Source organism: Anser brachyrhynchus, assembly GCF_964034855.1.
Source record: "Anser brachyrhynchus genome assembly, chromosome: 3".
In the NCBI taxonomy this organism is placed as follows: Eukaryota; Metazoa; Chordata; class Aves; order Anseriformes; family Anatidae; genus Anser; species Anser brachyrhynchus.
This window is the reverse complement of record NC_137696.1, coordinates 26,846,433-26,989,892: the sequence shown is the minus strand read 5'-3', so window position 1 is coordinate 26,989,892 and position 143,460 is coordinate 26,846,433. Positions and strand designations below refer to the sequence as shown.

At 44.5% G+C, this 143,460-nt stretch overlaps 4 protein-coding genes and 1 long non-coding RNA gene across 17 annotated transcripts; 1 reads left to right on the top strand and 4 right to left on the bottom strand.

Moving 5' to 3' along the window:
- Positions 1 to 16,111: 16,111 nt before the first annotated feature.
- Positions 16,112 to 23,131, bottom strand: HLX (H2.0 like homeobox). The gene is made up of 4 exons (XM_080586586.1): positions 19,027 to 23,131; positions 18,370 to 18,549; positions 17,735 to 17,919; positions 16,112 to 16,957 (listed from the first exon to the last, which is right to left on the bottom strand). Exons 1-4 carry the CDS (start codon positions 19,604 to 19,606, stop codon positions 16,619 to 16,621), a joined length of 1,284 nt encoding a protein of 427 aa, XP_080442712.1. The 5' UTR covers positions 19,607 to 23,131; the 3' UTR covers positions 16,112 to 16,618.
- Positions 23,132 to 51,923: 28,792 nt separating this feature from the next.
- On the bottom strand, positions 51,924 to 61,179 carry LOC308191661 (mitochondrial amidoxime reducing component 2-like). Its single transcript, XM_080584312.1, has 7 exons — positions 60,886 to 61,179; positions 60,616 to 60,789; positions 57,803 to 57,965; positions 56,300 to 56,440; positions 55,252 to 55,313; positions 55,092 to 55,163; positions 51,924 to 54,567 (listed from the first exon to the last, which is right to left on the bottom strand). Exons 1-7 carry the CDS (start codon positions 61,155 to 61,157, stop codon positions 54,441 to 54,443), a joined length of 1,011 nt encoding a protein of 336 aa, XP_080440438.1. The 5' UTR covers positions 61,158 to 61,179; the 3' UTR covers positions 51,924 to 54,440.
- A 7,706-nt stretch (positions 61,180 to 68,885) lies between these two features.
- On the bottom strand, positions 68,886 to 74,296 carry LOC308191662 (required for drug-induced death protein 1). The gene is made up of 2 exons (XM_080584313.1): positions 72,196 to 74,296; positions 68,886 to 70,396 (listed from the first exon to the last, which is right to left on the bottom strand). Exons 1-2 carry the CDS (start codon positions 72,463 to 72,465, stop codon positions 70,277 to 70,279), a joined length of 390 nt encoding a protein of 129 aa, XP_080440439.1. The 5' UTR covers positions 72,466 to 74,296; the 3' UTR covers positions 68,886 to 70,276.
- A 1,324-nt stretch (positions 74,297 to 75,620) lies between these two features.
- Positions 75,621 to 133,926, bottom strand: MARK1 (microtubule affinity regulating kinase 1). Of its 10 annotated transcripts, none has more exons than XM_080584306.1 (18): positions 133,597 to 133,926; positions 111,435 to 111,638; positions 110,709 to 110,762; positions 102,770 to 102,818; positions 101,594 to 101,659; positions 100,543 to 100,613; positions 99,444 to 99,500; positions 95,535 to 95,771; positions 95,325 to 95,444; positions 92,102 to 92,201; positions 91,413 to 91,525; positions 89,982 to 90,156; positions 88,830 to 89,023; positions 85,992 to 86,092; positions 83,725 to 83,886; positions 82,666 to 82,875; positions 79,820 to 79,864; positions 75,621 to 77,734 (listed from the first exon to the last, which is right to left on the bottom strand). In XM_080584306.1, the coding sequence occupies exons 1-18, from the start codon at positions 133,645 to 133,647 to the stop codon at positions 77,380 to 77,382; spliced, it is 2,364 nt and encodes a 787-aa protein (XP_080440432.1). In that variant the 5' UTR covers positions 133,648 to 133,926; the 3' UTR covers positions 75,621 to 77,379. The 10 variants fall into 10 exon arrangements, with proteins under 10 accessions (XP_080440432.1, XP_080440427.1, XP_080440429.1 ...); XM_080584301.1 differs by having other exon boundaries at positions 82,666 to 82,920; positions 133,597 to 133,925; XM_080584303.1 differs by having other exon boundaries at positions 82,666 to 82,917; positions 133,597 to 133,925.
- On the top strand, positions 132,958 to 142,119 carry LOC308191663. 4 transcript variants are annotated; one of them, XR_013948188.1, is made up of 5 exons: positions 132,958 to 133,327; positions 135,602 to 135,676; positions 136,522 to 136,643; positions 136,883 to 140,258; positions 140,601 to 142,119. It is a non-coding gene; the product is annotated as an uncharacterized lncRNA (long non-coding RNA). The 4 variants fall into 4 exon arrangements; XR_013948189.1 differs by having other exon boundaries at positions 136,522 to 139,034; XR_013948190.1 differs by having other exon boundaries at positions 136,522 to 140,082.
- Positions 142,120 to 143,460: the final 1,341 nt, after the last annotated feature.

The following is a 143,460-nucleotide window of genomic DNA, read 5'->3' as shown; positions in this document are numbered from 1 at the left end:
TGTAACTTAAGCACCCTGGAGGATAGCTGGGAGTGTGTGTTATGGGGGGGGGGGGGGGGGGGGGGGGGTTGGCCACACAGAAAACTTGACAAAATGCTACACAGGAGAGTTATGGCTAAAGGGGAGAGTTACAGAGAATTAACAGTACAGGAATATTGATGGATAGAAAGCTGCTTCACAAAATCAAAGAGATTAATTTGGCACAGGAACATTTCATTCCCAATAAGCCAGAGCCTCTGGTAAAGAGCCTGAAGCTGGATGGCTGAAACGGGACTGATGCCCTGGTGGATAAAGTTGGTGACAATGAGTTTTGTAACAGGATTCAGAGCAATTTGGACTTTTGAGCACTTTGAGATCCGATGAAAAGCAGGAGATAGGAGCCAAGTGTATAATGATTATTATTGTTATAAGCAATATTACAGCACCAATATGGTTGTGAGTGAATCAGCAGATGGCAAATGCCTTTCAGTGAAGGCAGAGGCAAAATAGTATGCCTGGTAGCAAGGAGTGAAGCTAATGATGATGTGCGAAATGAAACAACCATTCAGCATGCTGATCAGGAAAAAACATTTGGGAGTCATTGTGGAAAAAAACATGGAAACCATTATTCCAGTTCAGACTAGTAGCAAAACTAAAAGCAAAAGAGGTAACGTTGTTCCTGTGAAATGCTTTCAGTGGATCCCTTATTTCTGAGTTCTTCTTCTTTTTATTGTGCCCACCAGGAGCCATGCAGACCTCCTTCACTGGATGGGGATGCTTTGCTTTTGAGCTGGACATGTCCAGAGGAATGGATGAATCTTCCTCCATGCAAAAATCCTCACGGGGGAGTAGGACATGGGGCTGAGGCCAGAAGGTAAAGAGGTAACTGCAAGGGAATCCAAAAGTTCATTTTAACTGTATGATGGGGATTAATTACACAGCATGCAAAGGGTACACACCAAGGTTTCATTCATTATAGTGCAACCACTCTATCCCTAGCTGGCCACAGCATCCCCCGTCTTCAGCAGCATTTTCCAATAAGCTTTTCTGGCTGGCCAGGCTAGACCCAAACCATTAGCGCATAGGCGGTTGGCTTTTGTTTGCTTTTCTCCTGATCCCCTTTTTTTTTCAAGTAGGCTCTGTTGCTAAAGTGTAAGAGTGCTTCACTCCTTTTAAAACAGAAAGGTCTGAGCCCAGTCATCTTCTAGTGACTCCCTTGCAGCCAGTTAGCCCACAAAAATAAGCAAACTGAAGAAAGGAGTCAGAGCCTAAGCCCTTTATGTGAGATTGATTGTAAAGTTGGTGGCAACATGACAGGCTGATTTGTGGTGGCTCCTCATAGCTTGTTTGAACTGTAAACCTCGGCCCCATTTATTTATTGTATCAACGCAGCTTTGTCACAACCAGCCTGAGCGCAAAGGCTTGTGCCTTGTGCCCTGCCTGAGGAGTTCTCAGCCCTGTGCAGGTATGCATTTGCGTGGGGACATCCATGTATGCTCCCCCTGGCCCTGGGCTCCTTCACGGGGAGCCGGACCCCTCCGCGAGGCTAAATTCCCTCTGCTGTCATCTTTCCCAGTGATAGCTGGAGCAGCTGTTTCTTCTTCCTCGGTAGCATGTGGATTGCCAGAAAGCCGGAGGGGCCCACCAGCTCATTTCCATACTTGGATCTGGGTCTGTATCTGCATCATATTTTCTTGAAACAGTAGTCGCATAGTGGGTCCCTCTACCTTCTACACAAACGTGATTTAATGTCTTCCTCGGGAGCAGTGAGCTCATCTGCTCTAACGTGAAATTGTAAGAAGGATTGTCTCTTCGCTTATTAATGTAATCACTTTAGACTACTTGATATGTCCTGTATACAGCTTACAGGGTAGAGTTTTATAGCATATTACTGCACCTCCATATAAGTCTAAACTGGTCATAAAACATAATCACTTACTGAAAAAAAATATTAACACTGCTGAAACTAGGACACAAAGTGATTTTCATAGCAACGGATAAATAAAGGCATTGGCAGAAGTCCTATTCTTTCGCACAGAAAAATACAGATAAAAAGGAAAACCCAACACCTTTCCTCCATCTCCTTGTCACCTTTTACCCTTCCATTCACCTTCAAAGTACCCCACCAGCCTCAAGCTGAACCGCGGTATTGATGGCACCAAAAGGACTGCAAACTCCTGACTCAGTCCGGCAACATGCATAGTTAGCAGAGGCCTACAGATATGTTTTCATCAGGCAATTCCAATGGCAGCCTTGGAAATGCTTTTGCCATTTGTCTTAGAAACATCAGTCTTTGAAGAAAAAGAACAACATTGGGAAGCAAGACCATGTCAGAACTACCAAAACCGTGTTCTCTCCGAGTACCAGTAAGCAGCATTGAGGCAGACTCTGATGCTGAGTAAAGCTTGTCTAGACACAAAATTAGATCAGGTTAAAAAGACCACTGTATTTCTGCTCTCTTCTGTTTATATGGATCATATCAACACAGTATTTTAGTACGCAATGGCTATTTATGTATTTAACAGTTGTTAAACAGCTGTGCAAAGCACTGTCTGGATATTTTTATTTTAGTTTAAAACTGAGTCAAAATACAGTTATATGCATAGTATGATTTAAGAGCAACCTAAATGGACCAAATTTAAACTGAAGTAAGTACACATCCAAGCTCTTTGGTAAGGTTTAGTTTTATTAGTTTAAAATCACACCTTAATTTAAACCATACCCGCATCCTGAGTCCAGTCTTCACCAGTATTTAAATAGCCTTTTTTTCCCACCGCACCTAATAGTAGGAAACTGAGGTTTGGAGTTACAGGGCAGGTTGGCTGTGGTGGAAGAAGGCGTTAACACAAGGTCTCTCTCAAATCCCAACCCTTGCACCAGCCCTCTTTTCCAGCAGCAGTAGTGCATCTCTCCCCCCCACAAGGCCCTGCCACTCCAGGTCTGTATAGACATCACACTAGTGGAAAATGGGTCTGGGAAATGTCCTGTATGAAAGAGAAGAGAAAGAAAAGAGAAAGAGGAGAGAAAGAGGAGAGAAAGCGAAGCGAAGCGAAGCGAAGCGAAGAGAAGTGATTAAGAGGCAGGAACAAGTGGCCCTGGGGAAGAGGTGGGGGGGGGGGTGGTGCACTGAGCATCATGGCCATGAACCCATCACCCCATGGCTAAAGGTGACCCCGAGGTTTTTGAAGGGACTTTTTCAGCTCCCAGTGAGGGAATTAAAAATGTCATTACCTACCTAATGAAAATGACCTTGTTCTCAAGCACTCATGTACATACACAGATATAACAAAACATGATATTCAGGGAAGGAAAGAGTATTCCTCCTCCTCCTCCTTCTGTTGGTTTCCACATCTGTTTTTGTTTGGGGTTTCAGCTGGTTATCTGGATTGCTGGGCTTTTTCAGACTAAAGGGGGCTAAGTAAATAAGCCACCTTTATTTTCAGTGGCTGTTTTTAATAGAAAGCTCAGTGTGACAAAGATGATCAGAGAGCAGGGGTGGCAAGACAGCTCTGGGTGAAGGATGTGGGAGGGAAATTACCACCTGATAACACTGCAGTAAATTGTTTCTTAATATTTATTGCACTGTATTGCTCAAGGGCCTGGAAGGCTTTCAGAGAGAGAGCACATCAGCAGCAGCAGTGGGGTTTTGTGGCTGGTGGGCAGTGAGGAGGACGGTTATTTCATATTTTAGTGAGTAACCAAATGTTGATCAGACCCAGCACTGGTGAAAATGTTTCCAAGGAACAAATGAGCATCTTTGGGCCTCTAGCAGTTTGTTTACATACCAAGAAATAAGCACTTGCTCCTAGCCAAAGAGATCTGAAGGGTTTCAAAATGCAGAAGGCAGAAGCCTGGGACTTCTAATGCAAGTACACATTGTTGATAGCCTTGAGGTGAGCTATCTTGCTGGTCTGCACTCAGCTTCAGGGTTCTCCTGAGATCCTATATGTCTCTATGGGACATTTCACAGCAAGGCACACACTTCTCCTCTTGTCCTCTGTGCACCATCCCTCCTAAGGCTCTGTTTCTGCTTGTCTGTGTCCTCAGAAAAAAAAAAAAAAAAATCAGAGTTGTGGTTTTCTTCCATCTGTAGTTGCCCTACAACTTAAGGCAGTAACCACTCTTCACCATCACGTCCTCTTGGCCTATGAAGATGTTCCATGCCTGCAAGCCTCTCCTCACCAGAGTCAGACAGCTAAAGACCTTCCTCCAAACATGGGACAAAAAATGCTTTCTGTGAGACCAGAACGTGAACAGGTCAGCCCCTGTTAGGAGCAGAAAGTTGGTTACCAGAGGGAAATGCTGCATATGGACTGAGAAGACAAGGAGGGAAAAATACAAAAGGGTACATCTGCTGGTCTGTAGGAAACTCAGACTGGCAGGGCTTCTCTTGGCTTCTGTCCCTTCTAGCAGCCCTTGATGTTCCCTGCTCAGCCTTTCTGCAGACATCCCTTGTGTACTATCAGTGCACTGCTACAGTAGGAGGCACAACGACTACCAGTGAGGCACCCTGCAGGAGGCAATGTCCCCTGTGGTTCACACCTCACACCTATCTAACCCAGCAAGAGCAGCCTGCAGGAAGGCTGCAGTCACACATTGACCAGATGGGCAGGCTGAGACATACCATGACTTACTAAAGCCTTGGCCAGCCAACAGAGCATCCAAGGTTGTGACCTCTGTCCCCAGCTTCCACCCTATCTCCTAACCTTGGACCCCTAGCAGCTGATGGCTCGTGTAAAAATAAAGAGTCACAGGCACCTAGCAAACAGATCTGCAGGGCTTTCAATAGCAAAAGGCAAACATCAAATCTATTTACATAAATCCACCTTGCCAATAGCCACGAGGTCTTCCCTTCATCTGAATAATGTGTCCTACATGGAGTCCTTCATGATAGGACAGGTTTATAAACACTCGCAGGATAATTTCCAGCGGGGTAGAAACAAATTTGCCAGAGCTGGAAAAATGAATCTGTCATCACAAGATCAGTATTTGGAAGTAAAAGTGTTCAAGTTTAGCTTATAATATTGTTTGCCTTGGCTTCAAGTCTATCACTTTTAACGGATGCTTTGTATTTCAGAGGCATAGAAGTGAAGGAGTGTGCTCTTCCAGTGAGGTTTCAACAACCTTTGGCTTTGGAAACTTCTCACGCAGCCGATCTTTCCATTTTTTACTATGCACGTGTAAAAAATGGCATGATCTCTGCTATTTCAACAGGTGGCTTTTCACTGTAATGTGCTCTGTATGCTGAGCAAGGCTTCATTGCAGTCTTGCAGCAAGGTGTCTCTGTGAGCGGAGTAATTCAGCCCTCATATATTAATGTTGACAGTGCAATCCTGAAATCAAAGTTTTGGGAAAATGATACCGAGCAAATGGATTGACACTGGAAACAAACAAACAAATGTAGTGGCTGAAAGCTAGGGGGATTTTTTTCACATGCTGAAATGAAAACAAACTGAATCTGCCCATCGGCGGATGGGAACTACGAGCAATTGTCTCTCAAGAATGCTGAGCTCTGCTGCGGACAGGTTTCATCTCAGTCAAGCACAGGATAACTATGCATTTTCAAGTTATGTTCCCAGATGGCAAGAGAAAATTAGATCAATCCTCAAATGTGCAAAAGAAAGTATGTGTCATTTCATCATCCTGACCTTACTCAGCCAACACCATCTCACGAAGGAACACAGGGATGAGGTCATTACCTCACATAAACCTTCTCCAGAATCTTCGTAGGTGTTTCAGATCAATCTCACGTCTCAAGGGACAAAACTGATCTGAAAAAGTAATATATTATATTATACATATATACATATATATACATACATACATACATATATATATATATATGTTCCCAGAAAGACTTGTTTAACAAAGATGCCTCCTGCCCTTTAGGAAGGTTATTTGAAAGGGAGCAGGTCACCCATCAGCCAGAAGCAGTCTCTGTCACTGAGCTGCTCTGGGCATCAAACCACCAGGAGCCAGTTGTTGCACACAGCTAGTTAGGACCAAAGCAAAAGCTTTCACTGCACTAAAGACAGGCATAAGAGAGCCAAACATTAAATAATTGCTCCAGAATATGCATAAAAAGACCTACTATTGATATCACAAGGAATATTTTAGGAAGCTGCTTTAGAAAAAAAAAAAAAGGCAACTATGGACCAAAAATACCCACTTAGCCTTTCTTTTCTACAGGGAGGAGCCTAGGCTCTCTGACTCATTTTTCTGATTACTATTCCACATTATCCTTTTTAAACAATGTCATTCAAGGAATCTCACCTGCTGTGCCTTGTGTAAATTGCCCTTAAAATAATCCATCATGCCAAACTACCAAAAAAAAAAAAAAAAAAAGAAGTTAAAAATTGATTAAGCAAATACAATGTTTCCCTCTAGCAGGCTTAGTGCTATTGCTTTCCCTTTTTTTGCTCAGTTTCCTATTCTGCCTCATTCTTTGTAATACAGATAGCAGAACTGGCAAATAATTTGGGACAGATTTAGGCCTCAGTAAGTCTTGCTCGTGATGCATTAGTGCAGTAAAACTGGCCCAGTAGTGAAAGTTCCCCGGTAGAAACCCCCAGACTTCAGTTTCCACCCTCGGCAAGGCAGTTGGCAGGGCTGGTCCTGACAGCTCTCATCGCTGCAGATTCATGGGCCGTTGACTTCAGTGAGTCTCATCACAAGGGCAGGGGTCTGCAAAAAAGCACAAATCCCACCTGGTGGACTTGCCTCAACCTTTAGAGAAAGCAAAAGACAGAAGGAAAGAGTGCTCTGCATTTCTCAGGACTCTGCCTAGTTTCATGGAACTTTAATGGGAACTTTGTAAGCTTGCGCTTGACCGCATTGTACTGTAACCCATCCCCAGTCCTAAACTAACAAGACTGACTGGAGTTTGGGGCTCTATAGGAATTCGGTCAGTGAGGGTTGAGTTTGGAGCAGTCCATGGGGTACTTACTGAACCAGAGCCTGGCAGGTCTCAAAGTTGCAGCAGCACATCTGCTCCTGGCACCATCCAGCTCACCCTCACCCCAGCTTCATAGGAATCAACATCCACCAGTATGGGTCCCTGTCTGTGCACTGCCAGTTCCTGTACAGCAGAGAGTCCTCCGACCTGTGTCTGTGTCAAATGAAGCATGGGGAACCCCAAAACTGCTCCCTGTAAATTTGAATGGGGAGAGGGAAGGAGAAAACCTGATTACATCAAGGCAAATGGCCATGTGATATCAAACCCCCAACCTTGCGGTGACAGCCTGACGGTCTCTGGGTTCAGTGTGACGCCAGACAGCGGGAAGCAAGTCACTAAGCCGTGCACAGTGACCTGGCATCGCTGCCATGGGGAGGACAGGCTGGAGAGGTTCCTCTTTGTCATGCCAAGGCAGTGGGCAAGGTCTAGGGACGGGCCATGGAAACATGGAGTGCTGCAGTGACACGGGCTGGCTGAGGAGCTCCAGCACTTCAGAAACACACTAAATAAACAAGCGGACAAGGGATTGGTAACCACCGCTCCAGTAGGAAATCTATGCAATGAAAAAGTCATCAGCCCTGCTTTTTTTTTATCCATTCCTCTCATTCCTTAGATTGAATTTCTTTCCATGCCATGCTTTCCCACCGCTCAGCCCCCCCCCTCATTTCCCCCCCATCTGTTTCCTTCAGAGCTGCAATATTGGCCACCAGCAAGGCAGAAAAAGCTGATAAAAGATGATGCACCGCTCTTGTTATTCCGTAGTTTTCTCTCGATGGATTTAGAAAGGTCCCGAATGCAAAGAGAAATTAAATCAGCAGGTAGGAAGAAAGATGCAAAGTGAAATTCAAGATGCTGGAAAGCTGCATTTCTCCGGAGGTCCTACTCTTCCCTCCATCCGGAAGACAGGAAAGAGCAGACTGTTCATGACAGAGGAGAGAAAACTTCTGGGGGTCTTTAGGGGGAACTCAATCAAAGAAATTATTTTCCCACAGACCAGGGCTGAGAAAACCTTAATGGCTTTTTCCTGATTGAAGAATAAATCAACTATTAATTTATGACCTGAAGTGTATATAACAACTCTCCAAACGCTTTCCAGTTCTGCAAGCAGCAGTGCTCGTATCCTTTCTGTTCGACTTTGCTTCTCACCAGCTAGTTCAGCTAACGGGCTAAATATTCCTCACAATGCTTCACCGGCTGCGGCTCGGAAAAAAAAAAAAAATCTTAATTAAAAAAAAAGGCCGGCCATGTGTTTCCAGCGCATATGTATGCATAGAGATCCACATGTATTAGAGATAAAGTTAAGTGCAAGCACATGGCGTTTGCGTGGAGAAGCCAAGGGACCATGTGCAGGTTATTAGCAAGGGGGGATCCTGTACCCGGTGCCAGCCGAGGGGCTCAGCGTGCCACCGGGGCATGCTGCTGGCTGCACCTCTGCCCAGCTGATGGATGGCTCCGGGTCGCTTTGTTTGTTTAAATGGGAGCCAACATGTTAACAGCATTAAGGAGGCAGGCTAAATAATTTGCCGGTCCGGCTATCAAGGCAAGTACGGTCTCGGAAATATATGGTCTGTATTTAAGAAACTGAACCCCGCTGAGCCTTCGTTTGTATATACATAGCGTTTGGGCAGACGGCATAAATTGTAAAATAAGATGACAATATTAGCATCTTCCCTTGGCTTCCCCTTGCCGAAAGAAAACCACAGAGGGAACACCATTCAAGCGTTTCCTTTATGCTCATAAGTTAATCAAGGAGCATCAGGGAATAAGACAGTTTTATAGCTTTCCAGTAAAAGGCGATACAACTCGCAGGCACTGAGTGATTTTACAGTTACCTTTCCAAAGCGTGGCAAACAGAACAACAAGAAGCGACTAAAAAACGCTTGCGCCTCGCTCTCGAAGGCTGCCCAGAAGGTTGCAGGAGAAAATAACGTGGCTGAGACTCCCGAGCCGGCCGCCTGCAGCCAGCAACAACCATCATGAAACCACGGAGCATCTTGAGCAATTTACGAGAGGATCGTGCTCGAAATATTAAGGCGCCGCCGCAGACACACACACCAAAAAAAAAAAAAAAAAAAAAAAAAAGTGATCTCTGCTGTTTCAAATTCCGGCTCGATCCTGGCAGGGGTTATTTTTCGTGGTGCTTTTGGCAGAGCTCTGCCGAGCGCCGCTCCGTGCTACGGCCGCAGCAGACGGGTCCCCCCGAAGGGTCGCTGCCCCGGGCGGGGAGCGGGTTGCGGCTCAGCCCCCCGGGCCGGACCCCCGGACATCGTCCCCGCTCCAGCTCCAAACTTCACCCTTCCCCAGCCAGCCCGGGGGCAGTCCCCAGGTCCTTCCCAAGCGTCCCCCCCTTCCAACGCTCGTCTGCGTTTCCTTTCGGCCCCGCTCTGCTCAGCATCTCTGTGGCGGAGCCCCAGGGCTCCCTAAATTTAGGCTGGGAGAGGAGAGGGGCGAAGGGGGAAGCCCGGGGGTGGCCGCAGCCCGGCGGCACCTCTGCCTCCCGCAATCACTGCCGCTGCGCTCCGCTCCCAGCCGCCTCCCAGCCCCTGCGCCGTTTATAGCCCAACAAGTTCACAGTTTACACGCAGTAAAACGTCAATATCGCGCTAATGGTCGCGGAGAATAAGGCTCTTCGCAGGGATCCTCATAAAAGCCCTTTATTTAGTTTCAAACATTTTCTCGCAATCAATAAAAGTTGGCCGTTATCTCCCGGCGCATTTAGCGGGGAGGTTTATTGCCTGCCGGGCGGATTAAGGGAGAGACAGGAGTGCACCATACAAGGAAGGGACTCCCGATCCCCTAGATCTGAGGCTCGGGTTCATAAAATATAGCCATCCATTACGTTGCCGATATCTGGAGCCAGCAAACATATACAGACTATAAATTGTCGCCGGCGGGGTGCGGGCCGGGCGCGGGCGCGGGGGCTCCGCCCGCCCGCATTCCTCCCCGCGCCGGGGGGCGCCGGGGGGGCTCCCGGCCCATCCATCACCGCCGTTATGACTCTGCGATGCAGCAAATGGGTTGTGTAAAGAGGCAGCGTTTGACAAGGTGGCATGGTTATCCTGTCCAAATGATGCATAATATTAGTATTAGGGCTTAGATCATCGCATGCTTTTAAAATCATCACCGCTAACTAGAGGGGGAGAGAGTGCTGGGGGCTGCAGGGGGCAAAAGTTTCCATGTAGATAATGATTATAGATGGCGGGATTTACGGCGAGGGGTGCGCGCACAAATAAACACGTCTACTGTAGCCGGAGAGAGGGGCCCGATCCGGCCGGGGCCGCTCCCGGGGCCGGGGCACCTCGCACCCCCCGGGGCCGTGCCCTTCCCGTCCCGCCCGTCCCTGTCCCCAGGAGGTGCTGTCCCCAGAAAGAGGAGACCCCCCCTCACCCGCCGGCTGGTGACCGGCCACGGCTGCCCTCACTTACACCAGGGGATGGGGGCGGAGAGGGGCTCTCCGGGGCTGGGGAGGGGGCGACCCGGGCCAAATCCTCCCCACCGGGATCTGCCCTTGCAAAACAGGGTGGCGAGGGGAATGGCACCGGGATGCCTTCGGGGAGAACGGGCTGGCTCCGCGCCGCAGCTCTTCCTCCTCTCCCGCTTCCCGGCACCGGGGTCAGGCACCGGCTGGAGGCTCGGGGCTCCCGGCGGGGCCGTCCCGGTCCCGCACGGGTCAGAGCACGCAGCCCTCCCGCGGAAGGGTTAAGGGAGGGAGTGCGGGAGCCAAGGCGAGAAGGGCAGAGAGGCAGAAAGGAGAGCCCCAGCCCTCGCCTCCCCTCCCGGGGCAGCTGGGCAGCGCCGGGCCCCGCCAGGCTGCGGCGTGGAGCAGTTTTTCCAGGGGAAACTGCTCTCGGCTGCCGCTCAAGTCAGCAAACGTAAAGAGGGGAGGGAGGGAGGGGGGGGGCAGAAAGCGCTTCTTCATTTGGCGCACACCAAAGCGCGTTTGCGCCGCCGCCTCGCCCCCCGCACGGCCCGGCACGGCCCGGCACCGGGGCAGGGCCCGCCAGGCGGGACAGCAGAGCCCGGTGACAACGGTGCCGTGAGGAGGGTAAAAAACCCCGCTCGGCGTGATTTACCAGCCTTCTCTGACACCCGAATAGCTGACTTACACGGCTGGTGACACGTTAGCCGGGAAACGGGGCTGGCGTGATTTGTGGAGCCTGATTGCCCCCCCCCCTCCCGCCCCCTCTTTTTGGCTGCTGGGCTCAGGAAGCCCTCCACCCCCTCCATCAGCCCCTCCGCACCCCCACCGCCCCCATCCCATCGCCCCCATCCCCGCACGGGGGACAGACGGCGGTGGCCGTCCCGGTTTGGGCCGCCGAGGGCAGGCAGGGGCTGGGCATGGCCGTGCTGGGGGAGAAGAGCCGACGGTAACGGAGAGGCGGCCTGGGACCAGGCGTAGCTGGAGGGGTGTGATGGCTGGAAACCTTTGATTTGGGGTTTGCCTGGAGAAGGGGGGGTGGAGGAGGGTGGCCTGGGTTTTTTAAGGCAAGCAGAAATTTGATTATAGCGTACGGCAGAGCTCTGTGATTTGCGGTGAGCGGATTTCATTAACTACGGCCGTTCGAGTCCCGGAAAACCCGCTCGGGCCCGCGGGGCCGGGGACGAAGCTGACCCCGAGGGCGGGCGGCGAAAGGGGCTCGGCGGCGGCGCCGGCGGCTCCGGGCTGCGGCGGCCGCGGGGCTGGCACGGCCGCGGGGGCTGCTCCGGGACGCCCGCGGCTCGGCTCCCCCCGCAGCCCGCAGGCCACCGGCCCTCCGGAGGAGAGGCCGGCGTCGTGCCCGGCCCCTGCGCTCGCTCTCGGCGGGGTCCGCGGCGCCCGGGCCCCTCGGTCCCCCTCCGCCCGTGTCACCTGCTGCAGCCGCGGCCGGGGGGAGCGGGGGGGGCTCGCCTACCCCGCCGCCGGGGTTACCTGCGACGCTTCGAGCTCTGCTGTTGCTGCCGGCGGTGGGCAGGGGGTGCCCGGGCCCGGGGCGCAGCCCGCCCCCTCGGGGGCTTGGCGCTGCCTGGCGGCCCGCCGGCGCAGGAGTGGTATGGGGTCTAATTGCCGTCAACGAATGTCACCGGCAGAAGGAAAAACAAAAGCTGCCTCCAAGGCTCCCAGAGCAGAATTTGGCAGGGCTCCTAAAGACACCAATTAGCAAAGGCTAAACCCATTAATGAAGTGGCGGCTCTCTGGTTTCAGCCAGGTGGTGCAGATCAGAGCGCCTGTATCTGCAGAGCAGAGCTCCGCTTCCCTCCAGCCAGGACCTCACAGCAAACCTCTACATCAATAATACGCTTAATGGATCTCATTAGGGCTGGGGCCGCGAGTCCCGGCCTGGGAGCGGGGGGCAGCGCACGGCCCGAGCCCCCCGGCCCCGCCGCGGAGCCGAGGGCTCCCCTCCCGCCCCGCGGGACGATGCCCGGGGCCCAGCGCCCTCCCCGGGTCTCGGGGCTCCCCGGCTGCCCTCCCCGCCCCGGGGGGGCTCTGCCGCCGCTCCCTGCGCAGGTACCAAGCGCTCCCCGCTCCCCGGCCGAGCTCGTCGCTTCGCGCTGCACTTGCAAGCGCTCGGTTTTGCACAAACTCGCTTGTGCTGCTTTCCAATCGAGGGGACCGTGGCATCGCCTCGCCGGGCTCTGCTCCCCCAGCCCCGACCCCCCCAAAGCCTGTGTGTGCCCGGACCCGAGCGCCCCCGGCCCGCCGAGCCCGGAGCATCCTCGGCTGTGAGCCGCCGGGGGTCGCGGGGGGGCTGCGGAGAAGCGCGGTCCCGGCCCGACCCGAAGCGCGCCCCCGAGGCAGGGCTGCGGGACGGGAGTGAAGGGTTGGGTTTTTTTCTTTTCTGCGAATTGATATAAAAAGAAAAGCGCCCGGACCTCACCTCTGTAAAGGGACAGGGGAGGAACTATTTCCGCTTCAGCTAGGAAAAAAAGCAAAAAAGCAAAAAAAAGAAAAGCTCGGGCGGGATAAGCCCGGCCGAGGTGAGCTAGAATATTTAGCTAATGGAGGTGGACTGTGAAAGGAGACTTCATATTTCTCTCCTAGGAGTCTCTCCAGGTCCGCAGCCGAGAATACACACAGCAAACGTTGTGCTTGAATTATAGCTGAGGGTTTGCTTTATTTGAATTCACTGGTGTTTATTTAAGAAAGTGAATAAAGGTTTTGTGTAAACAGCCATTATTTCTGATGAGCGCTCAACAGCAATAAGAAGGGGGTGGTTTTTTTAGTCGAGATTGTGGCAAAAGTTGACATTTCGGAGATTGCAGTTTGTCTTGCCGACGCCAGGCAGTCCCGAGGCATGAACTGCAGGGAAAGTTGTGTGTGCGTGTGAGTGTGAAACGGCGATGCCGAGCGAACCGGGGTCTGAAAACAATTATTTTTTAAGACATCAGCTTAAGCCCGACGTTAAAATAAAATAAAAATATTTTCCTAAGGAGCGGGGCTGCTCTCGCCGAGCTAACGAGGAGGGAGCCGAACTCAGGTTTCGCCGCCGCCGCCGCCAGCCCCGAGCCCGTGGGGCTCTGGGGGGGGGGGAAAGCAGCTGCGACCGGGGGGGCACGGTGGGACCCCCCCTTTCCGAGAGGGACCCCAAAGCCAGCTCGTTGTCCGGCCCCGCCTGGCCCTTTCTTCACCCTTCCAGTAAATCTCTTGCTTAAAATATTGTGTCTTTTTTTTTTTCCTGTTAACGTGACTATTCTTATTTCCGAGGCTGCCTGGAGTCTTTTTGAAGGTGGGAGGTTTCTGGTAAGAATCAGGGCAAGAAGAACAGGATGTCGTTAGACTTGGTAATATGGGAAATGTGGGGTTATTGGGAAGCTTCTCCCCGAGAAGGAGCCGGCAGGACCTGGCTCAGACGAGCCCGGCTGCGCATCTGTGCGGCTGTGGACGCAAAGCTCGCAGAAGGGGCTCAGATGACGAGGCGGCCCGAAAAGGCCTCCCAATTCGTTATTTATTTGATTTCCCACACATGCGAGGCAGGGAGGAGGCAGGGAAACCTCTGCTCTCCGTTCGGCAGCGTGTACCGCTCCCGTTCCTTGCTCTCCCTACAATCGCACATCCGAAATAAACCCGAAAAGTTCCGCTGAGCACTCGGGAGCGAAAATCCCGAGAGCCCGGCCGGGACAGCACCGGGCAGTGCCAAGGGAAGCCCCTCCCGACACCCCACCGGGGGATGTGGGGGTGTCCGGGCCCCCCCGAGCAGGGGAGAGCAGCTCCAAGACGGCCCCGTTGCGGCGGGTGGGCGCAACCCAAGGGATTTGGGATCGGGAGGCGCAGGTCTGCAAAGAGTCACAACGGGTTTAGGGGAGAGAAAGGAACCGACTCGAAGGCGCTGACCACCGATTTTAGGAGTCGGACCAGCGGGGTAATGGGGGACCCTTGCAGTGCGATGCTCAGCATTTCGCATTCAGAAATAACCAGCGTCAAAATCCTTTCGTGTTATCAGACGTGGGAGAAATAAAGCGAACAAAAAAGGGACTCCCCCAGCCTTTTTCGGACCTTATTTTGGGTGGTTGTTGCATGGCGCTACGGGCAGGTCGACCTCCCCGACGGCCAGCACTCGAGCTGGCTGCAGTCACGCCGCTGGTTCGCCTTTTTCCGCGGAGGTTCAGCTTCTTTACCAGCAGCCCCGCGGGACCAGGCGAGCTCCCTTCCCACTCGAGACGGGCACAAATCTCCCCAGCAGCGCACCTTTCCCAAAACTCGTTGTCGTGGTTTTGCTCGACCTGCCCGAGGACATGTACAACGGAAGCAATGCGGTACAGAGATTTTTTTTATTATTTTTTTTTTCCTTTCGCAGGGGGGGAGAGGAACAAAATTACCCTCCCAGCCTTGCCATTTGGCCGCGGGGCCCTAAGCCTGGAGGCGCGGGAGAATCCCGCTCGCCTTCACCTCCTGTCCTCCAGCCCGATCCAGAGGGATTTTTAGCTCGTTCATTTGGATCTGAGCATCTTCCCCGTTACTTACTTGTTATAGTGTTATTTTTCCCCCTTTTTGCCGTGTTATCGTAGAAGGGTGCCCCTGCTCTCTCCCGGCCGCGGGGTCCGGGGGGGGTTCCCTCCCGTCATTCGGGGAGACCAGGGCGTTATTTGGAGGCGGCCTCTGTGCAGCCAGCCCCGCTCTTAGAGGAAGCGCAGATTCCCCTAGCTCGAGGGAAGAGAAACTCTCCCGACTCGCCTCTCCCTCCCCGTGAGAGCAGAGCCACCCCAGCCCCTCTCTCCCCGACTCCCGAGCCGTGATTTGCCCCGTGCCCGCTCCGCACGGCTGAGCCCGGAGCAAACAAAGCCCCGCGCGTCCGTGAGCCGCACTGCGCTGGTGCGACGCGACAGGACCAGCAGCCTTTCGCCGGACATCTGCCCCGCGGCTTCCCTCGCTCTTGGCGGAAGTTACAAACCCCTCGCAGCAAACCCCGCACTGACGTGCGCGGCAGCGGCCCCACGAACAGCCGCTTGCTGGGGCTGGAGGCAAGCTGCAGGGCCCGCTGCGAGCTTCGCAGCCCCCCCAAAAAGCAGCGACACCCCCCTTGAAAAGCCTTCAAGGGCGACCCAAGTTACGAGGAGCCCTCCAGCTCCTTTCCCCCATGCCTCCCGGTTCCCTGCGCGGGCGCAGCGGAGCTTCGTGCGCAGACTTCTGAAAATCGCCCTGCCCGCTGTGGCTCTGCGCACTCCTTTACCCCTCGGTTTCCACTCCTATCGGTGCCTCTTCACCCCCACCCCCCCCCCCCGGGGCTGCGCTCTGCCCCTGCGCCGCCCCCCCGCCCCCCGCGGGTATGACGTCACGGCGTGCTCCCCCGTGACGTCACGGGGCACTATCCCCCCCCCCCCCCTCCACCCCGGCGGGCCGGGGGGGGCGAAGCGGAGCGAGGTCGGCGCAAAGCCGCGCCCCGCAGCCCCGACCCTCGCGGGCAGCCCCGTCCGATCGTGCGTTAAAAACCAAGAGCCGCCCACAGATAAACGCACGCATCTGTACGTGCAAGTGCAATCGGCGGCTTTCTCGCCCAGGCACAATTTTGCGTAGTCAAATCCTGTTCTCGCCTCCGTTCGCAAAAGAAGGGGAAAAAAATAAAAATAAAAAAAAAAAAAGGCGAAGGCTGCACCGGGAGTCCCTCCCGGCGAGGAGCAGACAGTGGCTGCCTTTGAGCGAGGCGTAGGAAGCTGGGTCAGCTTCACCAGCCCTCTCCCCTGGTCAACAGACTGACGTGGTTACAAACCATAGCAAACATTTTATTTACAGGAGATATATATATATATATTTATATATTTTGTCAGTGCAGTATTTCTTGGCCGGATTATTCGAAGCAACACGTCGCAACCCACGAGGATGCTGGCAAAATACTTCACATTGTAAATTGGTCGGGGGGAGAGGGAGGAGGGAGTTCAGAGCCACGTTCTCGGAGTCCCTCGCTCGGACCTTCCTGGAGAGGGCGAGGGGCGGGAGACGGAGAATAAAATTAAAAAAATAATAAAAATTAAGAAAAAAAAAAAAGATGAGTCCCGCTCTCCTGCGAGCAGCAGCGCCGCAGCTCGCCTCTCGCCCGTCGTCCCGGGGCCGGAGCTCCCGCTCCGCAGCCGCTCCGCAGCCGCTCCGGGTGCGGGGCCCGCCGGGCCCCCGTGCAGCGCTGCGGGGCCGCGGCCGGGCGGCGGAGAGGAGGAGGAGGAGGAGGACATAAATTAGCGCGGGGGGCCGGCGGCGGGGCCGGGCCGCCCCGTCTATAGCGCGCCCCGCGGCTCGGGGCTGGCGGCGGGCGGCGGGGACGGGAGGCCGGGGCTGCCGGGGGGCTTGGCGGCCCCGGCGGGGGGCAGGCTCTGCTCGGCGCCCTCAGTCCTTTCCGTGTCGCTGGGGGCCATGTCGAGGGAGTCGGCGTCGCTGCTGTCGCTGTCGCCGTCGGAGCGGCTGGGGCTGCGCTCGGGCTCCCCCGCGGCGGCGGGCGGCGGGGCGGAGCGCGGGGCCGCCGGCTCCGGCTCCGGCGGCGGCTCCTTGTCCTTCTGGGCCTGCGCCTCCTTGGAGTGCCGCCACTTCATCCGGCGGTTCTGGAACCACACCTTCACCTGCGGCCAGGCCGCCCTCAGACGGGCAGCACGGGACGCGCCCCGCACCGCCCCGCACCGTCCCGCACCGTCCCGCACCGTCCCGCACCGTCCCGCACCGTCCCGCACCGCCCCGCACCGCCCGGCCCTCTCGTCCTCCCCGCAGGCCGGCCCGGGACAGGAAAAGAGAAGAAAAAGATCCACCCGGCCATCCTCGTCCTCCTCTGCCCCCGCACTTAGGCGGCTGAGGTGGCCTTTTCCTTCTTATTTGCGTGTTTCAATAAAAAAGCGCCCCCCGTTTTTGCTTTTTTTTTTTTTTTTCTCTCTCTCTCCCCCCTTCTACTTCTTCTTCCAGGAAACCAAATCTTGCTCAAGAAACCACAGCGTTATACAACTCCTTGCGCTGCCGGCCCTCAATAGTGGAATCATCGCAGAGTGGCGTTTAATGATTCCGTTTGAAGAAGAGTTTTCACTTCCCCTGAACTGAGGATTTCACAACGCGGGGAGAGATTTAGAGAGAAAAAAAAAAAAAAAAAAAAGAGCGAGAGGCATTAAAAATAGTGTGTTCCCCTCTACTTCCTTTGACCCAAGCTGCCTCCTGCCGCGAGTTTCACTGCACCAAAGCGCATCCTGATGCTCGGCCCCGGGCCCTGCCCCTGAGCGGGCCCGCAAAAGAGCAAGGAAAGCAAAAAGCTTTTCTGCCTCCCCCCCCCCCCCCCCCTCCCGCAGTGTTCCCCTGAACAAAACTGGAAGTTAGGAACCCGGGCGCGCACGTAACGCAAGCGAAGCCTCCCTTACTTGAGCATCCGTCAGCCCCAGCATCGCCGCCAGTTGCTTTCTGTCGGGTTTGGTGACGTACTTCTGGATTTCGAAGCGCTTTTCTAAACCTTTCCTCTGCAGGTTGGAAAAAACGGCCCTGGACCAGGAGCGCTTCCTCTTGTAGGTCTGAGGCAGCGTGTCCTTGGTTAGCACCGCGTACGGACCTGCGGGGGCAAGGAGACACGGACCGGGGGGCGGCCCCGTTAGCACCGACGCCGGGACGAGGGGCTCGAAGGAGGCAGGGGCGGGGAAGGCCCGAGCCTACGAGTGCTACACACGGGCCTGTGGTCCCTCCGACACGGACAGCACGGTGTTTAGCCCGTGTTTCCCTCTCCCCCCCCCCCCCCCCCCCCAAACCCAGCCCCTTCTCTCCAGGCCCAGGTATTATTTCTGACTGGCCGGGGGGAACCTCTGCGTCAGGCCCTAGCCGCTCTGCCTCCCCCCACGAGATGCCCCAAGCCTGAGCCTCGCTGGAAAAAGTAAAATCGTGGAAAAAATAATAAAAAAATAAAAATAAAAAAAAAAAGAAAAAGTCCTGGCGTTTCCCAGCGCCCGGCGAGTCCCTTCGGGCCCGGGGGCCGCTCCGGGACGGACGGGGGAGGGACGGGATGTACCTGGAAAAGTGTCTTGAAACTGGTGCTGAACTGAGCTCCTTGGGGTTGTGTTTAAGGGACCCAGAAGAGCAGAGGCCTCGTTAATGGGGTCTAGAGACGCGAAGAACTGGCTGGCGGAAGGCTGCAAGCTGGGGAGGTGAACCCCGCTTTGGCGGCTGGCAGTTAATAAGGAGGTGAGATCTGCGAGCACAGAACAAGCACAGCTCCGTTACACCGCGGTCGAGCCCCCCAGCCCGGCACGCTGCGGGACCCCGGCGGGGCTCGCCCTGCCTCGGCTCGGGGGGCGCGGCGGGGCCCCGGCGCTCGGGCATCCTCCCCTCCGGTGGCTGCTCTGTCAGGATGTTTACGCGCTGCGAGGGGAGATTGATGGCAGCGAGAGCCTTTAAAACCGGCCCTGCCGGCCCACGAAAAGCCCTGGCCGGGCCGGGGAGGCCGGCACCGGGCGGTTCAGCTATTTTTACGCTATCGCTATTTTGCGGAGCGGCGCAGCGCGGGGCCGGGGGCTATTTCGGGGTGTGTGTGTTGGGGGGGGGGGCATGAAAAACTCGTCCTCACACCGCTGACGCTTCTCTCGGCCGGTTCGCAAAGGGGGGCGAGCCGCGGGGCCGCGCGGCCGCTTAAAGCCCCCCCAGACCCGCGCCGAGCCGATTTCTCTACCTCTCAGCGTGTTGCCTTCCTTCACTTTGGGGTCGAACTCCGCCGACAAGATGCGGTCGATGCCGAATTTCAGGTCCTTGCTGGCGGGCGCCGGCGCCGAGCCGTGCGTGTGGCCGCCCGGCACCCGGCCGGGGGCCGGGGCCCCGCCGCCCCCCGCCGCCGCCGCCGCCGCCGGGGAGCGGTGCTGCGGGGGCCGGTGGTGGTGGTGGTGCGGGGGGTGGAAGGCGGCCGAGAGCGGCGAGAGGCGCTGCGGGAAGGCGGCGGCGGACGGGGCGTCGGGGGCCACGACGGGCGTGGGCCGCAGCGGCGAGGCGGCGGCGTGGAAGGGGCCGCCGTGGTGGACGGCGCCCAGCGCCGCCGGCAGCCCGGCCCCGGGGCCGCCGGGCAGGCTCTCGGCAGGGCCGCCCGCCGCCTCGCCGCCGGCGTGGAGGATGTCGGCGATGCAGAAGGACGGCTTCTTGGCCGCGGCGGCGTCCAGGGGGAAGCAGCCGCCGGCGCCGGGCCCCGACGCCGAGCAGTACGCCGCTGACCAGAGGCTGAAGTTGGAGGCGTAGAAGGGGGCCAGGCCGGCCGTGTACATCCTGGCGGCCGCCGAGCACGGGCTCTTCTCCCCGCCGGGGGACGCGCGGCCCCGCCGCTCAGCTGCCGGGAGCGCGGCGCGGAGCTGCCCGCCGCCCCGGGAGCATGGGGAGGGATGGCGGGGCGGGAGGCGGTGGCGGCTGCCGGAGCACTTGCCGGAGGGGCAGGGGAAAAAAAAAAAAATCGAAAAAAAAAAAAGTCAAAAAAAGCGGAAAAAAAAAAAAAAAGAAGTCCCCGAAACCCACGGCGAGAGGGAGAGCGAGCGGGCGAGCGCGGGAGAGGAGCGGCGCAAACAAAACAAAACAAACCCCCTTCCTCGCACTGGGGAAAAAATCCACCCCTCCCCAAACTTTCTCTGGCAGCCGCTCCCGGCCGCGCCGCAGCCCTCGCTCCCGCCGCCCCCCGGCACAACGCGCCCAATCCGCGCTCCGCGGGGCCGGGACGCGCCGCCCGCTGACACGCCCCGGGCCGGCCCGGGCCGTGCCGAGCCGTGCTGGGCCGTGCCGAGCCGGGCCGACTCCCGCAAGTGCCGCGCTCCCTGTGCCCCCGGCCCGGCCCGGCCCGGCCCGGCCCGCGAGGCGTGCGCCCGTCGGGGAGCGCCCCGAGGGGGAGCCCCCCCCCCGCTGCTCCGCGCACCGCCTGCCCCCCGCGCCGCGGTTCCCAGCGCGGAGAAACGGAGCCGCAGCCGGAGCCTGGAAACGCTTCCCGGTGCAACACGTTTCCTCCCGGCATAAATGAGCCTCGGCCGGGCGGTCGCGAAATGGGTGTGCAGTAATCGTGCTCGCAACGGACGGATTTAGGGAGCTCCGGGCTGCTCGGGGCCCAGGGCGCGCTGGGTCCTGCGTTAGCAGTGGCTAACTAATTGTGCCGTGTCGGCAACCACGTTTTATTGATTTTTTCACTATGCTCTCCACCCGATCTGTTCGCACACCCCTTCCACCGTAAAGACCAGTTGGTAATTTTGTGCAACTTTGACAACTGAATTACCCCCATTTTTAAAAAATTTTATTTTTCAGAATACAGTCATAAACTACATTCGCTGGAATGTTTTAGAGACAAACATATCGACGCTCATTTAGTGCTTTTTCTTCCCTCCAACAACCATATCTGTCCCTACCTGACTCCGGGAAAAAAAAAAAAAAGAAAGAAAAAAAAAAAGCACAACAACAGCATTTTTTTAAGTTGTAGTTTCCCCAGCCAGGGCCGCGTAAGCCCGTTGCTGCCGTTGTAAGCAAGCTCCGGGTCAGACGATTGCAGGTTTGCTTTGGTTTTGTTTCAAAAAATACTTTTTTTTTTTTTTTTACATAGCTTCCAAAATTCAGAGCCTTTTCCAGGGAACCGCCAGAAAGCCAAACTATTTTCCTTTCGCCAGGTATGAAGATGTAGATTTTGGGGGGATATTGAAACCACCTGTAATCGAGCGTGAGCACATTTCTAAGGCAAATGCCAGCGTGTCCGTGGGCACGTGTAAAGGCGAAGCCCGTCCCTCAGGAAAGCCCAGGCACGGCTTTGGTTTGGTTTGGTTTTTGTTAGCGATATTAAACCGAAAAATAACGAGGCGACGGCTTGCCAAGACGTGTCCGAAAACAAGGTGAAAGAAAGGGTAGGTTAGCTTTGAACTTTTCCTGCCTCGACAGGGGAAGCCACTTTTCCTTGCGTCTCCCCCTCCCCGGCCCCCCTTACTCCCCTTGTGCAGATGACCCCAGAGCGGCTCTGCTGGTTTCAAACCGGATCAAACGACTCCGCTTTCACTTGCGTTTCCACGGCGAGGCGAAGCCGTGCCACCGGCCCGCTGCACGGAAGGGCAACGAACTGCGCCGTTTCCACCGCGTCCCAGCTGCGCCTCGCCAAATTCCCACTCCCGGTGCCACCGCTGCTGCTGTCGCTGTCACACCACCCCGGGGATGCTCGCCGGGGCGGGAAGAAAAGGTGTTCGGGTGGTATTTTTATAATTTTTTCCCCCCCCTTTTTTTTCCAAGAGTTTATTTCAGGGCCCCCCACGGGGCAGGTGCGCGCCCCCCCGGGACCCGCGCATCTTCCGCGGCCCCGCCTTGCTCCCCCCGCGGCCTCCCCGGGCAGGGCCGAGCCTTCTCCCCGGAGGCCCCGCGGGCCTCCCCGCTCCCTTCCCCGGGCCCGGGGCTCGGAGGGCTCCGCGGCGATGACAACGGCGGCGCCTCCTCCCCGAGCAAGGAGCGAGAAGGCTGCAGGAAACCCGGGGCTCGCTGCAGCCCAGGTCATCTCCTGTTTTTTTTGAGAGGTTCCAACCCGGACTAAATGAGCGGATGTGCCTGCGAGATTTGTCCTAAAATAGAAGCGGCTTCAGTATTTTAGGATACAGCAGAAATCCTTATTTCTTCCGGAGAAAAACTTCATAATGAGCGCGAGCACTTCCCTTTTCAATATTTGTGCAACTTTATCTCGACCAGCAAGTTGCTTTGGTGACGCAAATCCGCCCTTGTGTATTGCAACTACAAAAATAAATGCAAGGAAATCAATTCCCTTCTAGCAATGAAAACATAAATATACAGCTGCGACTTTCCCCTTTAATCTTGCTTTCCGAGGGACTCGAGAAGGAGGCGAATGAACTGTGCAGGCTGGAGAGATGCTTTTTTTTTTTTTTTTTGGAATAGAGTCTCGAAGGATTTTTTTTTTTTTTTTCCCTACGAGACCGACAAAGGAGATGTGGAAAAGAGTTATTCGAGTTTCTTGCGGAGATAGACGGGCTAACCCCGAGGCGCTGCTGCAGCCTGCCGGCCCCGGGCCGGGAGCATCCCGGAGAGGGGGGCGGCTGCGGGGGGGCCGGGCAGGGCTGCCCACGGGCTGCTCCTGCCCCTCGGAGCTCTCCGGCCCATCCTGGCTCTCCCTGGCTCTCCCCATATGGCTTTTAGGTTCACATAGGTCGTTCTGTTTCTACCTCTCCCTATGCATTTTATATCAAAATATATTTATGCGCACCTCTAATATGTAAAACGCCACTCTCCCTGTATGTAGGAGCTTTTTTTAATCGCCTCCATCTCGTTGCAGCGCTGCTCCCGGCGCGGCCGCCCCGAAGCTCCGGGGACCCCGCGCTGTGCAGCGCCGAGCACCCGCGGGCCCCGGGCCCCAAAGGCCGGGCTCTGTCGCCACCTGCCGAGGCGGACAGCACTTCGGGGACAGCCGGGAGGCTCGCACCGGCGGCCGGGTTTGGTCCGGAGGGCCACGGGGCGGGGGGGGAATCAGCTGGGCCTGAGCGCTTGCAGCACCGGGGAGAGGTCTCGGGGCGCACCGGCAGGGATCCTTGGTGGAAATTCAAGCCATAGGGCATGATAGAGGTACTCTGAAGCAAAATCGCATTCGCCCAAAACACTGTGTAGTCCCTCAGGTCCCTTCGGACGGAGGGAGCAGTCGCAAACCCTCCCTCATTCCCCTCTGCCCCCATCTGCCTAGCTCAAAGTTCCGGCATGTAAGAGGGCACTGCATCTTTCCACAACCATGTTTACAGGGAAAGGAATGACCTTTCCTTCCTTTTTTTTTTTTTTTCTTCTTTTTTTTTCATGGAAAGCTGCAGATACGTAAATCTTTGGGAAAAAAAAAAAGTCAGGGTAATAAATAGCAGCTGGAAAGCAGAGTCACTCTGCAGCCGCAGGAAAGGAGGCTGCGTTCTGAGGAGCAGCAGGGCCAGGACAGTCCCTTCCTTGGGGTTTCCTTGGGGTTAGATCAGGCAGATCCTGCTCTGTCTGCTGGATTTTGGGAAGCCCATTTTAGGCATCCGATGCTGGGCAGGCAGCTGGGCACTGTGAGCGTGCAGTGCAATAATGGTTTAAGCTGCTTGAGGTTGAAGTGCCAATCACCTGCACTTGCTTTATCCCTGCCTGCCTGCTCCCATCCCTGGGGGTGTCAACCTGCAGAAGGTTAACTCTACCTGGAAGAAAAGGCTTTCTGTTGTCACATTTCCCAAATTCTCTTCTTTGGCATCACAGATACCACAGGTTCCTCCGCCTTTACACTGCAGCCAGACCATAAACTGCCTGAAGATTTTCGCAGTTATTTTCCAGGCCACACAAGCCTAGAGGTCTGCAGAGAGCCCTTCTGCAATTAACCTCCGGTAGCTGATTAAAGGTGACACAACTCGCAGCAGTGCTGACTTACTGTGCTCCTGTGCAACTGCTGGGGAGAGAAGCGTTTGCATACACACACACACACACACACACACACACAGAGCTAGGTTTAACACACACACAGACACACACAGACACACACAGCTAGGTTTAACAGAAGAATTTCCATTCCCATAGCGGGTCATCCCCTGATGGTTTTGTCAGAGGAACCCCATCTATTTTTCCCCAGACCCAAGCTGGGTTGTGCAGTAATGCATCAGGCCCCTGGCCCCTGCAGCAACAGTACCTTAAAGTTGCTGTGCAGAAAAGCCAGTCAGTGTCTAAGAAGGAAACACTAATAACTGCATAGAAATACTTTAAATAAGAAAGAGTTTCCACCTTCCTGTCAACAGCAGTCAAAAATGTGGGGAAACTGGAAATAAAACTATCAGAATGCAGGCATATAAAAAGCAAAGTCAGCTCATGAAGGAACAAAATTTTCTAGAAGAAAACTGCTCTGTAAAATTCACCTGGATCTGAGAATAGTTACTGTGCTTCCTCCAGCCCTCCTTTCATGTTCTGAGTGGGCTTGAATACAGTGGATACCAGCCTGGTGAGCTTAAAACCAGTTCATTCTTTATTAGGAGCATATATAAAATCCCAGCAGAACAGAGCCATCACAACCCTTAAAAAATAATTAAAAAATCCCAGTTTAATTCCTTTGGCCCAAGGGAGAGGCTTTCTTTCCCATGGTAAGCGCTGCCATAGCCCTGGGATGCTGCCTGCAGAAAGAGCCCTTGCTCTGCACATTCGGCAAATGGAAACAAAACCAGAGCAGGCACGGTCGATGGAGCATGGCAGCACACGAGGGAAGTCATTTCCTACTGATACCTCTAACACATCATTTTATAACTCGATGCCTGTGGTCTGGTTAGCCTTATCTTAGCCAAAACACTAGCAGTCATAAAGGGTACTTTGCTTTTCTTCCTGCACGAAAACGTTACCACGGGGTTTTGGCTAGCTGTCCTGCAGCAGTGAATTCCAAAGGTTCGTTATCTTCGGTGTCTGCGGTCACTGTCCTTTTCTTGTTTTGCTGTCTCATGTCTCAGCTGGCTTCTCGAGGCACCCGCTCATCCTGCAACTGTGAAACAGAGAGCGAAGAAAAAAAAGAAAAAAAGAAAAAAAAAAGGAAAGTCTGGCCGGTTTTTCCTTTCATTTGTCACCGTGACTAACCCAAATGTTTACCCTTGACCCCAGACGTATAGAAGCTTTTCCAGGCCAAGAAATTCTCCTTTTCCCAGCGAAGCCATCCGTTTCACTCAGGCCAGGCTGGGTGCTAATGCGAGCACCGCCAGGCGCAGCCCAGCCGAGCAGCACCGGCACGGGCGGTGCGCCTCGCCCATCGCTGACGGAGCAGCACCCTCTAGTGCACGCCGACAACGAGGTCTGCAACACCAGCAGACCCTGGGGCTACCATCAGCCTCCGTGTGTGGCTGCTGGGGGGGGGGGGGGGAGATCAGCTGCAGGGGTTTTCTCTTCCCAGCTTTCCCAGGTTTCCTTCTCTAGGATCACCTCTATGCGCCCGTGAGATGCTGGATGTTACCCGGGTCCCCAGCAGACCCAGGCGGCTTTTCTTTCATTATTAGTCGTTTCCATGGTTCGCATCATTTTTCTGGGTGTTAGAAGGAGGGAGAACACGAAGGACACGCTTGTGGCAGACCCCCAGCAGGACAGGACTGTAGGGGGTGCGGGAGGGGAGCAGGACCGTTCCTGGATGTGGAGGCAAGGTAGCAGTGCTGTGTCATGCCCCAAATCCCAGTGGCCAAATGCACATCGAGGGATTTTATGAAAACACAGAGCTCCCCTCTCACGCTAAAAATAACCGTGAGTAAGCAGCTGCTTGAGATTTTGGAAAAATTAAAAATAAACATACCTGCTTAACCAGAGGTGGAAATTTTGTCTAGTGTTTCAAGGCTAGCGCTTCCTTTCGTTGAGACCTAGGACTGAGCTGTGGCGCTTAGCCGAGGAAAGGGAATTAATCCCTCCAAGGTGACGCTGGGGCTGAGGAGCCAGTGTGCGCCCACGCAAACCCTGGGGTGAGAGAGCTGGCCCCACGCGCTGAGACAGCCAAGAGCCACAGCCCTGGGAAAAGCCGGTGAGGCACCAGGGCTAATGAGCTACGCAGCGGTTTCACCTACCCCTAACGCTTCTGTGCTTTAATGTACCAGGCACCATCCCTCGCACACCCGTGGCAGCACGGGAATAAGGCAGCAAGGCTGTGCCCAGGGCTGTAGCACTGCCTCAATGCAGCAGAGCAGCCCAGCCCCGCTCCCTGCCACCTCCGTGGGCTGGGCGGCCCCTTCTCCGCACCACATCTGGATACGGCCCTGCTGCTGTGGGAAGGGGAGGGCTTACGATGGCTGTAAAAAAACCCCAAACCCATAGTGTTGGAGAGAAGAAACAGCTCTCCACCTTCTCGGTCTCTACACTGTATTTTACTATTCTCTTCAAATGAAGCAAACACCATTATTTCCCGTTAGGTGTTCCTGGTGCAGGAGTATTTCATTGAAAAATGGTTCTTTAATGCTAATGGGAATTATGCTCCTAGCATGATTTATATTAATAAGGCATGTGCAGTTCCTTAGTACATTCAGACCCAGATGGGAAATAGGATTCTTTTTTTTTTTTTTTTTTTTTTGTCCTTCCCTACACATCTGATGAAGTGCTCTGAGCATACAATTTAACAAGCTATTCTCCTCTGGCCTTACAGATGAAAAATAGTCCGTTGTGTCGACTCCTCAGATGCCTATTTTTACACCTTCTGTTTGTTCTTAGTTTGACGTTGTTAATCACAGTCCCACCAAAGCCCTATTGTTCAGCTCTTCAAGAAGAATGTTGTTATATTGACTGTTTGTGCGTCAGCCCAGCTCTCTCTGGAGCTGCACTTGGATGAAATTAGATAATTTCCATTAGTAGAACATGCATTATTAGTCCCCAATGCCAAATTGAAAAGAGAGCCAAGATTACTATTTCTGGCCGTGTTCACCTCAGGAAGGAACCTTCTCAGCTTTAATGGGATTTTGCTATTGTTGGTTGCCTTCTGTTTGACACCATGCCAGTGGGGTTGAAAATTGTTTAGAAAGCTGCATGAAATATAATAGAGCCCAAGCCATTTGCTGCAGCACATTCCAGCGTGATGTTTATTTTGAAAAAAAAAAAAAAAGGAAAAAAATTATTGTCCTTGGCAGAAAAAAAATCCCACTAACTTGACTCTCAGAACATATGCTCCTTTTTGCTCTTGTGTTTTCAAAAATTGCTGCCAGTATTGGTATATTAGGCACAGAGGTGATAAATCTAATAATATTTATAATGATCTACATGACTTGTAGAAGTGGTTTACAGGCGCAGGCTGCATCATTATGACAGGAAAATAAGCCGAGGGGTGCCAGGTCAGATCCCAAAGAAAAAGGTTGAGACCGCATTTGTCAATAAAATATGCATCTTCGTCTCCTGCAGCTCAGTTTTCTCATCTGTAAAATGGGGTCAAAAGCACATCTCAGCCACCCAAAGGATTTTGGAGGGCACGCTCTCTGTACCCTGTCATGGTGGGTGCTGGGATCTTCACCCCACCAATGCAGCTTTCATCCCCTTCACTCCTTCCCTTCCTCTTTTGGGTCCCCCGCCGTGACCTCCCCTGCATCTTGGGCCACCGCTCCTTGAACACCGGTGTGGGAGTGGAGATGGCGGAGTGAACTCTTGCTCAGCCCTGAACGCCCCCCAGGTCTATTTTTCCTCCGTATAGTACTGTTTTGTTCTATGAACGCAGTCTTAAAATAATTATTAATGAAAGCAGAGTTGACTTTGGAGCAAAAGTTTCCGGTTACTTGGCATTTCCAACGTGTAAGCTATCTAAGGGTAGTGAAATGCGGTACATTTTTTGGATGAGATCAGGACCCAAAAACACATTTTCCCTCCAGGCTCCTTCAGAGCTCAGAGCCAGACCCACCTTTACTGGACCCTTGTCTATTCAAACCCGTAAGAAGCTGAGCAAATAGACCAAAGTTACCCATCTTTAGGAAAATAAATACAGCGAGCAATCTTCAAAGCCTTCGGAGAAGGATCCACTCCACAATGCAGGCGTTATCATTGGGCTCTAAACCAGAGCGCTCTTTGGTTTACATTAACCTATTGTTTGTTTCTATTTTAACCCACAAACACTGACTGATTGCGGAGCCTTGGCTTCGAACCATCTGCCAAATGATTAAAAATACAGCAGAAGCCAGCCAACATGCTTCCTCCGCACGAAGCTGCTCCCCTACCTGCCTGCCTGGAGCTGCTCCATCAGGAAAACCACCCCAGCACCCTGCAGAAATGTGTGCACCTCCCCAAACCCCGTGGTTTTGCCAGCCCCAGCAGCCAGCCTCCCTGGATACGTCAAGGTGAGGCCTGTGGGTGCCGGAGGGAGGTGTCCAGATGGTGCTCAGGTCTCTGTTTTTGTAGCTGCTCCGGCAACATCCACCCCGCAACAAGCTCCGGAGCTGACTCAACAAGCGAAACATTCACAAACCGGAGGTCAGGCAGAAAATAATCTGTGTTTACAAGGCTGGGGGAGCTCATCTGCACCCTGGCTATCTCCTCACATAGAGCATTTGCCTTCTCACCGACCTCTTTATTTTTTTCCTCTTCATGCTGTGAAATGTTCATTGTCTCCCGCTAAGGCGAGTTTGATAAGGATCTTGCTGAGAGCGGCTTTTAGGAAAACCCATTGCTCCGAAAAGGAACCAACCATTGTAGAGACAGCACTTCAAAGTTATAGCAGTATCTTGTTTTTCTGTACCAAATAAATAAATAAAGTGAAGATGAACAATGTGTTTCCATTTACGGGGGAGTGTGGGAAAATCCAGGTCTCATCAGACTGGGAAGCAGAGCAGCGTATGCTGACTAAGAGACTGGAAATAGCGCTGTTGTCAATTGAAGGAATTCGGGGTTGAATAATATCACGGAGCAGGGCGGTGCCATCGGGGGCAGGCAGGAACCCTGGCCCCAAACCTGCTCCTTTGAACTCTGGAGGATTCACACGAGAAAACACATGGCCTCGACTGGACACCTCTGGTTGAAGGGGAGTGCAGGTTGCGTCCAGCACAGCCCACTGTCAGGATGGTGGTGGTGGTGGGACACCAATGCTGTGGCCCCATCCTGCGCCCCAAATTCATCATCACCATCAGCTTCTCAGCCAGCGAGAAACCAGGGATGCTTGAAGTGTCCTTTAATATTTTATCCTATGGATAATTGCCCTATTTTTTTCTTAGCTGGCGATGAAGGGAGAAAATGCAGGAGAGATCCCATCCTTTGGTGCTTTGGGACTTGGTGCTGTTTTAATAATAATAAAAACAAAATATTGAGGGAAAAAAAACTGCAGTATATCAGCATGTTTTTAAGGTTGGTGGGAAAAAAAAGACCTTCTGGTCCCAGTGGTATCAGCAAGGACAACGTCTATTGGGCTTCAGTTCTTAAAAAAAATCTGAGTCATGCAGACAGCGCTCAGCTCAGGCAACTCATGGCTGGGGAGGGGAAACAAGCTCCTTGTCTAGTGTCTCATCAGAGCCTCATCAAAATTAGCATGTCTTTGGAAATGTGTTCTCTAATGAGATGTGTGCTGCTTCCCCAGGAGGAGAAGGAAGATAAGGGGAGGAGAGGAAGGGACGTTTCACCTCCGACTCACTCCAAACTTGCTAAATTCACCCCTGCATTTACTGAAGGGAAGAACTAGACATCACACTCCACCTGGCAAGATAATTTTTTCCCCTAGCCTTCAAAGGCTGGAAAATGGGTGTCTGCACTGCAGGAATTTTTCTGAATAGGTGATGACAGTTACAACTTTATTCCTTTTTCCACAATTTTAAGGAGATTTAAGTGAGTGTCCCAATCTGGACTGCCCGCAGAAAAGTTGCTTTGCAAAGATGGGTGCAGGCAGAGACCTCCCCCACCTGTGGGGAGGGAGGGCTAGGTGTACATGCATGTACATGCGCATACATACATACCTAAGTGCATGTGTGGGCACAAAGCAGCACCACACAGGCATGAACACGCTGCCTGGAAAAATGAATAGGGAGGAATGGATTCAGCTATTTTGCTCTTTTCCAGAAATGAGCTTCTTTGAAGGTTGGGAACAACACAGAGCGATGCCATAGGGAAGAAGGAATCTGCCTGCATTACCAGTTTGAGTGGATTACTGTAAATCCCGCTGTGGTCTCTCCCATCTCTGGCTGAAGCTACAGTCATGGCAGGAGCTCGCCCTCTAGGAGATGCTCCAGAGAAGCCACCTGTATCTTGCTCCAGGATACCTGAGAAGGGAGAAGAGCAGATAGCATCCGCTTCTCAGGGCAGTCATATGATGTAGGATCAACCGTAATGTTGCTTTTGGTTAGACGGCTAAATGAGAGGTCAGATTCTCCTGACATTGTACAATTTAGGAGCTCATTCCTCAGGTTCAGGCTCAATGCTGGTGTCTTGATCCATCCCAACTACGAGCAAGCAAGGATTTCTTTTGCTTCTTCACCACAAATATTTTCCCTGAGAACATCCCATTTGTTGGGTTTTCAGCAAAACTGGGAGGTGTCCAGTTTTTTATTTTTTATTTTTGCTTGCATGTCACCCACATGCAGGCATATGATGGAGTTCCCCAAGGTCGAGATCCAGATTTACAGCCCCAGAAATGAGCCTGACTAGAATTTCACTTTGGACCTATCTATCCAAACACGCTGCAAATCTCTCCGTAACAAGAAAACGAGAAACACTTTATAACCCTTCTATTCATGACTGCTCCTCCAAATTTAAACACACATTTAAAAAATAAATAGGGCATGGGTGATGTGCAGGAACAGCTTGCTGCTTCTCTTTTTCTTTTTTTCTTTCTTTTTTTTTTTTTCAAGTCAGTGAAACAGCCTTAAAGAGGCCCCCTTGAACAAGCACTGTTCATTTATTTTTCTTGGAAGCTTCCAGTGTCCTTAACTCCTTTTAGACACATGAGAGGTGAATGATTAAGTCGAAGCCATTATCTTTGCATAGAACATCTCTGCTGGCAGCTGGCCAAGCAGAGAGGAAAAGTGAAATGCAATAAAACCCGCCGGAGCTATTGTGTCTGAGCAGATCCTGCGGCGAGCTGCTGGGAAGCCTGGCCGAGTTGAAAAGAGGTCTCTGGGTGGGGATCGGTAATGAGGCAGGGCACCGTTTGGAGGAGTGCTTTTCTCGCCAGAAATAAGAGCATATAAATAACTTCTGTGAGACAAATCCAGCCCTCATTTAAACAGGTGCCACTTGGCCAGCTTTGCCACTCGCCCGCGGGTCCAACAGCCTTGTGCCCCGGGCCAGCTAGCTGCCTCCTGCTTTCTGCCACCCCTCAAAGAACATGAAATAATTTCAGCTTAACAGTGACCCACTTCAGGGGAAGGCATAACGTTTGCTATTCCTGATGTCTGGGTGCCCTGTCACCAAAGTTGTGTCTGTTTGGATGAAAACTAGACCCTGTCACTGCAGGTACCAGATCCTCATCATCCAAAGAACAGCAAAAATCACATTTTGCCTTAGATCTTAGTCTTGACTAGGCTTTGGTTGCAGAGCTGTGCAAAGCTCTGTCCCTGAGACCTTTGCTTTGGTCAAATGTTGCCAGATGAGTTTTGGAGGAATGAGCCTTGTGTGCAGAGAGTTGAGCCTCCTCGGGGCTGCTGCTTGGGCACCAGCAGTGGTGGTGACCGATTCCTGGCACGCAGCTCGAGGCCAGCACCGAGAGGCTGCTACATTTACTCCAAGGAGGCTTAGAGGCACAGTCAGCTGTGGGTGTATGAACCTGCAAGCCCTGGGACTGTAGACTGCACCCAGGTACCATTCACAGCCCTGTGTTTTAGGACCAAACACATGGTAACTTGCTGGCCTCATCCTTACAAAACACCAGGCAAGTGAGCATCTAGAAAGGTTACAGCTACACGTTGTATGGCTGCATCTGATTCAGCAGAAATTACACGGCATCCTGAAAATGAAGTGATTTAAGGACCTAAATAATTTAATCCAACTGTGGAATTAACTTGTCTGCAAGAGAAATGTGAGATGCAAAATACTGACTGATTTATCACTGCAGAGGAATTACAGGCAGTGCTCCTCCGTCTTGCTCAGGACAGACACCAGTAAGTCAGCAAATGGAGCAGTGGGATTCACACAGGGTTATGCAGGATACATGTATTGAATCTGCTCTGAAAAATTGCCTTACTTGCTTATTTCCTTTTAAAAAGTGATTCGTACAGTATTGCAAATTGTCCCCAGACCTGATTCTGTCAAGGGAAAGCTTGAAATCACCACAATAGGCCCATACACCTCCTGTACCAGCTGACTGCTGCTTTGGAATCACCCTGTTGGACTTCCTCAAATTTAAAAAAAAAAAAAAAAAGAAAAAAAAGAAAAAGAAGAAGAAAAAAAAGCCAGAAGGAACATTTACGTCACAAATCACATCTGCTCCTGTAATTACTTTCCTGCTGGCTGTTTTCAACAGAGAAGGAAACCCGCCAGAGCTGGTATCCAACAATGGACTACAAGTCACCTCCTTGAAGCCTCTGAGTTTTCTGAAGGGGGAAAAACGTGGTGCACAGCTGATCCGCGGTGCGCTGCCACGAAGACAACAGAAAGTCGAGTGCTTGGCTTGGAGAACGTGTTCATGGATCACTCGCCAGGAAAGGAAAGCTCGGAAAACCTCTCCTGTGAACTTCCTCCGTGTGCAGGCAGCCACGCACTGCACAATGCCCAGGTCACCTGCCGTGCTGTGCTACTGCAGAAGGGGAAAACTCATGAGATCCTCTCAGTGCTGGCTCACTGAGCCCTAATATCAAAGCCCCTCATAATCACGAGGTGAACAGTTGGGTAGTGGTGCCACCAGCGTGCAGGACAATGGCGCAGCAGGTAAGAGGTGTTACAGTGCAGGTCACTTAGACAGGCAAAGGAAACCTGTCGGGAGACAGAAAAATAGAATCAAAATTTAGCATCACGCAAATAATTTCAAAAGAAAATACACAGCACTCAAAAATTGTGTGCTAGGCAAGAAAGGGCAGTGTTTCCTCTGTCTACAAGAGTGAAAATCTGGGATGACGCAAAGCTCCTTTATACTATACGCCTTAGCTCAGCTCATCTTATAGGTAACTTCCTTCACCTTCTCCAGCACAGAAGAAACATGAGCCTCAACAGAGCCAGGATTTTCTCTGTTTGGGTTTAAGGCTGCAACAGATAAACCCTGAAGCATTTCAGCACGAAGACAAAGCAAATCCTAATGCCTCTGAGCGGTGGCACCGTGTCCGAGCCCAGGTGCCTCCTGGTGCTGCAGCAGCACGTTCAGGCACCGGTTGCTCTGCAGAGACGTCCTGAGCAGGGCTGAGTTCACCCTGGGCTTGCTCAGCTGCCTTGCCTTGCTGTTGCCGCAGCAGTGATGTACCTCCAAGAGCAGTGAAAAAGTTTCTTTTCCTTCCCTGCACAGCGGGCACCACTCATCTTTCTTATTTTTAACTCTTTTGGACATCATTTTGTCCCAATGGTGGAGGGCTCCCATAACCCTTGCCAGCTTCCAGCAACCCAGCACCAGGCTGGATGCACATCCCCAGGCCTTCCCCGGTGCCGGAGCAGCTGGCCGGGATGGGGTGGCTGCGATGGCCCCGTCGGGGAGTGCCTGGTTGTGGTCCCCCAGGAGGAGGCTTTGGCTGCGTCCCCACGTCAGCTGTTGGGAGAGGGCGGCGGTGACTTTCCCAAGCAGCTGGAAAAACAATCTGCCAGGAGCCCTGCATCCAGGCTGCTAGTATGACTTTTAGCGCCAGGTCTTTGGGGACCGATTTCTGTCAAGCCCGGAGCACCAGACCCATTTCATTCATCTTCATTTTCTGCCTTTGCTTCAAGAAAATCTAAAAATTATTCCAAAACTATTGTTTTAACAGACATGCAATAAATCAGATATTGTAAGGGGAGCGCGCTGCCGCTCCCTGAGCCAAACACATTCCCGTATTTCCTGGATGAGGATGGTGACCATCAGGACAAGCATTACGTTTCAGCTTTGCTCAGCCTGAAGTCAGTGGATGGCAAGAGGGTCTCCATCTGGAGTCATTTTATGGCGTTAGAGTGGTTCTCCTCCAGCGGCAGCCACCGCCTGCTAATATAAAAATACTTAGGAGCAAAAGCAATACATTTTATTAGGTTGGTAGGAGGAAAAAAGCCCTATTCAAGACTTCCATTAACTTTTATGAATATCTCCAAAGAGATTTATTTTTATAACAACATTGGAGCAAAGGAATAAAAGCCAATTTTCTTGACACTCAAAATTACAATTTCTCACCAGGGTCTGAAGCGAAGCCTTGCTCACCTTGCTCCCATGAATGACACCTTTGAAAGCCAGAACCCTGCTCCAGGAGGAAGGGAGTCCCCGGGGCTGACATGCAGGAGAGCTGGGCTCAAGTTTTGGCACTGCCAAAAGCACCCTGCAGAAGCTCTCTGCTGTTTCTCCATGCTGCTGGCCACCTCCCCATCACTGGCCTGTCTCTGGGTCTCCTCTGCCTAAGCACACATCATATAAAAATGTTTCCTCCGACCTGTTTCAGATTTGCCACCTTTTAATTCCTTTGAATGCCTCTTGTTCCATTCTTATATGACATGGTCCTGCCGATCTATTTTCTCTAGACTATTTACTATTTTCCTTCCCATCTTCCCAAATGATTATACTTCATGGTGTCGCCTTGTTGCTCTCTACAGCTGTTGAAGAAAACCCAGCAACCTGTGTCTTTGAGCTGTCAGGACTGGGTGTGGGGCAGGCAGAGCCCAATCCCATGGCCCCACACTGTCCAGGCATCCCAAACGTGCCGGCATGGGGAGGCCAGGCACCAGTGAGCGGAAAGCTGAGGCCAGTGCAGGGGCACATTGGTAGGCAGGGTTGGCACCAGCAAGGCAATCTCTAGGGCTGCAGCCCCTGCTGGATTTTTAAATTAGAGGGGAAGGGTGACAGGTACCTGCTCAGCAGCACCCATCCCTGGCTGCTCAGCCCGTCGTCTGCCTCACGGCTCACAGCGTGGCCATGAAACAACAAAGCACTTGAAGCCTGATACCTTTCAGCTGTAAGCACACCCTTCCCTCCTTGGAACAAGAGGGTCCAGCCTTGGCCCCTCATCAAGGTTGACAACATTTACACTTTCCAAAGGTCCAAAGTTCATGTGCTTGTAAATGAGGAGAAAAACAACTCAACTGTATCAGGACATTGTCCCCTAGAGGAGGCAAAGCGGGAATGGTAGACACGCGTCCTCGCTGGGGCAAACGTGACCAAGCTGCTAGCTCTGCTTCCAGCAATCAAAGTTCCAAAGGGCACAATGTGCCACCCGTGTGAGTAGTGCAGGCTCTGCAGGGCAGCGTGCTGGGACTGTCCCCCAGCACAGCAGCAAAGCAACTCGGGCCAGCTCGATTTCAAACTCAGGAGGATTCAATATCTGAGGCTGGTTTTTCATCTGTTCCGTCTCTCTGCTTCCACCTCAAAAGGGAAGCTCTACATATGACCAGCAAAACCACATTCAGTCCTCCCAGCCCTAGGGGCAGAACATCTTGAGAGAGACGACGTGCATCCTCTGATCTGAGGCAGGCTTTGCAGATTCAGAAGGGCTGTGCGATACTGGCAAGATATCTAATCATCAGGGACTTGTGTTTTGCAGAAAGGATCCTTCAGTGGTTGCTTTGATCCTGCTAACCATGTGTCAGCTCACTGTCCATATAGGCACCACTTGCAGCATCAAATCTCTTCCAAACTGCACACGGGATGCCTCCAATTCCAGAGGAGGAAAAAGCCCAGGTACAACAAATCCATATCTCTTTCTCCCAGATGAAGTGAGCATTTCTTTGCAGGCAGGCCTGGGAAGCAGGAGTAGGCTCAGCCCGTCCCCTGTGTCCGACTGCCCTCTACCCGACAGAGCGGGATGCACAGCCGGCAGCTCACTGTAATGGGGCCCAATCCCTCCCCTCAGCAACCAATGCCTTCAATTATTAAAAAATAAATAAATAAAAAGAAAGAAAGAAAGAAAGAAAAGAAATGCATCCAGCCTTTAGGACATACCCTCTCTAGTTTCTCAAGACTCATGCCACAATGCCCTAAGTAAGGAAAATGTGCCACTGCGAATGTTTATAACATCTGATTTAATGTTATGCAGCTTCTCTCAGCCATAAACCAGAACAAATACTCCAAGATTTATTACATCCTTCCCTCCAGGGCCTTAAGCAATTGTACTTGATTAACTCTGCAGTTAAACAGCACCAAGCAGAAGCACGACAGTTTTGCATCCAGGATTCCTGAGAGGCATACTGTTTTCCGTGAGGATTTAGGTCTAAAACCAGAAAGACGAGTCTCTAAATATGTGCTTATTCATTCTCCTGGGGTAACAACATGCACTGCACATTTTCTCCTTCAGGGAGATGAGCTGAGCAAAGTCTCACTTTGCTCTCTGACATTAAAAATTACTTAGCAGTTTTTGTACAGTAAATACCTGATCCTACTTGTCAGCTTACGTTCTGGATAGGACAAGAATTCTTAAATGTGCTTAATGCCCAGTCATTTTTAAGTGGTGGAAGGATTTCTTCAGTACCATTTTTAACTGAAGTGAGACCTTTTGGTGCATTTCTCCTGTAAGCATCTCCTTCATCAGTTCAGTATCTCCTGCAAACAAACTTTAACTGCAAAGAAACTTTATCCAAACACCATACAAGAACAGCCAGATTTGCTTCAATTCTGCTTCCTTTCAAACCCCATGAAAGACTTTTGAAAGTTCATTACTTTCTCCCTCTGCAGGAGTTGCTTATAGCAAAGTCTCCACTAGAAGAGAGTCAATAGTATTGGTAGCACACTGACATCAGAGATAGTTACAGTGATGGGCATGTCCCCTCCAGAAAGAAGCTGCAAAAACAGAGACCAGCAATGTCTTGCCAGTTTCCTCAGGACCTCTCAGAGCAGCTTCATCCATATGAGAAGAACACAGAGCAATCTAGAGCAATCACAAACAGCAAGCCTACTTTGTATCAACTCTGCTCTAAGTGTACTGAGCAGGGTGTGCTTCAGTTAACTATAATGCACAGAATTTATTGCAAATTAAACTGTTTACTGTGCAAAGCAATTTGCAAGGACTGTCATGCTCACAAGGTTTTTTATTGTTGATTTTTCAAGTATTAAAACCCCATCAAAACAATATTAATTGAATGCTCCCTATGCCCTTCCATATCCTCAAAGACATTTACACATCTTTGAGTAATAGAGAAAAATGACCTAGATTGTTTGCGTCTGATGGGTCATTACTGTTCTGCAATACCCACTGGAAAATGCACGTTAACAGCAGTTTGACAATAATGTATTTGAAGCCACACAAGAAAATCATGGAGTGTATAGACTAGTGTTTCAATTGAGTTGAAATATAGTCTAGCATTTGTCTTGGCTGCATTAACAAGGCCTGTTTTACCAATACATTTATATTTATGATGAGTAAGGGCAGATTATAGTTGTTAAAATTTGTCCTCCTGACATGAAAACACTACTTTGTCATTAATACATTTTGTAGTATAAACTATGATGTCAGGTCAATGTAAAGGGTAAAAACTTTCCTAAAGTATGCACACATCATTTTTTTAAAGCTATTGAGCCTAATGGAATAACAAAGGTCATAATAACAAACCATTACAGCTTTGGTCTTGGCAACTACGTCCACAGAAGAATCCTCCAAGAAACAATCATCATTTCTCCAATGTTATGGCATTAGGACGACAGGAATGGTTCACAAATGAGTCATGTGAGCCCAGAAACGCAGTAGCTATGTGAAAGCTGAGCAATCAATTATTCGTTTGTTTACCAAGAGCTTTCTCAGCTGACATTAACCAGAACTTCTTAAAAAGAAGAACTTTACAGCTGTCTTAGGATGTCCCATGAGGCTGTGCTCAGAGGCTGAAAAGATTGCTTAATTTCTCTGTAAATAATCTGGTATTTTTATTGAAATAAACAACAACACATGGACTAATTAACTGGGTTCAACCTGAGACCCAGCAGGTGTCAAAATAGCAAAGACCCAGGGCTGGGGTGATGATAAGATAGGATACTGGGGCAGGGGAAAGGGCATTCAAGCAACCAAGAACTAGCTCTTGCTCAAAGTTCAGCACATGACGTTCCAAAACCCCCATGAGCTTTTCTGTACATGACTTACTGCAGATACATATACACACTTGGGCATATTAATACATGGAAATAATCTGCTCTAACTGATTCAATTACATTCTTCTCATTCTGTAGTGATGGATTACCCTCGGTCCTAATGAAGATGTTGCACTGAAATCTTCTTCAACGATAAATGAGTAAGACTTTTAAATAGGTTTAAATAGCACACCTCCGGCCCACTTTAATCTATGCTCTTTTTTTGCCCCCTTTTTTTTTTGGTTTGAAAGATCCATTAAAACTAGGGAAAATCACCACACAAAAGGAACTGAGAAAAACTGTGTATAAACACAGTGCAACCAAGTGCAAAGCAAGCACATAAAACAAGCTGATCTGAGTGGAGCTAAAAAATTGTTTCTCAAACAGTTTCTTCTACATGATAAAGCTGGAGAGGAACACTAAAGCTTAAAATAAATGCAGAGAGCAGAAAGATGTTTATACATGGGAATGCATCAATTTACATCTGAACTACATTAATATTTTTAGATGAAACAAAATTGAGAAAAACCTGAAACAGTAAAATCTTTCATGCTGACATTCCCATTGTGTTCAGGCTAGATTCTCAAGATGCCATCTGCAATACCAAAATTAAAAAAAAAAAAAAAAAGTGATTATGGAGTTAAAGAGATTTTAATTTTTCACAATTAGGAGCAAATCAAAATTCCTACAGTAACATTTTGATACTTTCTCTAGTCAATCAGCCTAGGTTTAATTTTGTTTTCTCTTTCAGACTCAGTGTAGTGTGTCTACTTCTAGAAATAAGGGCAGTAAAAGCTACGTTGTTTTACAATAACATAAGCTTTTTAAAGGTTTGCTATTTCTAGGGTTTGTAATAAGAATTCACTTTCTGACAAGAAAAGAGCCCAACAAGATTTGAGAGGTGTTAGGGAAAGCTGTGAAATCCATGTACCGTGAAAAAAAAAAAAAAAATCTCACTCTTTGTATGTTTTTTAGCACTTCTAAAGAGGTTTTATCTACCCACTCTGAGCATGTTTATTAAACCCACTGTCCCGCCTATGTTGTTTATAAAAACAACCAAACGAGCAGCAGCCAACCCCTCCACTTAGTGGAAGAAAAGCTGGGCTTGCTCCAATGTCTTGGCGGCCAGGGAAAGGCTGGGAGGGGAACCGGGGGGCTCCTCCTTTACTTCTGCCACTGACTTCATCGAACAATGCCGACTCTTCAGAAAGGTTATTGCTAAGCACAGCTCCACCTTCCTCCTTTACGAGGAAAGCACGTATCAATCACCCATCTCAGAGATAAAATACAGGAGGCTCAGGAAGGCTGCGTGGGGTCATTTCAGGCAGAGCTAGGAGCAGACCCCGTCTAAACAAAAGTCTCATCCATTTCACTCCGCTGCTCACCTCTGAATACCATACCAGTCCTATAAGCTATAGGCTGCCTATAGGCAAAATCCCACCTATGTACTTTCCCTGACAGACAAATGAAGAGATAACCATTAACGAAGCAAAAAGTGACTGAGAGTATAAGCTCTCCTGCAATAGCTGCTGCAAAGAGGAAATTCGGGATAACAGGGAAATCCTGATTCCCATCACTCATCTACAGTCACAAAACACATGGATAAAATGTGCATCACCACCTTTCAATCACGCATTTGTTTCTATAACCATGAGCTATTTCTCAAAATACTCAACCGTCTAATTAAAAAAGTCTGTAGAAGGAATCAAGTCAATGTTGCTCTTGATGCTTATTTCTAAAAGCAATCAACTCTTCTTTCAAGTGTGTGGCTTTGACATCTTTGATTTTTGTTTTATTTATTTATTTATTTATTTATGGTGCATGTATGTTGTGGTTACATACATGAGTTTAAGGATAGAGGTACACAAAATACATAAAATAAAGTCCAGGAGCTTATCAAAATGAAAACTCATAACATGAAGTCATATATATTTAGACTCCTTCAAAAAAATAAATATAACTGGTTTAAGTAAACTTTTTAGCACTTCAGTTGATTTGAACTCTCCAGTATGAATTGCGCTGTAAATACACACATTTATTGGAAGCATGGTTCATTTGCACAAGCTCTGAGTGCTTATTCCAATGAAAGAATGAAGCAGCTGTAAGTAAAAAGTAAGAGCTATCACTCACAGCAGGCTGAACCTTTCCAAGGCCGTGTATCCTCAAACAATGCCTGCTTCTTTTGCTGTCCCAGTCCCATCTGCAACAGACAGTAGAACATTTCATGCAGTTAGCTGGAAAATTGACCCCATATATTAACCCATTCCCAAGGGTAATAAAAACCAGACAATATTATTTCTAATACAATTCTAATAAGTTAATGAAAACCAATAGTGCTACACTAATGTAGCTACAGTATTATGAAGGTAAAGTTGCTGCCTCCACTATCTTTGCTCAAAAATGCTGATTGAGATGCAAACTAAATTTTGCAAATTAATGCAACTAAAACTTAATGCAAACTAAATTTTGATTTCTTTCACCATCCTATACCCAGTGTTTGTTCCAGATGATTAAACCCCAGAGTATTAAACTTTCTCTGGTACTTTCGAATGCACTCTTTTCCTGCAGCCCAGTGTCAGCAAGTGCCAGTGATATACAGCACAGCAGCAATACAGCAGTAGACAGTTGCTGGCCAACATTTTCTTCATTTATGGAAACCGACTCTGGCTCCTGCTACTGCATTGTGTGCTGGTTCTTAACTTTGGGAGATCCTAAGTGCATGATCCCTAACGCTGAATTTCCTCCTCAGAACAATTTGCAGCCCTTTTTGCTAAAAGCTATTCCTAGCAGAACTACTAGATTTCAAATATTGGTGCAGCATTGCCTATTTACAATTCCTGTTGATAAATCACGCTGCCTTTCTCACAGGTTGAGCCATGTTCATTGCTTTAGGGTTTTGCAGAGGGACAGCTACCAGGCAAAGTGTCTCGGTGCTGCTAAGAGCGCAGCAGAGCCCGGTGACGCGGCGCTTGCTCTCTGTCACCTTAGCACTTACAGGTGGATCTGTTCCTTTAGGAAAAGCAGGTGAAAGCAAGATCTTGTTGAAGCCAGTGGGAGTCTGACCAGGAATTATATACATCACCAGGCATGAGAACTCATGGGTGTTATTAGGAAAGAGAGCAAGGGAAAGAGAACAATCACATGAGCACCGGTGAGCAAAGGCAAGTAAAGCCACAGGGATGGACTGGAGAGAGCAGACAGGTGGTGAAGGAAGCACACGAATACAGACTATCACAATGCAGCTAATGATGCCCATTACTAGATGGCTTGCATTTACCATCTTACGGCATTCCTTCTGCTTCAGAGTAGTTTCTCAGGGTCATTCCCTAAGCTGTAATTGCACAGAAAAGAAAGCAAAGACATCCTATCCTTCCTATCCCTCTCATCTAAACTAACTTTGTGTGAGTTACATTGGCCTGCTAGAAAAAATACAGTGCAACAGAGCTGTCTTGCATGTCATATTCTTTCTCTCTCCCTACTCTACTGACATCATAAAACATATGTTCTAAAATATACTTCATATTCCTTTTGGGACTGTTTTTCTATTAGGAGGAGTAAATTAATTCTGTAAAGAAAACTTCGAGGCTGAACATCAATCTATCACCTGGTGACTTGAGAGGAAAGAATAAATAAAATTTGGCAAGTTGTTAAGATCACTATAGAGATAATGTTTTTCTGGAGATCTATGCAATGCATAACCCAAATAAGAAGGGAATACAGCAGTTGTTTCATAAAATTGTATTCAGAAAAAAAAAAATCAGCTGTAAGAGAAAATGCATTCCCTTGCTCAGTTTGTGAATGGGATCCTGGATGCTTCTCTCCCAGATCCAGGTACCAGATTGTCTACCTTAGTTTCCTCTGTAGCTAGGGGAAAGGCAGAAGCGTGTCCTGGGCGTGATTTGGCCCAGCAAACAGCAGGCTCCTCTGCTAGATGCCTCCAGCCAGGAAGGAAGCTTTCAGGATGGTGTCTCCACATGGAAATGTATCTCTGAGCAGCTGATGCTTTAAGAAAGACCCTAACTGAAAGCAAAACCAGTTTGTTGAAATGATTCAGAGGAGGATCATTTAAGTTGTGCCTCAAGCACCCCCAAAAATTAAGCTCACCATCAGAAAAACAGAAGTACTGTTTCAAAAGCACAGATTTATGACAGCCCTTTTTTTCCCCCAGAAACAAAAGAGGTCAAAATATGTTGCAGTACAATGTGTTTGCTGTGCCTGTTTGGGGATATGCAGCTCTTCATTAGAAACCACACCCTTAGTAGCAAAAGAGCTGGGTGCTTTCTGAATATTCAGGGTGTGTTTGGGAAATTTTGTATGTCTACAGGCTGCCTAGTATGGGTGGCCTCTTTCAACAGATATTTTGTATGTTTTTTTTCTACGGTTCACTAAAATGCTCCTAAATAGGAGAAGTACATAAATTCTTAAACCATTCAAGGTCTGGTCTTCTTTCTATTGAGAACAATGGCACAATTTCCATTGATACACAGGGTAGGCAATTCCACAGTAAAAGATTCTCCCAGCACAAAGGAGAGGGAGATCTCCCCCAGGATCCCAGCTGAAAGAGTTGTACTTCCACCTAAATAGCAAGGGTGGCAAAGCTCCCCGAAATGTTCAGCCAAGGGTGATCTGAGCTCCAGCAATGGCCAGAGTCCTAACAGGTGAGCAACAGCAACTCTATTCAAATGTGGTTTTAAAGTGTATTTATACTGCATCACTGATTTAAGATCTTAACTCTTGTATTTATTTAAAAAGCAGAAGCACTGTCAAACAGCTGACAATAAGAATAAAATGCAGCTTTACTTATTGAACATCTGGAAAATCATAGGGGTAGGAGAATAGTTTGCTGACAACTGTAGAGCTAGCACAGATTTTGGACCCAGTGCTGCCAAATGCAAAACCTCTTCAGGCAAGAGTGAAGGATGCTCAGCTGGATCTGTCCTCTGGGATGCTGCAAAGGACACCTGTCTCTCAAATTAATGACTCCCTTTCCTGGAAACCTACACTTTGTTATATTTATGGTAGCTTGAACTTTATGGACAGAGTCCTAACACTGGCTGGAGAGTTCATGACGAATTCTTTCAATTTATGAGTTTTGTAAGATGGTCAAAAATGGGCAGAATTCAGCTGATTTGCATTAGAGTCCCTTACAGACACATGTATAAGTCCCCTATAGTAAGTGGCAGCAGGCCATAATGAGGCTTTGTGGATGCAGACCTCAGCTGGACTGGGTCTTGCAGCAAAATTTCTCTTCCAGTGCTGCATTTGTGTATATAAACAACATATTAACAAAAACAGGGATGCTCCTGAAAATTTATCATAAAACTTTAGGCTAAACAGCTCACATTAAAAACAAAAACAAAAAACAGAGATCTGAAGAGGAAGCAACCAGGCTTAAGGTCACAAATCTCTGCAGTGTTGTTCACAAAAAAGATGCTGAAGAAAGGAGAAAGGCAACGAACACCTGTGGCAGCACATGGAGATCTCAAGTCACATTCTAGTCGCCTTATTCAAGTGAAATGCTTCTTCAGATCCAGGTTTCTTGGATATATTAGACATAGGGCTTCTTAGGGCTAACAAACCTTTAAATGAAATGGTTCAAAGAAGATAACTGAAAATGCCAGTGATCAAGGCAGAGAGTAGACAAATGAAGAGCTACTGAAATGTGGAATGTCTCAGGAATCACAGAAAACACAAACAAGGAGTGAGTCACTCTAAAAGCAATTTCCAGTGAAAACTGAGGGTGAAAATGTACCATATTGTGCTGCGAGTTTTGACAAGTACAAACGAAAACTGCAATGAATCAAAGCGTGTTTGTTGTGCTCTCTGAACATGTTAGACTAATTCAGTTTTTCATTGTTTCCACAGATCACAAATGCCCTAGTACTTTTGTTTGTTTGTTTGTTTGTTGTTTCCAGAAGGTGAAAGAAGATTTCAACAACAATTTAAATTGCTTTTGCCTCTCTATTCTTTGTACAGAATGTTGTATCCAAAGTTATCTATTCCAGCATAGGCAGGAATTAGCATGTTTTAATGATGTAAAATGTCAGATGTATCATGTAAATGGCTGAACCTATAGGGTACAATGCTTTAAACACCTTTCCGGGCCATGCCGACTGTGCAATACCCATATTTGCATTTTACTTACATCCCCTGAAGACCATTTCTGTGTGGGAGGATGCATTAGCACAGGCTGACATGCTTTTATAATCAGGGAAGAGGGAAGTTCTCTAGGAGGCTCCCATGTCTGTTCTGCCAGCACCCATGGGAGAGGACATCACAACGGAAGCTGCTGCACACAGCAAGTTTACAGGCTAAATTAGCAAACAAACAAGTAAGCAAACAAACAAAAGAAACACAACAAGGAGGCTGGAAAGGACCATGATAAAACATCCAATTTACTCCCTGCAGCAAGGGAATATGTTGTTTCAGAGCATGGCTTGTCCAGCTTGTCCTTAAATATCCCCAACAACAAAACCTCTCCCAAAGCCTGTGCAATCCATTGCAGCTTCTCCCCTGTCTTTGCCACTCAATGATTTTCCCGACCGATGCTGAACCTGGACAAACGGCTACCCACACGCAAGGCTGCTGTGTGTACAGGTCTGCTTGAAGAGTACATCATGTAGCACTTGCCCATCTGTTAATGATCTGCTGGACCACAGACTGCAACAAAGAAATTCAGTGGTCTCAGGTTATGCCAGGGAAGGTCCCTGCAGGAGCCTGGTGGAAACCCGCTGGTGGTTGCCATTTCAGGACAGAGCTGCGTTTATGACCATGCCCTCACCCTTTGCTCCACAAAAGCCTTTGTTGAGAAACAGGTGTCTTAACAGTGCTAATATACACTAAATTTTGGCTGCTTAAGCATGCTCAGCCCAAAACTGCACCAGCACTTTATCTCCAGCTCCTCCTCCGAACTGCTCAGGCAGCTGCAGCTGAAGCACGGCTGGGGCAGAAGGGCCACGCAGGAGGGCTGAGAGTCCCCATGCCATCCCACTGCCCCAAGAGCTACACAAGCAACTGGAGGGAGAGCCACCACAGGTCCAAGGCAGGTGTCCAACCTGCAGAAAGATGACTGAGTACTCAGATACGCTGAAGGATGCACTGAGGAATATATCTGAGGCTGGACATTTAGAAAAAGCTTCCTTTAAGGTCCTTTACACCAGATGTTTTCCAGTTACTAAGGCCGGAGAAACAAATTAAGGGGAAAATTAAGCCAAGAAAAATACAAGAAAGAAAAATAAAATACTTGTTCTAAAGTTTCAAAAGCTAATTATCACAAGGAAACAACTTCATACAGGGCTGGGACAAGACGTACCATCATGCTGTATATCACTGACGCCAGGACACTTTTAGTCCCAGGGACTGATCAAAAGCGATGCCTCCATCTTGAGTGGAAATCTGCCAGGGAAGATAAAAAAAAATCCGTGCAAGCATCTATAATAGGTTGTGGTGAGAATCAAGTAAGAATAGCAAGCCAGGGAACCTTCACATTTTGCAGGAATGGAGCTTCCAGTCCCTTACACAAGTTAAATGTCATTCAAAAGGATTTTCTCATGGGAAAAAGTAAGCAATCAGGAATGGAAATAAAGTAGAAATTATTATTATGTTGCCAACTTGAGATGCCTTCAGACATTTGTTTGGGGCTGGCAAGCCTGACAAAAACAAAGTACCTGATTTTAAATGCAAACCATGCCATCTTGATATAAAAGTTGATTGCTTTGCGTGCAATGCTAAATACGCATACATACATATATATGTAGGCACACACACTGTATAAACAGCTGACTACAACAAGGGTTTAAGAGTGAAGGAAATACAATATCTCTATTACATTACCCCCGCTGAAGAAAGAAGAAAGGACAGGGGGTAATAGAATTGCTTTTTCAAAAATGCATTTTGTGGAGAATTTTTTAATTTTGTTACTTATGGGAGATCATGTAGACTACACATTGACACTTAGCAAGTAAACCCCAGACAAATCCGAAAACATTGTCTGAGGCCTATTATAAATACTGCAATACAATATTTTGTTATTATTATTTTATTTTTATTTAGAATAAACACACAGTATAACTGCAGTTATATTCAGACTCACTTGTGGGCATGCTTACCTCTCTTTCCAATTTATGCGTCTTGATGTCTTCTAATCTGGCTCCAAATCCACTTTGACAGATCCCTCTAAATGACTGGTTAAAATACACTGACCTCTCCTACTTGGATTTATGGAGGATATATTAAATAGCATCTGTCAGAAGACCCTTCAGAAAGGGCAGGGACATATTCTTTATCCAAATGTACTGCACTTAAAAAGGGCAAACAATCCCAGAGGGACCAGGGAGGGCAGAAATTATTATACTAGCTAATAGCTTTAAATATAGTCTATTTCCTTCAGAAGTAGTTGGCATCAACTATATTTATTTATGCAGAAAGTTCAGTGGAGGGGGACAGTCAGAGGAATGCAAGACAAGCACTGGCATCCCAAGGACTGCAGAAGATGCTCAGAACTTTTTAGGAAAGCACAATTTTGGTACAAAGATGCTGGTATATAGCTCTGTCACAATTGCGTGTACTAAGTATAGGACTCAACTTGTCGATCATCTGTACAGCTTTTCTACTGCTTGGAGCTGAGACATTAGGAACTTTTTCATAATAAACCAAACAAAACAAAGACAGTTGCTCCCAGAACAGGTACTCCCTGAAGATGCAGCCAGCATTGTCACCTTGTTCAGCAGATGAAGGGTTCCTTCGCAAGGAGGGAGATCACAGAATCATAGAATCATCTAGGTTGGAAACGACCTTCAAGATCATCAGGTCCAACCATCAACCTGACCTTTTGAGTCCCTTCACTAAACCATGTCACTTAGTGCCACAACCGCATATCTCTTAAACACCTCTGGAGATGGGAACACCACCACCTCCCTGAGCAGCCTGTTCCTGAACTTAACCACCCTCTCTGTGAATAAATTTTTAGTAATGTCCAACCTAAACCTCCTCTGGTGCAGGTGGAGACAGTAAATGCAGCCTCTTCCAATAATCACTAATGGGGCTGCGCAGATACTTTTCTCAGAAGTCTGAAAGGATGAGATGTTTTTTCCAGACTTTCTACAGTGAAGTTTAGCTTGATGGACCTATCTGGCTTCCTGGTATTCTTCCAGGAGTAATTACATAGCAGCTCTCACGCCACCCCATTAGGATGTTTGTGACTCACAAGGGCACATTTCTGAACATGAGAGCATGAGCTGGGACACTAAGTTCTGCTAAAGGCCGGGTGGCTTGGGATGTGGCAAACCATTGTCTGACAGCTTTAGGCCTATCAAACAAATATAGGAATAAAGGAAGGCTGAGAGAAAGTTCATGTCTCCTGTCACTTGAGCTAATTGGAATGGAAGTGATATTCTGCTCTGCCTTACTCTGCTCTGTCCAAGGAATGGAGAGTTAATATTGACCACCAAACCACACAACTGTAAACATGGTGAAAGATTCCCATTCCGGGACCAGTTCAGGAGCTCTGACTTTACCTTTGAAATGATCTAGGATGCTGTTGGTACTATTGATCTCTCCCATGATCTTTTTCATTGTGGCTTTTGGTCTTTTACTACAAATCTGAAGTTTTCATAGCATAATGGGAAGTGCCCAGTGGTATGTGGACACAGATGAAGCACGTATTCCCTGAGTCTGAATTTACTGTCTATTGCTTTGTTTCTGACAGAGAAGAATGTACTTTGTGACCCAGCTGATTTTAATTCAGTCCTACACTTCTATGAGTGAAATCTTGGTAAAATGAAGTTAAGAGATTCAGCCATCACTTTTGATTTATGCCAAGGCAGGAGAGGTAGGTCTATAAAAAATAACTGAGCCCTGCCAGCTCATGGATCCTAGCCCAGGAGCTGGCAGGGCTCATTGAGAGGGCTTTAAACTAGGTAAGAAGGGGGACGGGGCTGAAATAAAGCTTGTTAGAGGTGTGCCAGGGGAACAATGGCAAGGCCAGGGGAGAAGGCAATGGCCCAAATGAAGTGCATCTACACTAATGCACGCAGCATGGATAACAAACAAGAGGAGCTGGAAGCCATCGTGCAGCAGGCAGGCTATGACTTGGTTGCCATCACGGAGACGTGGTGGGACCACTCTCATGACTGGAGTGCTGCAATGTCTGGCTATAGGCTCTTCAGAAGGGACAGGCAGCACAGAAGGGGTGGTGGTGTGGCTCTCTATATTAGAGAGTGTTTTGATGTTGTGGAACTTGAGGCTGGGAATGATAAGGTTGAGTCCCTGTGGGTTAGGATCAGAGGGAAGGCCAACAAGGCAAGCATCCTGGTGGGGGTCTGTTATAGACCGCCAAACCAGGATGAGGAGATGGATGAGGAGTTCTACAGGCAGCTGGCAGAAGCCGCGAAATCGTCAGCGCTTGTTCTCGTGGGGGACTTCAACTTCCCAGACATATCCTGGCAGCACAACACAGCCCAGAGAAAGCAGTCTAGGAGGTTTCTGGAGAGCGTGGAAGATAGCTTCCTGATGCAGCTGGTTAGTGAGCCTACCAGGGGAGGTGCCCCGCTAGACCTTCTGTTCACAAACAGTGACGGACTGGTGGGAGATGTGGTAGTCGGGCGCTGTCTTGGGCAGAGTGACGACGAAATGGTAGAGTTCTCTATTCTTGGCGAAGTCAGGAAGGGGATCAGTAAAACTGCTGTATTGGACTTCCGGAGGGCTGACTTTGAGCTGTTCAGGACACTGGTTGGCAGAGTCCCTTGGGAGGTGGTTCTGAAGGGCAGAGGAGTCCAGGAAGGCTGGGCACTCTTCAAGAAGGAAATCTTAATGGCTCAGGAGCGGTCTGTCCCCACGTGCCCAAAGACAAGCCGGCGCGGAATAAGACCGGCCTGGCTGAACAGAGAGTTGTGGCTCGAGCTTAGGAGAAAAAAGAGGGTTTATAATCTTTGGAAAAGAGGGCGGGCCACTCAGGAGGACTATAAGGATGTTACGAGGCTGTGCAGGGACAAAATTAGAAAGGCCAAAGCTCATCTGGAGCTCAATCTGGCTACTGCCATTAAAGATAACAAAAAATGTTTTTATAAATACATCAACACAAAAAGGAGGACTAAGGAGAATCTCCATCCTTTACTGGATGCAGGGGGAAACTTAGTTCCAAGAGATGAGGAAAAGGCTGAGGTGCTTAACGCCTTCTTTGCCTCAGTCTTTAGCCGCAAAACCAGTTGTTCTCTGGATACCCAGTACCCTGAGCTGGTGGAAGGGGATGGGGAGCAGAATGTGGCCCTCACTATCCATGAGGAAATGGTTGGTGACCTGCTACAGCACTTGCATGTACACAAGTTGATGGGGCCGGATGGGATCCACCCGAGGGTACTGAGCGAACTGGTGGAGGAGCTGGCCAAGCCGCTTTCCGTCATTTATCAGCAGTCCTGGCTATCAGGGGAGGTCCCAGTTGACTGGCGGCTAGAAAACATGACACCCATCTACAAGAAGGGCCGGAGGGTAGACCCGGGGAACTATAGGCCTGTTAGTTTGACCTCAGTGCCAGGGAAGCTCATGGAGCAGATTATCTCGAGTGTCATCACGCGGCACTTGCAGGGCAACCAGGCAATCAGGCCCAGTCAGCATGGGTTTATGAAAGGCACGTCCTGCTTGACGAACCTGGTCTCCTTCTATGACGAAGTGACACGCTTAGTGGATGAGGGAAAGGCTGTGGATGTGGTGTATCTTGATTTCAGTAAGGCTTTTGACACCGTTTCCCACAACATTCTCCTCAAGAAACTGGCTGCTCTTGACTTGGACTGGTGTATGCTTCGTTGGGTTAAAAACTGGCTGGATGGCCGGGCCCAAAGAGTTGTGGTGAATGGAGTCAAATCCAGTTGGAGGCCGGTCACTAGTGGAGTCCCCCAGGGTTCAGTACTGGGGCCAGTCCTCTTCAATATCTTTATTGATGATCTGGATGAGGGGATCGAGTGCACCCTCAGTAAGTTTGCAGACAACACCATGTTAGGTGCATGTGTCAATCTGCTCGAGAGTAGGAAGGCTCTGCAGGAGGATCTGGACAGGCTGGACCGATGGGCTGAGGTCAACTGTATGAGGTTCAACAGGGCCAAGTGCTGGGTCCTGCACCTGGGGCACAACAACCCCAAGCAGCGCTACAGGCTGGGAGAAGAGTGGTTGGAAAGCTGCCTGGCAGAGAAGGACCTGGGAGTATTGGTTGATAGTCGGCTGAATATGAGCCAGCATTGTGCTCAGGTAGCCAAGAAGGCCAACAGCATCCTGGCTTGTATAAGAAGCAGTGTGGCCAGCAGGTTTAGGGAAGTGATTGTCCCCCTGTACTTGGCTCTGGTGAGGCCACACCTCGAGTACTGTGTTCAGCTTTGGGCCCCTCACTACAAGAAGGACATCGAGGTGCTTGAGAGAGTCCAGAGAAGGGCAACGAAGCTGGTGAGGGGCCTGGAGCACAAGTCTTATGAGGAGTGGCTGAGGGAGCTGGGGTCGTTCAGCCTGGAGGAGTCTCAGGGGCGACCTTATCGCTCTCTATAGGTACCTTAAAGGAGGCTGTAAAGAGGTGGGGGTTGGTTTATTCTCTCCCACGTGCCTGGTGACAGGACGAGGGGGAATGGGCTAAAGTTGCGCCAGGGGAGGTTTAGGTTGGATATTAGGAAAAACTTCTTTACTGAAAGGGTTGTTAGGCATTGGAATAGGCTGCCCAGGGAAGTGGTTGAGTCACCATCCCTGGAGGTCTTTAAAAGACGTTTAAATGTTGAGCTTAGTGATATGGTTTAGTGGAGGACTTGTTAGTGTTAGGTCAGAGGTTGGACTAGATGATCTTGGAGGTCTCTTCCAACCTAGACGATTCTGTGAACTATCCATGAGTCAGTCCATATAATTGTGCCCGCTATGCCTGAAGCAGTATCCTGGTTTCAGCTGAGATAATTTTCTTCAGAGTGGCTGGTATGGTGCTGTGTTTTGTGTTTAGGAGAAAAATAACATTGCTAACACACCAGTGTTTTAGTTGTTACAGAGCAGCGCTTACACCAAGTCAAAGGCTTTTGAGCTTCTCCTACTGCCCTGGTCAGAGAGACTAGGGGTGCACAAGAAGCTGTGAGGGGACAGAACCAGGACACCTGAACCCAAATGGCCAAAGGGGTATTCCATACCATGCAATGTCATGCTGAACGATTAATATGGGAGGGAAGGGCAGTTGTTTTTTGGGGACTGGCCAGGCGGTTAGCAATTGTGGTATTCATCACTTGTTTTGTATCATCTTTTATTATCGTTATTTCCCTTTCTTTTCTGTCCTATTAAACTGTTTTTATCTCAACCCATGAGTTTTACTGTTCTTTTCCCTAATTCCTTCCCCCATCCCACTGCATGGATGGGGACTGGAGTGAGAGAATGGCTGTATGGTACTAAGCTGCCTGCTGGGTTAAACCACAACAAGCATCATCCTTCATAAGCTTTGGAAGACATATCTCAATCAATAATAAATGGAGCTATTGTTTTTGGAGTACAACAGCAAAGAGGCTATGAGGGTTAGATGAAGCACAGTACCAGTGCTGCTCTGCAATGCCGTAGGAAACTGAGATTTCAGTCAGCTAGGAGCCTAACACATATGGTCCAAAAGCAAACGGAGATGCTCTAGCCTTACACAGAGTCAGAAAAATTTCATTTCTACCCCAGCTCTTCACAAAAACATGCCACAGCCTTCATTGTGTCTATAGACTGAACAGGTAGAGAAAGTTCAGTTAGCTGAAATCTGAAGTTAGTCTTCAGCCCTGCAGCTGCCCAGTACGGGGAACTTCTTACAGATCTCGAAGTGAGAATAATCTCATGGGTCTGCTTTCTTATGCATGTGGGTGGCTTCCTCTGATTAACTGGGTATTTTCTCGAACTTTGAGGTAAGATTAAAAAAATAAAGATTGAAAGAAGAAACAATTATACATGAGATCCAGTAAACAGCACCAGAAGTTAAATATGAAAAAGGAAAACACAGAAAAAAGATTCACAAATTTCACACCTTACAACAGTTACAATTCAATACTTGTTTTTTTCTCTAGTTAAAAAATAATTAAACATTTTTAAGTGCACAATTTAAAAAAAACAAGTTTTATGATTTACATGTTTTTCAATTTTCTAAATGGCTTTAGTGAAATCAAATACAATTCCTAAAGTTACAACAGTACAACATTTGTATGAAGATGTTTATATTGCAATGTTAATTACCCTCTCCAGCTCCCATATATGGCCCTCTTTCATCACATAATGGATTTAAATGTCAGTTGTCAAATCTGTAATACTCAGACGCATACCTGGTTTAGGATTCTAAATTCTTCTAAGAGGCTTTTACAGGGTAAATCAGGGGTTTAGATCTATGGCATTTTCCTAACAGGAACACAGATGCAGTTTCTCATTGAAAAGACAGCACCATTTGAAAATTAGTCCAATCAATGAACAATCAAAATCAAAGATGCAACACAATCTATATCAGACAATGCGTTACGTAACTCCTAAAGTGATGATAGAACCACAACGAAGAAGTACACTTGGCTAGAGGCTATGTTCAGCTCTTGTTCCTTCAATGTCTTTGACTTAATGAAGAGACACACTCTTAACTAATTGCTTTGGCAGGCCAGCAGGCTGTCTTTGCTTAATAATATTATTAGGAATTCCACAATGTTTCAGCCTCTAATATTCATGATTTTCAATATACGCTTTTTTTTTTAAAGTGAGCCTCAGGATTACTTTCCTTTTATAAGACGATGCTTTTTCTCTCACTTCTCCCACTAGTTGCTGCATTAGGCATAGTAACGCACAAGTATGCAACATGTAGACCTAGCTGGGTACTTGTATGTCACAGGAAAACAGTACTTACAGAGCACTGCTAATAAAAGGCTATTTGGAACAACTCTGAGTTCACGAATAATAGAAAACTATCTTCCCCATATGCTTGCTTCATGCTTACCACATACAGCCATCTGAATTTGCTCAAAGGCACAAGAGCTCTTCATCTTACAAGTCTGAGCCGTGAACATGCAGCAAAATTCCAATTTCATATTCACAATACAAAACAAAGATTCGAAACGCCAAATTGGGTCATTATTTGTCCTTCACACTCAATTAAATTCCTCTTCTTTGCTAGTTCAACAGTCTTTCTAGACCTAGCAACCCATAACAAAGCAACAGGCAGCCAAGCATTTGAAAAATGTCGGGCTTGAGTTTTTTTTTCTTCATAATTATATTTAAAGAAAAGATACTACTGCCATCACCCAGCTAATGTCTTCCCTCTACATCAGCCCCCTGTTTGTTTTGTGCAGTATAAAATACAGTAAAAAATATAGTTATTTGACATTTGGTTAGAACAGGGAGGGAGAGATCTAAATGCATAATACATAAAGACTTTAACATGCTCAGTCTATAACTGCAGCTTCCCAAACGTCTGCTCAGTGCTATTTGGCACTGGAAATCTATTTTTTTTTCTCTCCCTTGATGCATAAAGCTTTACTTCTCTACATATCCAGATCCCTTTGGTCTAAATCTTACGGAAGCAGCTTAACTTTCTATAGGAAGAGGTTCACTTAGTCACAGAGGAGTGAAGCATGAACACAAAGCCCTGCAAGACTGGCCTGGACATCAGCTTGAATAGGGGCAGGCTTGGAATCAGATCATTCCGAACAACTTTTTTCTCCCTCTAAATGTGCGTCCAGCCTCTGATCTAATGAACGCCTAATGCCTTTAGTCAAATTGGAAGTTCTACTGATAAGGCAGCAAACACTACTCCAAACAAATCACTACTTTACAGCTAAGCCAATACAGTATGCTTCACAGGAGAAAAAAAATATTCAAATTCTTTCAAGCACAGGTCATAAAATAAGTGAGCCTATAGTCTTACAGTGTTCCCACCTATAGAACAGAGGAGCATTTAGTCAGCTCACAAAGCTTCTCCTTCAGACATTGCTCCAATCTCAAAAGACAAAAGCAATCTTCTGGAAATGACTGCAGAATAAGTAACACTGCAGGAAAGTAACTCCAGACATAGATGAAGATACTTGGGACCAAAGAAGTGTAGAATTTAAGACACAGCCTTGCCATCAGCACTCACAGTTCAATTGCAAAGGGAGCTCTGTGATCAACATATGCATTTTATGCTTGGCATGACTGTTTTTGTGGTTCTTTATAGGCACTGAATGTACCTAATACATGATGCAAAGCCCTTGTAAATAACTTTGGATTCCGACATCAAGCTTGACACTAAATTTTATGAGGTGTGATACAGTAGTGCTGTCAAATCTGTCTTGGATTTGACTCTCCTCTACCACATCCTGCAGAAAAAATGAAGACTTGTTTGCTACATGCATGCTACTAGATGATCATGATCTGAAATGACTGACAGCTCATAGCCTCCAAGACCTCCCGCACCTTACAAAGGAACATAGTATTAAAAATATTGCAAGAGATAAGAAAAAGTTATGACAGTGACCATGTTCACAGAGAAAAAGAAAAACATGTTGAAGTGAAGAGTCATCTTCTGATAAAAACATCCCTCACTACTGGACCATCTTGTACACAGGGTCTCCAACTTGAATTGTTCCAGTTTTGTCAACGGCAAAGTATCTTCCAAAGAGAGGGCTGGATTTGTAAATGTGTCGCTCAGACGGATCACATAAGCGGTAACTGCAGAGAGAGAACACTTTTTTTAGAATCAGTGGTAGCAAATCCTAAATATCAAGATATCAGTGGTGAGAGAGAGGACATATGAACAGTCACCATATTATACTACAAAATAAATAAATACTATAATTACTGAGAACTAAGCAGTTCAAATAGAGAGAAAGAACCTGACTGTATTCACGGGTCCACGTACATAATACACATACAGAAGATATTTTAAAAAGAAATGCTGAAGTTGCTGAGTTAGACTTAAATACCTCAAATTTCTGATACACCAGGCATTCACACTAGCACTGACGGAAGAGGCAGAGAATGTAAAGTTTGCAAGTAAGAAGAGAGAATTTCCTGAATTTTCTTACTGTATAGAATTGCATAAAGTAGAACAGAAGCCAATACACACATAACTTTACACTGCATTATTACATCCTGCACATACTTCAAAGCACTTTTAAAACATCAGCCCAGCATCTGTTGGATCTAACCTAAATCCAATCCCACAGCCTGAGACACACTGGTATTTTTACAACCTTTTCAATGTTTCCAGGGGCTCCTTCCTGTCCAGGACCCCAGTGTCTGGGTTAACAGTTGTTAAAATACACCTGCAATTACAGACAGCACCAAATCAGTAACAGCTTCTGATTATAAATCTCTGTCCATCTATATAAAATAACAGTCTCAAATATTTACCTTGCACAGCACACTGTCCCTTTCATTTCCACACTGCCAATAAGAATTTCCTCCCAGGTGTCCTGAGGGAAGGAAAATATTAAGCACATTTTAGACATGTGCATGTACAACCGTTCTTCTAGGAGTGGCACAGTCATTCTTAAAGAGGCTGTACCATTCCAGATGGTCACCTTCACTTGCATCTTCAAGTAAGTGCAGTTATATTACGGTACAGTTTTAATGAAAACCCTGTTGTCCCTACATTCATCCAATCCATGACCCACCAGTAATTATATCTGGAAAGAAAGCTATGTAGGTAACAAAACCCATTCTGCAGCACGCAGTTGTCTGAACTTAAAGCAAGTTTATTCTAACTGTGCATGTGAGAATCTGATCTGTGACCTCTGCTAGTCACTACTTCCACAGAAAGGAATTTTTTAGTGGAAGTAAGTTTTCACTTCTCTGCACAAGCTTAACATTGCAACCCTTCTTGGGAGACCCATTTTTGTTTTTAGGAACTTCACAGATTTGGGAATTACCAGATCTATCCAGAGCAAGTTCTTTGGAAAAAGGGAACAGGATGTCAAAACACTTAAATGCCATCATCACCTGTTCATTTCATCGCCAGATACCTTCATAGACAGTGCTTTTTGAACTACCAGAATATAGTCAGAGATGTAGTGTTGGTGCTGCAGAATCACAATGGTCAGTTTTACTCTTGTGCCAAAGACTATAAAACATCACGCTCACAATTTACTAACTGCTCATTTGTATCATTAATTTGATCAATGACAGCATGCATAGCCTTCCTTACTTCACACTTGAAAGTGAGCTTTAAGTAGCAGCCTGTCACTTTTTTCTTCCTTTCCTAAGCTAATTAAGTATTCACAGACCTGTTTTCTCCCTCTATGCTTCACATGCAAGCGAGCAGAAGCTGTATCTCTCTGGAATCCAGCTGTATATCACCAAACCGCAGCTTTCCTCATCCTTGTTGGCACCATCCCCCAAGGAAACAGTTATAAAAAAAACACATCCAAGCCTTCAAAAAGACATTTAAGAGTTATTTTACCTCCTCAAAAGCATTGCAACCTGTCACAAAAATATTCGGTCTGAAGTTCTGTATCTTAACTTTCTTCTCCAGTCTGGTATTTAAGTCCTCCAGTGAAGCTTCTGAGATGATCAAGACTGGGCTACAGTCAGGATAGGCAACCTACATAAACAAACACCAAAAAATGTAAGGCTGCTGTAAGAGCATGGGTGCAAAGTTGGCAAAACTACTGAACAGCAAAAGGACTGATATGTTGGAACCAGTGACCACGTATTAGCCTGGCAGTGTTAGGCTGCTGTATTCACATTTTAATTTTGATGGAAGGATGTTATCTAGTAAAACACCTGCCTTTTCCTATTTCAGAACTGCCACAACTTTCCTTTGCTCAAACTGTAAAATTAAACTTCTATTTATAGAATGAAGCTGAAATTATATAAGCTGCCACAACTTCTTACAAGCTGATATTGTATGCACATCCCAGACATTTATCCTAGGTGTTACAAACAGAGCTAAATATATCACTAAAGCATGCTATGGCAAGCTTTGAAGGATACCAAGTTGTTTATGGATCTGCTAAACTTACATGGTCGACTATAATTGACTAACTGAATTCTTCTATGCTTCTTCTATTCTTCACGCTAGGATTCCTGAACGCCACCCCTCGTAACCTGACACACCATATGCTGAAACCATTAGTCTTCTGTACCAGTCTCAGTTACATGGTAAACGCATATGCATGAGAATCCAGAATAGATTATATACTTTCTTTTCTTTGTGCAACAACAAGCACTACACCGATGTCCTATAGATAAAAACGTCACGAGAATAATGTAAGGCATTCACAAACTGTACTTCCTTAAAAAGTATGCACTCATCAGGTAGAGTTCACTCCATCTTCATATAGGAGCTGTGTTCAGACAAGGAGGACATCAATAGCTCCAATGATATAAAGACATCAGAGCATGGCAACTCCCTTCCCTTCCTACATTATCTTTATCTAATATCACATCGTCAAGCTTCTTCCCACAGAAAGAAGGAGATGAAACCTCTGTAACCCTTTCTGGATGGTAACTATAGACTAGGACTGTAACTATAGACACTGGGGTTGAATGTTGTCCCTTTAAATAAACTATGAGGTAATACAACTCATATCAGTAAACTCCTAGATCTCACAAGGGATACTGAATGAAAGTTTTCTACACAATACGGGTTATAACACCAAAACACCTTTAAAAACATGATTTTCTTCTATTCTCCGAGGCACAACAGGAATGGTATTTAATTCTGCAGTTCCTCTTTAAATGTCAGTGTCAGACTCTAGTTGTGAGTGGTCAACAGCTTGGAACAAATCTAAGGTAAAATTAAAGTAATTTCATCATAGAAAAGGAAAACATTCACATGGTTTAAGTACGTGATATAAACCTTGCTAAAATGGGCTCATCACAAACAACTGAATGTGCAGATTCGGTGGCTGGGGAAGGAAACAATGAGAAGGTAATTCTGAGAACAAGAACATTCATTTACCTCATCTGTGGTTCGGAAAAGATTTATTACGTCCTTTGACTTTCTTGGCACCATGGAAGGCTCAAAGTGCACCAGTCGATAGGGCTCCGAATTCAGGAAAGTGGTGAGCCACCGAGCCACTTCATCTCCACAGTCCCTGCCTTGAATATCCAGTCCGAACAACCTGAAGGATAAGACATATCACAAAGCTAGTTGTAAAACCAAAGACTCAAGCATGCTTATTATTTAAAAGTAGGCATCTCATTTTAATAGTAGAAGCTAGATACATTTAACAAACTGCATGAATTAGTGAGGTAGAAGCTGGTTTCTGGATTTGGCACAAGGATCACTTCCAGTGTGCAATCTTGTGGCAACTTTGTTTTGGAAGCTAGGTACCGTGGACATGGCCAGACAGTAACAGTTGGTGAAAGAATGCGCCATGAACAGACTAGGTGCTCAGAGCTTAAAAAAAAGTCTATTCTTGCATTTGCGTGTGACTAACAACACAAGATCTCTGCCCAGAAATCAACTGAAATGTAATTAATTTGAGAAAATGAACATTGCGGTGCAGTTAGTCACTATAATTAGCACTTGCTGATGTCCCTAATTGTTAAGGAAGCTTTTGTTCAAATTTTAGTGCTGTGAAAATTTACCCAGAGTGGAGTGAAACTCTGCTGCCTAACAGACCCCTTCAGCTTACATTCTGACACTAATTAATAAATTTGTATGTGCTGTAATTATTTTTTACTATAAAGCAGCAATGAACACCTTATTGCTGAGGCTGCAAAACAGGATGTAAAAACCTGGTGTTCACACATTCCTCAAAAAAAATCCAATCCAATCAAATCACACACCAGGTCTAGACCACTTGAGGATCAGCCTGTCAGCACATGAGGCAGAGCAGAAAGAGCAATGTAAATTTCAGCCCTTGTTCTCAGCAAGACCCTTCCCCAAAAACTAGCTGCCTCCTGAAAAGTCTCTGGAAGGTGTTTGTTTGTTTGTTTTTCCCACACCGCACAAATCTGTTAAGAATAACAACAAAAGGATGTATGTCAGCTTCTCATAAGGCTGCTGGCAAGAACTCACCCCAGTGAGAACTGGCAACAGGCTACTAATTCAACAAGCAAAGCTCAAACCTAAGATACTGAGCTATACGCTAGGAGAGGTTAAAGATTTATAATGGAAGCAAAGTCCACGGTGCACGAAAACCCACTGGCCGCACAGTACAAAACAAGTTTATGCCCAGAACACTTTCCTGGCACACAAGGTAAACCTCAACTCAATCTTCCAATAAACTTCCACAACAGTCATGAATAAGCTAAGACTGTCTTCACAGTAGTGATTTTGACCCAACTACACTGCAGTTTCTTCTACCTGCGCTGCACAGCTTAAAGCACGTAGATGCCCAGGCAGCTCATCTAGCTTGGCCCAGTTCCTAGGGGTCCTCTCCTCTCTGCTCGCATCTCACGGGCATGCCCTCCTCACCCACAGGCAGGCTGCAGGGCTCCAGGCAGCGACGGCTAGCAGCGGGCTTCTGCTTGCAAAAAGATTAATTTGGTTCATGCACAGCATAACTGCCCCTGCAAAAGGAGCTACTGACAGCTCACTCCTACTTATTTTCTGTCTTTTCAGAAACACCCAGGGTTTCTTGGTGTGTGCACGCACCCAAACACTTGAAGTGGCTGTGTGTTCCCCTCAGCCAAGCCCCCAGCTCTTCGGGGTATTCCTATGGCTGTCAGAAACTCTCAACACAGCGCCCGTACGGCAGCCCTCTCACTCACCAATCTCTGCATCACATCTGTTCTCACCCACTAACTCCACCAGCCACATCCCTGCTGTTTGCTGGGATCCTCACACCAGCTCTGCGGCACAGGTGGAGATGAAATTGCCACTGCCCAAGAGAGCACCTGACTGCCTTTTGCTTCCCTCCCTTCTCTCTGTCGCTGCCTGCCTGGGGGCTGGCACGAAGCAGCTTCCAACAACACTGTTCTCCACCTCAGAAGCAGATCTATACTGATTAACTCAGGGGTTTAGGGATCCATGGGAACACCGCACAATCACAAATTTAAGTATCACAACACATACCAACAGGCACAGAGGAAGAACACAGAGGCTGCTTCACCAGAGAGCTGTAAAAACTCACTAATGAGTTATCTGCATGAATATGAACCGTGCCTACTCAGTGGCTTCAGTCCTACACTTGACTCCCCCAAACACGGGGTTTTTAAACATCCAAGTAAAACCTGCAACTGGACTTACCATTTGTAGAGGTTACAGACAAAGCCTACGCAGCCTTTTGCAGCCGGACACCCTGCTGCGTTGCCTCAGCTCCAAACTCCTGGGCACGAGCCAGCACCCATACGAAGGCCTGGCAGTTTTTCATTACTGAAATATATTTAGACTACTTAAATCTTTTTCTAACAAGTTTTAGAAAGTTGTGTATGTGCTGGACATGCGTGTCACTGCCTGGCACACACACGTTACAGAGGTAACGCACAACCGAGGCTTTGAGGTGCAATTACCCAAGCGGGGAGTAAACATAGGTGAGTAAACACGGCACGGCATGAAGACTGGAGATCATGATTTATGGTCTGTGACTACTGTTATCTTTCCTGATATTTATTTACGGTGCTGTGTAGCAGATTAAAATTAAAGCGTTACGGCAGTCAGCCCTGGACCTTTGGTGTAAGGCACAGCACCTGCAGATTCCTAAATAAGAAAACACCAGCCGTTCCCCAGACTCGGAAAACAAGGCGTACAAGGGAGGGGCACACTATAACCTGGGAGAAGGGACGAAGCAGGAGCCCCCCCCCCAGCCTCCCTACCCCCCGTACCTGCAGTTCCGCACCGGGTTTTTCCTGGGGAGCCTCACGGGCACACGCAGCTCCTCCATGCCGGGGGCGCTCAGGGCCAGGCAGCCATCCTCGCAGCCGACCGAAACGAGGACGAGCCGGGGCTCCTGCCGGGCGGTGACCATGTGCCCGTCCTCCTTGGTCACCAGCCAGAACCTGCGGCGCGGGGGGCGCGCAGAGGCTCAGGACCACGCTGCGCAGCGGCGCCCCGCACCAGCCGGCCCCGCACCGCCCCGCACCGCTCCGCCCTACCTGTCCCGCAGCTCCCCGCTCTGCAGCCCCATCGGCGTCACCTGCGCCCGCGGCACGGCCACCCCCCGGCACGACTTCACGGGGTACACGAAGAGGCTCGACACCGTCCCCACACGCTGCAGCCGGGCTGGGCGGCGGCGGCGGCGGCGCCCCGCGGCCCAGCGCCAAGCCCCCAGCAGGGCGCCCAGCGCCAGGGCCGCCGCCGCCGCCCACACCCAGCCCGCCCGGGGCGCCCGCAGCGCCGGGCCCGCAGCCCCCCACGGCCCGCTCATGGCGCCCGGGCCGCACGCAGGGACGGGACGGGGACGGGCACGGGGGCGGTGAGGGGAGGTGCGGGGCCGCCCCCTTCCGGCGCGGGGCCGCTCGCCCTCACAGCGCCGCCGCTGCCGCATGGGGTGGTCCCCGGCCCGCTCCGCCCGCTGGGGGCTGTGTCCCCCCCCGCCGTGTGTCCCCTTCCAAGGTGAAGGCGTTCTGCCGGCGTCCCTGCCAAATCCCTTGAAACCCCTTCTTACGGTGCTTTGTTGAGCAAATTGGTCCCTGCAGGACCCTCTGGGAGGGTGTTCGTTCTCCATAGAGACATTTAAAGTCTGACCCCTGATGGAGCCGACTTACTGGCTGGGACTGCCTTGTGCTGCTCTTCAGGTGCTCTCCTGCTGACCCGTGAGCCTTCTCCAGGCTTTGGGCATCTACCGCTGACACTAGCAGCGACGAGTGGAATGATTAAAGGTTCCCCTGCCCCGGCAACTTTACTACAAAGCCCTCTTCACCGGCATGGCCAGCCTGTGACCAAAAATTCCCTGACAGGTGGGCCCCAGCAGACTGGGTTTCTCAAAGCAAGTCCCATGGTCTAAGCAGTCAGACCCCTGGCTGCAGCACCAGTCCTGTAGCCGTTTGTTGGTTTGCCAGATTCGAACGGTCCTTCCAAACCCCTTCCCTTTAACTGTGAGGACTGATGAGAAAACTACCTGTGCTCCTGAGTCCCTTGCCACTCACTATAACTTTTCTTGATACTCCTCAGACTGCTCTTGGCTATATCAGTGGTGCCCACGTGAAACAACAGCAGCAGATGTAGCTGGCCTTTCCTAGAGATTGCATATTAATTTGAAGAAAAATATATCTCTAAATCCAAGAAGGACTTCAAACTTGTTCTCTAAATCTGCCAGCCTGGTCGCTAGTGAGATTTTGTTCAGACCAGCTCTGACAAGCAGCTGTTACATTCAGCTCTGACTCTTCTTGAAGACTATGACATGGAGGAGCTTACGGAGGAATAACAGAAGGCGGCAGCATCTGCATAATCTCTCCTCTCCTGTTGTGATGCAAGGGATGTAAATTTAGATTTGGCTGTAGAGAGCACGTTCATGGCATAATGTTCCATGTCTAAGACTGCAGCCTTTAAGAAAAGCTCTCTTCACCCATAAAACAGACTCTCTCAAAAACCTCTTGTAAGATTTTTAATCAGCAGGTTTGTTTTATCCCCCACATCAGGTGCACCTGTGCTTACCTAGAGGCAACTAATTCCTGCTATAAAGCAGTGTGAATAAAGCCAATTAGAAAATATATATATATATATGTTTTTGTTACAATCCAAACACAGCATCTCATACAGCAGAATTGTCATAGCCCGAGTGGGTACGGTAAGCCTGTACTCAACAGGAAACAACCTTGTTTTCAGTTGCTTATAACTTCTTCAACTGCAGGACATCTGTGTTGAAATTCTCTGCACCAGATCCTTGCCTCAGGCTAAATTTGCTTAAAATGTGACTGCTCAGTTGGAGGATTTGTGGTGTCAATCCCATGGCAAACTGGGGCTCTCTCGGTTGTGCAAGCAATGGGTCTTGCAAAGCAGTGTGGTCAGCTCAGAAGCACCCATGAGACAAACCGATAAAGTCAAACAAAGGAAAAAGTAAAAGTGCATTCAGATGCACTGATCATTCTTCTAGAGGCAAATCTAGACTCTTGTAGCAATGGATCAATCAGAAGTCTAAGAAAGGTGAATTGTGAGGAAATATTTAAAGGATTTTGCTTGTTTCAAGTGAAAAAAGACAAGTGACTAGTGATGCCGTAGGTCTTCAGATATGTGAACAGTGCAGTATTTGGAAAGGCATAGACCCGACATACACATTTGGAAATGCTGAACTCGGGAGATTTGGGTGGACATTACAAAGAAATTTGCAACGACGAAGGCAGGAAAACATTGGCCTAGATGAGGAGAAAGGGTGTTAGGGTAGAGCTAAGTGTAGGCTGGGCTTGTCCCAGTAAAGGAGTTAACTGTCCCACACCGGGGACATGCCAGGTATTTTTCCAGTGAATGCTAATTCCACAAAAGGTGGAGATGAGGGGGTGACACTGCTGAGTATGCAGTCATCCAACAATGATTTAAGCCAAATATGATAAAAATTATATTACACCCACACCCACACACAAATCGTGTCCTTTTTCCAAAGTCAGAACAAAAAATACATAAATTCAAAAGATTCCTTCATAGAGAGGAGGGGAAGATAAAAGTGTTGCTGTTTCCTCTTATAATAATCAAGGAAATCAGAGTTTGGTGAGTCATGCACTAGAAATGAGCTCACTGAAATTAATGTAGGGAAAAATCTCAGGTGAATAATTGGTGATGATAGAATTAAAAATAGTCTCATTAATGATAGATGCCTTTTAATGAAGTCAGAGCAATGAGGTAAGGAGGTCTTTTTTTTTTTTTTTGTGAGGATTTTCCTACCCAAGGAATTATAAATATATAAAACCAGTGGGGTGCTTTGTTCACTGGCCAGACCTATAGGAAGATTATCCCGCTAATGTGGGCTAGTTATGCATGAATGCTGGAGCTGGTGACTCCTGGGGCAGGTCCTTCCAGTCTGCTGGGCTCTGCTCCTCCTGTATTTGAAATTACATGTCCTGTCTTCAGCAGCTGGGATCTCTCCAGTGGAGGATGAGATTCAGAAACAAAAAGTGGCTGGGGCTCATCCCCCTTCCTCCAGTGAGGCATCCTTCATAAGTGTTTTTAAGGCACAGCAAGAATCACAGAGGAAAATATAATGTATTTTTGGGTTTTGAAAGAAAAACAAAACAAAACAAAAAACAGGAACAATGTTCCTTTGTCTTTATGTTTGAAACACTTGCAAACGGGACTCAGAGACTCAGGATTTAACAGGGTGGAAAACACTGGTATGCAGAGATGCACATTGCACTGCTGGGACCGAAAATCCTGAAGATCGCTGTCGTCAAACTGTGGCCTGCTTAGAGGAGGGCAGGAAACCACCACCACCACCACCCCCCTCCCGGAGAGGAGATGATGCAGAACAATGAGTGAAGCTAACAAGGGTGGAAATCTGTTTTTTTCCCAGGAGATGGCACTAAAGGACAATTGCCTTTCAGCCAGCATCGTTCGGTTCAGCGGAAACCTTGCTGAGGGCCAAACTTTCGTGCAGTTTGTACTGACATCTTTGCGAGTTCCTCCTCCCTGTTATCCGAAGCAAAATTTCATTCTGTGTTTTTAGGAAGGGATAGTGAAGGGTGGGGATACCTTTCCTCTACATCTCCATACAGGAGGTAAATATAAGCTGGGAGAGGTGCCAGGTCCCTAGTCCAACCTGCTCACAGCGGGGTCAACATTGAATTTAGACTGGGTTGCTCTGCTCTTTGTAGTCATGCCTAGAAAGTCTCATGGGATAGAGACCCCCCCAGCCTCCCAGGACAGCCTCTTCTCATGCTTAATTTCATATTAGTGAATTTGTTTTCTTGTATCCAGCTGGAAACTCCCCCATTTCAACTGATGACCGTTGTCCCTTGCTGTCCATCTGTGCACCTCAGTAAAGACCCTGGCTCCATCCTGTGCACAGCCCCTTCTTTGGTATTGAAAAGCTGCTGGCAGGTCTTTCCTAAGCCTTATCTCCTCCAGCTCGACAAGCCCAGGGCCCTGAGCTTCTCATCAGAGATGCAGGATCCAGGAAGGAGCATCACCCTTGCTGAGCTCAGCCTGCACTTTACTCCAAAACAGCTCTGGCAGCCTGATACAACCTCCTGCAAGGACAAGGAAGGGAAGATATTTCTTCCACTGTTTTCTTTTAATTATCTCCATTATTCTACCCGCTCTTTAGTTTCTCTGTTGCTCCTTGAAGAAAAAGGATTTCCAGAGCTCTCTGTGTACAGGTAACTGCAGCAACTTTGCGCAGATTTTAGGACCAGCCTTATCTCAGGAGAGGACGGGGGCTTGGGATGCAAAGAAAAGAGGCGGCTGACAAAACCTGCCCCCTTGCCAGTCCCACGGAAGGGTGGAGGACAGAAAGGCCATTCATCCCTGCAGTGAACCTTGGCTTGGGGCTGGCAAAGTCCTGGGAGCACCCGAGTGACGTGGTGCTGTGTGGTATGGTTTTCCCTGGTCACGGCACTTCAAAAGCAGGCCGTGCCAGAGCACTTCCTCACTGCTAGCGCTGCGGGACAAAGGACAATAACTGTTAGGCCTCTGCCATTTCCTCAGAACCTATGGCAAGCTGGAGCAGTAATTAAATGCTCTGGCAAAAACAGCAGAAATGAGCTTCGTTCTGCTCCATGACTCACTGAACAGCACTGGGGATTTCATTTTACAAGCGACCTGCTGGGCTGTCCGGTAAGTGGAGTCCATTTCTGAGAGAAGCTTGGGAGGGGTGGGTGCTCCTTGCCACTCCTGTATATATATATATATATCCAGCTTCCTGAACTTATTTATGTTGCCGTGCGTTATAAAACACGGTGAAAGGGGTGGAAATGTGAAGGGAACCAGACAGCACCATAGCATACCCCTGAAAACCTACACCTGCTTGGTGCAGCAATGGGTAGAGTTGCAAAGCAAGGGCCTGAAGGGGAGGCACGGTCTTCATCCAGCTCCAACGTCAAATCAAATCTTCCCCAATGGTAACGTCCACCATGTCCCACCTTTTTCTACGAGAGGGTCAAGCGCTCACTTTGAGAGGCTAAAAGGAGCTTGGAGAACAAGGCTGAGGGCAACCCCCTGTTAATAAAATAGCCTGCCTATGCCCAAAAGCTGAGAGCTCTCCCTGGTGAGACACATTTTCTGGGTTCTGCCGTTGGAGCTGGGCTGGTGAAGGGAGTAGCAAGCCCTCAGGCCTCAGCTTGGCTTCACAAATGCACTGCACCCACTGAGGAGTGAATTACTGATAAAGCAGCACTGATAAGCAGCAGTAATTAGTAGCCTCAGTGTGACAGAGTCCATTTTGAGGAAGAAAATAGTCTTGCATGAATCACCATGTTTTATTGCAACAGCTTACTTTTTCTTTCTCTTTCTTTCTCGAGTGTACCCTCAGTAAGTTTGCAGACTACGACAAGTTGGGGGGCGTGTCAATTTGCCGGGGGGTAGGAAGGCCCTGCAGAGGGGCCTGGACAAGTTGGGTCGATGGGCAGAGGCCAATGGGATGAGGTTCAACATGGCCAAGTGCTGGGTCCTGCACTTTGGCCACACCAACCCCATGCAGCGCTACAGGCTTGGGGCAGAGTGGCTGGAAAGCTGTGCAGAGGAAAAGGATCTGGGGGTGCTGACTGATGCTCGCCTCAACATGAGCCGGCAGTGTGCCCAGGTGGCCCAGAAGGCCAACGGCATCCTGGCCTGTAGTAGAAATAGTGTAGCCAGCAGGAGCAGGGAGGTGATCATCCCCCTGTACTCTGCTCTGGTGAGGCCGCACCTCGAATCCTGTGTTCAGCTTTGGGCCCCTCACTACAAGAAGGACATCGAGGCCCTGGAGTGTGTCCAGAGAAGGGCTACGAAGCTGGTGAGGGGCCTGGAGCACAAGTCCTGTGAGGAGCGGCTGAGGGAACTGGGGTTGTTTGGTCTGGAGAAGAGGAGGCTCAGGGGAGACCCCATTGCTCTCTGCAACTGCCTGAAAGGAAGGCGTGGGGAGCTGGGGGTCGGCCTCTTCTCACAGGTAACTAGTGATAGGACTAGAGGGAATGCCCTCAAGTTGCGCCAGGGGAGGTTCAGGTTGGAAATGAGGAGACATTTCTTCTCAGAAAGAGCAGTCAGGCATTGGGACGGGTTGCCCAGGGAGGTGGTGGAGTCACCGTCCCTGGAGGTGTTCAAGGAAAGGTTTGACGTGGTGCTTAGGGACATGGTTTAGTGGGTGATACTGGTGGTAGGGGGATGGTTGGACCAGATGATCTTGGAGGTCTTTTCCAACCCTAATGATTCTGTGATTCTCTTTCTTTGTTTTTAGTCTATTTTAGAGACACTGTTCTTCTGCCCTTGGCCCACCAATATGCACCAAGTTTTTCTTTCCTCAGGCTCACTACTTCTAGGTATCATTCTGGGTCCACATGGATGGCAACAAAATTATTCCCTTAAAGTTGCACCATGTGAGCAGAGGCATAGGTCAGCAGAAAAAAGTCAGTGGCAAGCTCTGTGCTGAGCAATTTACAAGCTAAAGTTCATGTTTACCTTTGTGGAAAGTCCCTGCCCTGAATGGGTTGTACCCTGCGTGGGGCAATGAGGGAGCATTCTTTCTGTGCAGAGGACACCTGGAGCACTGCACTCAGCTCTGGGGCCTCCAGCACAAGGACAGGGACCTGTCGGAGCGAGTCCAGAGGAGGGCCACAAAGTGCTGGAGCACCTCTCCTGTAAAGACAGGCGGAGAGAGTTGGGGCTGTTCAGCCTGGAGAAGGCTCCAGGGAAACCTTACAGCGGCCTTCCAGTACCTAAAGGGGGCCTGCAGGACAGCTGGGGAGGGACTCTGTGCCAGGGAGTGTAGGGATAGGACGAGGGGGAACGGCTTTAAATTGAGAGGGTAGATTTAGATTAGATATTAGGAAGAAAATCTCTGTTCAGAGGGTGATGAGGCACTGGAACGGGTTGCCCAGAGAAGCTGTGGATCCCCCATCCCTGCAAGTGTTGAAGGCCAGGTTGGATGGGGCTTTGGGCAGCCCTGTCTAGTAGAAGGTATCCATGCCCATGGCAGGGGGGGTGGAACTAGATGATCTTTAAGGTCCCTTCCACCCCAAACCATTCTGTCATGCTCTGATTCTGTGATGACACGGGGACGAATAGGTGGGCACACACTTCACAAAGAAAATGGAGACACATCCTGGACGTATAGGTGCATCCAGAGAGTTGCAGACAACAGCTCGGTGTCCAGGTGGAGACCAGTGATGAGCAGTGTCCCTCAGGGTCCGTACTGGGACTGAGGCTGTTTAGTATCTTTATTAACGTCATGGACAGTGGGTTCAAGTGCACTCTCAGCAAGTTTGCTGATGACACCAAGCTGAATACTGGAGGGAAAGGATACATCCAGAGGGACCTTGGCAGGCTGGAGAGATATTAGATATTAGGATGAGAATCTTTATTCAGAGGGTGGTAAGGTGCTAGAACAGGCTGCCCAGAGAAGCTGTGGATGCCCCATCCCTGGAGGTGCTCAAGGCCAGGCTGGATGGGGCTCTGAGCAACCTGGTCTAGTAGGAGGTGCCCCTGCCCACAGAAGGGGTGTTGGAATTATGGGATCTTTAAGGCTCCTTACAACTCAAAGCATTCTGTGATCCCTCCAACATCGCTTTAGTCATTAGAAAAATGTTAATGATTCATATTTTAAGACCACTACAAAGTGGTATATACAGCGGTATAACAAAATTTAAAATTAACCCCAAAACATGCTGACTGTTGTGACCCGTGGGTTTTGGGACCGCTCTGTTCCCACTGCAGAATACAGAGCAGTTATCCATACCCTCTGGCACACTGGTGGGGCAGACCAAAGGCACAGGTCTGCCCACACAGGGAAGCTCAAGAAAGCTACAACTAGAAGCCACCACTGTCCTCTGCAGTCAGCTTTCTACACCTTGGCTTTCCTGAGCGTTTGTTTCCACACAGCCTGGACTCCAGCCCTGTCTTCCTAGGAGAGGGCTGAGGCCACAGGCAGAACAATGCAGGGAAGTTTACACTGCAGCTTCCCCTCTCTGCTCGGGCCACGGCTGAGAAGCTCCTCGCTTGTGTGCACGCTTATGTGCCTAGGTAATCACAGCACAAGGATCACATACTTTTATTTACAGTCCAGTTAGAAAAGAGCACTAAAAACATACTTCTTTTCCATCCTTCTTTTCCAAATCCATTCCATTTGCTACATTTAAAAGAAATACAGTCCAGTGTGCTAAGACATGCAGTTCCCCTCCATTCAGAAAAGGCAAAGAAATCAACTGAGCAGCATTTGTTTCCAGAACATCTCAATTCCTTGATTACAAAAACACTATCAAAACTAGAAAGATCTATAATACAGAGAAAGCGCTAGCGGGGAAATCATTTACTGCTACCATGAAAGGCTGATGGGGGAGGGCAATAAAAATAATAAAAAAAAAACAATTCACAGAATTTTGAAGGCCCATAAAAACACTTGTTCCTGTGTCATCAACAGGAGATTTATATCCCTCGGGGTGTGACATGGAAGCTGCTCCATCCTGCGCTGACATTCTCTGGCTACAGCTTCCACATGTGGAAACGGAGCCAGCAGGTTACTTGGCCCCACTCTTATACAAAACACGCTGCCCTAAACGGCACGTGTAGTTTTTTCAGATGCAGCTAGTGATTTTTTTTCCCCTCCCAATGAACACGACAGAGCTGGGTGTTCTTAAAGCCTCAGTTTCTAGAGTCAGGTACATTAGATATAAACCACGTCTAAAAAAACAGTATGTGTATTTCACAGCAGCAGAGGGAAGTTTTAACATATTAATCACAGTGAACCTTTAATGCCCCAAAATCAGAAGACAAACACACCTTGTTTCCTTTCTGGATTTTTACAGCAGTGCTAAGACTTAAGGGCTCATGATTTCCAGTGTTTGAGATGAACAACAGTGATGCAGCAAAGCTCACCGTGTCTCAGATCACAGCCCATTTATATCCAAGTATATCTTTACGTATACTCAATTTTAACCATCTCAGAAAAAGACATAAGAAACCAAAGGCTACATCTTACTGATCCTTCATTACCCGTTTCCTCCACAGCTTTGACTATTCCTCCCCCTGCCAGACTCAACTCTCATGCACCTCCCAACCACCACCCTCATCCTCTACTTCCCTTCACTTCTCTGTCCCTCATCTACCTGCTTTCCCATCCATCCTTGGCTCCTTTTCACACGTAACTTTAGAAAACCAGTGCATGTCTGTCACGAAACTTCAGCTCAGTTAGTCCACAATTACCTCCGTGTCCTTGCATTTCTTTGACCCCATCCGATTTTAAAGGTTGAAAAGCGCTGGAGATTTTTGCAGGAAAGAGCACCAGGTCCAGGGAATTGGGCTGCGGGAGGGGGTCGGGGCTGTGCATGTCCAAGAGGTTTCTCAGATATGGTCTTGGATGATGATTCAATCCTAAAAAAGCCGAAATCGCCGCAGTCTTCTGGGAAAGGCTCGTGCTCACCCTGTGCTCTAGCGGACCAGCGATGCCACCTGCACGGCCACCCCGAAGGGAGCGGAGTAGGCTGCTGCCAGTCCTTGCAAGCCGACCACCAAGTAGCGACATCCTTTCTGCAGGGCTTTGCCGACGTTCTGCAGGGAGAGGTGCGGGAACAGGGGGAAAAGAAGGACAGGTAATGGAAAACAGCTTGCCATGAAATTGTTGCAACAGCCTCCTTCGCACACAGTGTCCCCAGCCCCGAAAATGGGCTTAAGCATGGAGCAATGTTTTATAATCTATTTTTACATATAAATACACACACACAGAGCATAGTTAAACTGAGCGGATGCAGCTCCACAGGAAGTGAGGCTTTTATGTGGATTTCTATTCAGGAATAAAAACAGTTTAAGTTCATACCTAGTACGTGTGTCTCACAAACACATGCCGTAAGTAAATTTGTGTGCTTTAAGTTACAAACAATGTGTCAAAACAAGATTGTTTTGGTCAAAACAAGAACATTTTGACCCACCTTCACCTCTGTGTTCAAAAAGTCATGCGTGTGCTGCCTGAGAGAAAACTTGCTATGGATTATTAAAACGAAAAACATGATTAAATTTCACTTTCAACAGTTTAGATCATGGGGCTGGTCATGACTGGGGAATTAATACAAGGTGAGTCAGTCTGGGGAGAAATCCAAACTAGCTGGTAGTCAGTTCCACCTTACGGTTGCCTGGGACTAGATCAAAATTGCCTCTTGTAACATGAAAAACACTGCAGCTGGGGATATGTTTTCACATTTAATGAAATCAGTGAAATCCACTCTATTATATCCCCAGGGTTTGTTAAAGCTAGTACAACGGTACTGACACAGGAAAGCCTCCTGCAATGCCAAATGCCATCGTATTTGCACCTCTGGGAACTTACTGGAAGGGAGTCAAGACAGCAAAATGGAGGGGACCGGAGGAGGAGACGTGGGGCCGTTCCCGTCTCCACCCGCCGCTGCCCTGCTGTGTCGCACCGCAGACTTCTTTCCTCCTTCCCGCACCGCACACAACTTACTTACCCCAACCTCACCCGCGCTTACACGACTTGTTCCTTACTGGCGAAGGCAAGCCCTGCAAACCCTCCCCGCGAGGCTGGAGCCTGGGCAGTGCAGAGGCAGCACGCAACAACATCCCAGGGCGGCCGTGTGCCCTGAGCGCTTTCACCAGCTCCTTCACACCGCAGCACGGCCGCACGCCCACAAAACGCCTCTGCGGGAATCGGGCGCGTGCCGCGAGCCCTCCCGAGCTGAGGCTGCTTCTTAAAGCGTGCTTCCTGCGACTTGGAAGCCAAACCCGAAACAGCAAATCCATCACGAGAGGCTGAAGTAAGCGGCTCCCATTCATCCCCGCTGCATGAAGCAGGAATACTTGCAGGGCAGCTCATGACTATGCTGTCATCTGTAAAGTCTTAGGAGATTCAGAGCTAAGTAACTTTGCCAAGCTGACTGGAGTGCTTTGGATGTCACGCTTCCCAAGCATATCTTTAACAAAATCATGGGGGTTTTTTTGTTTGTTTTTTTTTAAGAATGCCGCAGAAAGCCTGTTGTTGGACGGACGTCTGTGCTCCCCCTCAGGTGGGAAATGATCCCAGACACCAGGACAGGACCCTCCTGCTGACACTGAAACGACTTTTTGCTACAGCTGCACAAGAGGTAGCAGTATTTAAGTAACACGAACAAGGGAAAACAACCAAATTAATAATCAAAACAACCAAGCTCTTCTAAACGGCCCTTTCCTAACCAAAGCCTGCGGAGCGGAGGCTGCGGGGCCGGCGGCCGTCCTTCCACGCAGGAAGGCAACAACAACAACCCCGGCCAAACGGCGGCGGGGGCACGGGAAAGCCTCGCAGCTTTTTGACTTGGCTTCGCCCCCCCCCCCGGCCCCCCGTCTCCCCCCGCCGCCCTCACCTTGCCGTACTTCCTCAGCCGCTTGCCGTAGGGCCGCTTCCCCCCGGGGGCCGGCGGCCGCAGCGGCTGGTAGGCGTCGGGCAGGAGGGCGAAGCGCACCGTCCTGCCGCCCGCCCCGGCCTGCTCCGCGTCCCGCTCCGGGTCCCGCTCCGCCCGCGGGGTCCCCGCGCCGACCCCCGGCTCCTCGTCCTCCTCCGGGCCGCTCAGGATGCGGACCCGGTCGTCGCCGGGCCCCCGCCGGGAGAAGCGGCCCCGCGCCCCCACCGTCATGGTGCCGCCGCCGCCGCCGCCGCCGCCGCGCAGGTGTGGCCCGAGGCGGCCGCTGCCCCTCCCGGGGCGGGACCCGGCCCCGGCCCTGTGTCAGTGCCGCCACAGCCCATTGCGGGGTCACCCGGCCCCCCGCCGGGCCTGCGGCGAGGCGCTGGACGTGTGCGTGTGTAGAGACAGCCCCCGCTCCGCCGTGAAGTAAAGCACAGCAGCACCGCAGCTTCCCTCCCAAGCGCCAACCTCAACAGCGTTCACATGGCAGAGAGCCCGAAACTTGGCTACTGCACGTTTTTTGATACGGCGCTGTAGCTTTTGACGTGCTTCTAACCATCCTTACGTGGCTTGAAGGATGAGGTAAGGTTTGATGCTGAAGTACCAGCGCTGAGAAATAAAATATCAAAAACCTATAAGCAACTGTTGAACGGGTTCTTTCAGCTTGTTAACCTCAAGCTACCTTGAAAATTTTCCAGGGAAAACAAAAACAAAACAAAACAAAAAGCATTGAATATATTTCTGGGGATTTTAAAAGTGTTTGCATCTAGTTATTATTATGTATAGACTCGTTACTGTGCAAAGATAGCAAAAGATCACCTGCTTTCTCGAGAGGGGAAGGCCCTTCCACACATTTGCACCCAACAGGTTTGTTTCACTATCCTGAACTCAGGTATCAAAAACTCAGAGAATGATCATCTCTCAATTAGGATAGGCTATCGCAGTTTGCTTGGCAGCAGAGGAACCCCAACAACGTGTTCTCCAAGATTAGGAGCTCCAAGGTACCTCTTAAGTGTAAGACACTGGGTATCTGAAGTCTCCCATCCAAGAGCTCCTAGGATTTCAGTCATTGTAACTAGGTGGCATTACCGATGCCACTTAGTTCTCAAGCATTATTTTTTGTCCACAGAAGCAGGAGTGAAAACGGATAGTCCTTTCATAGACCTGCGTACATTTTAATGTTTTCAACTGGGCTGCATGAAAAAGGACATAACTCAGTTTGGAAGTATCTGCATGCCTTATGTAAAGAAAGCCAGCAAAAAAGCAACCCCAAAACAGAACAGCAGAACCACACTGTAGTCTAACTGCTCAAATCCCCATACTCCCCCCAAAGCCAAACCCGCCCCACAAAACACAATTACAATCAAAGCCATCTGAGGAGCTGAGACATCCCTATCCCCTCTGTGGTGGAGCGGTTCTTTCCCCAGCTCAGCTGTGGCCCAAGATTAACTGATGTCACATCAGTGGGCAACAGCCAGAACAGGTGAGGACAAACAGGGGCTCCCCGATCTCACTTTGCAGCCAGGGGCCTGGAAAGTACCAGAACTGTACGTTCTGGAAGGTAGGGGAATGGTGCAGTTGGAGGAAAACACCAAAATTGCCTTATCTGAACCATAGCCAAGATGGAAAAGTACTGACTAACAATCGTCTTGCAGTCCTATAAATAGTGGTGCTAAGCAAAGAGCCCCTTGAGCTCTCCAGGGATCACAGTAGGCTGTGACCCTCGGTCTCCCCCTGAGCTGGGATGCCTCTCAGGGTATATTTCGTGAGGATCAGGATCATCCGCTGACAAACACAGAGGAAGGAGAAGGGTGAGTAATTCACCAGAACGGGGGGGAAGCCAAAAGTGTGTGACCAAATTTTGACACCCCCCCATTACCCTGCAGTAAGTCTCAGGTGAACCTTGCCATTCTCCCCTGTTTAACTAAGTTACTCTTTCAATTGTATCTTATGTTGAATCATTGTGTTAAATTGACTAATGACTAAGTGTAATCTAATCTTGTGATTTACCATAAAATATTAACAAATCTTAAATTGCCGGTAAATGAAAGTTGTGTACGGTATCTACTTGTGACACTCTCCTAGATCTGCAGAACAAGGTGGCATTTAACCTTCAGATTTCTCAAGTTAAAGCTATGCTGATAAAATGCCACACTGACCCTCTCTCCCAGGAAAGTCAAGCTGCATTTCAGATCCCAGTGGTCTTAGCCCGCCTCCCACACCCAAAGGGTAACTCGTGTAGCTGCTGCGTAACAAAGCAGCTGTTGAGGGGCTCAAAAAACCAAGCACTGAGGATACGATATGCAGTGCCTTACTGATTTCCATACTTAAGTACACGCTGCTTGCCAATAAAATCTGATAATTCTCTTCCTTGGACCTTTGCATCTTATACCTGCCAGTAACAGGACAAGCTGAATGACACATCTGGGTGCAGCACAGCTACAACTTCTGCACTCAGATTGATTGTGCCCTTGCTGAGGCATTGCGTGGCAAAATGCTGTAGAGAACGTAACTTGGCTCACGACCGAACTAGTAACTTCCAACAAGGCACAAAAACAAGATGGTATTTAACGGGATTTGGGAATCAGCACAATTTCATGCTGCTGGCAGTTACTGGCAATAATACTATTTGCAAAACTGTCCCTTTCCCATACAGAAATATTAAATTGGCAGTGGGATGCTGTAAGTGTTTCATGGGAGAACAGAACTAAGGTTTGTAATCCCTGTGCTCTTGAAGTGCTACCTGTATTTTAAGGAACATCAATCCATCTCCTGTTATGTGAAGCGGTGAACACCAGTAACAACCTGGGGCCAAGTCAGCCTGGTGAAAACAGAGCCTGTAAAGCAGGAAGCTGTCGTAAGCACTTAATCTACCGTCTCAGAGTATGACCTACATTTTTTTCACTGAACCTTCTGAAAAGGCAAAGGGTTTTGTTTCATTACTAAATTCAGACACGATCTTTGATTCATTTCATGGTTATACCCTAGTGGTGTACTTTCAAGGATAAATGGACATTCGCGGGTCAACTGAGTAGATACATAAACCCTTCCTGAGACCGACTTCTGATGAATTTCTGGAAAGGCTCCCAGACATCCCTTTCTAAGCAGTACTAAGCCACTGACATTTTCAGGAGACTGCAGAAGCACAGAACTGAGGCAACGCTAATCCTGAATTACCATGGAGGGTAGGAAGTCTGAGCTCGGGAGGAAGCCCTGAGGCTCGGGCTTACCTCCTCTACCACATCGGGCCCTAAATCCATGGAGGGTAGGAAGTCTTCACACTAAAACGCTCACAGACATAAAGCACACCTGCAATCAGAGACCTCTAGACTATGCTGGCTAACTGCAGTAAATATTGCACTTTTATAAAGGGCCAACAACAAGTATTTTAGTATGAGAACTGTTCAAGTAAGTTTTAATAGAGTGCACCAGTGAATCAAGATGACTTGCATCAGATTTTGTTTCAATGAACATCAGATAAAAAAAAAGGGGCTACAGTTCTTTCTTTCCAAACATCACCCTTTTTCTAAGGCAACAATACACGTCCATTTCAGAACATAACTGTTACAGAGGAAAGCTACATCACAGTACAGTATGTAAAGTCCATCTCGGTCAAGAAGCCATTACTGAATGGCACACTTACTACACTTACAGCCTTCTAACTTAGGGTTACAGAGTTTACCACAGTTTTTTTTTAATTTTTATTTTTTAAAGTGACAATTTCTTAATGAACTTTCTATTCTTCACAAGAGTGTGCAGATGGGGCCCATATGTTGATATTACAGTAATTACGACATTAAATAACATTGCACAACCAACCTCTATGGTTAATTCAGTACAAAATAACAAGTATTAAAATGTACCAGTACTAGTGGTTTTACATAGTTTATAATCATTAATTATGAAGGAAAAAAATGTGTTTTTTTTTTTCTTTTCTGTAGGCAAATGCCTAATTACAAAGCTGCACATTACAGGCATAATGATGTGGAATAAATACAAGAAATCTGGTAAAATATTAAACACAAACAGGTTACATGGGAACAAACTGTACAACCACAAAAGCATAAATCAACGATTTATCATTATAAACAATGTATGTTTAGCTGTAAAATATTATGTGGAATTGCATGTACTCTTTGGGGGCACATATTCCAAAAGCCAAGCTAATTCCTGAGGTGGTATTATTAACTGTATACAATTGGTCAACATTTCAGATTATCTTGTGCTATTAAACAGTCCCAATATTAATATACTTCCATAAAATGGAATTTATAGTATTCTGAAGGCAGCAAACAAGTGATATTTTACACCATGATATTCAAATGAAATAATTACGGTTCTCCATTTTGGTGCTACATTTGTTAATGGGCCATGGGAGTAAGCACTATAATTTGCAGACAGAACATCACTTACGCCTGGTTTCTGTTCCCCCATAGCTCTGAGCTGGCCCAAGGCAAACCAAAGTTTTTAAACTGTAAGTGCCAACACTGTAAACGTTTGTATTTTTCAACTAAACACTGTCCAATAACAAGGATAAGAGCCAAAGATAAGCAGGAACAGTCTTGTGTAGAACAAAAGCCGATTTATTCATCGACTTTGGTTCAAATCACGAACAATCTTTAAATAATTAAAAATGGTCATGCTACAGTTGTGAAAACTATTTTTGTGCATTTGACTCAGGACACAAGTTTGTTTTTTTGTTTTCTTTTTTGTTGTTTTCTTTTTAAAAAACAAACGCATGATAAAGGTAAGACTTATAAAACCACCAAAAATGTAAATGATAGAGAAGAACTTTTCCAACTCAAAGCATCAAACATACATTTCTGTGCAGAAATCTAGACAACTATACAAGATCTGAATTTAAGCAGTCATCTTTTTATTATACAACTCTATGAACATAAAATGAACAGAATGCTCTATATACTTACCTGTACATGTGAACATAACTTCTTCAGCTACAGTTTTTTAATATAGGTCATACTGGATTTAACTTTACAATTCTGAATAACTATGTATAACCTTATTGCAATAAGGGCAATTTCTACATGGGGAGTTTCACAGGCCAATCACATTAGGCGTAACCAGTACATTCAAAGTGTAGATCATGTATGAATCTTCCCTGATCCCAGAAAATTTAGTTTCTCTTTACAGCTTAAGCTCGTTTGCTATCTTGGATGCAATGTTCTTAAATGCAATAGAAGTCCCAGATATTCTCTTGAAACGAACTCCATTGAGTGACAATCGTGGCAGTTTGCAGACCTCCATCTCCCACTGAACAAGGCTATCTTGTCGTGCATCACCATGAACGCAGAAGAGCAAAAACCTCTCTTTTTGTTCATAATCACAGTTATTAGCATCTAACACTTTCCGAATCTCTCTCATCATATCGTTCGGGTCCATAGAACTAGTGGTCTTCATACTCCACGTGAACCGCAAGGAACGTGGCTTCGAATCTTTGCTATCCTCCTTCTCCCTGTCTTTTGGCTCTCCAGAAACACTCCTGGAAGAAGTGACATACAGAACAGTCAAAAGTGAAAGCAGTGCAACCAAGAGAAAGAAGAGAAATATAGTTCTTGAACAGGGGTTTCTAAACTGCAACTGACACACCACTACACTAGTCACATGCAAGCTAATCCAAAGCATTAAATGGGTACTATCGGAAGAGTTGTGCACCATCTCCTGCACTCAAGTGCAATTTGGTACAGCACTGGGAGCTGCTGCCAGCACTGGTTCAGCTACCAGTGGGGGCACGCGAGCAAATGGCACACACGAATTTGGAAACCCCTGCTCTAAAGCATTCTGATGACAACATATGTAATGATAACTGCAGACAAACGTTACTCCATACTGCTCCAAAGAAAGTGGAATCTATGTAAAGCATGACTGAAGTTCTGCTGATTTCATGATCTGCAGCATGCCATACACCAACAAAACTGAAGTTGAGGGACACAATCCTGAGGCATAAATCATACTGTAAAAGCAGCAGAGGAAATAACCCCACCCTGCGATTCACAAGTCTTCACTTAATTCCCCTTCACCCCTTTTCACTCTTCCCCCTTTTCTCATTTGTCTATTTTTGACCTCTCTCTGGTTCAGAGACCTTATCATGATATGCTTTATTTCAGCTGATGAAGCAGCATTTTGTGCTTCACCACAAGCACACCTTGCTTGTCAACCACTGAAATACCCATCCAACAGCTTTTTTTTCCCCCCCACAGAAGAAACAGTGGCATGTAGACACAAAGTTTTTTAGCTGATAAAATTACTTGGATAAAATTCCAAGTAATTAACTCCCAGCAAGTGTTCTTGCAATAACACTTCCTTACCATTGTAAAAAGCATTTTGAGAAACAGCACTAACTATTTTAGAGTTTCAAGTAATTCCACAGCCAACTATTTCTGTTCTTGTCCCAGGTATTTCAGATGCCTGATGCCTCCCCATCCATCACTGGGGAAAGTGAGGGGGGAAAGGTGCTGCTCTCATTTTGTCTATAAGCTGTTGCTATTCAGAGAGGAGCCAAAATAAACATTTTAAGTTTAACTTTCATTGTGAACCCCCGAGAACCACATCAACACTATGGGATAGAGCATGATAGGGATAGGATCTCAAACAACTTTTAGCCCAAAACAGACAATGTAGGATGACAAAAAGTAGAGGAAGCTAGAGAATGAAAGCAAGAGCTGAAAGCAACTTCACAATTTCATTTCAACATTTGATTCATCTTTCCCCTTTCCATGTCAAGACTATACAGCTAGTAGACTTTAATGTAAAACATGCTGTGCATCGAATAAGGTATCCCACTAATAATCTGCTTTTATTTTTTTAAATAAAGGTTTACTGGCTCTGTTTTGAAAATTAAGTCAACAACTTTGCGTACTTGACCAGTTTAGAATGCAAACTGCAATGCCTGTTCTTCAGATAGCATAAAAAGAAAAAGTTACGCACTATGCTAAGCACACCAAAAATGCAGAATAAAATGCTGAAAGATGGCAAAGGAGCAGATATATTGGAAAATGAGCATATGAAGGAATCACCTACAGATTTATGTTAGGCAGTTGCCATACAAATTCAATATTTAGCAATCACCACTTTTTTTGTATGAATGTCACTTATTTTCTCAGTGCAAAGTGGCATTCATTTCTCAGGCACTGTAGGATGTTTACTTCTGGCAATCAGCAGCTTTAGTAATAAACAAAGTATGTAACTACAGTAAAAATTTAATATATACATATATGCAAACACACACATAAATTATACTATGTTTTCTACTGAAACCAAAAGTAAACACCATGAAATATTTATAAGCCAAAGCATGATTTTAAGTGTCTAAATAATTAGTTTACTCCTACAGGGGGCATTATTATTCAAAGGAATATACTTAAGTTTAATATTAAAGTACTTTGCAAAAAAGCAAGAATGATGGGTAAAAAGGACCTCAACAAAACCCCCTCCCACCCCAATCCATAACATTTTTAAAATTACTTGAGTACTATTCTATTTTACATCCTGATTTAAAATCTTTAAGAAATCACTTAAAGCTTGATGCAAAAGATCTAGGAGCGAAGTATTAATAGTGGCTCCTCACCTTGAGGTGTCAGTTCTGCCACTGGCTTCGCCTTCACTTGGATCCCTCAAAACAAAGTTAAGGTTGAGATTCAATGATAAAGGTGAAAAATAAAAAGTTAAGAATAACCTACATCTAGTACAATGTTAAATAGCTACTGAACAAAAAAAAAATCAGCATAATAATGTCAAGCCTAATACTGTTTAATAGTATTTTTTCACAGCTGTAATTTTAATTTTCCTTTACAATACCTTCACCTCTTTCAGCTCTGACATGTAATAGTTAAGATTTTAATTTTCTTTTTTTTTATAAAAAAAAAAACTCGTGGTAAAATTAACATGTTGTTCTCAACCTACTGCAGACAGAGCAATTGCCACACGTAAGTCCAGCAAGCACGGAACAGCAGTCAGCCAGGGTGGTCCAGGGGGGCTCCGCTCTGTACCCTTTTGAGCCAGGCTTTTCAGTCCTGAAAGCACTTAGGTGCATGCCCACGCTTAAATAGACTCACATCATTAAAGATAAGGCATGCCTAAGAGTTTGCAAGACCAAATGTTTGGGGCCCAGTTCAGAAAGGTTACTTCAACATCTGCTCAGCTTTAAGCACATCAGCTGTTATACTGACTTCAGTAGGATTACTGGTGAGCTGTAAGTTAAACATATCTTTTCCATCTTGTTGGATTACAGGTTGTACTTTATAAAGGAACTACTTTGTATTATGCCTTTTTAGTCTGGAGCAGCTTGAAAAACATTCACAGGCTGTACAAACAACCTAGGTACGCTCCTAATGCTGCAGTGTAAACATTTTGAGAACACAATTATAATTAGCTAATTAATTTAATACCTTCAAAACAGATACCTTAGGAACTAACATCAGAGAAGTATCATTCGTTATAAAACACTAATACAAAGTATTTCAATACCCTATACATTAAACATTATGCATTTATTTTACATACTTACCAGAAAACACATTTACATTTGTCAAAAGATAAAGTAAAAAAAAAAAAATTTTCATGACACCTTCTAATCAAAATATGCTTTAAATCATTTTTTCCTAAACAGTACAGAAGTTAAAGGCATGCAAGTTATGTGATGCCAACTGAAAGAACAAAACCTACATGTATGTAATCCCAGCCACTGTAAGTCTCAAACAGCAAATTTAAAAACAAAGCAAAAATACTGAGGCCTTCACTATAAGCAAACATATTTGTCATTTGACATTTTTAGCAGTATAAAGCACACCAGTAAATTGCATACAGTTCTATAGAATGGATTGTTTCAATCAAAAGACAACACAATGTACAATATGCTAATTTTATGCTAATTTTAAATATGCAGTTTACAATAATATTGTAATGTTGCAGTTTAACGTAATGACTGTGTTAATCCTTCCATCCCTCTTCTAAAAAAAATTCAATATACTATTCTTTATAAAAAAGCAATGAGTTCTAACACAAAAACCAGCCTCTGTTCATGAAACTGATGAGTTACTTATCAGAAAATACCTCTGTTCACATTTGGAAATCTACAACTGACAACACAGTTAAGTAACTTTGCTGTATCTTTCATAGAGAGAACAGACTCCCTCCCCCCAACTATGTGAGTGCTGGAGATACCAACAGTGGAGAATCATAGTGCTGTATCTTCAGGTTTCTGAAACAAGAAAATTATTCACATACTTTTTTTTTTTGGGGGGGGGGGGGGGTGTCAGTCATTATAGGAGGTATTACATAAGACATAATTGACATGATTTCTGCAGACCAGGTTAAGTTACTTTTACAAGGAACATCGCTGCATTCCCAGCTTTTGCTCTTTTTTTCCCCTTGTAACATCACCTTAAGCAATTCATGTTCTTGTACTTATGAATTTGCAACTACAAGCTTAAGCTAGCTTTGAATTTATCCTTCTTTTATGCAAAAACTAGAGAATTCAGTACACAACAGTATGATTCTGCAAAGAAAATAGATGCTTCCCAAACATAATTCTGTTGCAAAACTGACAGTTGAGCAGTAAGGACACATCCATGAATAGGCTTAAGAATTATAGGTAAATCGTTGTCAGAGGAAAACTGAAAATTAAGTCTTCTTTTGGGAAAGCTATTATGACTGCTAAGTAAACAGTCACTTGAAATCAAACAGTGTATTTAAAAATCTTCCCCAGCACCTCTCCTCACGGTATTATTACTGCCAGCATCATCACTGGAATGAACGTGGTTCCAGGAACCTCCACTGCATGTGTCCTTTCTCTTCTTTCAGAATCCTGAACTTAGTTTTGAAGACTTCTTATTGTATCACAAAAACACGATATGAGAGGCTGCATGATACTGAAATATTAGTATTTCCAGATATCCAGATTTCTGCCCACTTCTAAGCTTCTCATTTATTCACAGAAATGTAATTCCCTGAAATAATTTGTAAACACTAAATCCCTCTAAGCACAGTAATACATTCATTGCAAATACAGCCCTTGCAGCAAACTGCACCCAGACTCACTAGTTAATCGTTAAAAAGTAAAATATCATCAACATTAGTGACTCATTTTTAAGTCACTGCTTTCAGTATTTAAGTTCATTTCATTTTAACTTAAAAGTAGCATCTTTTATCTATAAAGCATGAAGAAAAAAACATTTGAGAAGCATTCTCTTGCTCTTTTAATATAAAGGAACAGGAGAATAGCTGGTCAAACATGAATGGTTACTGTAGACACAGAAGTACAAGGCAGGTTCTGGAAGGAACACAAAACAAGCAGTATTCTGACTAAATTTACATTTAATTCAGACTGTTAAACTGGAAATTCTCAATGACTTTGCAAATATGGCCCTAGTTATCGGCTGGGCACTTTTTTTTCTTAGAAATCGAGGTACTAACCTGCGAACAAACTTGGAAGTTATCTTGCTTATTATACCAGTTGATGTCCCTCTTCTAGCATGTGCAAAAGCACTGGTTTCATGTGATGGTGAGGCAGGTGGTCCATTGTAAGTGGCATTACGCCGCTCCCTTAGCTGCTCACCATGGAAAGTGCTTCGACTTGAACTCCCCCGAGGAAAGCGGGTTCGGTCTGGAGTAGTAGTGCTAATACTATGAGCAGACGGGGAAGCAGCAGGCACTCTTTGAGTTGCACTGCTGGGAAAACAGAAGCATAAATAAAGAGAAAGACTATGCTAGAAACCCTCCTACATGACAACCATTTCTCAAAGACAGGAAGAAAACCCTGCTCTCAATTTTTTCCCCTTTTTTCAAAGTTGAATCCGCTATTGATTGTTAAGATTCATGCTTGGAAACAAATCAAGAGAGATTTTCAGTGTAGAATCCACCTATCTCACGTATTAAGAGCAATTAGAAAAGTATACACAAGTTATAGGACAAAGGAGAAAGGTAAGAGAGTCTTTAGTGAGATTTGAAACTGTTTCCCAGCCCTCTTCCTGAAAAACACATTAATCAAAATCTTTAACATACAAGTATTCCAAAAACTTCAGTGTTTCTGAAGAAGTAACCAGCTGGCACAAATAAATTTTTAAAGCTATTTGGGCAGTTAATAGTAAGAGCAGATACATTATGGTGCTTTCAGATAGAAATAAGCTTAGTAATCTCCAAAACCAAATGGTTAGCATTTCAGTATTTCATATGAATTTACGGTGGTCTATGTTGTACGGTCCTGTCCAAATTAGTTAAATTTAAAACTAGAAAAGTTTTCCAGGAGCTTCCAGAGGGAGGCAGTCAAGGAACTTCTTTAAATGTACACAAACGTGTGATGATCAAAATCAGTTTTAAATCATCTGTAACACACCATATTACTTGAGAAAGCTACTGTTTCAAAACAGAATGCAACACACCAGGTTTAAATTGATTACAAACATATGGGGAGTATATAATGAACTGAGGAACACAATTTTTTAAGCATTAAAGAAATAACAAACAATCTGTTACCTTGGCCGGTAAGCTTCAGTGCCATCTTTGATGGTTGGCAGTGTAACTTTTATAGGATGACCAGAGGCAGACATAGACTTTTGATGTCGAGGCCGTGTTGATACAGCCGAAGCTACTGCAGAGCCTGCAGAAGATGTGCTACTTGCAGACATTTCTGTTAGACTTTTATCACAGCAGCAAGGCAGGAGGGCCAGACAAACAAAAGGGGAAAAGAATAGTTAGAATAAAACCCTATGGAAAGTGTTTAGTCATTTTTTCTTTTAAAACATAGTGAGTGCTGTTTAAAGAATCATAAGACAAAGTGACTAGGCTACCTTCTTCAGCTGTAGTAAAGAATATGGAATCATGAGTAAACCATTAAATGTTCATCAGTATTGTATACAAGAAAGTGTAAATCAAGCTGCCATATATATTAAAGTGGGCCTTTTCATTCCTCCTGCAATTAAAGCTTTACACACGTTATTCAAAGTGATGAAGAAAGTCTATGCCAGCTACGTGGAAATACTAAAAAAAAAAATACTGAAAAAAATATTGTAAAAGGCTTAAACAGAATCTCTCCTGCCAAGTGAATACTCTTATTTTCAGTTAAAACTTAAACACCTAAAACTCAAAGCATTTTTTACTTGGAACTGCTGTCACATTGTCACTTAGTTCTTTAAAACACAATCACTCCCAAGTTGTACTTTTCCTCTGGACTTTTGCAAGGCACATTAAGGGAAATGTGGCTTCATGAGAAAGCCCTGACCTATGGAAGAAATCAACTCAAGCAACCTGCAGCAACCACCCAGCAGCCATGAAAACAATTCTGAATTATGTGCCCCCCCCACTTGTTTACCAAAAAGTTGCAAATTTTGAATTTTCTGCAAGTGGTTAAATTATCCTCAGGAGAGAAAGAAGTTCCTCTTAATTCTGATTAAGTACTCCACAGTGTCTTTAGCCAAAACGTCTTTAGCCATTAAACAAAGGCATTACATCTATATGGAGCAATTAAAACATAGCCTCATGTCCGTATTTTTATCACCTTGCTTTCTGTCATGGTAACACACCCTGGAAAGCTATGCATTTGGAATTATGCGTACCATGAAGTTTGGTAATACATTTTTTGTGTTGCTTGAGAAGTGTAGTATTTCTGAAAGACATCTTCAATACCTTGGAGAATATCAATATGCCACAAAATGCCTCTGACAATGACAGCACTGGAATTTGAAAAACCCTCTGGTGATCAGTACCAGGGCTGCTGTGCTGGCTATCTTCCAAGAGATGAAAACCCTACAGACAAATTATAACTAAAACCCCCCAAATCTATCTTTAAATAAGTATTGTAAGTGAAATAAAATTTTAAAAAGCTGTAAAAGCTCACTCGGGAGCTTACTGGTCTGACTGAGACAAGATTTAAGACTATGCTCGTTTAAATCCCCATGAAGAAAGCAGCATTGCCCCCTGGGGCTGCAGAGTCCCTCAGGCACAAGTCTCGCAGAGCAGTGCCTGCAGCTGCCTTCCACAGAGAACAGAACAGGCTACTCTGCTTCAAGCAAAATATTCACCTTCTTCATCAGCTCTTTGCCCCAGCCACTGCTAGACTGAGCTGAACCTTTCCAGATAACAGTTCCTTCCATCAGTATTTTTATTTCTGCTTTGCCTAAGTGGCAAGGAAGGGATGAAAGCAGCAGAACTACTGTGTTATGAATTTTTAAAAACAAAGTCAAATGACTTCAGCCAAACTACAGCTTTGCCTCCATAAACATAAGTGAAATTGCATTAATAATGTATTAGCAACAACAGTCCCAAAGCTAAACCATATCTGTAGCAAAGAAGTAAAGGTTTCAGATTCAGACTAATCTGATGATGGCACAAGATGTTCAGCTACACCAAACAACTCAAATGAAAATTCTTCATTTTTCAAAAAGAACTGAGTATATTCATTCCACTGATGAAAATGACAACAACAAAAAACATTGAAAATCACTGTAGTCTTTTTTAAAAATAACTTTTTTTTAATATTATTTTTTTTTTTTAAAAAAGCACTTTTTGAGCAATTATATGTGGAACTGAAAGAGGATCCAAAAAACAAGACAAAGGCAGATCTACACTTACAGTTTTAAATTTCATCACAAATCTAGAAACTGTGGTGGAAGCGAAGATGGAAACACGCAGTAAACTTTGTATTTTACACCATGCTTCACGCTTGTATTGATTTATTGTATAACCTACTTCTATGCCTTAGTTTGCATATCCCAATTAATAATGCAAGAAAAGTTGAGGAATACCTGTTGTCCTTCCCATTCTGTATTGCAGAATAACGATCTGAAGAACGTTCACAAACGTAAGTGTTCCTTCTTGTCATTCCACTGCCAGAAAATACATTGTTCTAGAAGAAAATTAAGACCAAAATTAAATTAAATACTTTGTTGTCTTCTACTACCTATTATGTTAAAAAACAAAGCAAACAACAAACCTGAGCCTCAGAAATTAGAACAGAATTTCAGCCACCCCTAATGCTTTCAAATGTACTAATCTGTCAACACAAATCAGTTGCATCATCAGATATTCCCCCCCCATACATTCACCATCTCCTTACTATGCCATTGAAAGAACACTAAGAGAAAGCATAGTGAAACAGATGTCAACACAACTAAGTTTCTCTGAGTATTACTATCCAATTCCCACATCCTGCACTGCTGAATTATTTCACTCTGTGATCAAGAGCTGAAGCAACTAACTGAAATCCCTGAGAACACGTGCATCTGGCTCGTTTCAAGGCTTTCCTGTGCAGATTAAGTTGCTAACTAGAGCTCCAGTCTTATGGTTTGTTGTTACTCTGTCAAAAGGGTTTTCAAGAGAAAAATGAAAATTTTATTAATCTGTGTCAGTCAACCCTGAAATTATCACGCAGAACACAGAGGAATTTGACTGTAAGAATTTACATATGTGGTAAATGTGTCTTGTAGTAATGAACAGTGATGGGACCTTCTCTCTTTCCACTACTAATTTTAGTTTGTGTGCATTTCATAAAATACTTGCAAACATTCTCCTCCTCCTCCCCTTATTAAGCACAAAATAGCTGCTGAAGACTTGCGTGATTTCAAAATACACTAAACTCCAGTACGGTAGAATATCACAAACTGCAAGATCTATTGTGGATTTATGATGCCCTCATCAACAGCTTTTCTGCTTTAGTATCATCCCACAGAGACTCTTGAATAAACTGTTTCAAAGCCATTTCATAAGGAAAATTATGAAATGCAATAAATATTTTTGAAATTGAAGTCAGACTAATACGACTGAAGGTGATAAATATGTTGAGAAAGCTTGCCTTCCCTGCACTATACTACCCTCAAAGCTGCACGAAAAAGCTTTTACAGATTTTCCACGTTATAATAGCTATATGTTAACTTGAAGCGTTTTTCAAAGAATAAAGTTACTTCTTTCTGTGTAAGCTGCTCAACCATAACTACTGTTGCAATATCAAACACTGCTATTCCTTACTGATGTAACATATACTAATAGAAACTTCAGTATTTGTAAGAAAATCAATTTCTCAATCATAGCAAAGATATTCTATTTAACCAGATCTCACAAAGGAGAGAAACGCTTTTGACATACCAACTTACAACATATATGACTAATCAGCTTTGGGGCAATATAGCTTTGGGAAAGTTCAGATATGAAATCTAAACTTAGAAGATGCAAAATTTCTGCACACAATCTATAGAGCCTTAATTTCAAAGGCTCTGTGCAGGAAAAAAATAGTAAAAAAATTGAAAAAAGTATTTAAAGCATCTTTGTAAGCACTGAATACAAAGCCTGCAGAACGTCAAGAGTTAAATGAACTTCAGTATTTTATTTTGTTTAAAGAGAACTCTAGTAGAAATGTGTATGATCTTCACAGAATATCCAAGATAGAAGACAGCAAGTACAATTCCAAAGGATGATGAGAATTCATGCTTCCTGTCTACTGTACTAAAAGGTGGCCCAAACTTTTATATTTAGTAGAACTGGTCTCGAATAGCAAAAACTGTACTTCAATCTTACTTAACGTTATAGCCTGTGCATACTTTTTTTTTTTTAAACATGAACTCCTGCTTCTACGCAGCATTTCTTCATTTTGCGTTCCAAACACTTGTAATACTATACATGAACTTCCAAAAGACAAAGTAAATGCTTTCACATTAGGAGAGATAGACTCTCCTACTTAGAACAAAGATGTCTAAGGCAACAACATGACTGTGGTTTATGAAACAACACATGATGGTTTATGAAACAACTCAGGGTGGCCTGCAGCTCCCTCACGAGGGGAGCGGAGGGGCAGGCGCTGAGCTCTGCTCTCTGGGGACAGCGACAGGACCTGAGGGAACGGCATGGAGCTGGGACAGGGGAGGGTCAGGCTGGATGTTAGGGAAAGGTTCTGCACCCAGAGGGTGCTTGGGCACTGGGACACACTTTTCAGGGAAGTGGTACCGAGCCTACTGGAGTTCAAGAAGTGTTTGGACAATGCTCTCATACGTTTGGTTTAATTTTTAGGTAGTCCTGTGTGGAGCCAGACGTTGGATACGATGATCCTCCTGGGTCCCTTCTATCTTGGGATATTCTATGATTCTATGACATCGACAGGCACACAAATAAGGGAACAAATGCGTTGTTCCCCCTCACCTCATCCCATTTCTGAAGTCCAAAATAGGGTGGTTTCAGAAAGACAGACAGACATATTATTACAAAAGATCATTCAGATGAAACCTCCAATTCAGAAAGTCCCGTGACATCCTTCTGGATAACACAAGCATTAGAAACCAGGGACACTCAATATTGGCTCTGATCTTACATTATTTTCCTAAATATTCACTGTTTGTCTTGACAGACCTTCATTTTACCCAAATCCAGACGTTCTCATGCTTACTGTTATGTTAGTGTTAGAAAAAGTTGCGGGGAGGGGGGGGGAGGTTTATTTTAAAACACATTCACTGTAGCCTACTTCTGTCTGCCAGAAGTTACCAGAAATAGGCTTAGTAGCTTATTCAGTAACCATTATGTCTATAGTAACATTATGCTGCAGATTCTGTTTAAATAGAGAAAAATAAATACAACAAACCAAACGCGCACACACTCACACTGGGAACTGTGGTTGATTTCTTTCTTTCTGGACCCACAAGTGGACTTGCAGCCATCTCTCCTTTGGATCCCACTGTAGTGCTGCTAAGTTTGCGTGACACATCTTTGTCCCAGTCTTCTTTCTGTTCGCTTTCCACACTGTTTGCCTGAGCCCTTTTTGTGTATGACACAGCAGGAGGAATTGACGGACCAACTGCCAAAGAAAAACAATATTAATAATACCTAAAAATAATCTCTTGCCCAAAATAGTTTTTTTTTTTTAATTTTATTATTTATTTATTCAGGGATTATATTTAGACTATCTGAACAACCATGACTGCAAACTCAGAACATATGCCAACCTATTAAACTGAGCTTTGACAGTCTAATTTCTTTTTATCCACTCCCTCTACATTACTGATGTGCAGTTCAGAATTAGTTCACATTTCATATCAATATGTAAAGCTTAGAATAGAATTTTAATTCTCAACCTTAAACCAATGCAATTTCTGCAATATTATTTTTAAAGAGAAATTAGAGGAAAACTTCTATTTTGTATTAGTACTTTCACATCAGCTGATGATCTCTTCCACAATATTGGTTATTTTACTTTATTTTTTTTTGAAAAAAACACCACACTAACACAGAGGGAAAATAATGGAAAAATTAGAATGATATAAATTAGGCAGAGAGAAGGGCCAAACAACTTAAAAATGTTTATAGTATCTGACAGTTCTCTCTATGAGATAGAAATCTTTCATTTAATGTTTATATATAATGCACTCATTTTTGATGTAACCACTTTCATCTGAAAATGTTTCCTGAACACTTGGTCAAATTGTTGTCTTTGGGTAACAAACAATTTGGCCCCAACTCCAAATGTACTGCTAAACATAGTGGTTTTCAAGTTTGAGTTTGTTCAGATCAATACTTTGCCACTACCTACTAAACAGGAAACATCCTCAAGCTCTTATTTAGTGAGTCAACCAAGTAACGAATCCAAAAAATTCAATCCATAGATTACATTGACCTCGATTTACCACAGAAACGTTGATACAGATAAAAGCATCACAGCGGAGCATGACAAGAACACAACAAATGCACAGAGTGGTGGACCTGCCAGGTTCACAAAACACTGCACATTCAGACTTAAATTGTGTATGTTACTTTACTTGTTGGAATGTCATCCCCACCATGATCACTGAACCGCCGTTGTTTCTGATTAGTCGATATACTCCGTTGGACCTTCAAGTGAGCAGGAGACTGCACAGAACTGTTGTTGAGGTCACTGCTAGGACGAGACCTTTGACCCAAGTTGCTGCTGGAGAGGGAATCACCTCCTTCAAACTGCAACAAAAACATTTTTCCAAAGCATAAACAGAATTCATCATTACCAGTACTTTTACAGCATAATAAGGCAAAGAGTTCCAACCACAAGTGTTATCTTTTAATTTTAAAATGGTATTTGGAGTTCAGTTTTCTTCAAGATGAATTTTATCACTTCAGTGTTTCATGTATTTTAGAAAACGTATCTAAAGCGAAGAAGTTAATAAATGGTCAAAATAAAATTAGAAGAATCTTGACAGCAGCAAAAATTGTGTCGTTTTAAAACTTAAGCCAAAGTATTGCTCCCCCTGCCCTCTCCCCCCCCCCCCCCCTTTTTTTTTTTATAAGTTTAAAGAGAATTTGTAGGACTGAGTCACAGTGTCTAAAAAAGCCAGTGTTATTGATTCACGGATTCTTTACAGCCTTTGAGATGTCTTTATAAGATACGTAACTCAGCCGCTGGTTTGATGATACCTAAGAAGCATAAATTTTAAGAGCAGTGGAAAAGAAATCTCTTCTTCTACACAGTTAAAGTCAAAATCATTTTAGACCTATTCTCCCCATGCTCTGCCATCACAAGGGAATTCCGGTTCACAGATGTTGTGGGAAAAATGTACTCATATCAGAACTACACTATCTTAGAAATGAAGGAAGGTCAATGAAGCAGCAGGAAAAAAATCCTTCAAAAAAGAAACCCTTGGTCTCAGCTTGGATTTCTTGAAAATACCTGTGGTCCCAAAAGATCTGCAGATACCTCTCGTTCCAAAAAGCCAAATGATTTTCCATCGCATATGTATTAATTGCTATAATGAAATTATATACTGTTGCTATATGTATTTTTTTTAAATAAGTAAATGAGAAAGGATGAGTACATTTCTGAGAAAAAAGGATGTCACAACTTAGAAAAATAAGTGATTTAGTAATATTCTTAACTATTTCAGATTTTAACTGTAAACTATGACATAACAGAAAGGCTCGGCACTTAAAAGTCACACCACTCCAGATTAACAGCTAGCTTTCTTAAAAACCAGTTCAACATGTTTAGAAGCAAATGCCAAGACACTATATTCAGACTATTCCTTCATATGGGAACTAACTAGATATCCAAGATGATATTAAAAGCAAGGTAAACACATTACTAAAGTTACCAATTCCAAATTACTATTTTCGTTTAGATTTTTCCACAATAGCTGATCAAATCATTGACAATCAGAATATTCAAATATTCAGACAGATTTTAAGGCCAAGAGAGAAGATGCAAATTAGGTAGCACTTACTTCAGGTGGTTTTCTACCCAGCAGCAAATAGGTAGCCATGACTTCATCGTACTTTTGGTTTACTAAAGATTCATGGATTTCTTCTCTTGAAAAACCCATAGTGACCATAATGTCTAGAAATAGAGAGTTAGGGACGTTAGCAGAATTAAGCATTTGGGATTACTGACAGGTTTAAGAACACTAAAAATAAACAAATGAAAATCAACAAACTAATGACGTAAAAGGTAACTAAAATTCAAATCATTGAGCACCTTTTGCTGTGCAAAATCAAAAAGGCTACAACTCCCCTTTTTTTTTTTTTGCTGCTTCTTGAAAAATCTCAACATTATTAAATGTAATTCAAAAAATAAAGCACTGGCAAAGAGAAACCATGACAGCTATAGCGCCAAAGTATCTTTCTCTGACCATGGCTGATAAAAATTGATGCCTTCATAACAAAGCCTGTTTCCTTTTGCCTTTTGAATTCTGTAATCTTATTTGTTCTTTCCTGTGCGTGTAGATTCATGTCAGCTCAGTCACAAGAGTAGCTATAAGGGAGGCATTGTAATAAAGTTTCTCATTTAAATAAAAAGAAAATATTTTGCTTGTACGATGAGCTTGTATCTGAAATTCTGTGTAAGAGTTTAGCTTGACTTACAAGATAAAATTGCCTATGTAAGTCATGCGTAACATCCTTGTAGAAGTCTTACCTATTCTCTTGGTGTCATTAAAGTCTGGTTCAGGCTCAGTATATGGCTTTAATTCTTCTTCTTCGTGGCCAACATTCATCCACCGATCCTTCATAATTTGCTAAGTAAAGAAATAAGCATTAGTTCAATATGCCATTTTCTGTACCTGATTAAATCTGTGATAGCCGAAGGGAAATAAGATAACTTGAAATTCATAATAATTTGAGTGTTGCTCTTTCCCTCCCACCTTTTCCCCCTTAACATCTTACAGTTTCTCCTTTGATCTTTCACATTCTTTTTTTTTTTTCCATTAATTCATTCCCTATACTGTTTGTTTACCATTTACAACAGAAGCAACCAGCTGAAACATCAGAAAAACTATGAGAAGACTACACTTCCAACAAATACAAGTTTTTCATTTTGTTCCTTTCACTTTCATTGGTCTCTTAATCTTGGCTAGTTTAGGGACTGACACACTTATGCCCTAATCTTGGTTAAGGTCTCTGGATGTTACTACAATACAAACTGTATCATAATAAATAATTTCTTCAAGTAATAACAAAATGAGGTTTTGGGATTTTAGAAACTAAGGAATATTTCAGAAGCACGCCTACGCTTCCCAGAGTCATACATTTCAAGACCTTGGTCCCAACTGGTCGTGTTTTTCTTATGCATCTTCTCACTGCACTTGAACTAAAGACTTTCACAGTTCAGCCGGAGGGGAAAATGCCTCTTAACTCTCTCTATGCCATGCAGATATTTACTTCAAAAATTTCTCCTGCATTCCTTGGAAAATTTCCTACTGTGGCCTGGACCTTTCATATGCCTGCAACATTGAGCAGCTGGAACGCCTAACCACCACTACAATTTCTCCTTAAGGACATATTCATTTAAAAAAAAAAAAAAAAAAAACAGCTAAAAGCGATTTTCCTCTTACAGCAACAGGCATACATGCCTCTTCAGGGACGGATGCTAATATCACTCACCAGACTGACAGAAGAGAGAAACAAGTGCCAACAAGTCAAGTTTCCCACAGGCTCCAAATATGCCTTGCAAACACCGAATTAAGTTATCTCTCACAAAGAGCAAAAGACTCAATTTTCCACTGATATAACCAAATTCTTTGTATGCAGTGCTGCTGCCAAATTACAGACCCAAATAGCTGTATCCTTACAAGTACAATACAAAACTTTGTACTAGAGCCAGTTAGCATTTTGCTGACAAGAAGACAAAGATTTGTTCAAAGTTCTGCCACAGAACTGATTTGGGGGCTTTTGAAGGGGCTGGAGGGAAGGGACTGTGAATGCTTATTGCTATATTGCATTTCTGGTACATATACCATGAGCTTACTTGACGATAGATTCTGCTTATTTATTTGTAGCCTTGTGGCAACGTGATAGACTCCCAGAATAATACTACACGATCTGCAATTTTTATTTGTTTTTAAATACTGTTAATTGAATCTAGAGTGAAGCACAATGGGATTTTTGGATGACAAATCACACTGCTCAAATCCTACTTCCTTTTCTTCATCCTTCTTGAGTAGGCAAACCCAGCAATTTCCATTCACTGTATTTCATGTCTCAGGTACATGGATCTACAGTTCGGTGTAAGCTACTCTAGGTTTACATTTCTTAAACATTATCTTCTTGCTATCTTCTGTCTTTGAAACACAAGATTTCACAGGCACTCTGAGTTATTGTGCAACTGTTGAAACAGGTTCTTACAAGCATTTGGAAATTTCTGGGATCAATATTACATCTACGTAAATTCAGCTTGGCTTCTAGTTAGCTGATTACAGAACAGCAGCCTTGGTCAGGGTATTTAAAGATCTGACTATCATCAACCCAAACTGCATTGCATCCAACTAGATGTTATTGATGAAGATTCCCTTGACTTTCAAGGCTAATAAAAATCTTGCCTGTTTTATCTCAAAAGTTTAAAATAAATATATACTTTCATTCTATGTATTTTTAGAAGTGCTTATACAGAAGGAATAGCCATTTCTTTCTAAACCACGTACCATATCTTTCTACTTTAACAAATGCGATTTCATGAACACTCATTTAAAACAGGTTTCTGATATTTTTTCCCCTCGCATTGGTGTACTGATCACTGACAATTATCATCACTACTTTTAGTGCTGACTCCAGACACCCTTGAGCCACATAACATTTACTTACTCTCTTCTATACAATCTGACAACTATAGTTTCCTGTAAGGCTGCTATGCAACACCTCTCTCCAGGGATAAAAGGGAAGTTTAAAAGAATTGGAAGACACCATAATATCGAGAATGAAAGTGAAATTAGAGCTGAAAGGAAACAGCTAGAAGTCCAGAGAAGAGTTTGAGAAAAGGAAAATTTATTTCCTAAAACTGAAAAACAACATGGGGAAAAAAAAATTCACCATCTTGCAGTGACCTAACTCTTATCACTTCATCCTCTAGATGGTAGTAAGTATAGCATAGTTAATAAATATCCAAACAGAAGTCACCACTCTATTCTCTTCAATACATATTATTTTCAATTTAAAACTATATCAAGTCACAAAACAGTGTCAGCTTCAAACAAGTTGCATGCAGACAGAGCTCAGTAAATGTATGCTTCCTTGAACAGGTAGGTAGCATCCATGCCAGGAAACAGAAGTCACACCAAAACAAATATAAAGCTGCTTAAATGGGATTTAATCTCTGGAACGCTATCCACTGCTGCACAACTGTACACAGAAAGAAGAAACAAAGGTCGCTGGTGATTAACTCATGCAAATACTATTTTAAAAGCATTCTATTTATCTCCTGCTCTATTTTCATCTCTATGGTAAGTAGGTGTTATTTTCAAAAATGCCTATGGTATGGCTGGGTGCTGCTTTTCTGTTTCTGAAAAATTCCTCAAAGATAAAGATATTTACAATCTTGTCCTGTTTTCCCCACATTTTGAGTCTATTATCTGATCCAAACAAGTGTGAGCAGTTTGCACTTTGAAATGCTCTTAAATGACAGTCTTTAGTCAGCTGTAATTAAGGTTAGACACCTTAACTGGCACCTTTATATTCAAGCTGTGTTGTTTCTGAGATGTTTCCTAAGTTTCTTTTTTGTTTGTTTGTTTTGTTAATACAAATAAAACTTTCAGCCCTTAAAACAGGAAATACCGATCATGAGTAAATATAGAAATGTTAAGCAATTACTGCATTTTGCTCATTATTAAATCTCAAAAACTTTTTTTCTTAAAGATGAAATTACTTACTTCCAAGCTGCCTCGTTTTATTGGATTCAGTACTAGTAGCTTCTTAAGTAGATTTTCACAGTCTGTGGACATATAGAACGGAATACGGTACTTCCCCCTCAGTACTCGCTCCCTCAATTCCTTTAAAATAAAGTTTTAAAAGATGAACCTACAAATGATATTGAAGATTTTAAAGACAATAAAAGTCAAGATTTCACATTGTAACCCTACCTTTAGATTCTGACCATCAAATGGCAATGATCCGCTTACTAGTGTGTACAAAATCACCCCAAGGCTCCACACGTCCACTTCAGGACCATCGTATTTCTTTCCTTGGAAAAGTTCAGGAGCAGCATAAGGCGGGCTTCCACAAAATGTGTCCAGTTTATTACCAACTGTAAATTCATTACTAAAGCCAAAGTCTGCAATCTTAATGTTCATATCTGCATCAAGTAGAAGGTTTTCTGCCTAAGAGGAAAATGAAAAAGGACAAGCTAGGTATATGATCAATACACTACAGTGTATCATTTAATCAATAAATGCAAAAGCGTTTCTGCAAGAAAGATACAGAAAATGAAAGAAAGGAACTAATCCTCCTTAATACATGGCTAAGACTGAAAATTGGCTATATTTACCCAGGAAAATAGAACTGTTCAGCTTAAGACTGAAGCATATAGACATCTCAGAACAGCAGTTTCAGCTTTTGAAAGCCAACTTCTGACACCAAGGAGCATATACTGAATCCCAGATATCTTCCATTTTGGTGGGATAGATGATAATAGGCATTTAAGACTTTAAAAGCAGATCTCTTCTGCTTGCAAGATGAAACACTTCACACCACATGCCCTAACTTAGCATCCCGTGCCAAAAAAATTCTCCCTCCTTTATTGCTAGCGTTTGCTTCAGCAATAACATCACCAAGGTATTTAATACTCTATTACGTTGCATATGAAAAATGCATGTATTATACATCTCATAATATTAATGGCTGTTCAGCAACCACCACGTGCATGGAATGCATCACATATACATCTATGCAATCACTCAAGAACCTGGACAATCAGTGAACCGCATCTTACACTTAACATCAGAAGATAAAAAGAGTGTGGTTAGAGAAATAATAATATGTTACTGGAAAAGAATAAAGTGCATTTCTTAAGATACAAGAATGCAATGTGCACAGCAGAACTGGATAATGTTTATTCATCTAACTGTATCCAGGCTCCTGACGTGTCCAGGCTCCAGATGTACATATCAACAGCACAATTACTTCTCAGTAACTGAGAAGTGCAAGAATCCTTCTCTTTCAACAGGAGGACAGACATTAGCCAAAGTACAGGATTCCCTTAATTGCCAAACATCAGCTTTATAGCAAACACAGAAGTCTCTCATTGGTTACTGTGTTCAGAGTTGAGCCCTCTTTGAAACAGATGGAAAACTGTTCTTTCCTTCTACTCAGAGAAGGGAAAAACAAACAAACAAAACAAAGACAAGAAAACAAATTCCGCAAATATCTTAGTTTAGGATCACCGAAGCAGCAGACAATTTGTTGCTTACTTTGCTAAAAGTAAAAAGAAAAGGAGACAATCAACTACCAGCATATCAAGCCAATAGATGGGAAACATAACAGGTTATATTTTATTCCTGTAAAAGGCTAAATTCCAACCAACTTTCCTGAAAAATATTTTATTTTCCCAATTCATGACCTGTAATCTCAGCTGGTTCCAGCTGATATGCCTGCAGACAGACCCACAAAGCTATTTTCCAGATTTGACAGCCTTCTACATTACTGCACAAAGACTTCATTTTCCTTGTGGTGAAAACATTACTGTCAGTGCAGCTGCTCTGCGATTACAATAGCCCTCCTAGTTCAACAGTACTCTGTTACTCAAATACCCTGCACTTTTAGGTTTCTTTCTTAAACAAAAACATCAAAAACAAGCAACCAAAAAGAACCCTTATTAATATGCCAAATAACAAGACTATGCTCTTGTTGGTTACATGTTCAGAGCAAAAGCGTTAACACTGAAAGGGCACAATAAGCTTTGTCCATCACAGTATGAGCAAAGCTGGGTTCAGTTATAGCACTTTCTCCGCAAGCTGTTCAGGATCACAGAAACAAATTGAAGGGAGACAGGTTAAGTAGCAAGGGGCCTTGCACTCCTCTTCTGCCGGAATAGGCTGGACAAAATTGCAGATTTTCTTATGCTTCTTCCTACTTTAGTCTGAAGTAGCTTACATTTCTTAGAGTTCACCCTTTCTCTAACCAAAAAAAGCTTATCAAATCTCCAGTATGGTGCTAGACCTCAGTCTTGATGGTGCTAATGAAGTAAATTGGTCAGCCACGCCTGTAACTTGGAGAAAAGCAACAGAAGCAGATGTGAATGCAAGGAACTTTAAAGTTGCTTCTTCCTTCTCTCCAGCTCCATGCAAAGAGTTTTAAGTGAGACAGAGATGACACACAATGTTTGGAAAGGAGAGAGGAAGTGAGAGCACATCCTCAAAACCATACGTTTAGTCCTTTTACTCTGGGTAATGTATTTTCCATTGGCTAGGCTGACTAGCTCTTAATCACACCTAGTGCTGAACTTTTCAAATGAGTCTAGCATAACTCCATCCAAGAGAAAGCGGAGAGTGAAAAGCAAACAAAGAAATTATTTTGGAGCCTGCCTGCCTGTTCTGCAACAAGGAAGGAGACAGCAGCAGAGCACTTAGGACAGATGGTAAAAGGGATATCATGTGAATACTGCAGAGCAGTTTTCTATACTCTTGTGAGCTATGCAGAGAAGTGTATGCATGCTGTGCAACTAAGAAATGAATGAAGGATGAAGGCTGTAACGGGCTCTATGAGAAAAAGAAAGATGCAGGATGCTAAATAAATACAGCAAGAGTTAGTTACATAGCTGGGCAGAACAAGCAAGTGCCACATAAGGGTGAGGAGATGGCCGGCTCCTCCCTCCCACCCTCAGTCACAAGTAGTAAGAGAACGCCAATGAAAGGGGCTTCTTCAGCTCAGCCAACACATCTCGAGGTGCAGTCTTCTAGAAAGCCCAAAAGCAGTGGTGGGAGCAAGCTCCAGAGAGCTTGACAAAACATTCGCAGACGCCAAACCCCCATGCAAGAAGAGTAGTTTGTGGTTTTTTGTTTGTTTCTTTTTAATTAATTAATTAAAAAAAAAAAAAACTTTTAATAAGATCCGTCCCTTTCCTTCCATTCTCACTCAAGAGCACTGGCCATTCAATAGTACCTCCAACACCGCATAATAACCGTCCCGGGAAAGGAGGACTCAGCAGAAAGGGATGCATTAGCCAGCACCATATGCACATGCAGGAGAAGACAGCTCAACAAGAGATTTGTAAGAAAGAGGTTGAAAGCATACTGCAGTGTACTGTAAGGAAGTTAGAGAAAATATACTGGGGAAATAAAAACTTAGGAATAACTCAAGCTCAGCTTTTCACAACTATTTAGATATACTAACAAAAAAAAACCCACAACCTATACTAGTGTATACCAGTGTTTTCTTTTTAAACATAGAGACATTAAAGCAAGAGTACAAGCAAACTTTTAAATGGGTGAAGATCTTGTGTCCAAGTCCTATAGTACCTAGGTTTGGCATGAAGACAACTTCAGACTAAAGGCTTAGGTTGCACATGCAGTAGCAGTAATTTTGGTTTACCTTCAATTTATTTTTTGGCCTGAATTAAACAATAAAGTACAAACCAGAAGTTCACATCAATTAAAAGCCTAATATAGTTCTTATTAATCACTAAGAAATGTATGTTCTACATATCTTGCGATATATTTTTTAATTGAAAATATTTTAATTAAGTGGTGTTGACTGCTGTCATTGAAATTCTGCAGCTTCAATGTGTAGATACCTGCTGGCGTACAGATATAATACTTCAGAGAACACGTTTTTCTCCTAGAGCCAAAACTGGGATGAAAGTAACACATGTTCTATTCTTGTATTGCCTGTTTCAGCAGGCAAGCTACATTACATTTGTGCTTTACAAAATCAGGAATAAAACAAACAAGCGATAGAACATTCACATGTTCAGAGTCTATGGCAAGGAGAAGTATATAGGATGAAATTAAGTCTACACTGTCAATCAGTAAAATGAAGAATGAATAACAGCCTACCTTAAGATCACGATGAACTATGCATTTCTGGTGACAGTACTGCACAGCAGATACAATCTGAAACAAGACGATCAGTGAAATATATTAGCTCAACCTCAGCATAAGTTTTCAGGTATCAGCAAGTAATTTTAGCTCCTGATACGATTCAGCAAAACATAATAAAGTTAATACATACAGCTTTCATTTTAGTAAATATTCGTGTAAGTTTCTTTACAGTTCAAATATTAAGACTGGAAAATCCCTAAGAGCAGCTCATTTTGTTATTAAAAAGTTCTATATATACTCCTCAAGTTAACAAGGGAAACATCTATTTTAAACAATGATCACCCCATACCGATAGCTATAAAGGGAAATCAAAATTCTTTTTTTCAAAAAAAAAACAACAGCTGTATATTCCACCTTATATTTTATACTCCAAAATATTAGCAGCATACCTGTGCATTAAATTGTTAGCAGAATAGTTTGTTACACATTTTCATACATATCTTTTGCATATATATATATATATATACACACACATATATATAAATATAAACAAGTATGAAACAGCAAGTTAAAAGCAGATTCTTTACATGTAAACCATACACCTTAATTCTGAAAAATACTAAATTTTGTTTATTTCTTTCTTAAAGCTTTTCACAGAAAGTGTTTTAAACACTAAAAACAGTCCAAGAAAAAGATTAGGATGAGAATGTTTGGAAGTAAGGACCTAAAAACCTGTTATGGAATATCCGTCATACAAAACAATGTGACATAATACAGCAATATACACGCAATAATATCAACGCCTCTAGATAAAATGTTTGTTAAATACTAAAATATTCAGAAAAGAATTAAAGCCTCAAGTGAGTCACAATAAAAAAAAATGTGGCTCCTAGGAACATCCACTAAAAAGAATGTAAAGCAGTCTATCACTATTTTTAGATACTACGTAGGAAGCAGATATTTTTTCTCTTCAGGGATTTTTTCCACTCCAGCTTTAATAAACATTACCACAACAATGAACTTCTTTTTAAGCAAAAGAAGTATGCACACACTCAAGTCTATCTAAAAATACCATAAATAGAAACAAAAGAAAGAGTGAATGTTAATTTCATACCTGCCTGAATTTTGCACGAGCCTCTTTCTCTTTCATTCTTCCATGTGCAACTAAGTAGTCAAACACTTCTCCTAAACATGGGAAGGATAAAACATCAGTTCTAGCGCCCAGGTTTTATTTTTGACTGTCAAGCACAATCAAGCAATGCTTGAAAACAAACCCTCCCCTTTTCCAGAGAGGAGAGAAATGGAAGCAGCCAGGAAAAAAATCCTTTTTACTGCTTGCATTTATTTGCCTTTTTTCAGACATGTATAAATTAAGAAACACAAAAATTGAAACTTTCATACTAAGACTTCCTCAACTTTTCAAATGAATTTATTTCAAAAACACTGCAAAACAGAAAAAAAGTGATCATGAAAAATATTTGTCAGATATAAAACAGGCTAGGAAACAAACCACTTCTTATACACCAGATTCGTTTCACTTATCTCTAGCCATCTCACTTAACAGTGTATGTATTACTTCCTTTTTTCTTCCTCATTGTTCTCTTTCTAACAAAGCTGCTCAAATTCCTTTCAGATCCCCATCTTTGCACTATATGACCAACAGACTTTCCTAAGGTCGCTAGCCTTGTGCTAGACTCCCTCTGCCCATTCAAACAATTCCCATTCAGATGATAAGCAGCTTCCCAAGCATGCACCCACTGTCCATCATGCTCTTCATGATCCTTTTCTCTTGTTCCTTATTTCCATCCCCTGGACCTGCCTCTCCAAGAGCTTCAGCATGCATTTTCAAGGTAAAATGAGGACTAGTGCTTGCCTAAATATAGCAGATAAGTACCAAGTCAAGTTTTCACCCAGAATAGGCACCAAGTTTTCTGCAGTAAACCTCAGATCAGTAACTACCCTTCAGCATGAAACTAACAGGCTACTTTACAGAACATTATGCAAGCAAAAAAGATTTTGCCCTGGGAGGTCTGCTAGGATCGTTGTGAAGGGCAAACTGGAATAGCCCATTAATCATAAAATCCTTAAATTGTTCCTAGGCATGCAACCGGCATGGCTTTCTGTATTTCAGTTTATCCTTAAAGCAGAATTAAGAATCCACTTACCCCCACTGGCATATTCCATTACCAAATACAATGTCTTTTCTGTTTCAATAACTTCAAATAATTTTACTGCAAGAAAAATGAATGAGAGAGAGATTGCAGCAGGGAGCAAATGCACAATGCAAACAAAAAAAAAAGCCTTATTCATGAAGTGAGTATAATTTATTGTCAGTGAGAACACTGCACTGTAAGAAAACTTTATATCCTTTAGGTTAGCATTCTTTTGAGGGGGAAAAAAAGCAAAATTAATTTCAGGGTTGATAATAAAGCATATTAATTTACAATTTCCTCAGAAGTTTATGCACACTATACAAACAAGTTCATGCTGGAATTAGTGCTTAATTTGACAGACTTCTGCAAGATCATACAAGCCTTCCCTGTTCCACTAGTAAACTGCTCCCAGTTAGAAACTTGAGATGCTGACCAACTAAAAGCTGAATAGGTACCAGAACTGTTAGGAGTCTGACAGACTCTCCTCAGATGCCAGCCAGTAACCACTCTTTTAAAACAAACACAACCTCATCACCACCCCCCACGAAAACACAAAAACCAGCAGAAGCTGAGAATGCTGGAAAAGCAACAAACGATTCAAGGGATGAAAGGGGAGTGCCTAGCATGTAGGAACTTGTATGCCTTGTCCATACCTTGTATGCAACAAGCCCTCTGGCCGATTCAGGAGCATTAAGTGTCTCTGGAACAAGACTGTCCAGCCCTCCTCAGCCAGAAGAATTGTCATCACAAAGTAAGGCCCTGAGGCTGTGGGGCAGGTGAAAGAACTAAAGCAGAAAGGGAAAATTACATACTTGGCAATTCTAATTTTCTGGAAATATCAGGCGGTAGGAGTCTTTCCTAGGCTGAAATAGTGGAGTCTTGCTTGTTTCACCTAGGGAACTCGTGATTTCAGTGTAAAGAGCGGAAAATTTGGGCCCTCAGTGGACCAGAGTGCTCAGTGATGCTGTCTTCCTTGACTGAACAATTTATCTCCTCACACCAAAACTCTTATTTCAAGCAGGGGCAATGAGGTAGGTAAGGCAACGAACACTTACTGTCCTATTATCTCAAAAAACTTTAAGGGAAAAAAAAAAAGCATAGCTGTGAAGTATACTCAAAATAAAGCCAAAAGAGTAAAGTATAAACAGCATAAGAATAAAAAAGTTTGCAGAAATGCAGGACTCCTACCAATATTGGGATGATTCAGTATCTTCATTATTCGTACTTCTCGAAACAACTGTTAAGGAAGCAAGACAACATTCTTAAAGTGAGTTTATTAGGGAAAAGTTACTCAAGATAAGCAATTTTATAAGGAACAGCATAAACCATATGTTCCATATGTTAAATAGAAACAGCATAAACCATAGGGATTAACATTAGCATAAAATGTTCTATTTCTATGGGTACATAAATATAATGCACTGAAGTCCAGAAAATGAAATCCACATATTGTAAATTATATAACAACCAGTAATAGCTAGGACCGTAAATTACTACCAAATCTATACCAAAGCCACACTAATTTTTAAGCTTTACACAGACACAGATAAATTTTATAGCCCTGTCTGGAGTAACAATTTTTAGAGTTTCCATTGACCAAAAACAATCGGTGCAAAATCAGTTATTTTGGTTCCTGGCAAGCTCAGTTAACTACTCTGAGTACATACATAAGTGTGGGTGCACGCACAAGGTGTACTACTACTACTACTACAAAGTCTCACACACCAATGTTACAACAGAATTATAGACCAGGAACCCTGACATCCCAGTCCTTACGCTCCAGAGGTGAGGTGACCAAATTTCCTTTCCTCACAAGTGCCCGACCCTACACTGGGTCACAGACAACAATGTCCCCTCTCTTTCCTGCCAAGGCTGGAAGGTTTTTTATTGGAGGTCTGCTTGATGATCCTGAGTCACATAATTAAAAACAACCGGAAAAAATTTATAGCCCTAAATATATACATTTAAGACCAGAAAGAAGATAGAGCATTAAGAGGTTTCTGCTCTTGCATTTTTAGCATTTTTGAGTTTGGTTTTACCAATTAAAGAAGAAGCGAAGCAAGACTAACCGAGTGGCTCAAAGGGAAGACAGACAGAAGCAACCCGAAAGCAACAAGATAGTTCTGCTACCCTGTACTTGAAGCTGTAAACACTGGCAACTCTGCACTGTTTTACTTCAGCGAACTTCAGCATATCCCCAGTGTCCAAGTTATTCACTATGCTGCACACTCTCTAATCCCAGTAGGATGCTGAAATGCAGGGACAAAAGCTCACTGTCTTCAGCATAACATTTAGCTATTTTGCAAACATATTAGCACTACAGTCCTTCTTACACAGAAACTTGGCTCGACAGAGAAGCGTGCTGTGGCTGTTATGCTCGTCTGACGTCTCAGAGGACACCTCTCTGTTTCAAGATTAGTTTCGTTGATTCAGATGCTACCTTTGCAAAAGGGCACAATGATGCAAGCTGGAGACCGAACCCCTCCTGAAAGAGTAGCATTTTAGTTTGTATATTGTAATGCCTACAAAGGCATTCCTCTGGGACAACACGAGCAATATGATGCAGTTCACTCGTGTTCAAAATGTAATGCAATGCACTAGAATGAACCTCGGCAAATATTCTTGTTTGTTCACAAAGCTGGTTAAAAAGCATCACATCAGGCTGCTCTTTAAGCATTTTTGTTTGTTTGTTTTTTTAAGTACTTGAATTTGTTGCACAAAAAATGAAAAGGTTCCTCAGGTAAATAAATTCATCAGAAGCTAAACAACTCTAAACCAATGGACTGCACAACACGACAGCTTAAGAAGAAATACTAAGCAGATATATGCAAAATTGCAATTCCTGCCAGAAGACTGGAAAAAGTATTTCACAACTTAACGGTGCTACGGTTGGTATCAAAGTTATAGCAATGAACACATCTTCATAAGTAGGATTAAAATATTAAATTTCTATAATAATTTCAAATCTAGAAAAAACACCATTAAGAAACACAATTTTCCATGGAATTATTCTATTCAATACTTTCACCAGATTTAAAAGTTTACTAATTGGTTTAAGATTCAAATCAAATTCATAGTGACAACAGCTTTCATTCTACGTATGTAATTTTTTCATCCAGAAAGGAAATGGACATAAAAGTCTGTTTTCCTCAATACAGAACATTACTGACCAGTAGCTTGATGCATACACTCTGTTATATGAAACAATGACTTGCTCAGGTTCTGATTAGAAGACATCACCAAGACCCCAAGTATGGGCCTAGGTTTATTCCATACAAACGCCAACAGATTCACCACCACCACCACCCCCAACTTCTTGCATTAGATCTCCTGTGGAACAGACATTTTTCAGAAAACTAACGTGTATGTTCTCATATCAAAGCTGGTACACAGGCCTGGTAGTCATCAACAACACATAGTATAGTTTCAATCCTTTTAAAAGCAATGAGCTGTTCTAAGGCAAATTCTAAATGAACTGAATGAACTCATAAGGTGAATTTGGGTACTGCCTTCTTGGAGAATGTCTCTGAGGCGGGTTTTGGCAGGGAGGGCAGTTCTGGGTGGGTTTGTTGTTGTTGTTTTTGTGACTCAAAAGCATTTCCCCTGCTGGTTGAGATGTGTGTGCATACTTAGAGCAATAACTAGATGAGATTGAAACAGCAGAAATTATCTTGGATGATACTCATTCACACAAATTAGGCCAAGCACAAGCTGAATAGAAACTGGATATTTTATTTTACAGTTGAGATAACGTCTGCTACCCTACAAATGTATGAAAGCAGGTAAAGTGAGAAATCAGCAGAGTAAGAATTGAAAAAGGGTAATCTAGTGACCATGAGATTTCCATGTCCCATGGGAAATGATGGTGTCTCAGTTACTGACATTTTCTTAGGCTCAGGAAATTCTGTCCTGCTTTTGTATACAGCCCACTGCAGCTACACAGACATTTTCCCAATATGGTACTTGCATACTAATCCTCTTGGTGCACATGCAACTAACTTCCCTTTTGTTAAACTATTTATTTTCAAATATTTTCATGACTTTTCCCTATAATCATATTCCCCATTGCACCACGCTGACCTGGCCAAAACTAGGGCCTGCCTGCACACAACAGAAAAGGACAAGTTTTCAAACTTGTGGGTAACAGTTTCTGATGTTCTTCTGCCTCACTTTGCTGCTGATATTGATAAAGCTACCTCAAAAACACTTTTTTTTATGGCTGAAAAAAAAAACTGGGAAAGGTTGACCTGCTGTTGAAACAAAACCACTGCTTATCTCTCTGACCAACAACTTGACATCATCTTCTGTGCATGGCTCTAGCTACCTGCATCCATTCATTCTTTCTGGTCACAGTTATACTGTGAAAAACTTAGTTAAGAAAATAATATAACTAGTTAGAAAAAAAAAATAATATGAGTCAAATTGGCAGCTACTGAGTAGTCAAAAGGAAAAGAAATCTTGTGAACTAGGACAGTTTCACTAGAATGTAAGTCATTTGTAGTATTACAGGCAGAGTCCTATAGAGTGAAGCTAGAAATGCTTTACATTTCTTTATGAGAATTGATAGGAAACATGAGTTACATCACTGATAAAATTGAAAACATATATTATTTGAAATACGCAATTCTAATCTTGGAACCTATCTGCAGGTATCTAATAACTAAATTCCTTGTTCTGAGAAAAGATGAAAAACACCTTGGTGGTTGTACTTCTCATAAGACTCCCCACCTAAACGACTGTCCACTACTGAAACCACAGAACCTAAGATTGCCTTCTACATGGGAAGATCTGCATTTCTCTTCAGAGCTTGTGTTTTGCAGTTGTTAACACTGGCTTCTTGACAAATGTCCAGCAGTTGTTTACCTGGTGCAGTTCTTGCTGAAGAAATTGACATTTTCAGACCTTCATCTGAAGTAACTGAGGTATAGGCATCTTGTAAATTCAGCACAGGTAATGCATGTATTCTGCAATACTGACAGATAACTAAGCCACACGGCTTTGTTAAAGCTGCTTGGCCTGCCAGATACCTTCCAACCAGGACAAACAACTGAAATAAGGGAAGAGTACTACACAAAGGACAACAAACAGCCACGCTACAGCTTGCGTAGCTCCTGGCCCATACGACCCAAGTGGACGTGGGAAGGTGTCTCAAGAAGTTGGAAGAGTAGGAAACCTTATTTGAATACAGATATTCAAAAAAGCAGAGGGGATTGTGATGGAAATCATGCAAAAAAACACAAACAACCCTGTTCTCTACATTCCTGGTGTATATTCAGGATTCGATGTGGTCCAGTATAAATGAACATTTATACAAACTAAGGAAATGCCAACACGTACTCCTCCACCCTCCAGCTTTCTCTCCCAAGAAGTAAACAACCTAGAAAACCTTTGAACAACAGATAACACTTGAATAAGACTGTAAACAGTCTACAGGTATTAGGGTAAATTAATTTATATTGCAACTCTTATCCCAAATTAATGCTCCATGGAGTATAATCTTGTATTTTTCTCACCTTCCCCTTGCAGAAGTATGTTGGTCATTAGCATTACTTACGTCAATAATGATGTATTTACAAACAGATACATCTTTGAACAACAGCCACCACACCCCTCAGTTAATACCTAGCATTCTTGTATATGCAAAGGAAGAGATGTATTAAAAAAACAGACCACAATTATTTTCTACAAAGCTACATTTGTTAATTTTACAGAAATTTGGACAAAATAATGGAATTGGCTCTCCTTTCACTTATAAACTGAGTTACAGGATTATATAATGATCTATTTTACTGTTAAAAAAAAAAAAAGAAAAAAGCTGTTTCAGAATTCAAGCATAACCAGATTTTCTTGAGCACCAGCATACTGCTGTCTCAAAAGGTGAGAGTGCTTTCTGACTTCCCTTTCCCCTGCTTGCCACGCATGTATAAGACTGCTCTTCAGTCTTAGAGTGTTACCATTAAAAAAGCTCTCAAACAAGTGTCTCCTTGTTGCAAACGAGTTATAGCCTCAATGGCTTTACTTATAGAAGAGGACAGCCAACATCAAACTCAATTTGTAGTACCGGTACCTGTGGAAAAGGCAGAAGGCCTGAAAATTTGACTCCTGCTTTTGCAGTTTCATTTTTCAGGGCACAGGCTGCAGAAAATACAAAAGATCTTCTGTCATGCTATTGCTACCACATCTGCTTGCTGTAAGGTTGACATCTACATTTAAGATTTATTACCGTAAGTCACTAAAAAAACACTAAAAATCTTAATTGAGTCAATCTAGTCCCTAATTAACTACTGAGAAGGGATGTTGCAAACGCAAAAAAAAACCAACCAACACAACGCAGAGCTTTGAATAGGTAAAACATTGAAATTGTTCCACTGCTACCACTTTTGTTCTAGTTTTAATAATAACACAACCTAAGTTCTAGGCCTAAGATATGCTTGGTGAGTAAAAAAAAGCCCCGCCGACCACCCTGAAAAGGGAAAACCTGGAAATGTCACTCAGTAATCAAACCTATTAGGAAAAAGAGCATCTTCTGTTTCATCAGTGCTTTTGCATAAGAGCAGCACAATGCTATTTCAGAAACATCATCAGTGAAGTAAATACAAGAAGACACCTTTATGTAGTAGACATGCAGAAAGTAGAAGAGTTATTTCTTATATTTGGGAAAAAATTACCATCGTGACAGTGGAAAAAGCTCTGTCAGTACAATACACTACTATCAGGACAAAAGTCTACCAAAAAAAAGAACAGTTCTGTCTCTTAACCAGGTGCTCATGGAGTAAGATGGGAACCACACAACTAGAAAACAAAATAAAAGACAGTGCCCGTAATTCAACATTGTTTATCTATTTAATGAGGGAGAGGTCCTGAAGATGGAACTATATTATAGTTTAAGACAAATTTTCACATTGTATGTCCAGTGATGCCAAATGAAAGATTCACAGCTTTCTTCTGTCATCTGCTAACACCTGATGTTTTAAGTTCAAGTAGCTACTATGCCTGCAAAGTAGCCTGTCTATACTATATAGCATAAATAACATCAGAAAGTGGCTAAGGACAACGTAAACTTTCTCTGCTTTCATATCCATGACTAACTACAGACCCAGCTTGTACGACACTTGCAGCAACTGAGGTTGTATGCTCAAATATTCCTGTTTATAACAGAACAGGACATGTGAAACTGATGCTTCAACTCCTTTTATCCAACTAGGTCAATAGCAACTATTAAAGCGAAACCTACTTGCCCTCTGTATCCCTTATACTGCAGTGAATGGAAATAGAAAGGCACAGGGGTCATTCACAAAACCACACACCACCACGTATTTGTCATGTCTGATTAATAATGCATGTCAGCAAGTTATTGAAGGCCTACCAGTTTTGCTGACCTGCATACAGTTCATCAGCTTGTAGGTTCTAGAGATGGTAGTCTCAACCGCTACCTTAGGTGAGTAAAAACTCAGGAGTGGTACTTCTGTACCCTGCTTAGTAACTTACTTCAGCATTCCTCTATAAATACCCATTAGAAAAGTGCCTGTTCCTATTAAAACTACAGTACTCATCACCATTCCCCATTTCTAACATATCTTGAAGAAAAACTGACTGCTTAAAGTACTTATGCACAGTACAACCCCAATGATAAAATTCTGAAAATTCCCATTACACTGACACTATATAATGCACAAAGAAACAAGCTTTTATATTTTTATTTTTGTCCTGAACCTTATATAAGGACTGTGAAACTTGGAGACTTCATAGAACAGAACTTATACTTTTCATATATACACACAGATGACATGTCAAAACAGTAGCAGAATTAGTAATTCAAAGCATGCTGATGAACCACCCAACCCTAAAAGGCAACTCAATTAAAATACACTGGGAAAGTATGTCTTTCACCCTCTTACTGCTGGACAATGAGACAAGCTCATCTAACTCTCCCAGCATAAATTCCAGGCTATGTAGGAAACAAGCTACACAAGCAGCACAGGATTTCCCCAATATGCTCTGTCAAGTACAGCCTCAGCGGGTCCCTCTCCACCAGCTCGTTAGTAGCAAAGAGATTTGCTTAATACAGGACAGGACTCAAGGACAGCAAAGCTTTTGCATGGACCCTGAACAACAGGTTGAATTAAAAAAAAAATCCTCAAGAACCCACATGCAAACAAAAATACCACGGAAGAGAAATTAAAGTAAACAAATTAAAGAGCTAAAAGAAATTAAAGTAAAAGGAAGATAAAACAAAGCTGTTCATAACTCCCCATAACCAAAACTACACAATAAAATAAATGTAACAGCAGCCAGAGATAAGAGAGAAGCTCAGGCTTACTGTTCTTTTATTCTACAGCTACAAACAGGAGTCAAGTATTTAAAAAAAGAAAAAGGTATATTTTTGTTTGTAAACAAGTAACCTCCAGCAGGACAATACAAGGTTTCCGTGCTTCAGCCAACAACCAAACATATGCATGGTTAAATCATACAAACAAACAAACAAAATTACAATCCAGGTTTTTGGTAAAACACTTATCACAGCATCACAACGGCTATAAAGGGATTCTGAATTTCAATCTACAGGTACTGACAGTGCAACAAACCCAATCAGAATGCTCTGATTACCTTCAGCCATTTCTTCAATTCTATACACAGAAAGTAATTGTCTAAGGTCCCTTAAGTTAACAAATATTTTATTAAAGTTGAAAGAACAAAGACAAAGGTAAAAAAAACATTAAAGCTGCAGAAATTGGCACTCTTACAGCTCCACAAAAAGCAATTACTACATTAAAGAAAAATCCAAGAAAAACACTGTCCTTTATAGCATTTCATTTTGATTTAGTATGTAGACAAGTTATTTGTGTATATAATTAGACATGAACTTTATTGTCAGCAAAAACTAAAGCTGGAGGAAGAAGGAAGAGCAAAGAAGCAGTGCTTAGTTAAGAACCATATAGAGTAACTGCCAGCAAACAAATCACACACGCACATTATAGCGAAGACAGTAGGATACCACTGTCCCCCAAGGTCACAGATACACAGAGATGTTTGTTTAGCAAGATAAAGGGACCAAATATTTTTGCAAAGGAAATAAAAGATCACAGTTCAACCGTTTACAGAGTTTCAAACATTATGGTTTGCTTACCTTTTGCAGACTAGTAGGGTTTAGCTGGGTTTTATCTATTATTTTCACAGCAACCTTGAGGAAAAAAACAAAACAGCAATCATGGATTACTAATCTCAGAAAGAATATCTGAACAACAATCTATGAGCAAAGCCATATATGTGCCTAAGACACATATGTCTTAAGTGCCTGTAAGACACATGTAAGTGTATGTCTGCTTTTACGCATTTCAGCAAGCAAAATTTCTCACCTATCAGGATCTACCAGCAGGAGTTCAGGACTTTGCCACTGGATGGTATCACAAAGGAATCATTTTACACTTCTGTCAGTGTTTGGACAGAACAATGTTACCTTGTCCACTGGAAAACCACCCCCCTTCCCAAGCACCAGGAGGTACTCTATCAATTTCTCTAAGTTTGGCTTTGGAAATAGAGATATGAAATGGACCTCCTCCCAGACCTAAAATACCCTCTCTGATTGGCAACCTTTTTCTCATCTCTTCTCCAAGAATTTACATTTTCAAAAGAGGAGCATGGTTAGGAGAAAAAGTTTAGGCATATCGGATAATTTTTCATACAGCCTGCAACAGCCTTTCTGCGTCTTCCTTTGTGATGACAGAAATTGGGCTTTTCATATTCAGAAGAGAAAGGTAAAACAAGCGCAGAGATACTTGTTATAAAGATAACCAAAGAGAATATAAAATATTATGTCAGCCTTTTTATTATCTTAGTATTTGCAAAGGCTTACCTCTCTTCCAGTAAGAACATGCCTTGCCAGTTTCACTTTGGCAAAATTTCCTTTTCCTATTGTTTTCAGTAAGCGATAGTTTCCAATGTGAGGATGCTCTTCATTGGTAGATGTAATTGAGTTTCTACATCGGGGGATGTTCTGTCTGCTACTTGACTTGATAGGCTGGACATGTGGTTCAGTGTATCCATCCACAGAGGTATGCTGTAAGGCAAATAAAATATTTAGTAATTAACTTACTTGGATTTTAGACTGTTGCAGCTGAATAGACTAAAATCAAAGGAAGCGTGGAGAGGAGTAATTTATTTACTTTTCACAAGTATAAGTGATGATTTTAGATTGTAGTCTAAGCGGAGCATGCTGCCTTTACACGGAGTTTGATGCATGTCTCAAGAAAAAGGTCTGCAGAAAGATTTTACTAGCTCCAGAAGTAAGACTGCAGACATCTACGCGCTAATCATTAAGCCATTACAGATTTTTTTTCTAATATGAAACTATGCCAAACTACACACTACTGTTGCAGATATATTTGTACAATCATAACCAAATTTAATCTTTTATAAATACATAATACCAAAAACATTGTATTTTGGCATGCCTGGAAACAAGATTTCACTCATTTTTTTCCCCAACTTCCTTCATCTCAAGTAACAGTATGAGAAAATATGCATTTTTCAAGCAAGCTTTGCTCCCAAAACCTGTTTGCATCTTTCTGTAAGCCGTAGGATTTCTTAGTCAAGTCATTAACAGTACGTATTTAGTTAAAAAGTCACAAATTATCAAAACAAGCCTCCATAAAGCTCATAAATATACTTTAAACCTCAGAAGTCTGAAGAACTAAAAGGATGTTATTTTTAAAACAAGATTTGATACAATACAGCACCCAACGCTAAATGTTAGTAACCTAAGTTTGCACTGCTTCTGTACTCCTCAACTTCCAAGTACATAGGGCAAGATACAGGCGAGTCTTGGAAACCTTCCGAGTAGATAGCAAAAGAACAGAAGGTGTCAAAGTGGGGTTAAAGGTTTCTGTATTTCAGGTGCATTACAGTATCGGCAGCAAACGGGTACAAACTTTTTAACACATGAAATTTAGCCTCCAATCTTTTAAGATACAGATTTTAAGGATGGCAAGTACTGCAGGTAGAAACAGCGTCTTCCCAGAATAACGTGTAGATTTGTAACAGAAAGGCATGCTTCCTTCCCCCAAGACTCAAGTTTTCAGTAAGCATAAAGCACAGCACAACTCCAGATACATTAGTATTTTCTCTTTATTCCCTGCTTCGATCAAGAAGGGGTGTCTCAGTTCCTCTGAGCGGAGCACTGAGCCAGACACAGCCCAAAGGTTCCCAGACCTTTCCCCTTCAGCTGAGCACAGGGCCAGCAGGCAGCACTTAGGTTTACTGTTTCTCCCCACCAGCCGATCCTCATGCAAGTCAGTATTTCCTCGTACAAGACAGAATTTGAAGCAGTGCTTCCAACCTTAGCATGCCGTTACCGCAGACCGATGGCAGCCCCCTCCTGTAAACACCCCGGCTTCCACGCAGCCCCGTTGAGCTGCGAGGAGTTATTTCGGTGTGCAGGCACCACGAGGACTGGGAAAACCAGCAAACAGCTGCAACGAAACCGGCACGAACAAGGAGCACAGCACAGCCCAAACGTTCCTCCCAAAGGCAGCACAGCTCTGCTTACATCACCTCCATCAGCAGTAATTATTCACCATGGCCAGGACAGCGCTCCTAAATATAGTTTTCTGGTTCTCTTTTCATTATCCGAGCGTCTCTGCAAAACACTGCTTTTCCCCCACTGCTTAATATAGAGCTAAAGCATTTTCCAAGTTGTTACAGAACCAAGGAAGTCAGGCGTGTTTAGGCTCTGTGTATCAGATGAACACATTCAGCCATGAAGCACCACGCTGCCGGTAGTATTTATCCCTTAGAAGCGCGTAATTAAAATACTTTCTGTGGACTCAGAGGATCAGAAGGACAGCTCCAGGCTAAGAGGCTTTGAAACATTCCTTCAAGGTAGGACACCAGTCCTACACGTGATAAAAACAGAGCCCAAATGAAAATCTTGCCTAAGAAAACACCCTGCAAGGTAATTTATATTTTATTAATAATATTTGTACGACGCTGACCATGAATATTAGAGCTGTACCTAGAAGCCCATCCAGAGCTCCTGTACTACGTTAGACAAGCAAGTTTTAAGAAGTCTCTGAGCCTATTTCTGCACACAATTAGACCTCCCCAACATGAAATATAATGCCTACCAAAAGCATTTACCCTTAGTATCAATTGCCAGTTTCGCAGGGTTAGCCTACTTCCACTAGGCACTGGAAAGGATCTTTTAGCTGAGCAGTTGGACAGGCGAGGAAAACCAACGCCAATGGCCAAGAAAAAGACAGCTTCCCCACAGAGATCATTTCAATGCAGACTTAACATCGAAATCAGTTATTTAATCATAATGACAACACAACAGAACCTGTCTGAAGAAGAAAAAAACTACCCCAGGTTCATGGCCATGACGACTCTGGATGTTGGGCTTTTCGTGGCAGAAAAAGTATACCCCTCCTTACAGTCTGAGTATTCCCTCTTACACAGGGCCTTCTCCACAGCTAGGCAGAAAGCAGAAGGCAGAAAACAAGCATAAAACAGGTCAACTGTCTTAGTTTGAGAGTCACATAGCTATAATCTCTGAATTTGAAGAGCACTGAATCAATTTCAATTTTTTTTTTTTAAGTTCTGAAAGGAGCCTCTCTTTTGCACATAGCTTGCTAGTGAAGGAAAACAGAAAGGAATTTAAACATCAAACTCAACAGCTTCTATAGATCAGCATTAAATGAGATGAAAACATGACAAGGTTGAGATATTGCAAAAATCAACTTAGGTCACATAACAGTATCTCAGAGATTACTCCCAGCTGATGCAAAAGCTGAATTCCAGGGCAGCGTGCAACATCCACGCAACATCCACGCTGTCCAGAAAGGGAGAGAGTATGTCGTTTTAAGCCCTTGCTGGTCCATTACACATTCATTCATTATGCATCAGCTGCTATGAGGCTATTTTAAAATGCTATTTCAGAAGAACAACCGCTAAATTCTGAGAATTTTAGGATGGTGGAAACAAACAGGCTGTAAAAAAAAAAATCCACCACACCACCACTCCCCTTTAAGATCCCTGCCACCTAATAACAGTTCTAGCTAATAATCTGCACTTCCTGCACAGGGCTTTAATTAGGGATTCTCACATTTCTGGAGATATCTTGTAATTTGTCTTGACGTGTATCATGTACTAGTAATGCACTGTTTCCCAGTATGTCACAAACAAGGCTCCCTGTATATTCTGTTTATGTCAGTGTTCAGTAAAATGTCTAAAAATCAACACAAAATTAGATGTTTCATAAAACAATTTTAAACAAAAAGGTGTGGCAATACTAAATGTCGAGAGCTGAAACAGTACATTAAAGCAGCCATTTAGGTATTTGGCATTAGTCAAATATTTAAAAACAACCTTTTCAGAAATATAAACAGAAAGTAGTAATTCTGGCATTCAATTTTAGATCATTATTACTGAAGAGAGCTGATTAACTCTTACTACTGCTAGCTAGGTTTGTTTCTGACAAGTTACATTAGGATTACTGCAGCAAGCCAATCTTACTCAAACTGCACGAGTCGCACCCCTTGCTCCCCACGCCCCGCTGCCAAGAACCAAAGCTGTCGTTCCCCTTCTCTACCCAACGCAGCTTTGCAAAGGCGAGACAGTGCCATGCTCAGCAACACCACCCCTGAGACAGCACTGAAGAGCTAACACCATGAAGTGGCTGCCAAGCGGGTGCTCCTCTGCTTTACTCACTCAGCATCTTTTAGCCACTTCGCTAGCCGCTGGGGTGGTATTCTCACTAATTACACGCTTGAATTAATCTTCAAATATAAACATAACTATCATCAGCTATATTACCCATTCTTACAGCTTAGTCTTGAGAAGTCCCCAGAACTACTCTGGCCACCAAACCACACTCTCTTTCAAGCAAACACGTAAGGCTTGATAGTCCTTCTGAGTTAAACGGTAACGTATCAAGGTGCCTACCATCACACCTCATTTGATTAAGCAAACTTCTTAGTCCTGAATTCCCCCTTCTTGCATTACAGCGAGTCAAATCCTCAGTACAGTCAACCCCCAGAATCAAAGAAAGTACACATATTGCTGGATAAGGCACAGCATCACATTTCCTCACTCAGTATTATCTCCTGCTCTGAATTCAAGTTCCTTTCAGACAATTTTTAATATTCATAACCCCAAACATTTTCAAGCATGTGTCATACACATGAGCATTTGTAACTGCTGTCGTATTTTGCAAGGTAATCAAAATAACTAGCCCAGATAGAGGAGCCTAAATGGTTTAGAAGACCTTCTATACAGGTCTGATTAGTAACAGCTTTAATTCACAATACCGAGGCAGGGAGAAAAAGGGGAGAAAGCTTAGAAGTCACGTCCTGAATGCCCAGTTCTTTTCATATTTAACTGCTTGCTGTCTGTTGCTATTCCTTCAGTAGTGAAGAGCTTCTCACAAACTGCTTTTTTCCTTCTGCTGAAGAAACAAACCCAAACTAGAGGAGTCCAAGTTTTGTGAAGTCTTGGTAGGCCTCAATACAGAAACTAGCACAGCCGTTTGGATCAGCTTCTTCAGCATCATACATCAACAGCACACAGAGCTGCAGGGTTTGCAGGCATGAAGCGTGGTACCACTCAGAGCCTCATGAGATGACAGCATTGCATCCACCACCTACTGCCAGAAGGGGATTCACTTTTCTCCCAGGTAAACATCACGTCTGCACAAAATCACAGCTTACTCTTGCCACACACACCCATCATGTCACACTACAATTAGTAAAGCACCTCCAATCTCAATCAAAAGATTACTGGAGCACTATCTACCCTAACTTTTCATATGTGACACATAAGAAAGTACTTTGGATGGAGCAATTAGAAAGACAGAATGTGTGTGTATGCACACGATTCTCTTCATCATTTCTTACCAGCAATTAAACTAGACTGTGAATGCAGTATAGAAACTTTGTTACTAAAAGAAATGAAGCAATCAACCTATTCCACTGAAACAGGACAACATGCAGGACTGGGCTCAAAACAAACAAAAACTTAGTGAGGGAAACGGAATACACAGGTTTTTAACTGGATACCAAGACCAATGGACGGCAGAGACAGAAGGGGATCAGACAAAACCCCCTGCTCACACAGGCTTTCCAGCAGTGCACAAAGAAAATAATCAAACACATGCATGTGCATCTTTCTGTTTATATCTGATTTACATAACACGGAGGAATTCCAGGCATGAACTTTTAAAAGAGCTCGCAGCTATCAGCAATAAGAAACAAGTTTGAATAAAGCTCGTCTAAGTCAAGCATATGCAAACAATTTATTAACTGATGCTGTGACTCTGAAATGCATTTATATATATACATATATTTGAAAGTCCAGACTAGATGCATGGAGCTCACTATATAGTATCAAGTAAGATACTAAAGAGAATAACTCTCTCACTCTTTTTTGTATCTTTCCTCTTCTCCCTAACTGTAACTTTCTCAATTTCAGAAACACAGCTTCAAAGAAAATATTAAAACTTATCTCTGTTGCAAGATAAAGTACAATACATTAATGTCCACGCAAAATAAGGATTGCTTTCTGGAAGCATTCACGCGTGCTGGTGACAGGTAAGCTTATGTTGAGCACGGAGTGTATCTTACACTATGAGCATTATGAAGGTTTTTAAGTCCCACAGCAGTTTTTTTAGTCTTAAATGCTCAAGATAGCTTCATGAGACAGAAATAAGTTTGCCAGCTTTGAGACTGAACTGTTTTTCTAGTCACAGGATGCAATGTTTACAGGTCTGCGCTTCAAGCAGCCTCAGACAGAGCGCAGAGCTGCTCTACAAGCGCAATGTCATGCACAGCTACCCAACACGGTTCTAATGCGCACAGAGCTCTGAAGAACACGTGTGATTTTATATAGTGACACTAACAAATCCTGTCCATGTTATAGCAGGCTTTCTCCCTTTTTTTCTAAACACAGTGTTACATGGAAGGGTGGACTTGATTATCAAATGCAATCACAGATACTTTCTATTCAAAGGTTTAAAAACAAAAAAAATACTCTCATCCCCCTCTGAGGAAAGAAGCCAGTCAAAACATTTCAGAAAAACAAATACCTTCGTGGCAGCAAAGCAGGTCTCATAACCCGAAATCAGCTAACACATTTCCTCAGCTTATCGTTCCCCCTCAGGAAGCCTCCCCCCAGCCTGGCGTGCAGGTGCAGAAGAGCAGCACCTTCCTGCATTTGTTTTATTTCACTCAGAATTGGCACAGTTACTTCAACCTGGCACTTTCATTCCTGACTCATCTCAAACACAAACAATGTTTTCCAAGGCTAATTTAGGACAGTCAGCCCGTTATCACCTCCATTAATTGCTACAACAAATCAACTGAGAGCCCACCACCTTAAACACAAAGAAAATCAAGACAAGCCTGCTAAAAGCTGCTGCAGTAAACCACAGGTGTAGCCAAGGGGAGGAAAATCTACTTTTCTTAAAATCTTACACCTAATAGCTTCTAGTTATTTATCATTCAGTGTAGTCCTAGACACTGCAATCAAGCCTTACCAAGCAAAAGAGTAAACCTGTTCATCTTTTTTTTTTAAAATCAAAAATAAAATGGTTAATGTACCTCACATATGAAACCTAACATGACTTCCGTGTTTTTGACAGAAAGTGTGTATCAGAAGTGGAAGGGGGAAGGAAGGAAAAAGAAAGGTTATTACTGCTGCAGCCTACTAGACACATTTAAAACATTCAGTGCCTCCCGCAAGCTATAGCTCTTTCCTCAGGAGGTGATCAGTTTAGCTTTGCCAGTGTTTTTTGACCTACCTTACGAGATCTTCAAGCCTGCCAGTGCTGAGCTCCAGACGAGCCCTCGCAGCTCCCAGAGAGCACCCTGCCAGCACCCAGAGACATCCTCAGGTACAGGGCACTACTGCTCAGTGCCATGGCACTCACAGGTAGCTCAAAAACATTCAGTAGGAAAAAAAGGAATGAAAAGCTAATGCCGATAGTTAATTTGAACCAACCAAACAAGAACACACCCAGAAAGAGAAACTTCTGGCAAAGGAAACCGGCAGGAGCTTTTATTGCGCTTATAAAGGACACAGGCAGGTCATTTTTCAGCTGGCCTGATGAAAGGCAGGCGAAAAGAAACATGAAACAACTTACAGTTCAGGATTGTGTCAAGCACATGGAGCTTCTCAAAGTGTTTGCAATAGTACAAGAAATGGAAAAAGCTTGAATATCCAACTTCAAAACTGAGGGGAAAGGGCTGTTTCTGCAGCCTGCAGACGACTGTCTGGAAACCTGAGGCTTGCCTCCAAATGATGAGAAGAACAGCAAGATGCAAGGTTTACTCACAAAAGAGCGACCAGTTGATAGAGTTAAGCATCTCCTTCAATCACGATCAAACAACAGCCTTCTGGGCCACCTGAGGTTTCTTCTACAGAGGGCAGAAGAACATCCGCACAGCTAACTAGCGCCAGGCTCCAAATCCCACCTCTTTCTCTCCAAGTTTACAAAATGTGATTTTTTTTTCTCGTCTATTGGATACTTAAGACACATCTGTGCCACAGGAGGCTCACGTGGGGTGACCTCCAGCCCCTGAGCACAGAAATCCCTCGGCAGCGCCACCATCATCAGGGGAACGCCCAGCCCAGGTGGCTGGGACCACGCCAGCTCCATTTTGACCTCTCATGGAATCACACTGTCAGGGCAGGAACAGGAAAAGAAAACCTATCACACCACTTTTCTACTTCATAAAAGTTATTCCTTTAGCAAGCTGGACAGTAGGCCTTAGTCTTTACATTCCCATTACTGGATTCACCAATGATGAATCCATCAAGACAGGTTGCCATCTTTTTTTGAAAAGAACATTTTACCTCAAGGTTTTATTAGCTTTCTAAAATCAAGCCCGCTGCTAAAAAGCGACAAGATGACCAATTACAGTATCCAAACTGAAAGCAATATAAGCTAATTTAGTGGATGGCCACAAAGATGATACGAGGCCTGTAGCATCTCCCCTATGATGAAAGGCTGAGAGAGACCTGGGTCTGTTCAGCCTTGAGAAGAGAACACTGAGGGGGGATCTTATTAATGTTTACAAATATCTTAAGTGTGGGAGACAGAGGGATTTGGCCAATGTCTTTTCAGTGGTTTGTGGGGACAGGACAAGGGGCAATGGCCACAAAATTGAGCGCAGGAAGTTCCACACCAACATGCAAAAGAACTTCTTCACGGTGAGGGTGAGGGAGCACTGGCACAGGCTGCCCAGGGAGGTTGTGGGGTCTCCTTCTCTGGAGATATTCAAGGCCCCTCTGGATGCCTACCTGGGCAGCCTGCTATAAGGAGCCTGCTTTGGTGGGGGGGTTGGACCCGATGATCTCTTGAGGTCCCTTCCAACCCCTACAATTCTGTGATTCTGTGATTGATGCACACACATCCCACAAATGAAATTGGAGGGCAGCACAGGGATCCACAACCTCCATTACACCATATTTCAACTGAAGTTCCCCAATACTGAGAAGGATGTTGGAATATTCCTTTGAGATATTCAAAGGGGTGGTGAGGCACTGGCACAGGTTGCCCAGAGCAGCTGTGGATGCCCCATTCCTGGAGGTGCTCAAGGCCAAGCTGGATGGGGCCTTGGGCAGCCTGTCCTGGTGGGAGGTGTCCCTGCCCATGGCGGGGGGTTGGAATTAGGGGATCTTTAAGGTCCCTTCCAACACAAACCATTCTGTCATTCCTTTTAAGGAGCTTGAAAACCTAATTTAAAGGGTACAGAGACTTATTTAATATTTTCCTTCAAACAATACAATACAAACATATCCAAAAGTAGTTAGGCAGCCTGTTAATTTTGACAGTTAGAAGAGGAAAAAAATCGCACAGACTAATAGGGCCTATTTTATGCCCTTTGGGGCACCAGCAAGGATCCTTCCTTATCCGGAGAGCACGTTCATGGACCTTTGTGCTAGAGGTTACCAGCTTAGCTTCATTAAGCGTCAGGCTTGCCAGTATTTCCTGGTGCACCTCTCTGCACCAAGGCCTTCTGATGTCAGTAGCAAGTCTTGCCTCAGAGGACTGAAGTGCAAAGTGTTTCCTGGACACCTTCAGCCACAGAAATGTAGTTTTAATGTTTAAGACAGGATTTTATCAGACTCAGCATTCTGCAGACACATTATTTTCATAAGCACTGATACAAAGTTTGACTTTCTGAGGAGAGTGAGTAATGTATCTTTGGCTCAGGAAAATCAACTGCCTTCTAAAAGGAGGTTCCTCTGATAGATGATTTAGTCTGTTTTAACAGCAGTGTTAAATATCAGATCAGAAAACATGGACTTAGTTGGACCGTAGTAACGATTTACCTATATGTGGGTAATGCTACACCACATTTCATCTTAGCAAATATCTTCCCAGACTTGCACAGATTTACGCTTAACTTTAAGCTGTCCAAACACAGCCTGCCCCTTGGACCAGCTTATATCTTACAGCCCAAGAGCGTGCTCTGAGCAGTGCTCAGACAACAATCTCCTCCGAGCCTCTTGTTTCTACGCTCATGCAATCACATCTTTTAACCTTTGGGCTTCAGTTATTTAACATTACAAGCTACCACAATTTAGGGAAGGAAAAAAAAAAAAGCAGCCAACAGCAATATACCACAAAGATTTTGCAAAGTACGTAGTATAGCTAAAAATAGTATTTCCTTACATGTTTTAAGGAGGCTGATACAGTAATACAGTAGATTATGAATATTAACAGGCACACATATACTGCAGACATCTGTCAATGCACTGAATTCAAGTCATGAACAGAAGTTACGTGCAAGCACTGAAAAGAAATGCAAAAGCCAAGCCCAAGAGAAAGAATGAGCATAACTAATGAAATAGTCCAGGTGACAAAAGTCGCCAAAAGACGTGAAAGAAAAAACACTGCAGGATGCAAAGAAAATATTGAAAACAACAGATGCTGGATTTACTGTCCATTAAAATAAATAGGTAAGAAAATTTGGAAGAAATGTTATATGTGTGTGTCTTTATATATATATATAAATATAAATATATATATATATATATCGATGAAGCTTAAGAATATGAAGAATTTATGACTAAAGAGTCAAACAAAAACTAACACTTATTCAAAACAAACACAGACATTAAAACAAACATCCAATCCAACAATAGAAAAAAATATTTTACAAAAAAAATTGCTGTGGCTTTCTCTCTCCAGTCCTTGACAGTCAGTGTGTGAGGAATCGCAGATCCCCAGCTATGGCCTTCCGACACTACTCCCAGCCTGCAAGATGTCAAGGTCAGGCATTTCCAGACTTCTTTATCAGGACAGTGAGGGACAGCAAATAACTGGCAGCAGCAATGGCAGCCTCCAGCTCGCTATAAGCAGAGGCAGCTCTTGGCTCTCTCTGGAACTGGTCATACTTTGAACCAGCTTGGCAAGCAGTAAAGAACTGTATTTTACAGTTTGGGACTCTCCAGTTTAAGTGGCTTGCTTGATCAGATGGTGTCTCATATTAAAGCAGGAATTAATTTGATTCAGTTGTAAGGGCGGGCAAGTGAGGAAAGCAGAAATCCCGGGAACCTGATGACAATGTCAGCAGGTGACACAGACGACCAATCCCTGTATCAGGAACGGGGAATCTATCCTCAAAAGTTTATAAGGAGAGCTGTCCTTACACACATTTGAGATGGCTATCACTGCATTGTTCCAAGCCTTAGGATGGGTCAGTCAGTAACGCTCTCTCTTCACCACCAGCAGTCCTAAGATGCTCCTAGCCCCTTGAGAGATGGAGAAAGCCACAGAGTACATGAGATGCAATCACAATGTTGCAATGCCTGAATCATTGCAAGCTAACTGTGAGCTCAGTCTGTATTTTCTTCCTTAAATTTACCAGATTAACTACTAAGCCTTCCATTTCCAGGGATGAGAGCTCTCATGTTAGATATCTTTCTCTTTTCACCAAGCAGACGACAAAGAAGCTGTTCATGTTCCGCCTGACATGAGGTTAGGCAGAGCTTTCTGTCCTTTCCCAAAAATTATCTGGAGGTAAAAACTTTACCTACCACCTGTCAATGTACTTTCCAGTCTCCAGTCTCCCAATTCACTTCCTTCTTTGTTCTGCTGATCTCCCACTGAGCTAGTCTTGGAAATGTCTCCAATGAAACCAAGATAGTATTAGGAAAACAGCTCATGCAGCATTAATGTTTCACTTTATTATAAATAACTTCAGTCTGATAGTCAACTGTTCCATTTAGTTTAGCCTCTCCAGATTAAGAACTATCATATGAAAGGAAACAGAACAAACAGATGGATACAGAAGTGCAGTTTGTCTCTTCTATGCTACTCTAGAAGTCCTGACACCACTCACTTTGAAAGTAATTCTATTTAAACAAAATATTACACGCCAGCAGGAAAAGGATTTAATGAGTGATGGTGAAAAAGCTGGTATACAATACCAAAACATGAATTTCCCCAAAAGGTCACACAACTGAAAATAAATAAAATCCTCTAGCATTTAAAAAATGTATAACTTGATTTTGATGTAAGCACAGTGTTTCTGCAGCCATCAGATAAGTGAGAATAGCTTTATTAAAAAGGACCTTTAAATGCAGTTTATTTCATCGGTCTTTTCTTTGCAGAGGTTGAACCATCAGGTTTCTCTCATCCTGTTCACGAACACTACTGCAGCCACACGTCTCTGATAACAAGGTTTTGAATTGACCAATTCCAGCATCTATATTAGATCGATCCTCATTGCTCATACCAATTTTCTATAGATAAGATTGCTCTGGACTATGCAGCAGATGGAGCAAGAGTTTCATTGTGAAGTGCTCTCGTGTATTTTCTTTTTTCATATGCATCTTATGTCCATCACTGGAAGACAGAACTCTAAAAAGAAGGCAGTCTTGTTTAATACTGACATAAGAGAAACAAATTTGAAAAGCTACTATATATATGTACACGTGGTTAAGACTGCTCAGAGACAGTATTGCTAATATTTTTTGTATAAATTTCATTGCGTTAAATGACTACAATCGTCGCTCCTTCTAGAGTCTGATCTTACGGAGAAAATACTATTTTAACTCCATCAAGTAACAATATTTTCCTGATTTTTTTTAACCACCAGTAGACAGTCCCTACTACAGTAATTGCATGGGGAAGAAAATCTGATTACTGTTAGAAAAAAATTTACTAAATAAAAACCCAAATGCTTTAGAGAATTCTATTGCCTTCAATCGATAACACTGTCTGGAACAGAGATGAACAAATACATTACACATGCAATCCATTTGGAGAAAACTACCACATCCTCTGTAAAAACTCAACATAGCATTTAACACAGTACCATAATTTCCCTGGCAAAAATCAGACTCTTCTTAATGTGCAAGGTTCTCTGAGTTTTTGAACTATGCCTCTGCTTAAGTAATGCCAGAAACATCTAAGAATTAGAGAGATTCTTATATACATCTGAGGCCAAGCATGCACTCTCGAAAGGAATTTCAGATATTTACTGTTTAAGCACAAGTAATTTACGCTGCTGCTACACATAGTGCAGTATCTCCTACACTTAGCTCCCCTAACTCCGCAGTTCTCTCACAATACATTCCTGACATATCAACTGACTTCACAATGAAAACCTCTCTCTACAGAGGACATTATAAAATTGTACATCCTTCCTGACTTATCATTGCAAAACCTTGGTTACTCTCAGCTGTCACCTAAGAGAATAAAGCACAGTAACTCTACTGGGGGGCAAAAGGAAATGTAAAGTGGGAAAAATACCGCACCTCTAACAGGTAAATATTTAAAGCTGTAACAATCTTTTTTGCTAGCACCTTCAGAAAGTGCCCCCAAAACAAAGCCTACTCCCCCAACCAACCCAACGCAAAGCATTTCTTCACTCCCTTTAACTTTACAACTCAGATCATTCCCATACTCCTTGAGATCCAAACAAAAGGACGTTGCTCAAAGAATAACCAGGAGATACACTACACAGCTTTAGTAAAGCTCTCTATTGATTTTGGTTATGTCATGAGCAAAACTGGAAAAGGTCCCAGAAAGAGTGAGAAGCACAAGGAAGCTGGCAACAGCTATGCAAGCTTAAGCACAAAAGCACTTAAGTAAGCAAAATGTGGGGAAAAACAAAGAGGGGAGGGGAAAAGGGTGATAAAAATAGGAAATTACAGGTATTAAGTGGCCAGCAGCTTAACGAACATGGATTGATGGAATCTCAGAAAGATGAATATTGGGAAATATGTAATGAAAAAGGGGCTGTGACAGCAGGTTAGCAACTATCACTAGGTTTAAAATGACCCTGATCAAATATTTGAGGGACTAAATAAGAAAATCGCTCCAAGTAATAACCCTTTAGAACACAATTAAGAGGCCTTCTCCACTCTGAAAAAGGTAGCTGCTTGAATGCAAGTAAAAGACATTTTTCTTTATTTTTATTTCACTCTCCTGCTAAGTACATGGCTGAGATGGAAAAGATGAGACCCAACAGTAGCAAAAGGTGGAAGCCAGGAGGAAAGGCTCCATGGGAGCTGAAAATAGCCCTCAAACACCGTGACTCAGGCTGTGTCTTCACTTTGAAGGTGTGTGTGTGTGTTCAGCGCACCACGAGCAAGGCGCAGGTCCTCCCCCAGAAGGGCAGCAGCACTACAGGTTCTGCCACGAGGTTAGCCTGGGGCAGGAGCCTTTCCTGCAAGCCCTGCTAGAGCCCCACCTATCCAAAAGCTCATCTGTTTTCTCCAACCACATCTGGCTAATACAAGATAGCACCTAACAACCTCGACTAATTTTGTCTCTACTTGAGATTTTAAAGTTATCATGCACTGCTATTACTTTGTAATACAAAAACAATTAGACTGTCACCAGTGATATTTCCATTATCTGCTCTCGCGAAGGACTGCCATAGGCTATCCAGTAACTCTGTAAGCTCAGCAGTACTTTCCATCAGAGACGAAGAAGCTGTGCCCTCTTACTTTTCAAGCAATCGACCTTACTACTATATTTGTTTAAAATACAGTACTGCAACACATCTAGGCAAAGCTCCTCATGTTGAACCTATAATGTATCATGTTTTGGGTATCATTCTCTGCTCAGGTTAGCATCTCTTATTTTGCTGCTTGTGTGAATTCCACAGGCCACGTGTTGCAAACAGGATTATTCTTCTGCTTGCTGCCAACACACCATGACAGTCATGTTAAACAAGGCTGACACCGCTCTAAGGTTATGGAAGGGTTTCCATTCTCTCCTCAGTGCAAGTCAACCTTGCTGATCTATCTTTACCAGAGAAATCCCTGGGACTCTGAGCACACATATCCAGCTAATATAGCTACTGGACGTTCAAAACGACTGAATTTAAAGAATAGTTTACTGCTCATTTTTTGTATGTGCTTCTTTGGATGTGATATACACCTTGGAATTGAAAACAAAGAAACTGCCTAAAGCTCACTCTAACCAAAAGTCCTCTCTTTCTGATACATTACCAGGCTTTTGAAATGCAGTGCTAAGAAACATGCAGATACGAAAAAACAGCCCCCCTCCTTTTTTGTTTTCCAAAACACATTAACACATTGGATTGTTTTATTATGAGTGTAGGTTTCTATAACAGAATCACAGAATCGTCTAGGTTGGAAGAGACCTCTAAGATCATCTAGTCCAACCTCAGCCCTAACACTAACAAGTCCTACACTAAACCAGATCACGTCCTACATTTTTTGCAAAATGTCACAAACTTGAAACAGTTGGCACACAAAGGGTCAAGAGACAGGGATACCAAGCACTTGTATCTTGATCAGCTCAGCAGGAGTCTTTACAAAAGTCATTTTGACGGCAAGCCACATTAATGCCAAGAAGGTAAGCAGAGCGCAGACCACTTCTGATTGTTTCACCCACAGCCTGCACCTAAGGTGTTCGACAAGCATAGGAATGGCAAGATAAAAGAAGCAAAATGACTTTTACTGGATCTAAATACAACAGAAAAAAAGAAGAAAAAGAAAAAAACTTGAACACACAGACACCACCTTTATTTCAGCAGAACAGAAAGCCTGCTTACCAATGATTTAAGTGAATGTAAAAGTGACGGTAGATCAGCTGCCCTGGTAAGGTGAAGAATTTTAGAGTAACAATGATCCTATGTTTTCCACAGACGCACAGAAAACCTGCACTTTGGGGTTTTACATAAGTACGCTCTATTGATCGATCATTACAGTCTAACCCATGGCACTGCTCCATGAGCACGTCCAGTCCATTGCCTTAAAGATTAATTGTAACCCAGCTGATTTTTAACTATGCGGATGCCTTACTACAAATGTAAACATACGTTTTTCAGCCTAAGTGGGTGTTTCCCATGAAAGCTTACATAAAGAAACCCCTGACTAAATGCTCCACTGAAAAAACTTTTTTCTACTGCCATGTCAGTTCACAAAGAAGCAGAGAGAGTACTTGCCAATGCTCCTGCCTTAAACTATTTTACCATGATTGTTAAAGCATGTTTGGTCACTACTTGGGTAAAATAAGATGAAATTTGGAAATGAAATTGGAATTTTTACCCATAGCTTCACTAGGATGCCCACCAGGACTCTGCCTAAACTGCATCATCACCATTAAGTTGTAAACTGACACAGATCTCAGCAATCCTTTGATTTCACCTTTTTTTTTTAAGCTATTTATTCTATTAAGTCAGAGAAAAAAAAAACAAGAAAACTTCTTTCTTAGATGAAATACTACCTTCTGCATTTAAAATTCAGTTCAGAACTGAGCAGAGAACATAAAAAAGTTGATTTACAATCTGAAAAAAGTGAAAAAATGTTAACAAGCAAAGGCTTGCTAGTAACTGTGGAGAAAGAGCTTATTATTAAAATTCAGATTCAGTTGCATTGTATTCATTACACTGAAGGATATGAATGTTTCGACGGAACTTTCCTGCTTTCTTTGTTGTTTTCAAAAATATTCAACTGGAGACCATTTCTTCTTAATTTACCACTACCTAAAGAAGAGTAAACATTTAAGAGTAAAGACCAAGAAGAACTACTGAAATCATTAAAAAAAATAGTGATAATGAAATTCCAGAAAGATAAAAATCACACACAAAAAGCAAGCAGTGTGTTTCCAACAACAGAAATCAACAGATCACGTCATGACCACAATACAAATAAGCTAAGTTTGAAACACACCACTGTCTGCAGCAACTTAGTCACAGCATATTTAACCTGGAGGGCAGCATAGAGCATAAACGTGTATTTAAAAAGAGGGGAAAAAAAGTCGTAGCTACTAATAGATAATATCTAAACACCAGTGATAAAATGCTTTCTCTGTGATATCACTAAACATTTGAAAGGTTTGCTCAACCTCTCAAGTTGTTAGTTGTGCAATTTGTGGTGCAAATAAAACCCTGAAACAGATTTCTTACAGATTTCTAGCTCCACGTTAAAGGTAAAATAATCTCTGGCCTAATTACACAATAGTTTCTCATTGAATCTGCTCTGCTGAAAAAGTTTTCGAAGTTCTCTCAAATACCAGTACGATTTCAAGAGTAGATCTATATTAAATTCTGAGAACAAGAAACCTGCAAGTGCAAATAAAAGTCACTGATCAAGAACATAATTTTAGAGAAATCCCACTATATGCACTTAAAATAAAAATGAAATATTACTTTTCTAGTGTTTAAGCTATTGGTGTGAGAATTTAGCAGGAGCTCCTTCAGCTCGACAGCAGCAGCTGTCGTGTAGTAGCAGTGTACCACATAGTAGAAACATTAATTTCCAAATAGAATTGGGTGCTACTAAAAAAAAAAAAAAAAAAGAAAACCACACACTGTCTTGACTGATGATTAAAACATTTTAAGTGCAGAGTTAGAAAATAAAAAGCTGTACTAACAAACAGTAAGTCTGCAGGATGAAGAAAGGATGATGGCAGAGGCACGCCCCCAAGGCTACGGGGAACTTAACCTCATTGTTCTTGTTACGCATTTCACTCCCCTGACCTTGTAAGTACAGTTTTCAGAAGACCAGCCACAAACAATCAAATGTTATGTTTACCTATGAACCTCCAAAAACCCATGAAGTATGAAATGACATCAGCAGTACAATCAAACTGCATTAACTCTTCTAAACTCTAACAGCATGTTCTTTTATGACACCTAGAAAGAACACTGAAGCATGAAATGAGACTGTACACAGGCAGATTGGTTCCAAAATATTTCCCTTTACAGAAAGGGAGAAGAAGGACACTAAACACGTGCATCACCTGTCCCAGCTGCAATTCACACAGAAGGTTAAACGCGAAGTGGTTAACACGCTTTGTAATAAAATGAACCTTGCTCTCCCCTTTGTGCTTAATGCTGGAGCTAAACATGTGTTTTCCCCCCACAATGTAGGAGGTTGCTCAAGACTTGAACCAAAAAAAAAAAAAAAAAGCGCAGAAAGAAAACACAAACCTTCAAAGTAAGATTAGGAGAGCATACCCTGTTCTTACCATTCAAACAAACATATGGCCTAATGGAGTCCTTATGATCAAGAAAATTCATCTTGCATGGAAAAAACACAGGCATTCTCCACTTTGCTAAAGCCCATCTCTTGTGGATAAGAAAGATACAGCTGTACTCTTGAACCCACAAGGCCTGGAAACTAGGCCATTCTTCTGCTTAAGGCACTGAAAGAGAGAATTCTTGTCAGATACTTTCTCCCACGCCCCCTCCGTCCAAATCAAAACCATGTGTTCTTATTGTGCAAAAGCAAATCCAGGCAAAAAAAAAAAATTAAACATGGTATAATTATTATTTCCCTGACCTCACCACTTCATTCCATCCTCTTATCTCTTGCCCCGTTCAATTTGTTTCCCTTTAAAAATGCAGCTGTCTCCCAGTCTCCACTATCAGCCAGCCATCCTTCACCACACCTGCTTTAGCTGGCATCTCAGACATCACCCTGCCCTCACTAGCCTGCAGCGGGGCGTGCGTGTGTCATAATTATCACAATTACTTCTATGATAATGTAGTCGATGGCAGGACTGTAAGTCGCTGTGTTATCGTGCCTTAGAACTCCCCCCTGCCATGACATCTCTTAATCGCTCTGATAGGGCGCTGGCTGGGTAAGGCAAGCTGCAGTTCCTACGTTCCTCCTCGGCTCCGGCCAGCCTTATCAGCCAGCTCTCCCGCCTTGTTTGTTCCTTCTCCTCCAGTAAACACGCGCCATCTCCGGAGCAGGATGTACCAACTTCTGCGTGCCTGAGAAGTACAAGGCAAAACAGTTCCCTGGGCCTTCTCGGAGAGGGGTGACGCCGCAGCGCAAAGAGAGTCCCAGCATACCTCCACAAGTAAGACTAAGAGCTTCAAAAGATTGAATTACATTTACCAACAAATTTAAATAATAATAAAAAAAAACAACTTATACCAGCCTACGAGGTCTTTATGTCAGAAGAAGCAAACTACAGCTTTCTCATTTTTATTAGTTTCACGAAGCAAGTGGCATACAGCCTACCACTGCAACTCCATGCATCTTTCCTTACATAGAACTCTCAAAAAGCATTGAAGATCGTGTATTACCTGCACATTTCTTTTCTTTTACTGTAATTCAGGAAGAACGTCCCCCAATTTAAGCACATCATACACGGCAATATGAAGGAGAAAACACAAAAGCCTCAAGAGCAACTCGATGAAAACAAACGAGCTAACAAGCTCCAAGCTTTTGATTCCTATCCCTCTCCTCCAGCCTCAGCAGAGATGGGAAGCTCCATTCACCCAAACTAACCCCAACTGCAACTGTCTGAATGCCCTGAAACATTACCTACAGCAGCCTACACATCACTATCAAGAGGAAACCATAGTTACACATACAAAATCAAATCGCAGGAAAATGTTTACTTTCAATACTACTCTTACCCCTCACTTTAAAAAAAAAAAAGAAAGCTGATAATAGGCATGAAAATAATGTTTACTGCACTGCTTCTACCCCTCAATTTTCCTCAGCTTTCCCAATAAACTATTCAATAAGAAAAAGTGTTTGACAATCATACTGTATTTTGTTTCCTTAAACATAGCTATGGTGAAAGAGAAATAAAATTTCCAGTGCAAAACGCTTATGGGCATATGAGTTAGAAAAATTAAACATCGCATTGGGAGATGAAAAGAATAGCAAAAAGGACAAAGAAAATGGGTGTGAATTTATATAATGCAGGGCTATCAGTTATACACATACCGACTGTTTCACGATGACTGCTCCCCTCCACCTGTTGTTTGTCCATTGCCATTGGTCCTCCTACCTTTCACTCAAGCTGGCTGATAAGAATTTATCAGGTAACCTGCTGCACGACCCTACCCCTTCTGGACTACTGTCAAAGGGCACTGTGGTGTAAAAGGCACAACCAGTTACGGAACCGTGCGCTGTTTTCACACATCCAGCCAGGAACCCTCGTAATTCTTCAAGGGGTGTATATTCTTACGACAGGTGCTCTGTCCAATTTTATTATTTCGTTCAAATGACAGAACACACGCTTGCATACTTACTGAGAAAAGTGTACATTGAAATATATATAAAAATACACGTAACTTTTTCTTTTCTTCTTAAAAACAAGAAAAAAACAGAACAGTGAAAGCAGCTGCCGAGAGACCGGGGGTGGCAGTGGTAGGGTAGTTCCCAATGATTTCATGCAACGATCTCACACCATGTGCAAAGCACAGCTGGACGCAGACGTAGATTTGTACTCAGACCCATCAGTCAGCTCTCTCGGGGATGCAGAGCTACGACCTATCCCTTGAGAGTCACACAATGGAGCAACATTTCTGAGGGATGGCCACAAGGAAGGAAGAAAAGATTGCTACCCAGAAGATCACCATTAACTGCACGACTTCTGAGAGCTTCGCTAATACATGTGCTTGGGAAATGCAGATATGCACTACAAAGAGGGAGTCAGTTCACCAGGCCGAGAACACTGGTACTTACCCTGCTCTAATTTAACTCCTGCTCTCCCAGCCCCTCTCTTTTAAGTAACTTCTCCCAGTAGTTGCAATGTCTTGCTACCCCAGCTACCAGAGCTTACCAGCTAACCTCTGCACATCAAGGCCCATCAGCACAAACACTCTGCCCGTCCATTAGTGCTTATTAACAGGAGGAAGCACATTAAGAGTAAATTAAGCGTCTCACCTCACCCTGACAGAGTCCATTTTAAACCAAGGAATTATGCTGTCCCCAAAGTCAACAACAGGCCAGCTCCTTCTTCCCACATTTGCCACTTTAGCCAAAGCTCTTGGGCAACAGCGACCAGCAGTACCCGAGGGGGCTTCCCCAATGCCCAGAGGGCAGAGGCAACAAACTCCTTGAGGGATCCCTGCCCTGAAACCCAGCAGACACCCTGCTAACAACAGCACAAGAAGCACTTTGTGCAGATTTGGGAACTTACTGCTGCACAGCTCTTTACAGGTTGCCTGACTGAGAATTATATTCATTAGCATTAGGTTACAGACTTACACCAAGATTTTCAGTAGCAAATGTGCAATTTTGAGGGCTTTGATAACCTGTACACACCTGATTTTTAGACACCCTTGCCTTCTCTGAAAGAAATAAAATATCCTTACTTATATCTAGTTGTCAAAATAGAGCATTCAAAACCAGCACATTTTCTAAATGAACTACCAACAGTTTAATTGAAGTTTTCATTCTACAGAAGTTGATGATATTTGAAAATATTTCCATTTGCCTTGCGTAAACGCACTTTGCAAGTCTTATGCGCTGTATTACTGGATATATGCATAAATATTTCTTATCTCTTCCTGTCATCTATCCCTTGTCTACATTCCTATATACATTTGAAATGGAAACTCCTAAGTAACATGCATCACTCAAATCTGGGCCTTGTCATTTAATTAAATCTAAATATTCATTTTCATCTCAAGGACTTGCTTCCATTCTGACACTAATAGAGGACTCATCAGTCCATGAATAAATAGTAAGGACAGACCAAATGGATCTCTACTTGCTTTAGGCTTTAACTAGGAACCACACAGACACTGACATGTCAATTACACTTCCACTGAGCGACTGAAACTAAAGCCTTCGTTTCTCTAACTGCATTTCTGCTACCTTCACCTTCTAACGCCTCTGCTCATGTCTACTCTTCATTTCACATAATTCAGTAACCTATTCAGCAGACGCTGCTTCTCTGGCTTGTACACCACGAGGCCCTGGTGCTGGCTGGAACCTGCAGCACTGACACGACACAACCGAGCCCTGTCTGTCGCGACCCACCTGCCCGCCTCCCTTCGCTCCTTTACCGATCGCTTTCCATCCAACTGCGAGCCGGGTAAAATTGCGTGTGTGAAATTTCATATGACCGCTCCTGCAACTCCTGGCGCTTTCCCGAAGGCAACTAATGATATCAAGGGCGCATTCCAAACATACCTCTTTTAATCTTGGTTCCCTCACCTAAGACGAAAATTTCACACCTCCCATACCACTGCCTACTTAAGTAATCACCACCGGCGGACAGGGCCAGACAAAGTCGGGGACTTTGGGATTTCTTGGGCACGCTGCTCTGACGGAGAGGGGTTATTTTCTGCAGGAAGACCGCCACAATGGAGAACAGCACTACGCTTCTACCAGTCCGGGCGGAGCGGAGGAAGGGCGCAAAGATGTTTAAGCCGCGCACAAAGGAAGACACAAACAATCCACTCGGGAGGCACCGAGGACGGGAACACGGCCTCTCTCCGACGCCACACGAAGCCAACCAGAGGCAGGCCCGCAGCCACAGGAAGGCAGGAGCCCATCTCCAAGGTGCACACCAAACAAAGGGCGAGCGCAGCCGGACGCCAGCCGGGGCCGAGCGCCAGGCGGGCGGGCGGGTGCCCGGGCAGGGGCGGCCCGGCCCGGAGGCCTCTTCCCCGGCGGAGGGCCGCGGCCAGCGCCGTGCGGCGGCTCGGCGCAGGGCAGGGCAGGGCAGGGCGGCCCAGCGAGGCGTGCAGCCGGCCCTGCGGGCGGGGGGAGGCCCGCGGGGCCGGGGCCGGGCAGGGCAGGGGGGAGGCAGGCAGGCAGGGAGCACTCACGTTCTCCGCGTCCCGCTCGTTGACGGTGGGCAGCGGCGTGCGGGTGGACATCTTGCGTGCCGGGAGGGGGTGCTGGGGCCGCCCGCTCAGCCTAGGCCGCGCAGCCCCGCCGGCAGCCGGGCGGGCCGGGCCTCCTGCCGCCTGCCGGCCCCGCTAGGCGCCCGGCGACATGGCCGCGCCCGCCCGCCTCGCCGCAGCCGCCACCGGGCTCCGCGCAGCTCGGCCGCCGGCCCCTCCTTCTCCTCCCGCCGCCCGCTCAGGTGAGCGGCCGGCAGCGCAGGGCGGCCACGGCGCCTCCTCGCAGCATCCGGCGGCGGCAGCGGCTCCTCCTCCTCCTCCTTCTCCTCCTCCTCCCGCCGCGGCCTTCCCCGTCCCTGCTCCTCCTCCTCCTCCTCCTCCTCCCGCTGCTGCTGCCCGGCCTCGGCCCCGCGGGGCTGGGGGGCGACGCAGGGGGGCTGGGGGCAGCGGGACGGGGGTGCCGAGGCCGCCCCCGGGGCTCGCTGGTGTGCGGGGCAGGCAGCGCTGTGTGCCCGCCCCGGGTCGCAGGCTTCGTGGGGGAGGCTCGCGAAGCCCCGTGGCAGCACCTGTGCGCATCTAGGCGTGCGTGTGCGCCTCGGCCGGCCGCCCGCACCCAGCCCGGGCCGACATCAGGCCGGCGGGGCCGTGCACCGCATCCCTCCGCTCGTGCCCGGGCAGCACGCAGTCCTTGAACGCTTAGCCGCTGACCTCATGTACTTAAAATTAGAAACACACGCGCATTTTTGTCTCTGAGAAGTTGCTGGTGTTTACGTGACAGCAGCTTTTGCTGTAAAACCAACCGGCCCCTCTAAAAATAATCCGGAAAAATGGAAGAGCTCCCCTCCACCAAAACCAAAAGAAAAACAATGTGCCTGAATTTCCATTGCAACGACTCAGGATTCTCATAGCTGAGTTTGTAAACATGTTAATAAATTCAGCAAACAATCCTTGTTTTCAAAGATTGTATTTACAAAAAATATTCCGGAGTGCACTTGATACGTTCCACACCTATCTCCAGGAAGCCCTTATGCACTTGCGAAAGGAAGTACTTTGTTATTTTTTACCTATAAATGTGTTCAGTTCCGGCTGATTTACCTCTGGTGTCATTCACGAGGTACCCCAAGCCTGAAAACAGCCTCCAACTGCTCAGCCGACACCAGTTTTCCAGATGTTTGGGAAAACAGCTCTTCCTCTGCTGCTGACACACGCACACACAAAGGACATCTCCGTGTTAGCCCAGTCTCTCTTTGCACACTCAGCATCACGTTGCTCTGAGCATGCATGATTTGACTGTCTGGAAAGGCAGAGCTTCCCAGCTAGTCCTCAGCTCAAAGCGTCTGAAATCTTGGTGAGGGCCTCAGCGAGCTCCTAGCTCATTGCTGGCACTACTGACTGCGAGGAGACTTTCACAGTCCTTCATTTTTATGGGAACAAAATAAGCCAAGATTGGGTTTACTCGGGGTAAACAACCATGGTCTCACCAGCAAGCCAAAACAAGTTTGTTGACAAACTGGATATTAACCCAGTTTGGTTGCTTAGCTCATCAAAATGCGCTCACTTTTATCCCAAATAAGTACAAGGCTGTGTCTAGGGCTCTGCGTGGGGCCTGGCTCTGCAACCCTTCCTTGGTCGCTGCTCCCCCCGATGCCAGCCCGTCGTGGTATATATAGATTTGTCTGTGCGCTTGTGGTCAGAGAAGAAAGCAGTGTAAACTCAAATGTTTTCTAAATGTATTTAATGGCACCACTGGCTAAGGGAAAGCTTAGAAAGACTTCCTGCCTTGCAGGTTTAATGTTTTGGTCAGTAAGACATATGAACATGTTGGGTCATCAGAAATTAAAAGTACATAATAATTCCTGTTATCTGCAGACCTGCTTTGCAGTTGTTTTGGCCGTGGTTGTTACTCTTATCATCTGCGTCTTTCACAGTAATAAGGTCACTCATTTGTTTAATAGCTTGGTCTAATTTTTGTTGGTTATTATTACAGGCCTCTCCACCCCCCAGTGAGAAAATGCGGAGACGGCGGCTGAGGAGCTGCATGGAGGAGAAAGCAGCTCCGGAGGTAATGCTGTCATCCCTCACCTGCTCTCTGGAGAGACAAAGCTCAACATGGGCAATGGGCTGAGCACAAAAATAGCCTGGAAGAAGGATGCTCTGAACTGTCAGAGACCTGCCCTAAAATATGCAGAAAGTTATTGCTGCTCCAAGCAGCATTAACTCCCACTCCATGCCCAGCGTGAGTCACGAAGCGCAGGCAGGGCTGGGATGCCAGCAGCAGCAGAGCTCTGCGCTCAGCCTCTGCAGGGATGGAGGGCTGCGAGCAGCACGCTGCAACCCAAAGCTATCGTTTGGCAAAGGTGGGAAGGCAGCAGGAGTGTTGCTCTTGGGATCCGTGTTTTGAGAGGCTGGAGGAAGTCTTTACTTCTCCCGTCACAAGTGAGAGGAACAGACTCGTGTAAATAGGCAGATTTGGGATGGGATCTCAGCTTTTAGCCCAAGCTCTAAGAAACTTGCATAGGCCCCTACTCGAGCCCGGGTGAGTACCTGTTTTTGTTTTATCCCTGGCTGCTTGTTAGGCAAAGGAAGAGGAGGCAGAGTACAAGATGTAAGCTCCTACGCCATTATTATTCTGAAAAGTGCTAATTCTCCGCATTTTTCCCAGAAATAATCACTTTTATTTATGACCAGACAACTTTGTTTTGTGAGGAAATTAAGGTGTCAGTAGGCTCTGTAGGCACTTGTCCATCCCAAGGGGACCTCCAGCAATGAGTCAGCTTCAGCTCCTTGGCTCATAGGCAAACAGACTCATTGCCTTGTGCCTTGTTGAAGCCAAGCCCAAATGCCGTGTCCTTCAAGAAGCCAGCTGGCTGCTTCTGAGGCCCACTTTACTTTACTTTGTGTTCTCAGGGATGTGCCGGCTGGGAGCCACGTACAGGCAAGCGCAAGCACAGAAATGGCTCCCCAGCATAAGCCTACTGCCTTGGGACCTGCCTGGGATGGCCGGGAACCTTCTACATACTGTGCATTAGGTAACTGGGTTGAACCACAGGGTTGGAGGATGGATGTTCCACCACCTTAACCCTAAATGAGTATTATCCACAACTGTACTAGCAATTTCAGGCACTAACCTGAATGAACTTTTTTCCCCAAAATTTTCCAAATCTGATTCTCAATATCAAATGAGTGAGGCTCAGAAATAACACAGGAAAATGTGTCCACATGAATGTGAACAAAATAGACCTAAATCTTGGTCTTTATTGCTTTTCAGTATACCAGAATATCTACTATATAGTGAAAAATAAAATGAAAGACCTGAAAAAGGAAGGTCCTGAGGGAATTGGCAGGTGAAGTTGCTAAGTCACTGTCCACCGTATCTGAGAAGTCATGGCAGTCCAGTGAAGTTCCCATTGACTGGAAGAGGGGAAACATTGCCCCCATTTTTAAAAAGGGAAAAAAGGGAGACCCAGGGAACTACAGGCCAGTCAGTCTCACCTCTGTGCTGGGCAAGATCATGAAGCAGTTCCTCTTGGAAACTGTGCTAAGGCACATGGAAAATAAGGAGGTGATTGGTGACAGCCAACATGGCTTCACTAAGGGCAGATCATGCCTGACAAATCTGGTGGTCTTCTATGATGGGGTTACAGCATTGGTGGGTAGGGGAAGAGCAACTGACATCGTCTACCTGGACTTGGGCAAAGCATTGGACACTGTTCTGCACGACATTGTTGCCTCTAACTTGGAGAGACATGGATTTTATGGATAGACCACTTGGTGGGTAAGGAATTAGCTGGATGGTCACGCTCTCTTAAAGACTCATGCTTGAAGGCTCAATATCCAGGTAAATCACTGAGGTGATTCCCCCCCTGTACTCTGATCTTGTGAGACCCCACCTGGAGTTCTGCATTCAGCTCCAGAACCCCCAGCACAGGAAAGACACAGACCTGTTGGAGCAAGTCCAGAGGAAGGCCATCAGGGTGATCAGAGGGCTGGAGCACCTCTCCTATGAAGACAGGCTGAGAGAGTTGGGGTAATTTATCCTAGAGAAGGGAAGGCTCCAGGGGACATTATCGTGGCCTTCCAGTATTAAAAGAGGGCCTACATGAAAGCTGGGGAGGGACTTTTTATGAGGGAGTGTAGAGTTAATACAAGGGACAATGGTTTTAAACTAAAATAAAGTAGGTTTAGATTTGATATGAGGAAGAAAATCTTTCCTATGTGGGTGGTGAGGCACTGGAGCAGGTTGCCCAGAGAAGCTGTGGATGCCCCATCCCTGGAGGTGTTTCAAGGCTGGGTTGGATGGGGCCTTGAGAAACTTTGTGTAGTGGGAGGTGTCCCTGCCCATGGCAGGGGGGTTGGACTAGATCATCGTCAAAGATCCATTCCAACCCAAATCATCCTATGGTAAAATTTGTAAGAAGTAATATACTTCTATCTGTATGTAATAAGACTGTAATAGCATTAACTCCTGAGGTCATTACCAACTACTGATACAAGGCTCCATGGACTGTTTACTTTCATGAAAGATGACAAAATTATACGTATGTAGGCTTTGTAAATATATTATTAGTTGCAGTCAAGATTCTGTTTTTGCCACAAGAATCATTAGAAAGCACAGCGTTGGTGAAAAGTTATACTTGAGCTTGCCCCCTATACTTTAAGCTTCCAAACAAATCTAAAAAATTAAATTTAAAAAAAGATTATTTTTGAATTTAATAGGAATACACAACTACTGTGAATGTTTTATTGTGTGTATGCAAAAAGAGGTTTACATAGATTTAACAGGCCAAAACTCATCTCAAGGTCAACTGTACTGAAATTTGACTGTAGTTAAGTTTGTCTCTTTACATTTTCTAGGTAACTGAAGATTTTATTGTTTCCATACCATTATAAGGAACTGGTATAAGAATGTCCATGTAAGAACTTAATGTGAAAACAGTAAATAAAAGCAGCATTTATCACAGGTTGCTCTGGATCCCTGGGAGGAGTACAATAAGATCCTAAAAGCACTTTGTATTTACAGAGCTTTCTTGCACTTGTAAATCTCCAAAGCCTCTAAAACAATATTAGCAAATCTGTTTCACAGAAGGAAGGGCACCAGAAAATGAGCTGCACCCTTGAGGAACAAGCCGTGAGGGCAGTCCTAGTTCATTGCCAGTGGTCTGAAGGAGGATCCCCTTGTCCCTGGGCATGCCTCTGATGGTCTGAAAAACAGAAAAGGGTTGTAAATGGGTCCTAGATTGCTAAAGAGCTCTGTACTGCATCTTAATAATCATTGCTAAAAGTAAGTAGTTGAAACTGTTGTCTTCAGCTTTGATATCTCATCTTTCTTTTGACTCCCCCAGTCTCTACAGCCACAGCCAACTCCTTCCCACATCTGAAGAGTTTCAAAAAGGAAACTAGCAAGCCACCATAGCACTGAGGTAGAACCACAACAAAACCTGGGGCAATGGCAACTGCATGAATTTAAGCACTTGTTTTCATTTTCCTCTGCCATTTTTGACTGTTGTGGGTTTCAATGGTGGTTTCAAACTCACTTCTTAGAAGTTTCATTTTCTCTTCTTCTTGTAGCTTGGATTTAGATTAAGTATAATGGTAGAGGAGGTAAGGCTTGAATCATTTCCATGCATCATCATTGTCTGTATCTTTTTTTCTTTTTTTTTTTAACATTAACATTCTTTGAAAAAACTACAATACCTACCAGCAAGTAATAACAATGAAAAGATAAATTTAGGTAATATAGTGCATTTGAAACATCTGTAACATAAGGCAACACTTTGGTGTGTCTTTATCTGAAAAATATTTATTTGCTATGAAAGTAAGTTAAAGAGTAAAATAACTATTTAAAGCAGGTACTTCCATGATTCTTATCAAAGCTGTGCCTGAGCCTGCCACGCAAGACATAGTGTGCATTAGTCTTGTGAAGCAGGGAAGCTTCTCTAGCTGTTGCTACAGCTGTAGGCCTGACAAGCAGAGAGGAAGCCAGGGACAAAGGAGACAGCAGACTCTCTATAAGTAGTCCTTTGGGACCCTCTGGATACAGATTTAAAACCAGATTTAGATAACCCCAGGAGATGGGGCAGGATGGCAGAATGCCTGCAACAAGAAGCCTGGTGATCTGCCATTGATCTTCAGAGGGCCATCAGAGACCAGAAGTGGGGGAAGAGTTGGGAAAGGCAATTAACCTAAGTGGTCACAGATGTTCTCACTCTGCATCTGCCCTCTGCAGACATCAGTGGTGTGGTTTCTGTGGAAACAGAAACTGTGCTAAATGGAGCTGCTGTCCCTAGCAGGATCTGATTTTTCCAAAGATGCATGTTGCGGTAGCGCAACAAGAGCTTGTTGATGCAGAAAGGTGTAAAACTATCCTGCAGTAGCACTGTGTATTCAGACCCAAACTAGAATGGATTATTATCTAGGAATAATTTCAGGTTTTGATAAGAATTAATCCAACAAATTATTCTGATGCAGGCAAGTCTTTAACTACTACAAAAACCCTATGTAATCTTGAGTGAGTCTGGGGTCATTTCCAGCAGTCCTTTCTCTCCCATTATAAGCTGACCAAAGAAGGTGCCATGGATGAAGATTTTAAGATTACTTTTTGCTTTAAGGTTTTAGCTAAACTCCTGACTGAAAGATTTAAGCATGTGAGTGTGTCTGCGTGAGTGAATTTATTTATTTACCTATTAAGGACAACTTTTATTTTACTATTATTTCTTATTTTTATAATATCTTATTTGGTTAAGATACCTTGCTGAGTGGACTGGGTTTCATTTTTTACTGAGTCATTCTGCCATTTTCAAATGTCTTGGGAAGTTGGGTACTTTTTTTTCCACCTCCCCCCGAAAAAATTGCAGTGCCCCTGCTTTGTTTTATGCTGACGGCATTAAATTGGCAGAATAGTCATAAAGATAATTGACAAAATGACAGGATGGAATAAAATGTTGGAAGGAAATATCTGACTCAGGCATTCTTGGACTTTTTAACAGTTAAACCACAATGGCCTGTTGAAATGAATGAGTTACTCCCACAAGAGAAAGTAAATTTTATCCCTCCCTGAACTTGATTGTGGAACAAAATGGTAAACAACTGCTTACTGCCACGAATCATACTGACTGCGTCTCACAGCAGACTGAAGGCCGGATTGAAATTTGTACCGACTTCTCTGAGGTTATCGGGAGCAGAGAAAGGCCATCAGACATCCTGTAGCAGCAGCTGAGCCGGAGCTGGTAATATCCTTGCCTGTCATGGCTTTACTGATGGATATAAAGGAGGAAAGGTTCTAGAGATCTCCTTCAAAGAGCTTACAACATTTAGCAAGCAACTGCACTGCTGGCTAGAGCCTTGTTGTCCAGAAGTACTTTAAGGCCTCATCCTGTGCGTTTTCAGGGCGCGTTAAATATCATATTAAAATGCACTCCCCCCCCCCCACACACACACACGATGTGATAAGTGACCCTGCAGGGCCTTAGTCTGCAACCAGTGCCATCACCTTGCACAAACACATCGTCTTGCTCACCCAGTCTCGGAAGGGAGGCTGCATGGAAACAGATACAAGAACATGAAAGGCAAGAAAAGAAGCACAGCGTTGGATTTAACATTTTAAATTAGCTGGAGAAGAAAGAAAGAAAGAATGGCAACACAATTCCAGAATGAGCTAAAAATAAACCAAAAGGTTTATTTTTAGATGTGCCATGCTATCCAATAACAGCTCAGCTTTATGGCATGTAGAAATACGATCCAGATTCTGATTTTGGTTATATTGCTGGGAGTTTTCCATTGACTTCGAAGATGCTTAATATTTTCACCAAAGAAATTTGATCAGAATCTGGCCATAGATCTATTACTCCTTCATGTGATGCATTTACATGTGAGTTTTAGTGGAAAAAAAATTAAAAAAAAAATAAAAATTATGAAGCAATATACTGATATATCTTACAGTTGATTTTTTTTTAATTTTAAATGATTTTGAGGGTCTTGAAAATGAGCAGTACTATATGTATGCTAAGCATTATTATGTATTATATAAATGCATAATGTCAAGCTTGCTATTTTCATCTTTGTCCACAGCACGGTCATTACATATCTGTAGTAGGAAGAAATGCAACACTGTATTTAATAAAGGTAATGGATTATGTTTGTATTTCATGTTGTTAAGTGATCCGCTGCTTCCCACATCTAGGTCACGACTCAAATCCATCGGGGTCAAGCGTGGCCAGTCATTAGTATCTGACACCCAGTATGCTTCTGCTGCTACAGAAGAAATTGTCCCCTCTGTAACTCATCAGCTCCGTTCAGATCCCAGGAAAATGCTCTGTGGTGATGCCAGTGATCACACGGGTGGAGGAAAATGCCAGTCTTTGTTCTGGAATATCCTGTTCAAAACACAGCTAAGCAGTGCTAGTGATAGTGATGTAAAATAAATTAAAGACACACAGCTGAAATATCATAAAGTCCAGCACATTTTATGAGCACTAAAAAAAAACTAACTAAAATAGAAGAGAGTAAGTTTAGTAAACCAATGGTTTACTTAAGAAAATATTTGTTTGTTTGTTTGTTTGCTTGTTTTTTAACAGAGATCTGATATGTTTGGCATGAAGCATGGGTCAGAAGATCTCACTGGAGTACTAAACCAATTTTCCAGTAAGGTCTCCAAGTCCAGCTTTGAGAACACCAGAGTTTATTCCAGTTGCAAAAAAGGTATACAAATTTTTCAGGTTAGATTTGTGTCTTAAGCCTAATGTTTGGCATTTTTACTGCATTGCTGATTTTGCCCCACAGCAGCACATTACAAGTCCACCCGACCAAATCTTAAGGCCTTCTGGTCATTTGTTATGGAGCTCTTACTGGAAACAAAACTCGCAGTAGTTTAATCCTGACGGATAAAAAGCAGCTGAGCACGCGCCCTTCCCTCTGATTTCCATCGCAGTTGTTGCTGAGTAAGGGCTGGATAGGGCTCCTGCTCCCGCGTCAGGACTGCTGACACGAGCACGTGGGAGGAAGATGAAGCTGCGCGAGGGCAGACTTCACTTCAGGAGCTGGTCCTTTCTTCTTTCACACGGATGGGAGTGGTCACAGCGCGCTTTCCTGCCGCATCAGTCTCAACAGATCCTTGCACAACTTGGCCTGTTTTAAGCTTTTAACAAGGGTGTAGGAGTTCAGAAAAAAAATACCTCCCTTCCCCCAAGAAAAATTTAATTGCAAAGGTTTGTTTTGATGTAGCATGTACAGTAAACTTGAATCACTGAAAGTGAACCGCACATTTGTGGAAGTGTTTTTTTCTTGCCCTAGTTTTCATTCCTAGTTAGCTATTCATTTTGTTTCACTCTCAGAGAAAACACTCTGGAGACTGCATCCTGCTCCCGGTGAGGCTGATGGCAGAGTCCCCAAGGCCATCACCCCCGGGGCTGTGAGACAGCTCCTCTCTGTTGACCCCACTGGGGCTGTCCCAGTATATACCAGAAGGCAATCTGCTCCCCGTCCTCTCTAATGCAGACAGTCCTTGGCGTGACTCATTTTACAGGCCAAAGCAAGCATTAATTCCCAGTAATAATAACAAACTAGTGCATGGTGATAGGTTCCACTCTCATTGTAGCTGTGTTGCTAATTAGGAGTGCTGCTAATTCTTTATAACACTCATTTGTTTTAACACTTAGAGATCGGGAGCCTAGTGTTTTTAAGTCTCCATACAAACGAAAGCTTGGATGCTACAGTGCTAAAAGCCCATGCATATTTGCAACTTCAGTGTCAAGATCATGGTCCTTGCAAGCTCTGTAAACCTTAGCTGAGGCCAACACAAATGCTTCGGATTTATTCTTCTATTAACAGGCTCAGAATCTGGATCTTGGT

Bases quoted from the DNA above. Each gene is read 5' to 3' on its own strand.
- HLX (XM_080586586.1), bottom strand. From the start codon at position 19,606: ATGTACACGGCCGGCCTGGCCCCCTTCTACGCCTCCAACTTCAGCCTC. The intron at 18,550-19,026 runs GTAGAGAAATCG...CTGTGCTCGCAG, and splicing joins GGAAGGCAACACGCTGAGAG to ATCTCACCTCCTTATTAACT. The intron at 17,920-18,369 runs GTACATCCCGTC...TTGCCCCCGCAG, and splicing joins GTTTCAAGACACTTTTCCAG to GTCCGTACGCGGTGCTAACC.
- MARK1 (XM_080584301.1), bottom strand. From the start codon at position 133,647: ATGTCCACCCGCACGCCGCTGCCCACCGTCAACGAGCGGGACGCGGAG. The intron at 111,639-133,596 runs GTGAGTGCTCCC...TTTGCCTTACAG, and splicing joins ACGAGCGGGACGCGGAGAAC to CATACCTCTGTGGATGGATA. The intron at 77,735-79,819 runs GTGAGGAGCCAC...CACTTCTTCCAG, and splicing joins GGCAGAACTGACACCTCAAG to GAGTGTTTCTGGAGAGCCAA.
- LOC308191661 (XM_080584312.1), bottom strand. From the start codon at position 61,157: ATGAGCGGGCCGTGGGGGGCTGCGGGCCCGGCGCTGCGGGCGCCCCGG. The intron at 57,966-60,615 runs GTACGGGGGGTA...CTTATCCTTCAG, and splicing joins AACCCGGTGCGGAACTGCAG to GTTGTTCGGACTGGATATTC. The intron at 55,164-55,251 runs GTAAATATTTGA...CTGTAATTGCAG, and splicing joins GGGACAGTGTGCTGTGCAAG to GTGTATTTTAACAACTGTTA.
- LOC308191662 (XM_080584313.1), bottom strand. From the start codon at position 72,465: ATGACGGTGGGGGCGCGGGGCCGCTTCTCCCGGCGGGGGCCCGGCGAC. The intron at 70,397-72,195 runs GTGAGGGCGGCG...CTCTCCCTGCAG, and splicing joins GGCTGAGGAAGTACGGCAAG to AACGTCGGCAAAGCCCTGCA.